Source organism: Tachyglossus aculeatus, chromosome 4 (assembly GCF_015852505.1).
Source record: "Tachyglossus aculeatus isolate mTacAcu1 chromosome 4, mTacAcu1.pri, whole genome shotgun sequence".
NCBI classification, from domain to species: Eukaryota; Metazoa; Chordata; class Mammalia; order Monotremata; family Tachyglossidae; genus Tachyglossus; species Tachyglossus aculeatus.
In genome coordinates this window covers 105,780,272-105,924,450 of record NC_052069.1, presented here as the reverse complement: position 1 = coordinate 105,924,450, position 144,179 = coordinate 105,780,272, and the positions used below count along the sequence as shown (strand labels likewise).

The following is a 144,179-nucleotide window of genomic DNA, read 5'->3' as shown; positions in this document are numbered from 1 at the left end:
TTGTGTGTTTCCAGGAAGAAAGCCATCCTGAAAACCAAATACTGCTGAAAGTCCGGCACTTAAATCCTCTTACAATGGTGGCTAGTGTTCCCCCTAAATCAGAGCAGGAGGCCCAATCTCGAAGTCTAGTTGGGTAATAAGTTAGGACCTACATGTGTCCCTGCTTAGATGCTTAGGAAGGCACATTTAGTAGCTGGCCATGGGGTAACTTGTCAGAGGTCTCAACCCAGTCACCTTCCTAATTGAGAAATGAAACTGCCTAAGTTACTTCTAAAGAGGGTCTGAAGCCTGGCTGTACCAGTGTCTCTGGAGCCCTCTTGCATCCATTCAGAGAGACTTAATTAATAGTCTTTTTTGCACTCCATTTTTCAGGCCCAACATCATTACATTAGGCCCATATTCTGAGCCTTTCCTTGTTTCCACTGACCTTGCAGATGCCCAGATCTGGACTTTCAGGGGATCAAGGGTCAGCCTCTTCTCATCCCTTAGGCACCACTCTCTCCCCCACCGACCTCCCATTGGGAAGAGATGCAAAGGAGAAACTGCAACCCAGCCTTTCTGCCCTGATTCTTTGGCTCTAAAGAGGGGAGGGACTTGCTGATTGTAGTCAGGTGGCCTACAGCAAGAGACCTGCTTGTCATCTCCTCAGCCAAGGTAACTGGAAGAGCTATTTGTGGCTGGGTGCTCTCCAGGAACACAAGTTTGGGAAAGAGAAGAAACAAAATCAGGCTTGGGAAGGGGCAGCTCTGGCAGGGTGAGATGGGGTGGGAGGAGAGGGTGTCCCCACCTGGTCTTCAGTTTAGGCTGGGAGAAAACAGCCAGCTTACTCTTAGGGGGTAAGAAGGGTGGGGGGGCTGATTTCTTCCAGCCAAACCTAATTAAACCTCTGACCACCTGCCAGGCCTAGGTGAAGGCTGGTCACCTGCTGAGGTGGAGTTTCACGTTGTCATGACTACCAAAGCCCTCCTGTGCTCTCCTGAGCCCCCAGTCCTAAAAAGGAAAGAAAGGGACTACAGGATTCTGGTTTTTAAATGCATTTCAATTCAAGGGATAGCAAACATCTTTAAAAAGGCTTCTCTGAGCACGGGTATGGGGAGGAAAGGAGAAAAAGACCCATGATTCTAGATCTTAGCTCTTAGCAAGAGAAAACCCCTCAGCTCTCCCCCACAAAAGAAATACTGCTCTCCACCCAAATACTTACTCACCCATCTCTTTGCTGTTGCCAACTTGTACTTCCCAAGCACTTAGTACAGTGCTCTGCAAACAGTAAGCGCTCAATAAATATGATTGAATGAAAGAATGAATCTCTTTGTTCCTGAATATGCCAGTCCTGCATTCCTCAGCTGCAGCCCTTACCCCTGCTACCTTCCCAAGTCTCCAGGTGCTGAAGCCTGCCCAACTCAGACAACAAAGGAGGTAACAGGATGGTAGGATTAATTTAAATGCCAAAACACATTTGGTGCTGCTGGTACACATCCTATACGACAAATAGCAATGTACCTTTTTTCTGCTTTTCTTCTTAAAAGTATCCAAAAAGCAGAAAAATACAAGAATATTTTCCTCTTTCCCCCAACAGGATCTCTTCTTCTCATTATATTCAAGGCTCCTCATGCCACCTACAAATCTGGGATCACTTTTTCATGTTTAGTTACCTGCTATTTTTGCAGAATTACAAGCCTGGTTCCATATTAACACACCATACGGGAAATTCAGACCCAGGCTATGCAATTTTCTGATCTCATGAAAAAATATGAGATCAAAGTGGACTGTGGGGACCCAGAGTTTCTAAAGATTGGGCTGAGGTAGCCCCAGTTTGGATGGGGTGATCTTTTTGTTTGTTTGTTTAAAAACCCTCTTTAGCTCCACATTAGCCAGTGACAATGATGCAAGAGACAGGCCACTTTATTTCTCCAAAAGTTTGACTAGGGCAAGGGCCAGACTTACCCAATCCTGTGATTGTCAAAAGGGGTGAAAAGATATACTATCTCAGACAGAGAGCTTTCCCCCACCTGTAGCTCCACGGTAGCAGAACTTTGACACATAGGGTGGAAAAATACAAAAAACCCCCACCAAATGCTATGTTTCTCATTTAAACCCTCTTAGAATTTGCAACTCCAGGAAAGGAGCCACTTTCCATGTTACTAGGTTGTAAGAACTAATCCCCCTTACCAGGGAGTTCTCTAAAGATGGAACTGCAATGGGGACTATCCACATCATTAAAAATGACCTTGCTCTTCTCTCCCGCTGCTTTCCCTAGATCTACGCCCTCTGCAAGGAAGTACAGCATTACCAAGAAGGGCTTTGATTAGTTTCACTAAAGTTTCTTTCCTTCCCCCCACAATGAGTATTTCGTGACAGTTGCACTTTCCCTGTCAGTATAACTGCGGCAAGGGTGGGACGGATGATGGGGAGCCTGTCAACGAGTTCTACTTCGATCCACACCACCGAGGCAGGGCTGCCCGCCTCACCGGTTCCTGCTGGTGCCGATCCAGACCACTGGCAGGCAGACAAGTACTGTATGAAAAGCAGAACTGCTAACAGCTCTCACTACCACATAATGCCTTTGAGTAGGTCAGTTAGAGAAAGGCACCTAGTTGATCCTATCTGAATATACACCAGTAAAATAGACTGGGCAGGAAGAGAGAAGGAAAGAAGAGAAGAGACAATAGAGGAGGGAAGAGTCAGTTCTAGACCTGGGCCCCCAGAATGCCTTCAGCAGCACGAGCACCATCACACAAGGGCGACGTCGTGGTTCCCAATGTTCTGCACACCCCCAGCCTGCCCATGCCCTTTCCCCTGCACCCTCCCCACCTTAACACCAAAGCTCACTGGCCATGTCTGGCATTCAGCCATCACCCCGTTTTCCTGGATTAACTGTCCCCTCCTCCCTGTTCCAGGATGCCCCCAAGCAGAGTGTCCCCTTCTCCTTTGGTTTCCGCGCTTCTGTCCGGACTCTCTCTCCCCCTCCACCTGGGCCGAGCTCAGCGTCGTTTGCTCTGTCAGTATGGGGTGGTCCCTTCCCACTCAACCAGGTACTGGACCTTCCCCTCTGGGGTCACTCTCCGGGCCAAAACCTGGTACTTCTCGCCACAGGCCAGCCGCCCAGCTGCTCCGAAATAATTGGTGATGGAGGATTTGAGGTGGGAAAGAGAGGAGTCATCCTCGCTGATGTTCTCAAATGTGTGGCTGTCAATTCCATCGTCTGGGCGCTCAGGACCGGACACCCCTCCCTCGGCGCTGCTGTCCGAGGGGCAGCCACCCCCACGCCCGCCTGACTCAGTGGCTTTCCTCTTCACCCCCAGAGAGGTGTAGACTTTGGCCGCCAGCTTCCTCTTCCGGCTGCCTACATTTCTCCTAGGAAGAGAGAGACGGAAAAAAGGAGATAAATGGTGAGTGGAGGGACAAATGTCTGTCTTTATCCTCCTCCATTCAGGAGGGGCAGAGAGAGAGCGAGAGAGTACAAGAGAGCATATGTGGGAGCACGCGAGAGAGCATGTTAGAAGAGAGCCTGCAAGACCCTGTGAGAGAGCACGTGAGAGAGTTATGGGAATGGGGAAGGAAAAAGTGACTCTAGTTTTACTCTTCTATATGCAAAATGGCCTAGTGGAAAGAGCACCAGCCTGGAAGTTGGAGGACTTGGGTTCTTGAGCCCTGCCAGCTGCCTGCTCTGTGACCTTGGGCAAGTCACTTAACTTCTCTATGCTTCAGTTTCCTCATCTGTGAAATGGGGATTCAATTTCTGTTCTCTCTCCTATTTAGACTGTGAGCCCTACATGAGACAGAGACTATAACATGATTACCTTTGTACCTATTCCAGTATTCAGTGTAGTGTTTTATACATAGTAAGTACTTAAACACTACAATTTTCATTACTAGTGGGATGCTCAACCCATTCGGTTGACAGGATGGACTCGACTATGAAATATTGAGGAATTTATCCTCAGGCATCTCCCCTGTACAAAGCTCCCAAACCTATGGGAGAGACCCTCAAGTTACAGGAAGCTCTCATCCTTCCACAGACAAGCCCCTGAGAGTCCTCGCCTTACAACCTGACCTTCTAGATTTTTAAAAAGAAGCCAGACTCTGCCATAGCCTACCTGGTGAGAAGTAGGCAACTGAGGAGCTGTATAGTCTCCCTTGTTGGAGTGCAATCAAAGCGAAGGCACTCCTTACCCCGAGTCTACAAGAATGTGCAAAGTGAGTGGAAGGAGAGTGCGGAGAAGGACCGAGAGAGAACTGGGGAGTGGAATTTAACTTGAAGTTCAAGCAAGGGGATGTGAGAGTTGACAAAGAAAGAAAGGTCAGGGTTGGGAGGCAGCAAGAAGAAGCAGGGCAAGGGAGACAATCCAGGCCCAGGTAAACTCAAGCTGAAGGACATCTTACCTGGACTCGTAGGACAGGCTGGTGGAGGCCGAACCTGAAGTGCTGGCTGCATCTGTGGAGTCCAGGTCAGAGAAGAAAGTCTGGCCTGAACTAGCACTGGGGGACAGAACAGGGGAGAGGGTAAAGTTCTGGCCCAGCCATGCTTGTCATCACCCGGAGCCCGCCTCTCTCCACTCTGCCAAGCAGCAAACAACTAATCCTCCACTTCCCCCTCCTCCTCCACAAAGGCAGGGTTTAAGGAGCAAGAGATGGGGCAATTTCTGCTAAAGTTTGGACCAAACCTCGTGGACAACAAGTCTGATCTGGAGGGAGAGAGGTAGTTGAGCTGGAGGAAAGAGGCCAGGAGGGGCAACTCAGTCCCTTGCTACCCAAGCACCAAGGCCAGCCTGACAAAAGCTGCTCTTGCAGTTGATATGATTTACCACCTGCTGAGGGGGTGGGGAAAATCACTCAGCTTCCAGTTACCCTCTTGGTGAGGTTCATTTGCTAAAATTATCCATCCCTCTTGGGGCTTATGCAAACAGCATGTCTCTCTTTTTTTTAAAACTGTTTCCCTGCTCTGCTCCTGATAGCATGGGTTTCTTGAAATGGTCAAGAAGTTGCTTCCCTGATCCCCCCCACAAAAAACATGCTCCTGTCCAGGCACCCCCCCCCCCACCCCCCACCCTTTCTTTTGGGCAGAGGGGTACATGGGTCAAACGTACCTTTTTAAACTCTGAATTTCATCCAGTGTAAAGTCAAATATGCTGGCCAGATGGTGGTTCGTGCTCCAGGCAGAGGTGAAGTCACTCTGCATCACAAAAGAAAAGAAATAGAGCAAATAAATAAAAACCCAAGGCATGTATGGGGCACTGGGGAGAGGGAGTAGAGTACAGGCATGGATTTGCCTGGGACTAGCTTGGCAGAACTGCCCTGTCCTCTTCTCTTGCTCTTTGACCTCTCAGGTGCTGGTTAGTCAACCAGAGAGGCGCCAGCAGTAGGGTCAAAAATAAGACCCCAGATGGACTTGCTCAGTTCAGTGACTTCCCTGCCTCCTCTATTTAAAGTGTCCCCTACCCCAGGGGATAGCAAAGACTCACCCACCAGATTACCACACTTAACTATGAGCATCAGGCTCTTTGTAAAAAGAGAGATATGCTCATGGTATTTGTTTGCTAAGCGCCTACTATGTGCGGGTACTGTGTTAAGCTCTTGGATAGATACAAGCTAATCAGGTTGGACATAGTCCACGTCCCACATAGGACTCAGTCTTAATTCCCATTTTACAGACGAGGTAACTGAGGCACAGAGAAGTGAAGTGACTTGCCTCAGGGTCACACAGCAGACAAGGGTGGAGCCGGGATTAGAACCCATGTCCTTTCTGACTCCCAGTCCTGGGCTCTGTCCACTAAGCAGTGAAGACCTCTGTTGCAGGCCAGGAGGATTGAGGGTGGAGCTGGACATAAAGTGTGGGACACCGAGCTTGGCACAATCAAATAATAATAATAATGATGGTATTTGTTGAGCGCTTACTATGTGCCAAGCACCGTTCTAAGCACTGGGGGAGATACAAGGTAATCGGGTTGTCCTACGTGGGGCTCACAGTCTTCATCCCATTTTACAGATGAGGGAACTGAGGCACAGAGAAGTTAAGTGACTTGCCCAAAGTCACACTACATTGGTGCTTCATAGCCCCTGTCTCTTAAAAATAATTGCTAATTTAAACCTCAGAACAGCATTTTCTTCCACATTCCTAATGTAAACCAGTAAAAAGGGAGCAGCAGCCCAAAAACTGACCCTCAAAAAGGGGCTCCCACCCCAAATGTTGACTCCAAAAAGGGAGCTCCTGCCCCAAAAGTTGACCCTGGGAGAGTCTGTGCTTGGAGTAGTGCTTTTAAATGACAGTCCCAGGAGAGGAGCTGTGACCTGCCTCTCTTAGACTGGAGCCATGATTGCCCTGGGCTCCCATCGTGCCCTACTCAGAGAGGACAACTCATTCAATCGTATTTATTGAGCGCTTACTGTGTGCAAAGCACTGTACTAAGCGCTTGTACAACTAAAGACATTACTAAGGCATGTCTCCCCTGCAAAGGAAAGTTGTGGAGAGTAAGAAAGAGTGAGAAACTAACACTGGGAATAGCATCCTCCAACAAAAATTTTGATCTTTTTCTTCTAACAACTCGCCTTTTCTGCTGTTGAAACTCATGAGGCAGCAAACTGGAAATAAAGACAGAGAAAAAAGTGGGATGAGTCAGATTTGTTAGAAGACTATCAAACACACCCTAAACATCAAGGAGAAAAGGCAAGTGTCTAATTGTGCTAGGAGTACCCAGAAGCCCAGGAATTCAGCTTCAGTGCCACTCGAGGGACTTAGAAGGAAAAACCTGGGAAACGTCATTACCCCCCTGCATTTTTTTTAATGGTATTAAGCACGTACTATGTGCCAGGCATCATACTAAGCACTGGGGTAGATATATGCTAATCAGGTTGGACACAGTCCCTGTCCCACCTGGGGCTCACATTCCTAATCTCCATATTACAGATGAGATAACTGAGGCCCAGATAAGTGAAGTGCCTTGCCCATGGTCACACAGCAGCTAAGTGATGGAGCTGGGATTAGAACCCAGCTCCCCCAACTCCAGGACCAGGGTCTTTCCACTGGACTATGCTGCTTCTATGGAGCTAAACTCCTGCCCCCTTCAAATCTGACAGACCACCATTTTCCCATTTTCAAAATTCTATCGAAAAAAAAAATCACTTTCCAGGAAGCCTTACTTGATTCACCTGTCATTTCCCCAACCAATTTTCCCTTCCTCTTGAATCATCTATGCACTTGAGTCCAGACCTACCCTTATATCCTCACCATCCCTCATCCCAATTCTTATTTTGGTTGCTTCCCCTATCTGTGATTTATTTTATGGCCGCTCTCCCCGAGTAGATTATAGACTCCTTAAGGGCAGGGATCATGTCTACTTACTCTATCACATTCTCCCAATTGCGTAGTTCAGTGCTCTCAATAAATACCACTGATAGATTGATTAAACCACATAGGAAATTTGGTCCTGTTTCACTGTTGGGACCTGCTTTGTAAATTCCACATTGACTCATTGCAGCTGATTTGCCAAGTGCCAACCTTAGACTAAAAAAAAATTAAACTTCCAAAGAGCCCAGGAGAGGAGGACATGACAATGTGACGTCAGGACACTGTAGCAGGACAGGTCCCATGTAGGTGGAGCCCAATCACTAGCTTTTAAATTCATCCAGTTGTATTTATTGAGTGCTTACTGTGTACAGTGCACTGTACTAAGTGCTTGGAAAGTACAATTCAGCAACAGAGACAATCCCTGCCCACAATGGGCTCACAGTCTAGGAGAGGGAAGACAGACATCAAAACAGGTGTTAAAGGCATGATTCTCCTCTAATATGACCCTGCTGGAGGTCAGAGAGAGAGAGCCTCAAAGGTCTGTAATCATGGAGAAAGGAAAGCTTTGAGACTACTTTTGTGCAAATTCCGGAGCAACTGCTCACATAATAATGATAATAATAATAATAATAATAATAATAATAATAATGATGGCATTTGTTAAGCGCTTACTATGTGAAAAGCACTGTTCTAAGCGCTGGGGAGGTTACAAGGTGATCAGGTTGTCCCACGTGGGGCTCACAGTCTTCATCCCCATTCTACAGATGAGGGAACTGAGGCTCAGAGAAGTCAAGTGACTTGCCCAAGGTCACACAGCAGACACGTGGCAGAGCTGGGATTCGAACCCATGACCTCTGACTCCCAAGCCCGGGCTCTTTCCACTGAGCCACGCTGCTTCACATGCTTGCCGTGTGACCTTGGGCAAGTCATCCCTTCTGTAAAATGGGAATTAAGACCTTGAGCCCCACGTGTGACAGGGACTGCATCCAACCTGAACTTGATTAGCTTATATCTATACCATGTATACCATGTACTTGTATGTATACTTTGTACAGATTTATTACTCTATTTATTTTACTTGTACATATTTACTATTCTATTTTATTTTGTTCATTTATTTTGTTTTGTTGTCTGTCTCCCCCTTCTAGACCGTGAGCCTGTTGCTGGGCAGGGACCATCTCTATATGTTGCCAACCTGTACCTCCCAAGCGCCCAGTACAGCGCTCTGCACACAGCAAGTGCTCAATAAATACAACTGAATGAATACGTTGCCAACGTGTACTCCACATGCAAACAGAAGGCGGTTGAGCCCTTCCTATTGGACCCTTGGTGAAAGGGGTGCAATGCACGATTTCCTGGGATTGATTCTGCTCTTTCTTGGGCCCATGTTCAAGTCAGCAGGCCCGGGGCCAGTAGGACTAGACTATCTGTTTGATTCTCCTTAGAAGTTCAGCCTTGGGCCGGGTGGAGCAGCTCTCTGCACTAACCAAGCCCTGCTGAACCTGACTCAATCCCCATGGCAATGACTCTTCCTTCCCAGAGGTCTGGCAGGGAGGAAGGCCATACTCTGTGTTGCTCTCCAACCCCAGCAAGCAGCAACAGCCGAATCCCGTAACGTGAAGGGCTGGGCCCTGGCCAGGATCTGGGGTTTCGCTAGGTTTAAATAAGCTGTGGAGTTCTTGCCAGAGTCTGCCCTACCATCTGTTCCATTTGGAGCAGAGAACAGAAAGCAGAGAGGTTCCGGGGCTCACCTGAACAGACAGGAACTGACCTGTGCTCAGAAGGGTGTTTGCTCTTCCCTCTTTTCCGCAGCTCCGAGGAGTTGTTCTCGCTCGGACCGGCTCCCTTGTCCGGCAGCAGCTTCCCTGGGGGGTTGGGGGGCACCCGGATCCTCAGGCGGAAGATGCACTTCTTCTTCTTGATTTCCTTGCCACAGAGAAATCTGCAAAGCAAGAGGCCAGGGGAGAGGAGGAAAGCTGCAGGGTCTAACCAAGGCCAATGGCTTTGGGGAAGAAAACCCAAGCAGAAGTCCTGCCCTTCCACCCTGGGGAACAAAGCACCAGGGCCATCCTCTGATCAAACCGTCATGGCAACTGTTCTCCTGGGCAAATGGGACAGGACTGACAGTTACACAAATCATGAAGAGGGTGGCAGTACGAACGTAAAATTAAGTTTGCTAAATCCCATACTACAGGACCAGAGGTCTGAAGGTACTAAGATTAAGACAGACATAAAGAATCACATTTTCACTTTCAAGAAGCACTGTAGCCTAGTGGAGAGAGCATGGGCCTGGGAGTAAGAAAGATATGGGTTCTAATCCTGGCTCTGCCACTTGTCTGCTGTGTGGCCTTGAGCAAGTCACTTCACTTCCCTGGGCCTCAGTGACCTCATCTGTAAAATAGGGATTAAGACTGTGAAGCCCATGTGGGACAACCCTATTTGCTTGTATCCACCCCAGCACTTTGTACAATGCCCAGCACATAGTAAGTGCTTAACAAATACCACAATTATTATCATTATTATTATTATTATTATTATTATTATGTGTGACAGGGACTGTGTCCAACCAAATTAGCTTATATCTACCCCAGTGCTTAGTACAATGCCCAGCACTTAGTACACATTTAACAAATGCCATTAAAAAAAAAAAACCAAGGTGGTGAAGCATGGAATTTAGCACCACAAGAAGAGTTGTGGCAGGCTGAGAATACCAATAGATTCAAGAGGGACAAGAAATTTGTAATGGGTAACTAGAGGGAAAGCTAGGAATAGCAATGGGAAATCAATCAATCATCTCTACCCATTTTTTCACTCATTCATTCAATCAATCATATTTATTGAGTGCTTACTGTGTACAAAGAACTGTACTAAGCACTTGGGAGAGTACAAAACAACAACAAACAAATATATTCTTTGCCCACAACAAGCTCATTTATTCAGTGCTTAATGTATGCAGAGCACTGTACAAAGCGCTTGGGAGCGTATAGCATGACAGAGTTGGTCAGACATGTTCCTTCCAACAAGAAGCTTACAGCCTAGAGGGAAAAGAAGGGAACTTTTGATGGTGCAGCCCTAACCACATTATGGATCATTTGCCTTTCCTTTAAGAGCACAGCTCATGGCCCAGTGTTCTGACGGAAAAACAGACTATAAGGAATGCTGTGAAGGGATATTAAGGAGGTCGAGGGAAGGCTATAGGCAAACAAGCAAGCAGGGACCAACAAGCTTGGAAAATCAAACTGGTTTGCTGTTGCCTTCCCTCCTCGGCCACTTCAATCCTAGCTGAAATCTCACGCGATGATTCCAACCTTACCCATCCCTCTCCACTATCCTTTCCCAACCTTCCCTGTCAGAGGTCAGGGGTTCAAATCCCGGCCCCGCCAATTGTCAGCCGGGTGACTTTGGGCAAGTCACTTAACTTCGCTGTGCCTCAGTTACCTCATCTGTAAAATGGGGATTAAGACTGTGAACCCCCCATGGGACAACCTGATCCCACTGTAACCTCCCCAGTGCTTAGAACAGTGCTATGCACGTAGTAACTGCTTAATAAATGCCATCATTATTATTCCCAGTCCCCGGCACCCTCAGTCTTACCTGCTTTTGTAGCTGTTTAGTGCATTGAGGAGGTGGGGTCCCCGTTCTGCCACTGGGGTACTGGTCAGCTTAAAAGAGGGATTTGCAGAAACATCAGTGTCCATCAGTGAGACCATGGAAGCATCAGAGTCTAGAAGGCAGGGAGTGAGTCTTCTCATCCCTCTGCCCTTTCCCCCAGCTGTGTGTGTGTACACGTGCATGCAATGCGTGTGCTATCGCCTCCAGACTATCAGCCCCCCTTGAGGGTAAGAGCTGTATCTTCTCCTGCCTCTGTCCCTCCTCCCATGTCTGACTTAGAGGCACTCCATTACTTCTGCAAACTGAAAAAACCCCTCAAACTGCCATCCGTTCATTTCTGATCCAGCCCCACCTAATGCTATTCGTCAGGAAGCCAATTGGTGGCAGCTCCGCTTCACTTTCTAACTTTCAGCAGCCTCAGGCCCTCGTGAAAATTACACTTGGAGATGACTTTGAAGCACCTCTTCTCTTCCACATAGAAAATCCAACATTTTCCAAACACTCCCTGAATGCCCCCTCCAGCAGCCCAAAGCCAAGAGGCTTGCGGTTCTAATTTAGAGCTGGACTGCTTTCACATATTCCATAAAACCCGTAAGAAATATTCCTTTTAGGAAATGGTGGGGTTCATGCCTTCATCCCCCATCTCGGGATCTATAGGCTCCTCTTAACAATTCCACTGTCAGTCCCCCTGCCACCCCGCCTCCCCACACTGGCCAGGATGTCTTCCTGTTTACCTTCCCGAGCTGAAGGGGCTCCCAGTGATGATTGACAAAGGCTAAGATTTCCTCGAAGTCAAAGTACTTCTTTTTGCTCTGCACTCCTAGGTTGTAAAGGGCCAGGTGAACCACATCCACCCTGAGAGAGAAGAAGAGAGATGAGAAAGGAATGAGCTAGCTCATTTCCCCAACCCTCTTCCCCCAACCGTGGGCAAAGCTGGGGGAGAAGTTTGAACTCCTCCGTGCTGGTATTGAAAAAAATGGGCATGGTGAGAAAACCAGGTTCTCAATGCTTGGCACATAGTAAGCGCTTAACAAATATAAATACCATCATTATTCTCAGCATTCTGTAAAGGAAATTCACTCATCAGAGCAATAGTTTGAAATGTATCAAGGTCCTTGTGAGGTTTCATGACTTCTACCTTCACAGAACTGTTCTCTCCCAAGAGCTTCATACATTTCTCTGCACACAACAGGCACTCAAATACAGTTCTCTGCACACAATAGGCCCTCAAATACTATTGCCTGATTAACTCCGAATCTTTCCCCTTTGGGGGAATTTTCTTCTTCAAAGCTTCATGTGCTGAGGCGCCATGAAGGGACAGAAGTTTTTGGACATCTTTTCCCATCTTTGCTCCAGCTCAATCCCTCATTCAGGTCTCCTTTCCTTAGTATTTAGGAAGTGTCAGCACTCAATAAATTCCATCGATTGATGGATTGACTGGCAGCCTAAAAGTCCTTCAAGTTAAGGTCCTGGTTCCTCTCCTCCTCACCCCCATAGATACACGATGCCAGGCCTTGCTCAGCCTCCTGCTGTATACAGCCATATACCAGTTGAGAAGGGTTCCCCACAAGGATGAGAAAGGAAGAGGGTTGACTCCCATGCCTCTCCTGCAATGAACACCAACACTCAGTCCTGAGAGAAATCCTTCAAAACTGCTTTAAAGGGGACAGACCAATTTACCAGGAGAGAGCTGAGCCACAAGGGAGATGGGAAGAGGGTAGGGTCCTTGCAGAACTGTGGCTGGGGGTCTTCCTCTGAAATGGTTCCCAGGCTGTAGAAGAATCTTCGAAAGAAGAAGCTTAGACAAGCCAATGCCCTTCGGCTGCGTCGCTCAGCTCACGTCTCTGCTCTCCTCAAAGCCCTCCGCTGCTACTTTCCACATCCAAACAAAAACTCCTCAGCCGGTTTCAAAGCTCTCCACCATCTGGCTCCACCTTGGCTCCCTTTGCTCTTACTAGCTGTCTTGGTTTCTCCCAAGCGAACCTTCTGGCTGTATCTTTTCTCGCCTCTTCAGCCTCCACAAATCTGATGAACCGCAGTGCTTCCCACATTTGATGCCCTACTAAAATCCCACCTTGGACAAGCCTTCTCCAGTTAGTACTTAGTGTCCCAAGTCATCCAAACCCATCAGCAGCGTGGCTCAGTGGAAAGACCATGGGCTTGGGAGTCAGAGATCATGGGTTCTAATCCCTACTCCGCCACTTGTCAGCTGTGTGACTTTGGGCAAGTCACTTAACTTCTCTGTGCCTCAGTTACCTCATCTGTAAAATGGGGATTAAAACTGTGAGCCCAATGTAGGACAACCTGATAACTTTGTATCCTCAGTGCTTCGCACACAGTAAGTGCTTATCAAAAACCGTCATTATTATTATTATCTATCATCAAAAGTCTCCCACATTTATTTATATATATATTTATTTATATATATATATAAAATGGCATTTGTTAAGTGCTTACTATGTACAAAGCACTGTTCTAAGCGCTGGGGAGGATATAAGATGATCAGGTTGTCCCAGGTGTGGCTCACAGTCTTAATCCCCATTTTACAGATGAGGTAACTGAGGCACAGAGGAGTCAAGTGACTTGCCCAAAGTCACACAGCTGACAATTAATAATTGTAATTATTAGTACAGTGCTCTGCACACAGTAAGCGCTCAATAAATACGATTGATCGAATTGGCAGAGCCGGGATCTGAACCCATGACCTCTGACTCCCAAGCCCGTGCTTGAGCCACGCTGCTATAGCGACATCCTTCTCAATTTTACATTCAATTATTTCCTTTGATTAAACTCTTCGTAAATATTTTCATATTTACAAATGCAAAAAAGGTCTGACTCTTTCATTAGCGTGTAAACTCCTTGTGGGAAGGTATGTGTCACTTGCTGGCTTTGTATTTCCCAAGCACCTAGTACACTCACTGGGCCCAGTGGACCCTCAAAAACTGCCACTACTACTACTACTACTACTACTACTACTACTACTACTACTACTACTGCTGCTACTACTGCTACTACTACTACTACGACTACTATTGCTACTACTACTGCTACTACTACTATAAATTATTAGGTTCTCCAGACTGAGGCCTGGTGAAGTGAGCCTAGGGTTCTCTCTAGCACTATCTGTTGCCTCAGGCCCACCACTTGCCCCATTCTAGCACTTACCACCTCAAGGGCAGCCTCTTGATGTATTCTGGTCCCTGGTTGCACACCGAGCAGAAAAAAATATAGAACCTAAAAAAGAAAGAGAGATGAACTGCACTGAAGCCCCCCCCCCAACATTTTCCTCTGCTCCTCCTCCCCTCCCCACCACTCCCTCCCTCTGCTCTACCCCCTTCCCCTCCCCACAGCACTTGGGTATATTTGTACATATTTATTACTCTATTTTATTAATGATGAGCATATAGCTATAATTCTATTTATTCTGATGGTACTGACACCTATCTACTTATTTTGTTTTGTTGTCTGTTTCCCCCTTCTAGACTGTGAGCACGCTGTGGGGTAGGGACCATCTCTTTAAGTTACCGACTTGTACTTCCCAAGTGCTTAGTACAGTGCTCTGCGCACAGTAAGCGCTCAATAAATACGATTGAATGAATGAATGAATGACAGTGGAAACTACCCAGCTGTCCATGGGTCCTGAGAACTGCTGAAAAAATCAAATTCCCCAGGGGATCCTTTCCATATTCCCCAACAGTGATCCCTTGAGCCCTCCCTGCTAATTTCCATCTCGCTGGGCACTTTTCCTTGGAAAAGAAAGGGAGGAGTAGAGGGTAGGATATGTCTCTCTCCACAGCCTGGGCACTGCTACACTTGGTAGGCCTCTACTAATACAGACCCCCACGCTTACAAATCTTTGCTGCTGTTGCGGTCCAGCCTCTAAGATGCTCTGCTTGGACTTTATAAGGACTGTTATAAATTAGCCCATTTGCAGTTATCAGATTACCTCCTTATCCAGGTCTAATACTTCTCTGCCCACCAAGCTTAAGCATAACATGACCTCTTTGGGAGAGCCATGTCTTTTCTGCCGACTTTACCGTGGGCCATTAAACAGAGAAACTCTACCCACCCCACTGTTTTTAGATTCTACTAACTTTCAGAAGAGGAGATGAAATTTCACTTCGGTTGTTTGGCCGGATGTGTCAGCACTGAGGAGGTAAGGTCAACCCTCTAAGTTCAGATCACTTGACACATACATACACATGCACCCACACATGCATACAGGCAAACACACACACACATACACACTCTCTCTCTCTCTCTCCCCCGCTTACACTTCCTCCCTCCCTGGGTTTGGCCCCAATTCTGACAGCAGCTAACAACACTGCTACACTAATTATGCATCATTCAATAAAAAGAAAGGTAGGGAGATGGAGGGCGAGGAAAGGTAGAGGGAGAGTGAGAGAGAGATTTAATGAAAGACCTACCGGTCTCCAAACATCATGGGTTCATTAAGGCACTGGGTGCAGGCTTCATGAAACCACTGCCTGCACCTGTAACACTGAAGCATCTTCAGGTACCACCTGGGGAGAGAAACCAATATTAAAGCACTGTATCCAATTCCCCGCTGGTGCCTTCAGATGCGTTGGAAATGAAGATTATCCCTATCTACATCAGCATCTAGAGGACTAGCAAACAGCCCCAATGACAGCCAAGCAGTACAGCCACCACCACTTAATTAAATATCCCCTTACCTAGTCAGCATATGCTGTGCTTTCAAAGATGAAAACAGAATATAAGTCATGGGTATAGGGTTCCATATGCGGAACGGTGAAGAGAAAGGATAATTTTCTTAATTGGTGATGGTCCTTTCGGCCTCCCCGTGAGGATCTGAGGAGCTGGGATTTAAGATTCTCTCAAGGGTGGGGACTTTTCAGGTTTAAAAGTGATGTGTAATTGGTGAGGGGACGTAATTATCAAATTATGAATCTTTAAATGTCAAGAAAAAATTGGGCTTCAACTACAAAAGTTGCAGCTTTGGGGGCTTCAATCTAGCTTTTATTTTTATGATTCATATATGACATCTGCTCGGCAAGTGATCCTTCAGAAACATTGCTTATTTCTGGCATTTGCACATGATTCAAATGGCTAAACATACGCTCTCCCACCCCGCCCCCATTGGCATTCATAGAAATGTTAAGGCGTAAGTGCTTTATTTAGGGGAATGGACTGCAATGTCAAAGTAAAACTGAGCAATATCCAAGTCTGGGTGAAGGCCCTACACTAAAATGATAGGTATGGTGACGTTCTCATAAGAGATAAACAAAACTTGACCATGGATACCAGGTACCAAAGGAAATTTCAGACTCTTTACAAGATAGGGAGAAAGCACATTCATCACGATCATCATCTTCAAACCGAAGGACAATATAACTAGTGGTAAAGCAGAAAAGGAGCCCTGGGTATCAACCTTTGCTACCACCCCTTTCATTATCATTTAAGAATCATGGCATGCATGTGCTTTCTCCCTACACAGACACACACACACACACACACACACACTCAAGACACGAACATCTATATTTATAATACATTTTAAAATTATCAAGCCTTCAACATAACCTGTTCTAAAATATCAATCCTATTCACGCTGCTGAAATAATGGCAAAACTTCACACAAAGGCATCAAATCAACTTAAAAGTTAACCATCTGTAAAATGGGGATTTAGAAACTGTTCTTCCTCCGATACAGATTGTGAGCCCCTCGTGGGACAGGGACTGTCATAGCTGGTTATTTCTATTGACCCTAGTGCTTAGTGCAATGTTTGGCACATAGTAAGTGCTTAAATACCATAAAAATATTTCATTATTACCACCCTTGGCTAAATCAGTGCATCGACTCATCCTTTTTAGCAAGGAAAACATTGAGAAAAAACTTTAAAAAAATCTGAATTAAATTCTGAAAATGTAACCCCAATTTTTAAAAAAGTAAGGGCCTAGAAAGTACACAGAGCTCAAAAAGTCATTGCCTAATTGCATGCCACGATTCTCAAATGATAATGAAAGGGATGGTAGCTCAGGTTCATACCCAGGGCTCCCTTTCTGCTTTACCACTAGTTATATTGTCCTTCATTTGAAGATGATGATCATGATGAATGTGCTCTCTCACTTATGCGCCAGGGCCAGAGGAAGTGGAATTTGCCTTTCCCCAAGAGTTGTGCATTTCAGTGACAGAACATCTACTTCATCTTCTATTCTACAGCATTTGTAACTGGAGTCCTGACATTCAGCCAGCACTTCAGGGGGAGGTTGAAATTAAAAAATAATTCCACTTGCTGCTTCCGATATAGGGGGCTGAAAGTGATCCTCTGGCTGGACAATTTGGAATTTCCTTGTGAATAACAAAACTAAGCTTCGCTATTGAAAAACTCACTGGCTTCCCTTGGGAAGTAACTGCTCACAGATATAGGAATGGTCAGGAGTCAAAGAAATCTGCTCGGTTCCTTTAGAATGCCCTCTGAGTCTGGGGACTTCTCACCCCATCAAAAGAAGCACTTCTTTGTTGTAACCTCCCAGCCTACGAGGGAGGAAAGTGTGCGGCATTGTTGGTCTGCTCAACTGCCAGTTCCCTTCACTGGGTTATTTTGGGAAAAGGCACTCTCACTGCCCTTTTGGGCGGGTTCCTCAGCCGGAGACAACCCGGGCCCGAGAGTGAAAGGATTCCCAGAGGCACACGCTCCTGGCCCCATCCAACTTTGGCAGTGGGAACACTGCATTTGGGCCTTCGAGAGTGGGGAAAAGAGGATGGGAGAAGGGATTCATTATAAAATCACTTCAGATTTACATGGCATGTAAAAAAAATTCCCTAAAGCACTATCCCATTAACTCTCATTTTGTCCTCACTATAGTCTTATGAGTGGAGAGATGAAGAGATTATTCTCTGCATTTTATAATAATTTGGGTATTTATTAAGCATATGCTGCATGCCTAGCACTGTGCTGAGCACTGGGCTAGATACAAGATAATCAGATCCTGTCCTTTCCCTGCCCCACACACAGACTTCACAATCTTAAAAGGTTAGGAGAGCAAGTGTCTTCTTACCTTCATTTTGCAGGTGAGAAAACTGAGGCCTAGAGTGACATGCCCAAGGTTACACAACAGGCTAGTGGTAGGGTGAGGACTAGAACCCAGGTCTCCTGACTCCCAGTCACTTGCTCATTCCATTACGCCACGATGCCTCCCAAACGAGAAAACTGAGTTTCAGAGAAATTATGTGTTTAGTTCAAGGTGACAGCTGGGCTGTAGCCTAGAACTTGTGCCCATATATCCTAACTCTTAGTAATACACCATTTATTATTATTAACAATACTGATAATAATAATAATAACGGTACTTGTTAAGCGCTTACTATGTGCCAAGCACTTTTCTAAACAGTGGGGCAGATACAAGTGAATCAGGTCGGACACAGTCCCTGTCCCACACAGGGCTCACAGTCTCAATCTCCATTTTACAGATGAGGTAACTGAGGCACAGAGCAAGCAGCAGACATGGCGGAGATGGAATTAGAACCCAGGTCCTTTTGATTCCCAGGCCTGTACTCTATTCACTAAGGCATGCTGCTTCTCATTCTTTCCCCTAGATTATCCGTCTCTTGCCTGTATCTCCCAGAAGTGCTCTCTTTTGTGGGCAGGTCAAAGTTTAAGTTACTGTTATTTTAGACCCTCCAAGGTCCCCAAGAATCACAGTATAAATACAGAAGAGGCCAAGCTGACTTTAAAGCCACGTTGAATCCCAAGGCTAGGATTTTCCCAAAATGAACTTATCCACCCTTCTGACTCCAAGCAGTCATATCTTTGTACACTGCAACAGGCCTCAGACTGCACCTGTTCTCTTGCCAAGCATCCCACAAGGCATGCTTCTGACTTCAGGGGAACGGGTGAGAAAGTGTGAATGGTTCAGTGCAAACTACCATCACTAATGACCAAAGGTAAGTCCTACTCTTTGTGGGATACCTCATAACTGCACTCCCAAAAGTCAAACGTGAGGAAATGGTACAGAATTTGCTCGCTTGGTCACTGAATAGGCAGAAGTGCCACTTGGCAACTCTGTAGATATCCAAACAGTCCTATTTAGAAGTGCGCAGCTCATTCCAAATAGATAAGGATATAAGAAAAGGCATTCCTTAAAACTGTATGCCTCCCCCAAACTCAGTTCACCAGCAGACTACAATTGGAAAGTTGTATATATACGGTGCAAAAGTAAACAAAAAACAATACTACATCCCAGCTGAAAACCAGGAGTCAGTGACCACAGAAAGACCACCACGGTGCACTGCAATTGAAAAAGGAGTAGGCATTTTTGAACAGAAACTTTGTACGGATTGAGAGACAGGGAGACAGTGCCAGATACTGAAAACACCACAAATGACAACACAACAAAAGACAAACTTTGTATGTGGCACATTAAGGCCAGGACTGTGGGTCTCACCTTGATCTTTTAGGTCGCACATTCACTCGTAGGTGAATTTCACCATCTGTGGTGGCATTTTCGAGTACAAAGACAACTGGATGTGTACCTTATTAACTCATATTTGGGTATATGTCCAGAGGCCCACATGCCATAAACCAGTGCATAGTTATATAACTCTTAAATGATTTGTGCTGCCAAAGTGGCACAATTCAAATGAGGCTGAGGGAGTCTTTAACTGCATTAAAGTCTATGTGGAGCTTTTTACAAGGACCCCCCCACCTCGACTCTCCAAATCCACAGGGAAATCAAATCACTCCATTAATGGTATTTATTGAGCGCTTACTGTATGCAAAACGTTGTTTGAAACGCTTGGAGAGTACAGTACAAAAGAGTAGGGAGACACATTCCATGCCCACAGGAGCTTACAGTATAGCGTGGGGGTGGAGGCAGACATCATATAAATAAATAAATTTTGGATAAATTACAGGGTCAGGTGAATATCAAGTGCTTAAAGGGTTCAGATGCAAGTGCATAGGTGATGCAGAAGGGCTTAACTGGGCTTAAGTGGGGAAGGCCTTTTGGAGGTGATGTGCTGTTTTAACAAGGCTTTGAAGGTGGGGAGAGCGGTGGTCTGTCATATATGAAGGGGGATGGAGATCCAGGCCAGAGGGAGGATGTGGGTAAGGGATCAGCATCGAGAAAAATGAGGATGAGATACAGTGAATAAGTTGGCATTAAAGGAGCAAAGTGTGTAGGCTAGGAAATCAGTGAGGTTGGAGAGTGAGCTGACTGAATGTTTTAAAGCCAATGGTAGGGAGATTCCGTTTCATGCAAAGATGGATGGACAATCACTGGAGGTTCTTGAGAACTGGAGAGACACAGACTAAACTTTTTTTTAGAAAAGCGATCCAGCAGAGTGAAGTATATGAACTGGAATGGGAAAAGACAGGAGATAGGTGCAGCAGTCAAGGCAGGAAATGATAAAGTGCCTGAATCAGCATAGTAGCAGTTTGGATGGAGAGGAATGAGTGGATTTTAGTAATGGTGTGAAGGTAGCACTGACAGGATTTGATGACAGACTGAATATGAGGGTTGAAAAAGCTGAGTCGAGGATAATGCCAAAGTTTTGGGCTTGTGAGATACGGAGAATACTGGTGCCGACAGCAGTGATGGGAAAGACAGGGTGAGGGTGGGGTTTGGGTGGGAAGATGAGGAATTCTGTTTCGGACATGTTTAAGTTTGAGGTATCAGTGGGACATCCAGATAGTCGTCCTGAAGGTAGGAGGAATTGCAAGGCTGCAGACAAGGGTGGAGAAGTAGATTTGGGAATAATCCAAATAGAGGTGGTAGTTGAAGCTATGGGGGCAAATGCTTTATCCAAGGGAGCAGGTGTTGATGGAGACAAGAACTCAACCTTGAAGAACTTGAGGGGGCTTGCAAAAGATACTAAGAAGGAATGGTCAGTGAGATAGAAGAAGAACCAGGAGAGGACAGTGTCACCGACACCAAGGTTGAAGCCAAGGTTTCTAGGAGGTGGTTCACAAAGAGGTTGAGGAGGATCAGGATGGAATAGAGGTGGTCAGATTTGGAAAGAAGGTCACTGGTGACCTTAAAGATGGCAGTTTCCATAGGGTAAGGGAGGTGGAAACCAGATTAGAGGGGGTCAAGGAGAGAATTGGAGGAGAGGAAGTGGGGGCAGCAGGTAGGGACAGCTTGCTCAAGGAGTTTGGAGAGGAGATGGGGCGATAACTGGAGGGGAGCCATGGCGTCAAGGGAGAGGGTTTTTTTTAGGATAAGGAATACATAAGCATCCTTGAAAGCAGTAAGGAAGAAGCAATTGGAAAGTGAATGGTTGATGATGGCAGTCAGAAAAGGAAGAAGGGAGAGGGTAAGTGTTTTGATAAATTGTGAAGAAATGGAGCTGGAGGCACAGGGGCAGGGGGTGAATTTTGAGAGGAGATGGGAGATCTCTTGAGATACTCCTGGGAAAAATGGGAGAGTTGAAGAGGGGTCAGGAGGAAGGAGGGACCGGACAGATGCATGGGAGATTTTAGGGAAATCATGCCTGATGGTTTCAATTTCAGCAATAAAGTATATGGCCAAATCATTAGGGGGAAAGAGATGGTGGGGGGCAGGGGGACAAAGAAGGGAGTTAAAAGTCTGAAACAGCTAGTGTAGGCCATGGGTATGGGAGTCAATAAGGAAACATACAAGAAGAAATGGTCTGATACTTGCCTACCATGTGATCTTGGGCAAGTCACTTTACTCTTCTGTATCTCAGTTACCTCATCTGTAGAATGGGGATAAAATACTTCTCCCTTCTTCTTAGATTGCAAGACCCACAAAGGCCAGGGATTGTGTCCCATCGGATTATATTGTATCCACCCCAGCACTAGGTACAGTGCTTGCCACTTCGTAAGTATTTCACAAACACAATTATCATTATAAATTATTATTATTGAAACTGCAGCAAGAAAAAGCTGGGTCAGGCCTCTGGAGGAATTTCTTGACTGTCAGGATGATAAAACACAGGCAACTAAGGAAAGCGATAGAGTCTCCTTAAGCAGAGAACAATCAGCCATCTGTTCTGGTTGGGTTAATCATTCCTGTTCCTGGAGGTAGGAGACTGGACTGATTGACCCCCTCCACACCTATCCAGTTCTGAGGATCCTAGAATTCTAAATCCTGTGCCCACATCCTGGGATGAAGCCAAAAGTGAGAAGCAGCATGGCCTAATGGAAAGAGCATTGAGAGCCAGATGCCCTGGGTTCTAATCCGGGCTCTGCCACTTGTCTGCTGTGTGACCTTGGGCAAATCACTTAACTTCCCTGTGCCTCAGTTCCCTCATCTGCAAAATGGAGATTCAGTACTTGTTTCCCCTCCTTCTTCAGCTGTGAGCCCCATGTGGGACCTAATGATCCTCTATCTACCCCAGCGCTTAATAAAGTGTCTGACACATAGTAGAAGCTTAACAAACATCACAATTACTAATACTGTTAGGGTCTTACTCTCCGGGGCCTCCACAGTAACAGTAGCATTGCTGCTGGTTGGTTCTGTGTGGAGAGTCCCATTCCAGGTCCTCGGGGTCGTAGGACAGCACCATCTTGACAGCCTGCAGTGTCTTGGCGATGGCTCCTTTCTTCAGCGCCCCACCTTTCTGTGAGGATCAGAACCATGACAGTCAATGGAGAAGAGATTAAGAGACCAAGGCAGGGGATCACTGGAACAGATTCAACGTGGACCATGAGTAGGCAAATGCCCAACCCCACAAAAGTCCACAGTGAATCTCCTAGAAGCCTTGGAATAAATGGAGGGGTCTTGAATGTGGTGTAGTGGGTTGGACAACTCTGCTATAGTTCCATAATATGCAATTTATCCTAGGCTTTTATTACTGACTCTGCTGAAGGCTTTGTAGTCTCTTTGGTGATTTTTTTTTTAAGAGTACTCTTCAGGTAGTGCTTGGACTCCATCCTGAAGGGACCCAAATGCTTCATTTCCTGGTCACTGCACCCCAGTTCTCCACTGAGCCAGCCTGGTGATGAATATGGGAAGGTGAGGGGGAGGAGATGGGAAATGACTTTCCACAGCTTTTTCCTATATTTGAAGTTGACTCTTAAGGATTGACTCTATGGGGACAATTAACCTTAAAATGGGAAAAAAAACTTCCAGAGAACCTCTTCATTCCACCAATTTGCCACCACTTGCAGCTTCCTGGGAACAGGCCACTGCTTCTTGTGTGATGATTTGTCCCAGACTCACCTGTACTACCAGAGGTTCTTCTGGGTGGGAGCGGGTGGGTTGGGGAAGGAGAGAAAAGTAACAGCTAATAAACCCAGAATGGAGAACTTCAACAGCACTTTCAGAAGAAGTTTGGCACACTAATTGAGCATCAGCTTGGGAGTCAGAGGATGTGGGTTCTAAACGTAGGTCTTGCTACTTGTCTGCTGTGTGGTCTTGGACAAGTCACTTAATTTCTCTGTGTCTCAGTTACTTCATCTGTAAAATGGGGATTAAGACTGTGAGTTCTATGTGGGACAGGGACTGTGTCCAACCCAATTATCTTGTATGTGTCCAGTGCTTGGTATAGTGCCTGGCACACAGTAGGCACTTAACACATAGCATAAAAAAAATTTCAGGGACCTTAACAACAAACAACCCCTTTACATCAAAGAAACTCAATAGTTAGCTAAATCAAACCGGAATTGAGATTACCTAATAAAACAGATTACCCTCTCTTTCCCTTTGTAATACAGTGCTAGAGTGCTTTTTCATGGTATTTATTTAAGCACTTACTATGTGTTAAGCACTGTTCTAAGTGCTGGTCTAGATACAAGTTAATCAGGTCAGACACAATCCCTGTCTCATATGGGGCTCACAGCCTAAGTAGGAGGTAGAACAGAATTTGAATCCCCATTTTTCAGTTGAGGAAACTGAGGCACAGAGAAGTTAAATGACTTGCCCAAGGTCACAAAGTAAACAGTTGGCAGAGCCGAGGTTAGAACCCAACTCCTCTGACTCTGAGGTCCATGTGCTCCTTCCACTAGGCCACACTGCTTCCCAAAGGGTTCCCTAAAGGGCTAGGGCCAATACCATTTGGTATTTAAATAGCACAGCATTAGGACAAGCACTGGCTAAAAAGCACTTTCTCTGCACACAAGTACACACATTTGGTTTCCTGCACCCGACTTAGGGGGCCCTAACACTCCCTAGCCACCTTTTGGGAATCCACAAAGTGGTGGACACAGGTGATGGAAGAAATCAGGGTCAGGACCCCAACTCCTTGAGGAAGCAAGGGAAAGGCCAGCACGAGAGTTGTAATGCTGGGAAAAGCTGCCACTAACCCCAACCCAAATTCTCAAGATCATCTAGGTAGTGGGCAACAATTTGTGACCAGGGAAATGAGTCCCAGTCACCCATCTGGGATTCTTTTTATTATCTTCCCCTTCCTCGTTTACTAGTCACCCTAGGCAAGTGGCTATTTTCAAGGGTATACTCTGGATCTCAGCAGCTCAAACCCCCAGGATGTGAGATTTGGTAGGAAGTTGGTTGGGAAGAAGGAATCAGGGTAAAGGGAGGTGAGGGAGGTGATAAAGGAGTCGACCTTTTTTCCCAATGGGAAAGGCCTGAAGAAATCCAAAGACGGAGAGAGGATAGATGGAACACCGAACAAGCTACATGGCCCTGCTCACCCGAACGGCCAGGGCGAAAATGCAACGTCTGCAGAACCATGGTGTGAGTGGGGAGCCGTCAGCACTGCCTGCTACAGGGATGTGGCACTGCTGGTGGTAACCTGTGGGAGGGAAAAAACAAGTGAGAAGGAAACCAGAGGCAGCTTAAAACCAGGAGTCTCTGGAGGAGTCTCCACACGAGTCTGCCTAGTTCACTGGGACCTGGGCAGAGGTCACTGATGGGTCAGTGATATCTCCATCAGACTGGGCTGGTGGGTGTATCAGTCAGCATGAGTGGGCAAAATATGTCAGATCACATGTCCAGATAAATAAATAAATACAATTTAAAAAGAAAATGTGATTGTACGATTGACTGACTGGCTGACTGAAAATGCTAATCAGAACACATCTGGGGAAACCAAAAATACAGCCCCCACCAATTCTGCAACAACAGGACAGGTAAAAATGTTGGGAAAAATGGGGGCATCACACACCCCATCTTCAAAACTTGTCCAAGAAATCTTCCTTCAGATTCTGCCACCTAACCCAACTGTTACATGTAAGATTAATTTTAATGACTCCCCCTTTAATCTCCTCTCCCAAGAATTTCAACTTCCATCCCATTCCATAGTCCCCCCTGCCTTTGGACTTGAGTTCAGAACCTAAACAAAGGGAAAAAATGGGCCAGAGACTCCTTCATGGAGAGAAGGACCAAGGGACAACATCATCTGAACCCCAGGCGGCAGACCAGAATGGGGAATGAAGAGCTGACTGGCATGGATTCCTGCTATCAATCTCACGGTCAGTGAGACGGGGGAGAAAGGAGGGGCAAGGAGAGACCACAAGGTTCCCCTAGGATTATAAACTCGTTATGGTCTGGGAACGTGTCCCCTAATTCTTTGGTATTATCCTCTCCCAGCTGCTTAGTACAGTGCACTGCACAGAGGAAGCCCTCAATAAATACCACTGAGTGAATGACTGAGGGAGCCTCAACACGCTTTGACCCTGGTTTCCAGGAGAAGCTGTTCACCTGCCCCCTACCCCACAGAGCTAGGAGAATCAGATGGCAAATCCCAGGGAAGGCCCCATAGTTGGATGAGGGGGTGGAAGAGTGCCGACTACGGCTTTGGCAGGGAGCCTGAGCCCCTGACATCTGGCTGTGATTCTGGGCCCAGAACGCCAGCCCCTGGCCTGATCTCTTTCCAAATGGCCTGCCAAGCACTTTTTCAGCTTGGTATCTCCTGGGCAAGTTCTCAGCCCAGAGCTGTAAGATCTGAAGGCTGCTACCCTACCCGGGAAAGCTTTAGAAACACAGCTAACTGCCGCTGCTTCCCCTGCAACTGACAAGGGATTCGTGAACTTTGAGAAAGCTGTTATCTCTGAGACAACAAAATATATTCCAACACCCTGATGAGGAGCCCTCAGTGGGTGGCCACTGAATGGAATGGCATAGTGGGAGGGTTTGAGGGGCGTCACGTTACTTCACCATAACTTGCATTCATGTGCACTAAGCATTGCTCTCTTACAGGGCTGGGAGAACCCCTGAAAAGAGATGCTCCCCAAGATCAAAGTGGCATTACCATTCTGCATCTGTTTGCAGGAGTTTACATCCCAAGGTTGGATTAGTGTAGGCGGATGGCAGGCAAGTGGGAGGCAGAAGGAGAAAGGGGGGCAGGGAGAGACTATGAAAAGTCCCCTTCTCACTCCTCCTTTGGGTCATCATTCCTCCTAATGACAAGTCCCTGGCTTTATGTCGCTCCTTTCCTCCGAGGACTTTGAGCCCCTCTTGGGAATCCTCTTCTCCGCCTGAGAGCATCTTTCCCACCTCTTCATGGAATCACCCTTGACAGCTATTACCCCAGAGCTCTCGCCCAGGATGGGGAGAAATGGTACCCGTGGGCCTCACGAGGAAGGGGAGATGTGTGGGGGCCGGGTAGGGAGGTGGGGAGGAGGCCCTCACAGAGTGGGGAGTCAACCACACCACTTAGAGACATCTCATCAGCATAACTGAGCTCAGCCTCCTTCTCTCCACCCCAGGCTGATGCTTGGTCAGAGTCTAGGGAAATTCCTTAAAGTGCCCCTGGCTCTTACCTAGGCCGCACTTTCCACAAATGAGGATTTCATTCAGGGGTCTGGATGTCTTCCCCAGGCAGATATTACACTTGGGCTCCTCCCCTGGGACACCAGCTGAAAGGATATAGACAGTAGCAGCAGAAGGTCAGCCGAATCATTTTGCCAAGCATTCCAAGAGGCAGAAATTTGGGGATGATGGGGCGGACTGGGCTCTGGGTGTCTGGGAGTGGGTTAGGTGAGCTTAAAGTAGCAGGTTATTTCTGTACTTGCAGTCAAGTGAATCAGGCTTACAAAACATTAAATATAAAGGCAGGGGCATCTTAGGAAAATAGCAGACCATTACTTCAAATCTTTTTTTAAAAAGGACTAATTTTTCTAGGTAAGGCAATATTTGCTTTTTGGTGCACATATAGTCCCTGTTCGCTTTAGAAATGACATCTGTTCTGAAACCCAGCCGGACAGCCAGTATCTGCAGACAATCCTGCCAAGAGCTGACCTGCTGGACTCAGCCTCTCCGGCTTTACTACAGTCCAGCTCAGAATGGGTCTCAGCCCTGTAAGCAGGCTGAGAGGAAAAAAATAATAAAGTTACCATGACACGCGTTTTTGGAGAGCATATCCAAACACCCACAGGGAGGAAAAGCCAGTCTATAAATTACCCTGTAGCCAAGCTGAGATTTTCATATACCCATGCAAAAAGATGATATTCTTGGGTATTTTCTCATCCTGCTTCTGGATAAAAATCAAGCGCGGGGGGAAGAAACAGGAAGAAACAGAAAAAAGAAAAAGACTTTTAGATAGGTTGATGCCTTGGGATAAAACGTCCACTTGACTGTATGATATATACACCTCCCTAATTCTCTCGATGGAGGCTCCCTGTCCCCAGCAACCATCCTGAGTTTGTGACTTCTGTGAGCCCGTTGTTGGGTAGGGACCGTCTCCATATATTGCCGACTTGTACTTCCCAAGTGCTTAGTACAGTGCTCTGCACACAGCAAGTGCTCAATAAATACGATTGAATGAATGAATGAAGTCAAGAAGATTATCTTAGTATCTGTCTTCTCCTCTAGAATGTTTGTTCCTTGCAGGCAGGGATCATGTCAACTAACACAACTGTACTCTACCAAGTGCTTTGTAAAGCACTCTGTACACAGTAAGCATTCAATAATTAAGTTGATTGATTGACTGACTGCTACATCTCCAGCGTCCCAGGGGCAGAGCAATGAAGCATTTGTCACTGAGCAGTAGACACAGGAGGGCAGAATTGTTTCTTCATAGAAAGCCTTTTAGCTTGAGAACACTCAGAAGCTGCATAAGTCCCCTCTTTATGGGACTAACTGTTCAGCTGTTGCCATAAGCTCTGCTCTGCACAGTCCTGGCTCCTCTCCAATATCCACTCTCTAAAAGTGAGAATTTCACACATCACAGTATGTGTCCTCAATGTATGGATATTTATTTTACTGGGAAAAGAACCCCGGAGCTCTGCTTCTAACTTCCAAGAAGTGTCTCAGGGAAAAGGAGCCAGCCCTCATCAGACCTTGCCGTCCAGAATGAGCACATTAATAAAACGCACAATGTATGCACTGAGAGCTCAAAATAACTGCTCCCTCCTCCCAGATAACATTTCTGTTCCATTCAAGACAGGAGACTATGGAGAACTCAGAGGAGAGGGGATTAAGCCCCCCACACTGAAGTTAAAGAGTAACCTGAGGGTGTTTTTCAGGTCACATGCTCCCACCTCCCCGCAACCTTCTCCACCACACAAAGCAGAATCAGTGTGGCCTAGTGGATAGAGCACAGGCCTGGAACTCAGACGACCTGGGTCCTAACTTGCCCAAGGTACCCGTTGTGTGACCTTGGGCAAGTTATTTACCTGCCCGGTGCCTCAGTTTTCTCATCTGTAAAATGGGGATTCAATAGCTGTTCTCCCTCCTACTTGGACTGTGAGCCCCGTGTGGGACAAGGACTGAGTCTGACTTGATTACACTGTTTCTCCCCCAGAGCTCAGTACAGTATTTGGCACATAAAAAGTACTTCAAAATTATTATCATTACAAAGCCTCCTGATCTTACCACTTACGTCATGGTGACCTCATTCCATTTACACCCCTACCTCTTCTAAACTCCTGATCTTCCCCTTCCTGATCTTCCCCTAATTAAATTGATTATCTGAACCCCTCAAACTCTGGGATTAATGTGGATTGGATGCCTGTGTGGTTCAACTCAGAGCTTGAACTTTTACAATGACAGACAATCCGTTTAGCCTTTGGAGATGGTTGTTTGAGAGCAGGATCAGAGGACAAAAACACAACTTTTACTTCTCCCTCTGGCACGTTTTCCAATTTTTGGCAATTGATCAGCGGCACTGACTTGAATACAGTTGGGAAGGGCTTTGGGCTCCATAAATTGCCAAATTTGTCTCAGGCAGGAAAATGGGCCTGGGAGCCCTAGTTTTGTCACGATCAGATGTGAATGACGAGTTGCCTGATGGACGAGCCAAAGAGGTGTTTCCTAGATCACCCTCACTTAGGACTCTCCTTCCATCCCTGAAGGAGAAACTGATATGGGGAACCCAGCCAGTGAATCTTCACGGGGGCCCACACATCCTTTCCTCTGACGCGTCTAATCTGGTCTTATCTGTCCTACATGGATTCTAACCTTACAAAGCAGGGCCAGGATACCCTCCTATACACAACTCCAGAGCTCAGCCAATGCTTTGTAGCATTAGGGTGGATAGAGGGGGATTTGGTCAAGGCGCTTTGTCTCAGAAACTGGACTTTTATGATTAGCAATAAAAGAAAGATCTTCCCTGAGCTCTCCCTCTGCTCCCTGTTCTGCTACTCATCTGCATTCAGGAACTAAACCATGACTACCTGGATTCCACAGGTGGGAGGCAGGTAAAGAAGAAGAGACAAAGAGAAAAGAGAACTGAAGATCCACTGGAATGGGAAGAACATTTTTTTTCCTCTATGGCTGGAAGGTGATGAGGGGAGCCTTCACTGGCCAAAAAGGGGAGCTGGAGGAAGTATTTACAAACCCAGGCTGCAGCCCGACAGCTGGACCCCACTCACCATGTTGAATGTCTTTCCACAGGACCCAGTACTTGGAATTGTCTTCAAATGTCACAAGACAGCTCTGCTTTGAACTGCTCACCTGGGATGCAAAAAGAGAGTGGAAAAACTACAAGGCTGTTTCTCTTTGTCCCTCTGACTTGGTCCCCCCCACCCAGGGCATCTATGGCAGTGGTACCAAAGGTAGACCCTGCCTTGGCAAGAAAAACGAGATCAAGGGGAAAAAAAAGAGATTATGGTGCCTCCTTCACTAACGATTAGATCCTATTGATCAGCTGTAACAATCTGGAAGCAAGAGATGGCTGAAATGACCTCTGAAGGGCCGTGCCAGGCTCGGGAATCTCTGGTTTCTTTTAAAAGTAGTATGGGTCAGAACTAGACCTTTTCTGGCATTTTGGTTTGTTTGTAGAGATTCTCCATTCAGCACAGAAATTCCCCCAGGGCTTCCATGAGGCTGTGCACACTTTGCTTTTCTATTGAGCTAAAAAGCCCATGCATGGCCTAATGGAAAGTGCACAGGCCTGAGAGCCTAAAGGCCTGGGTTTGAATCCCAGCTCTGCTATGGGCCTGCTGGGTGATTTAATCTCTGCAGACCTCAGTTTCTCTAACTGCAAAATGGGGATAAGAGAGATGTAGAGTTCCACGTGGGCCAAGGACTGTATCCAATCTGATAACCTTGTATCTACCCCAGTGCATAACACATAGTGCAGCGCATAGTATGTACTTCCTAATTATTATAAGTCAAAGTTGCAGGCTCACATGTCCAGTGGGGCTGATGGGATATTCTCTCCAGAACTCCGTCCATGTAAACATCAGGACACTGTGGGAATCTCAGGGAAACCTTCAGTTTGGCCTCTGGCAAACTATAGGGCACCTAACCTAATCCTCCACAGTCACCTTCCCCAGCAAGGAGGGAGCAGGGTCTTACAAGAGAGACTGAAGAACACGGGAGGTTTAAGAAACCACGATCCTGTCCTGGAGGTGTGGAGTGTCTCTGCCCAGGCCTCTTCTTCAGAAGATAAGGAGGTGGAATCCAGGCAGAGGGGAGAACCGATATTGACAGCAGGGGTGGTGTCAGTCCTTCCCTTCTTTCTTACTGCCTGGCCTCTCCAGACTGATCCCTCTGTCAGCCTCATCCTACCCTAGGGGCACTCCAATCTATTGGTGATAACTCAGATAAGAACTGTCCTCAGGAAACAGGTCAGGAGAGAGGGGGTAGATTTCTTAGAAGAGATCAGTTGAGATTTAAAAATACTTTACCCTCTTAATTTTTCCCAGGTAATATAGTCCATCTGTCCACCTGCATAACACATACTGTCCTTCAGTCAGCTTGACCATGAGATCTTTGAAGCCAGTCCTGTGCTTCCCCGAGGCTCCCACCGTTTTCTGCTGGAGGTGGCTGGCAGGGGTGTAGACATCCCGGATACCTGAGTCCAAGGTGCGGTTCTCCATCGGCCTCGACGGATTCTGGTTCAGGAAACAAAGTAACTCCTTATTTTCTACAAGTCCATCAGTGTGTCCAATGCTGACCCTAGTAGAAGCGAACGCTCTCCAAGGCCTCTCCCCTGGGAATGTGGTTGGTGGGTTTTACAGCCCATATGTTCTATTAATACTAAGTTAGCTGCCAAATGTTTGCTGCTTCAGCAGATGTGGCATTGAGATGTTTATAGGGAAATGTAAAAGTCATACTACACAAGTCAGGGATTTGGTGGAAAGACCAACCATCACTCCTTTAGAGGGACTCTGCTTTGTGACCATTTTAGACTTCCTTTGTTTCTATAAAAAAAAAAAGCCTGGAGGTTGGGGTGTGGGAAGTGAGGAAGACAGTAAAGATTTCAGTGGGAAATGAATGACATACTTTTCTCCCAAGTATATGTACACAACTATTTCTCCCAAGTATACATACAGTAATAAACACTATTTTGGTGAAAATAAAGTTGGACACAATTATATTTATATTTTCTATTGCTGCACTCAAACGTAAATTCCCATTGTTAGTTAAGTCATTCGAGTGCAAACAATTATAAGGAAGGAAAAGAAAATATAAATTTTTCTCGTGCGTGCTGTTTTAAACGAGATGGATGTCCCGATATGTTATTAGTCACCCAAAGAAGGATTTTTTGTTTATCTTGATTTAACCTTAAGGGCATTTTGAATGTTTAAATAAATCCAACTTTCTCACCACTGAAACAAAGGGCCTGGAATGTAGACATTTAGTTCCATTTATGGCATCCATAAAGGAACTAGAAACCCCCCGAGAGGGCCTCTCCTGACGTTCCCATTTCTCCTCTTCTGGGGTTCCAGGTGGGCTATTCTGGCTCCCAGGCCCCCCCCCGAATCCCTTTGGACTTTGATTTGAGGAAAGTGGAGGGAGGGGCAGGATTAAGCTCGCTGTGGGCAGGGAATGGGACTGTTGTATTTTCCGAAGTGCTTAGTACAGTGCTCTGCACACGGTAAGCGCTCAGTAAGTGCCACTGAATGAATGAATGGACGTGAACAAAGCTGACTGTCTCTGGTGATGCACTGGGATCCAATCCTGTAGGGAAAAGTGGTCCGCTGCTTGGGCTGTGTCTCCAAAGACAAGGTAATCGGGTCAATTAAAGCAATTACCCAGATTAATCCCTTCCCCCTCCTTCCCTAACTCTACCCCGGCTTCTGCGGAAAAACGGGCTAAGGTGATTTGAGTCTGCAGTTTGAAGGATTCAGGTTATCGCTGATCAAGTTCACGGGATAATTGCTTATCTCGCTGCTTCATTTGGCCCAGAAAAGGCCCGACTAGAGGAAGCGAGCCACCTGCCGCGGCCGGGACAGTCCTTCTGCCGGCAACCAAATCCCCTCCTGGACCACCGGGAGGCAGCGGGTCCTGGACCATTCACTCATTCATTCATTCATTCATTCACTCAATCGTATTTACTGAGCGCTTACTGCGTGCAGGGCACTGTACTAAGCGCTCGGGAGAGTACCCCACAACAACAAACCGACACGTTCCCTGCCCACCGCCCTCCCCCCGCTAATACAAGTTGCCAAACCACGGAGGTGAGTTGCATATGAGTCAATCGTATTTATTGAGCGCTTATGGTGTGCACAGCACTGTACTGAGCGCTTGGGAAGTACAAGTTGGCAACATATAGAGACGGTCCCTACCCAACAGTGGGCTCACAGTCTAGAATGGGATGGGGTGGGCCCCCTCCCCATTTTCCTTCCGACCCACAAACGGTAGTTGGCAACCTATAGAGACGGTAGAAAAGTGGGCTCACAGTCTAGAATGGGATGGGATGGGCCCCCTCCCCATTTCCCTTCCGACCCACAAACGGTAGTTGGCAACCTATAGAGACGGTCCCTGCCCAACAGTGGGCTCACAGTCTAGAAAAGTGGGCTCACAGTCTAGGATGGGATGGGATGGGCCCCCTCCCCATTTTCCTTCCGACCCACAAAGGTAGTTGGCAACAAATAGAGACGGTCCCTGCCCAACAGTGGGCTCACAGTCTAGAAAAGTGGGCTCACAGTCTAGAATGGGATGGGATGGGCCCCCTCCCCACTTTCCTTCCGACCCACAAACGGTAGTTGGCAACCTATAGAGACGGCCCCTGCCCAACAGTGGGCTCACAGTCTACAAAAGTGGGCTCACAGTCTAGAATGGGATGGGATGGGCCCCCTCCCCACTTTCCTTCCGACCCACAAACGGTAGTTGGCAACCTATAGAGAAGGCCCCTGCCCAACAGTGGGCTCACAGTCTGCAAAAGTGGGCTCACAGTCTAGAATGGGATGGGATGGGATGGGATGGGATGGGATGGGGTGGGCCCCCTCCCCATTTTCCTTCCGACCCACAAACGGTAGTTGGCAACCTATAGAGACGGTCCCTGCTCAACAGTGGGCTCACAATCTAGAATGGGGTGGGATGGGGCCCCCTCCCCATTTTCCTTCCGACCCACCAACGGTATCTGGAATACGATTTTTTTTTTTTAAATCTTTCGGCCCCCAGAGTGAGGCAGGGTGGAAAACGGTGCGGGCGGGAGGCTGGCAACAGAAAAAGTTAAAAAAAAAAAAACCACAACAAAACCCCAAACTCATCACACCGTCATTTGCCTCTTTCTCCTCTCCAAGTCCAAGTTGTCCGCCCTTGGGAGACGAAGGAGCGGCTCCCCCGTGGAGGAGGGCGGGGAAGGGGGAGGAAAGTCGGGGCCTCTTTGGAGGGAAGTTTCAAACTTCCGAGAGGAGCAACTGTAACCCCCACCCCCAGCGGGGGAGGGGTCTCGGAGGCGCCCGGCAGCTCCCGCCCGCAGCAGGTTCACCGCCTGACATTTCCTTCTCCGCCCCTGGCAGGACCCGCGCCCGGGGCCTGGGCGACGGCGAGAGGGGGGCACCCCCAAATCCAAGCCGGGACGCCCCTCCCCAATCTCCCCCAAAGCCCCTCCCCTCCCTCCCTTATTCCCCGGAGAGGAAAAAACGATGCCCATCGCCCCCCACCCACCAGCCGCCGGTGCCCCCCATCTCCCCCTCTGCCTCCGGCTACTCGCAGCCGGGACCCAAAGGACTGTGATTGGCTGATTCAAAACCATTCAAAGTAAAATGCATTTTTGTGGGTTACACTTACACACCCCACACACACACTCTGACACACACACACACACACACACTCGCTCTCTGTGTCCGGTCCCACTCCGATGCCAACCGGCGGCGGGGGCCCGTGCAGGGGGAGGTGGTGCGGGCGGGAGAAGGCCTGGCTGCGGCCCCCGAGACGGGCATCTAACCGTTGGGGCCGGGGAAAGGGAGGGAAGAATCAATCAATCAATCAATCAATCGTATTGATTGAGCGCTGGCGGTGTGCGGGGCACTGGACTAAGCGCTTGGGAAGGACAAGTTGGCAACAGAGAGGGACAGTCCCTACCCAACGGTGGGCTCACAGTCTCAAAGGGTGGGCCCGCAGTCTAAAATCAATCAATCATGTTTAGTGAGCGCTTACTATGTGCAGAGCACTGTACTAAGCACTTGGGAAGTACAAATTGGAAACATAGAGAGACAGCCCCTACCCAACATTGGGCTCACAGTCGAAAAGGGTGGGCTCACAGTCTAAAAGAGAGTGGGCCCGCAGTCTAAAATCAATCAATCAATCATGTTTATTGAGCGCTTACTATGTGCAGAGCACTGTACTAAGCGCTTGGGAAGTACAAATTGGCAACATAGAGAGACAGTCCCTACCCAACATTGGGCTCACAGTCTAAAAGGGTGGGCTCACAGTCTAAAAGAGAGTGGGCTCGCAGTCTAAAAGAGTGGGCTCACAGTCTAAAAGAGTGGGCTCGCAGTCTAAAAGAGAGTGGGCTCACAGTCTAAAAGAGTGGGCTCACAGTCTAGAAGAGAGTGGGCTCACAGTCTAAAATCAATCAATCAATCATATTTATTGAGCGCGTACTCTGTGCAGAGCACTGTACTAAGCGCTTGGGAAGTACAAATTGGCAACATATAGAGACAGTCCCTACCCAACAGTGGGCTCACAGTCTAAAAGGGTGGGCTCCCAGTCTAAAAGAGAGTGGGCTCCCAGTCTAAAAGAGAGTGGGCTCACAGTCTAAAAGAGTGGGCTCACAGTCTAAAAGGAGAGCTTATTAAATAAGAAAAAAGGAAAGGAAAAACCGGTGGGGCACCATGCCCGGGGTGCCCCCCGCGGGACCATCCCGATCCGGGGGGATGGAGGAGGGGGGGGGGTCTCCCTCTCTCTAGCCTTCCCCAAAACGTGCACGTCAGTCCGAGGGCGGGGAAGGAAAAAGTTGCGGCAGAAATCAGATTAAAAAGTAGGCTCCCCTCCTCCCCGGGGGGCTGGCATGGCCTGGGGTGGGGGGCGACCCCGGAGAGGTCCCCGTCCCCCCGGCGGGGCGCCCCTCGGTGGCCACCGATCCGGGGGGAGGAGCGGGGGCCGGGGATGGGGGGAGAAGAGGAGCCCCCCGAAAGGGACCAGAAATGGTCCTCTGCCCGCAGCCCATCCCGCGGGGCCTCCTCCTTACCCGTCCGTGGGTCCGTCTGTCCGGCCCCGTCTCTGCCCGATCTCCAGGCACATGGGGGGGGGGGGGGAGGTGCAAGAAGGGGGGAAGGGGGGGAAAAGGGGGGCGACTACGGGCTCCTCTTCTCTCCGTCCCTCCCGCTCTCAGTGCGTGGGGGTTTGGCCCATGCCCCCTCTCCTTCCCCCCAGATGTGCAGCCCGGGATGTGCGGGGCCCGGCTTAGGCAGGGGGCAGAGAGATGCGGGTCGCCATCTTTTCCTCTCTCTCCTCTCTCTCTCCTTTTTTTTTTTTCCCGCGAATTATTTACGTTTTGCTTATGCAATTAGCAGGGGCATCCTCCCTCTCCTCCTCCTCCCCATCATTGGGCAGGAAGTTAGGCAGAGTCCCCAGCCCGGGGAGGCTGCAGTTAAAGGGGCCGCGTCCCTCCCGCGCCCTCCCCCCGCCCCCCCCATCTCCCGCTCACACGTGTACGCACACTCACCCACACGTGTGCACTCACTCGCACACACGTGCGCGGCCCCGATCCCCCAATCGATCGATCCTTTTTGCGGATCGCCCCCCCCCATCCCCGGGTGCGGACCACCAAGCTGGGACAGAGTCGGTCGACTCAGTCTCCCCAAGTTGAGGTTTGGGTTTTCGGCGACTTCTCTTCCTTCCTCTCCTTCCCTCGCCCCCTGTCCCGGGGAGGATTGTCCCTGGGGAGGGGGAGCAAGTGGGGGTTAGGGGTGCAAAACCTCAAAGCCTTCCCTCTGCCCCCCTCCCCTCACGCCTTCAAAAGGGGAAAACCCCAGCGATTTGTCCCATCTAGGCGGTGGCCCCCATTTCCCACCGACAGGACTGGCTGGCTTTCCTGGGCGAAGGGGCAGCCAGCACCAAGGAACCAAAAGCCCCCCAATTCGTTCATTCGGTGTAATTTATTGAGCGCTGTCTGAGGGCCCACCTCTCACCCTCCTATCCCCACCATCTGCTCTTGTTTCTGCTCCCAGCCCCACTCCTGCCAAGAGTCAATCGCCTGATTCTTTTTCCTCTTTCCTGCATTCCACCTAGGTGTCTCAGGCAGGACCCTAACCTGTGAAAACCGTTCCTTTCCCTCCTCAAGTATCTCAGAGACTGGCACCAAGGAACCCAACGCCCCCCAATTCGTTCATTCGGTGTAATTGATTGAGCACTGTCTGAGGGCCCACCTCTCACCCTCCTATCCCCACCGTCTACCCTTGTTTCTGCTCCCAGCCCCACTCCTGCCAAGAGTCAATCGCCTGATTCTTTTTCCCCTTTCCTGCATTCCACCTAGGTGTCTCAGGCAGGACCCTAACCTGTGAAAACCGTTCCTTTCCCTCCTCAAGTATCTCAGAGACTGGCACCAAGGAACCCAACGCCCCCCGATTCGTTCGTTCAGTGGAATTTATTGAGCGCTGTCTGAGGGCCCAACTCTCATCCTCCAATGTTTCTGATCCCTGCCCCACCCTTGCCAAGACTCTTGATTCTGATACATTTTCCTCTTTCCTGCATTCCACCTAGGTGTGTCATGCAGGACCCTAACCTGTGAGGACCGTTCCTTTCCCTCCTCAAATTTCTCAGAGACCAGGAAGGAGAGGGAAGGCGGAGGGGCGGGGGTCAATGACTGCTGGATGTCAAAGCAGGTTCTCTCACAATAACTTAATTATTTCTAAAGAACATACCCCCGTTTTCATTAACATTAATTCCATCCCACTAGTATATTCACCTTGTTAATACAACTGTAATTACAATGCCTTTCAAAAATTAAAAATATCGTGGCGGAGGAATTTCCTTTGGTGTTGCCAAAACAAGGGGGGTCTGGGCACTCAACAAGCCCTATGACAAGAGAATTATCCCTTGGAAAAGTCACTTGAAAGAGCCATATCTCGAGTTAAAGTACCATCTTGTAGAAAGCCGATTGCACCTGTAATATTGTTTTTTATTTCTTTCTTGGTACTTGATGCAATATGCCTCAAAGCAATGTATAAGACACAGATCTTGTGAAATGGCAGAAGAAAAGGCTTCTGCCTTCTGGTAAATGAGTTCTAGGCTTTGGACAAAATTCCTCAGGTTTTACTCCAAGCCATTGTATTTAGGCAATATTTTTTGGTGCTCATCCTGGAAATTACTAGACAACATTTACCTTTTATAGAACAATTTGTAATAGCCATCACCCAGATGCCCATCTCTTCTAAATTTTCAATATCATCATCTGATCTTGATTTTGCTGACAAGACACTGACCTGATTCTTTTCCTACGTCTTTGACCAGTCCTTCTCTGTCTCCTTTCCTGGCTCCTCTTTTATCTCTAATCCCTAAAAGGGGGTCTACTACAAGGCTCTGGTGTGCATCCCCATCTCTTCTCACTATACCCTCACTCAGGCTCCTTGTTTGCTCAAATGGTATTAGCTTCTACTTCTAAATGGCCAATTATCTAACCAGCCCCAACCTCTCACCTGCTCTTTAGCCTCCTATTTCATTTTTTCTCTAGGGCAGCCCTGTCTAGAATTTAAATTCAACAGGGCAAAAACCAAACTTCTTACCTTTGCAACTCCTCTTAACTTCCTCGTCCCAGTTTACACCACCACCCTCTTCTGTGTCCCAGAAACGTTCAGCTTCAATCAATCAATGGTATTCAGTGAGTGCTTCGGGAGAGTGCAATACAACAGTTTTGGTAGACACATTCCCTGCCCACAAAGAGCTTTCAACTTTAATTTCACCTTCCACTCCTTCTCTGTCTTTTAACTCTCAAATTCAATCTCTTACACAATCCTTCTGGTTTTTGCTTCTGGATATTTTCTGGATTTTCCCTTTCCTCTCCAACCATACAGGCACCTCCCTTGTTCAAATTCTTGTCACATCCCAATTAGTTTATGGCAATTAACTTCTTCTCTATTCTCACTTCCAACCTCACACTTCTTCAATCTGTCCTGCACACTTCTCCCCAGGTTATCTTTCTAAAACATTGTTTAAGCACACATCACTTCACTCCTCAAATACCTCTAATGGCTACTTATTTCCCTCCACATCAAGCAGAAACTCCTGACCTTGGGTTTCAAGGCTTAGCACTTCTTCCTTCCTTCCCAGCTCACAGCTTTTCTCTCCTCCATCTCTGACCTTCTATATGTGCCTCATCCATCATTCCAGACCATAGCTCCCCATCTTCAAAGCCCTTTGAAAAATGCATTCAGTCAATCAATCAATGGTATTCATTTGTTCAATCAATGATATTCATTCGTTCAATCAATCAGTCAAACGTTATTGAGTGCTTGCTATGTGCAGAGCACTATACTAAGCGCTTGGGAAAGTGCAATATAACAGAGTTGGTAGACACTTTCCCTACTCATAATGAGCTTACAGTCTAAAAGGGGAGGCAGACATTAATATAAATACATTAAATTATGGATATGTACATAAGTGCTATGGGGCTGAGAGAGGGGTGTAATTCCTAGTGCAAGGATGACGCAGAAGGGAGTGGGAGAAAAGGAAATGAGAGCTGAGTCAGAGAAGGCCTCTTGGAGGAATGTGCTTTTAATAAGGCTTTGAAGGTGGGGAGAGTGAATGTTGGTCAGATATAAAGGGGGAGGGAGTTCCAAGCCAGAGGCAGGACATGGGGGAGGGGACGGCAGCAAGACAGATGAGATCAAGGTAGAGTGAGTTTGTTGGCATTAGAGGAGTAAAGTGTGAAGGCTGAGGTATAGAAGGAAATCAGGGAGGTAAGATAGCAGGGGTGGGGGGCAAGGTGATTGAGTTCTTTAAACCCCATGGTAAGGGGTTTCTGTTTGATGTGGAGCTGAATGGGCAACTACTGGAGGCTCTTGAGGAGTGGGGAAACATGCTGTGTGAAAAACTATCTGGGCAGTAGAACAAAGTATGGCCTGAAATGGTGTTCCTAGGTGCAGAATACCGTTCTAAGCACTTGGAAGGTCACCGTACAGCAGAGTTGGTTAGGTACTTTCCCTGCCTTTCTCACCTCCTCAGTATATCACCCCCAGCCACTCTTCACATTAATGTAGCATGCCGTGACTGGGACTGGCAGTCGTAAGGTCATGGGGTCTAATCCCTACTCTGCCACTTATCTGCTGTATGACCATGGCCAAGTCACTTTACTTCTCTGTACCTCAGTTACCTCATCTGTAAAATGGGGAGTAAGACTTTCAGCCCCACATGGGACAGAGACTGTGTCCAAGCCAATTTGCTTGTACCTACCCCAGTGCTTAGTACAGTGCCTCACACATAGTAAATGCTTTACAAATATCACAATTATTATTGTTATTCATTTATTCATTTTTCCGCACTCTTGTTATTACCAGTTGCACCTATGCTTTTCCTTCTGTCCCCACTGAACCAACCAATCAATTAATTGTATTTATTGAGTAGCTATTCTGTGCAGAGTAATTTACTAAGAGCTTGAGAGAGTTCAATACAACAGAATTGGTATTGATCTGTAAGGTCCTTGAGAGCAGGGACTTATCCTTTACTTCTAGTAGAAATAGAACCCTGGAAGCAGTGTGGCTCACTGGAAAGAGCACAGGCTTTGGAGTCAGTGTTCATGGGTTCAAATCCCTGCTCCGCCAATTGTCATCTGTGTGACTTTGGGCAAGTCACTTAACTTCTCTGTGCCTCAGTGACCTCATCTGTAAAATGGGGATGAAGACTGTGAGCCCCCCCGTGGGACAACCTGATCACCTTGTAGCCTCCCCAGCGCTTAGAACAGTGCTTTGCACATAGTAAGCACTTAACAAATGTCATTATTAATAATAATAATAAATGCCATTATTATCATTATTATTATTAATAATAACCCTGAGAAAAAATATACAGGTGGGAATTTAAACACAGTTCGTGTCCCTGGGGTGCTGTTTGTACAGTAAGTGCGTAATAAATTCTACTGATTGATTAATTAATGACATTTACTGAATACCTTCTATAGTCAAAGAACTGATAATAACAATTAATAATAATAATAATGATAATATTTGTTAAGCTCATACTATGTTCCAAGCACTGTACTAAGTGCTGGGATAGATACAGGATAATCAGGTCCCACATGGGGCTCACAGTCTAAGTAGGAAGGAAAACAGGTATAGGGATGAGAGAACTGAGGCACAGAGACGTTAAGAGACTTGCTCAAGGTCACAGAGCAGGAATATGGTAGAAACTGTATGAGAAACCAGGTCCTCTGACTCTCAGGCCTGTGCTCTTTCCACTGGGTCATGCTACTTCCCTATTATGTTAATTAAGTGGTTATTAGGTTCCAAGTGCTGGGGTAGATGGAAGATAATCAGACCAGACATGGTCTCTTTCCCACACAGGACTCCCAGGGCAAGAGGTAGGGAAACTTGGTATCTTATCCCCATTTTATGGATGTGGAAATTGAGCCACAGAGAGGCAAAGTGTCCAAGTTAACCCATCAGGCCAATCACAGAACTGAGACTTGCCAGATTTCATGTTCTTTCCACTAGTCCGTGCTGTCTCTCCTAGCACTGAAACCAAGCACTGGAGAGCAAATGCAATTTAATCCAATTTACAATTTAATCTTCCCAAATCAATATTTTCTAGGTATCATCATTTTAATGATTGTGTGGACTTCTAGTTCCCAGAAAGCAAGTCATTTTATTTATTGTTTTAACTTAGTAGTCGATATGATGGATTATTCATGAAAGTAACAGAAAAGTCATCCTTCATTTTGAATATAAACTACTCGAGGGCAGAGATCACGTCTACTAGTTCTATTGCACTTTCTCAAGCACTTAGTACAGTGCTCTGAGGAACTCAATAAATACAATTGTTTGATTATTATTATAATTGGGAGTGAGGAAATCGGGCTTTACACTTGATGAGGTTTTCAGATTGAGAGCGAATAGGTCCAATACATACACAGATAGAGTATTGCTAACGCAGTATAATACAGGATATGTTCAAGATGAATATAACAATATAGGAGTAGCCATCGTGCCACCTTCAGCTAGAAGCAGCAAGGCCTAGTGGAAAGAGCACAGGGCTGGGAGTCCAAGGATGTGGGTTCTAATCCTGATTCCACCATGTACCTACAATGTGACCTTGGGCAAGACACTTAACTTCTCCGGGCCTCAGTTCCCTCATCTGCAAAATGGGGATTCAATACCCTTGCTCCCTCCTACTTAGACTGTGAGCCCCATGTGGGACTTGAATATTTTGTATCTATGCCAGCGCTTAGTACAGGGCTTGGCATGCTTAAAAAATACCACTGTTTTTATGTGACTTCAAATTTTTCCACAGTTCAATTAATCGACCAATCAACTGTATTTATTGAACACTTACTGTGTGCAGGGCACTGCACTAAACACTTGGAAGAGTACAATGTAATGGAGTTGGTAGACACATGCCCTGAGAAGCAGTGTGGCCTAGTGGAAAGAGCCCGGGCTTGGGAGTCAGAGGCTGTGGGTTCTAATCCTGACTCTGCCACTTGTCAGCTGTGTGACTTTGGGCAAGTCTATTCACTTCTCTAGGCCTCAGTTACCTCATCTGTAAAATGGGGATTAAGACTGTGAGCCCCACGTGGGACAACCTCGTTACCTTGAATCTACCCCAGCGCTTAGAACAGTGTTTGGCACATAGTAAGCGCTTAACAAAAACCATCATTATTATTCCCTGCCCACAACAAATTTATAGTCTAGAGGGGGGAGACAGACATCAGTATTAATGAATAAATCAAGGATATGTACATAAGGTCTGTGGGGTTGAGGGAGGGGAAATAAAGAGTGCAAATCCAAGTGCAAGGGTGACTCAGAAACGAGTGGGAGAAGAGGAAATTAGGGCTTAGCCAAGGAAGGCCTCTTGGAGATGTGCCTTCAGTAAGGCTTGGAAGGTGAGGAGAGTGAACATCTTTGTATATGAAGGGGAAGGGTGTTCCAGGCCAGAGGCGGGACCTGGTTGGGAGGTTAGCAGTGAGATAGAGGAGATCAAGTAAGAGTGAGTAGGTTGTCACTAGAGGAGTGAAGTGTGAGGGCTGGGTTGTAGTGGGAGAGATGTGAGATAAGGTAGGAGGGGGCAAGGTGATTGAATGCTTTAAAGGTGAGAGTCCAAACTCTCAACACTAATTTAGTGGATAACTCTGAACAAAGACCGTAAGTGTCCCTTATTCCCTTTTTCTTTCTTTATTTTCATATCTGTCACTCACGTGCTGTAATGGGCCATGATGAGAAAAAGCCTGCAAAGGTGCTTTCAGCTCCTGAGAAAGGAGAGGACCATGGAAAGATATAGTTAGGTGCTTTCTGTGGCTATTACTGTGGTTGGTATCATCAGTGGAATCATCTGACTCATTTACGATCGCACATTTGAACAAGAAAAATATATGACCATCAAAGAAAAAAAAAGATTTGGGCTGATGGAACCACCTCCTCCCTTTTAACAGTAAGTGCTTTGTGGGTGGGAAACGGGTCTGCCAAGTCTGTTAGAGTGTACTTTCCCTAGCACTTAATACAGTGCTCTGCACACAGTAAGCGCTCATTTGTTGTTGTGTTGTACTCTCCCAAGTGCTTAATGCAGTGCTTTGTGCAAGGTAAGCGCTCAATAAATGCAATCGAATGAATGAATGAATGCATACTGTTGACTGATTCAAGCAGTAGACAGATTTGGGTGAACAGGCTTCAACTGTTTCAGCACATCCTTGACTTCTCATTACTAAGGGCTGACTTTTCTATCTCAGGTCAGTCCAACCTTGGGCATGTTCTTCATGGTTGGGCAGGACCATATGATTAGTTCTACGATTGCTCCTCTCCTTCCATCCTGTTTTCCAAGAAGTCACTTGTAGCTGAAAGGTAGCCACCTTGGGTGAAAATCAGGCAGGCTGTATCCTCACAATGTAACCATTTGGAAAAGCACATACATTCAAAGGGATCTCTTTATTTGTGGATCACACTCAGGAATCCCAAATCCTTCCATATATCTTTTGCCTTCTCTCAATGATCCACATAACATTTTTGATCCAAAGCGAGTCTTCTATTGCAACACTTCAAAACCAACCATCCACTCAAAAATCATTTAGAGAGAGACCATGGTGACACCTTCTTTGGGGTCATTGTAAGAGGGCTATTCAATATGATTACTAATTAGAAAATTCCCATAGATTTTATTCAATAGTATTTACTGAGCACGTACTATATTCAGGGCACTGTACTAATCAATGGTACTTATTCAACGCTTACATATATATCTTTAATTTTATTTATTTGTATTGATGTCTGATTCCCCTCCTGAAGACTGTGAGCTCGTTGTGGGCAGGGAATATCATTGTTTGTTGTTGTTGGATTGTACTTTCCCAAGTGCTTAGGACAGTGCTCTGCACACAGTAAGTGCTTAATAAATATGATTGAATGAATAAATGAATGTGCAGATTGCCGTACTAAGATTTTGGGAGAACACAATAAAAATATAAGATGTGGTCACTGCCCTCAAAGTATTTGCAATCTAAATTGTATATATACGGTGGGAGCAGGAGAAAAAAAAATAAACCCAACTGGTAAGAACAAGAGTATGGCAAAACAAATGGAGTAAGGCTCAGTATTCATGTAGGCAGCTAAAATAATTATCACTCTTGAAATTATTTGCTCCTAAAATGACACCCCAAAAGTTGGAATTAGGTAATTAAAATAGTCTCCTTACCTGGCAAGTATTGTTGACTCCTCTCTTGAGAATGTAGTTTTATAGTTTCAATAACTATGACTCAAAATTCAGCAATCAAAGGTAAAGTACCAGTTATGTCTAGGATACTCCTACTCCTTTGCCCTGCCCACATCCAGAAGAGAATCAAAAAGGAAACATGCATTGGTCCCCAAAAGTGAATCTCTGCTACTAGACATTATCAAGATTGATAGCAAAGTTCACTGAGAGCGCTAGTGTCCTTGAATCCAGCCGACTTCAAAGTTTCCTCTCCAGAACGGAGGACTTCTATTGTAACTTTTCCAAGGAAAAATGTGTTATGCTCTGTGACATTTCTACATTTCTCACTCTCTTGAGAACATTTAGCAGTAGCAGTAATACTAATAATAATATCAATAATAATAATAATGAGTATAATAATAACAGCATTTGTTAGGTATAGATACACCTTAATCAGGACGGACACAATCTCCTCCTCAAATGGGGCTCATAGTCTAAGAAGGAGGGATTTAATTCCCATTTTACAGAAGAAGCACAGATAAGTTAAGTGACTTGCCCAAGATCACACAGCGGGCATGTGTCAGAGCCGAAATTAGAACCCAGGTCCTCTGATTCCCAGGCCCACCCTCTTTCCTCTGGGTCACGCTGCTTCTCTAGTAGTAGTGGTGGTGGAAATAGTAGTGGTAGCTTATACTGTACTCTCCCAAGCGCTTAATACAGTGCTCTGCACATCGGAAGTGCTCAATAAATATGATTGATTACAGTGCTTGGCACATACTAAGTGCTTAACAAATACCACAAGTATTATTATTAGTGATAGTAGCAGTAATGACATTTGACTGTTACAAGCATGTGGGAGACAAAGAGAAACATACAACATGTTTCCTGCTCACAAGAAGCTTCCACTCTAACAGGATAGACAGAAAAAACGAATTTGCACATATACATACAGTAACTGTTACCTCTCTCTTCTGGTGGCTAAATAGGAGAGATCAGACTTCAGACCCTTCCCATTGCCGCTTTTCTGAACAGAGAAGGCCCATCCCAGCTGAACCACATTCCAGTCAGCATCAGTTCAGTAACTAACCACTGAACTTGGGAATGTATCTAAATGCAGCTCGAGTCAGCAATGTTACTGGCGAAAGCTCATTCAGCTACGATCCTTCTGTCACAAAACTGCCCGCAGACACAAGGCCATCCCTTTCCCACCCCTCCATAGTGTGGCTTGCTAGCAAATGCAGACCATTTGGCATTATTTTGCCATTTAAATGACCCATTATGAGAGAAAAAAGGGCAGGTACAGACTTTGAGACTATTTTGATTAAGCAGCCCTATAGTAACAACCCCCAAGAAATTACCGCTTACCAGGACCAGCAAAATATGACTCCTAAAATTTTCTTGTTCAGCCACAGGCTTCAGGCACTCTGGCAGAGGAAGGAATAATAATAATAATTATAATAATTGTGGTATTTGTTAATCACTTACTATGTGCCAAGCACTGTTCTAAACACTGGGGTACATACAAGGTAATCAGGTTGTACACAGTCTGTGTTCCACATGGGGCTCACGGTCTTAATCCCCACTTCACAGATGAGGTAACTATGGCACAGAGAAGTTAAGTGACTTGACCAGCAGAGATGTGGCAGAGCCAGGATTAGAACTCACACCCTCTGAATTCCAGGTCCATGCTCTTTCCACCAGACCATGCTGCTTCCATCATCAGATCATCACCAGAGCAAGATGACAAATCTGAAGAAATTAGCCCCAGATTGCAAGGCTCTTAGAAAACCAGCTTTCTTCAACATCAGTTTTTTCAGAGCCCCCACCAACTTGCAAGATCCATTGGTAGCCTAGACTGAAAACTCCCCTCTAGACAGTAAGCTTATTGTGGGCAGGGAAGGTGTCTATTTATTGTTATACTGTACTGTCCCAAATGCTTAGTACAGTGCTCTGCACACAGAGCAATAAATACGATTGATACTAGTTACGCGACCCCCCCGAGCAGACTGAGCCCCTTCCTTCCTCTCCCCCTCGTTCCCCTCTCCATCCCCACCATCTTACCTCCTTCCCTTCCCCACAGCACCTGTATATATGTATATATGTTTGTACATATTTATTACTCTATTTATTTATTTATTTATTTATTTATTTATTTTACTTGTACATATCTATTCTATTTATTTTATTTTGTCAGTATGTTTGGTTTTGTTCTCTGTCTCCCCCTTTTAGACTGTGAGCCCACTGTTGGGTAGGGACTGTCTCTATATGTTGCCAACTTGTACTTCCCAAGCGCTTAGTACAGTGCTCTGCACACAGTAAGCGCTCAGTAAATACGATTGATTGATTGGCTGACTGACTAGACTAGTTAGTAGAACCCTCCACTACAAGCTGTGGGGAAGTATTCCAACAGGTTGGAAACCAATGATAGCTCCCAGCCCTGGGCATATCCTCTCTTCTGCTCCCATATTCCTTACAGTACAAGACAAAAATAAACTGTGTGGCATTATACTAGTGGTTGCTGGGAAATGCTACAAAAATCAAATCAATACAGCCTTCTTACTATACTGAAATTCAAGCACCCATTTTCTTTTGTAAATAATAATCAGAGAAGCCTCATCCCTCTCTGAATCACACCTGGAGAGTTTCCCATACTCTACCAGTGTCGGCTATGGGAAGCAGATCCCATTCCTAGCTTGGGCAGTGGCTAGCGAGTGGAAGGCAACCTGCTACACGTCAAAACTCACCTGCGCTGTACAGCAGTGGCATGGGAGAGAGGCGAGGGCAGAGACTCAAGTTTACTGCATGGAAGGAGGCAATGGTAAAGCACTGCTGTATTTTTACCAAGAAAAGTCTATGGATATACTAACAACGATTGCAGATGGAGGTGAAGCGTTCTGGGAGAGATGTGTCCATGGAATTGCTATGGGTCGGAGATGACTCGACAGCATAAGGCAAGACAAGAAGCCTCATGGAGGTTTAGAGGCTTATCTCATGAAGGATGGGGGCAAAGGAGTGCATTCTTTCTTTTCTTACTTATGTGTCACATGGTACATCAAGTGGTTCATTTATGCCTATGGGTAATCAAAAAATACATCCTAGTCCAATAGTCACTCTCATTCTTAATGAATTTCCACCTGACAAAGTCCAATAAGCAAACCTGTAAACAAAAATAACTAGAAGTCATTCAAGAGACAAGACAATAACGATTTCCACCTGCATGTTCAGTGTGGCATTGATTTGCCTGGACTTGGGCTAGTTTAATTTAAAGGGGTTTCAACTGTCCCTATGAAGACTTTCCCTGGCTCTCACAGGCAGAATTCAGACAATTCCTTGCCCCTTTGGGCAGGTTTCCAACTTTTCTGCTGGTGACCCCTGAAGTCTCCGGCTGGGCGAGGTGCCCTAAGACTCTCCTTAGCTCCATATGTAAGTGTTGTGTTGTCGACTTGTACTTCCCAAGCGCTTAGTACAGTGTTCTGCACACAGTAAGTGCTCAATAAATGCGATTGAATGAATGAATGCCCTTCCAGACTGCATGTGCCCCCTTTTGGGCTCTTCTTTTTCCCATCCCCTGAAGAAGGTCCAGCAGGACTCTCTGCTCCATCTCAGCATTTTTTAATCTGGGGACCCTCTATTCTTCCTCCAGTTTCCATCTTAGAGAGACAGGAAAAGGCCACTGAAATGCCCCTGAAACACTCATTCACACTGTTATCCCAACCTTGCACTTGGGTTCATTCATTTATTCATTCAAGCGTATTTATTGAGCCCTTACTGTGTGCAGAGCACTGTACTAAGCACTTGGGAAGTACAAATTGGCAACATATAGAGACGGTCCCTACCCAACAACGGGCTCACAGTCTAGAAGGGGAGACAGACAACAAAACAAAACATGTGGACAGGTGTCAAGTCATCCGAATAAACCTTTCATCCACCTCAGCCCCAGAACACTTCCGTACATATCCATAATTCATTTATTTATAACAAGTGCCTCCCCCCAAGACCATAAGCTCGTTGAGGGCAGGTTACGTGTCTACTAACTCTGTTATATCATACTCTCCCAAGCACTCAGTACAGTGCTCAGCACACAATAAGCACTCAATAAATCTGATTGATTGATTGATTACCACCATATCTGTTCTGGTCCAGGCCTTGTAGAAGGAGCAAGAGATTTTGTGTAAGCAAGTTGTCTTCCAACTAGAGTGGCCAGTGGAAGTGCATGGAGATCCCAATCACCAGGATGCACTTGATGTTGCCAGCGTTATACCAGCCTGCAGAATGGCACCAGCCCTCAGCATAGCATTATGGCATAGTATGGAGTATTTTGCAGATGTCCCCCTGAGTCCACCTGATGCTAGGTTGCTTCTTTGAAGGGCAACGTGACCTGCTCCACTGCTCCAGAATCATTGCACTCCCTTCCAGTTCCCTGTTAACACAGGAGCTGCTTCCGAGCCATGGAATTTGGCAGCAGAAATGGAGGCAGAGGGTGGCTGGATGCTTAAAATAAAAATCCCAGAAATAAAGGTTTCTGGAGCATTGTTCTTACCGGACAGGAAACATACTAGCTGATAACTGGAAACAGTGTAGCCTAGTGGATAGAGCACAGGACTGGGAGTCAGAAGGACCTGTAGACTGTAAGCTCACCGTGGGCAGGGAATGTGTCTGCTTATTGTTGTGCTGTACTCTCCCAACCGCTTAGTGCAGTGCTCTGCACACAGTAAGTGCTCAATAAGTATGATTGAATGAATGAAAGATGAATAAATGACCTGGGTTCTAATCCTGGCTCCGCCCTTGTCTGCTGTGTGACCTTGGACAAGTCACTTAATTTCTCAGTGCCTCAGTTACCTCATCTGTAAACTGGGGGTTGAAACTGTGAGCCCTATGTGGGACAGGGATCCAATTAGCTTGTATCTATTCCAGTGCTTAGTACACTGCCTGGGACATAGTAAGTGTTTAACAAATATCATAAAAATAAATAAATAAATAAATAAATAACTGGACTGTCTGGTCCTAACACAGCCAAATGGCCACCCTACTTCCAACCTCCACTGGGTATTTTGAGTTTCAAACTATCCTACAGGCTTACCATCTTCAACAATTTTAAAACAAAAACCGCAAAGGTAAAGTTAAGGTTTTGTAAAATCCCAGTGTTTTTTTCCCGAAAGGTCTGTGAAACCATTTTTTGAGTTTCTGGACACTTGGGATGCTGTGGGAGGAATCACGACTGCTCAGACGAAAAACATTCCCTTCTACTCCCTCTATCATATTCCTAGCATTTTCAGCCTTGAACTGAGATGGAGAATGCTTTTCATCTACTGCGATGGGATTTTTCCTTGTACTCACGATCCACTTTGGGAGCTTTGAAAGCTCCGTGGAGAAGCAGTGTAGTCTACTGAAGAGAGCACAGGCCTGGGAGTTAGGGGACTTGGGTTCCAATCTCAACTCTGCCACCTGACTGCTATGTGATCTTGGCCAGTCACTGAACTTTTCTGTGCCTCAGTTTCCTCATCTGTAAAATGGGGACCTGTTCTCCCTCCCACTTAGACTGCGAGCTTCATTTGGGACAGGGACTGTGTTGATCTGGCTATCGTGCATCTACTCTAGCACTTATTATAGTGCTTGGCACATAGTAAGTGCACAACTACCACAATTATCATGATTACTCCAGTCAGAATGTAATTCTGGTATAAGGCATTCCAGTTTGTTCCTCCAGGGATTATCAGGATGGGATGAAGATAGGTGGAGGGTATTCCAAGCAAGAGAGGGTGGAGATAAACTGTATACACCCAGAGATATCTGCCTTGTCTCTGCAGAGCCTGGGAGTGAATGATCCCTCTCACTATTGCACACAGGCCTTCTAGGATCATTTTTCTACAAAACCATTCAGTCCATATTTCTCCATTCTTCAAGAGCCTCCAGTAGTTGCCCATATTAATGTCTGTATCTCCCTCTAGACCATAAGTTCTCTGTGGGCAGGGAACGTATCCACCAACTCTGTTATATCGTACTCTCCCAATCAATCAATCAATCAGTCGTATTTATTGAGTGCTTACTGTGTACAGAGCACTGTACTAAGCACTTGGAAAGTACAAGTTGGCAACATATAGAGACAGTCCCTACCCAACAGTGGGCTCACAGTCTAGTCTCCCAAGCTCTTGGTACAGTGATAAGCACATGGTAAGCACTAAATAAATATGAATGATAGATTGATTGATCTATCTCATCAAACAGAAACTCCTTGCCACCGGCTTTAAATCACTGTCACCTTGCCCTTATCTACCTTATCTCACTGATCTCCTACTACAAGCCAATCCGTACACTTTGCTCCTCCCTCTAATGCCAACCTACTCACTCTATCTCTGTCTCATCTATCTCATTGCCAACTCCTTGCCCACGTCCTACCTCTGACCTGTAACATCCTCCCTCTTCAAATCCAACAGATGATTACTCTCCTCACCTTCCAAGTTTTTTTTATTAAACTTCAAGAGGCCTTTCCCAATTAAGCCCTGGTTTCCTCTTCTCTCACCCACTTCTGGATCACCCTTGCCCTTGGATTAGCACCTTTTATTCACCCCTCCCTCAGCCCCAAAGCACTTATATCTATATCTGTAATTTATTTATTTATATTAATGTCTGTCTCCTCCTATAGACTGTAAGTTCATTTTGGGCAGGGAATGTGCCTACCAACTCTGTTATACTGTATTCTCCCAAGTGCTTAGTGCAGCGCTCTGCACACCATAAACACTCAATAAAAAACGATTGGTTGACTGATTGGGCATCTCAGCATAACTTACCACCCAGGAGTGACATGGACAATTATCCAGGTTTTCATCTATACTTAGATCAGAGGTTGGGAGGATCTCAGAAAGAGAAGCTGTAGAAGAAAGCCCAGTCTTCCTGAACTGAGGCCTCCCAAGTGAATTTGCGTCTATTTTATTATCACTTTTATGTCCCTTTTTAATATGTGAGACTTGGCTTGTTGTCTCTTTGCAACTTTATGGAAAAATAATCTCCATCTGGCTTGAGATGAAGCCCATAAAAATGTACTACGAAGTTCGACAAAATGGAAATTAGAAACTGTTGAAGAACAGAGATCAGGAACAAGGATTTCCTTCAGGGCTCGATATTTCAGCGGCTGCCCCTCTGGGTTAGGATGAGAAATGTGTGTATTCTTCCAGGGGCCTGGGGAACAGTTAAGCGCCCAATCACCTTTCAAATGAAAACTGAGTATGTCTTTAATATGAGGGCAATTCATGATTAAAATCAGGACTTTGCTTTGTGTGTGGAAGAAGCAGAATGGACTTTTATTGCTAATGGGTCCCTCTGTGAATCTGGAGGAGATAAGTGCACAGTAGGGACTGAATAAATGTTAGCAGTCCTAGCAGGAGAGCAAACCCTCAGGCTAGGGAAAGATCACAGGAGGAAGGGAGTGGTCTGGCCCCCACCATAGGGTCTTTCAGAGCCCCTGGGCTCCAACATCACTCCCTGCCTCAGACCTCATAGCTGGGCTTGTACCCAGAAGAGGACAGTTCTAGGACTTCGGGCAGAAAACATCACAGATTAAAACCATTCTTTCTGAGAATGGCAGGGCCGTACCTAGGAAGTCCTGAGTTCATGGCACCACTCTATTCTTTAGCCCACCATACCAACAACAGCCAGCACTGTCCAAAATCCCGAATGAATTACCCATCCCACTAGTTTGGAGGACTGAGGCTGGCCAGGGGGTGTTGTTTTAAAACACAGGGTTTTCAAAAGATTCTCTCCCGGATTCCTTCCCGGGGATTTTAAAGCTTCCACTCTCAGGACAGATATTTCCTGGATCTCTCCTTTAGCATCATATTTATTTAGTGCTTGGTTGTGCAGAGCAGTGTACTGAGTGCTTGGGAGAGTATCATACAATAGAGTTGTTAGAAAATATCCCTGCTCTCAAGGAGCTTGAAACCATACTCCCACACTCTCAACCTTCCTCTTCCAATCACTGTGGAAGCATTCCTCAAGATACTCAGTTAGAGCAATTGAGGAAAACGGCCCCTGCCTCATTTGTTGTGCTAATTCTGTTGTATTGTATTCTCCCAAGTGCTTAGAACAGTGCTCCGCCCATAGTAGGTGCTCAGTAACTACCACTAACTGATGTATTGATTCTTCTAAGGGGAAGCTGAGGGCTTGGAAAAGGAACATGGCCCAGTGGATAGAGCACAGGGTTGGGAATCAGAGGACGGGGTTCTAAACCTGATTTCCCTTTTTGCCTCCCGTAGGACCTTGTTCAAGTCACTTAACTTCTCTGTGTCTCAGTTTCCTCATCTGTAAAATTCAAGACCTGTTCTCCCAACTACTTAGAGCACGAGTTCCACGTGGGACAAGGATTGTGTCTGACTTGATTATCTTGAATCTACCCCAGTGTTTTGTATGTTTTGTGGCACAGAGTAAGCACTTAACCACTATGATAATAACAATGATGGCATTTATTAAGTGCTTACTACGTGCTGAGCACTGTTCTAAGCACTTGGGGGGATACAAGGTCATCAGGTTGTCCCATGTGGGGCTCACAGTCTTAATCCCCAATTTATAGATGAAGTAACTGAGGCACAGAGAAATCAAGTGACTTGCCCAAAGTCACACAGCTGACAAGTGGTGGAGCCAGGATTAGAACCCACAACCTCTGACTCCCAAATCTGTCAAGCAAAAAAAAAATCAAGTGAAAACTCCTCACTCTCAGCTTCAAGGCTCTCCATCCCCTTGCCTCCTCCTACCTCATCTCTCTTCTCTCCTTCTACAGCCCAGCCCGCACCCTCCGCTCCTCTGCTGCTAACCCCCTTCTCACCTGTCCTGCCGTCGACCCCCGGCCCTCATCCTTCCCCTGGCCTGGAATGCCCTCCCTCCACACATCTGCCAAACTAGCTCTCTTCTTCCCTTCGAAACCCTACTGAGAGCTCACCTCCTCCAGAAGGCCTTCCCAGATTGAGCCCCCTTTTTCCTCTCCTCCTCCCCATCGCCCCCCCCGCCCTACCTCCTTCCCCTCCCCACAGCACTTGTATATATTTGTACATATTTATTACTCTATTTATTTTACTTGTACATATTTACTACTCTATTTTATTAATGATGTACATATAGCTATAATTCTATTTACTCTAATGGTTTGTTTTTTTAAAATGGCATTTATTAAGCACTTACTATGTGCAAAGCACTGTTCTAAGTGCTGGGGAGGTTACAAGGTGATCAGGTTGTCCCACCGGGGGCTCACAGTTTTAATCCCCATTTTACAGATGAGGTAACTGAGGCCCAGAGAAGTTAAGTGACTTGCCCAAGGTCACGCAGCTGACAGTTGGCGGAGCCGGGATTTGAACCCATGACCTCTGACTCCAAAGCCCGTGCTCTTTCCACTGAGCCACGCTGCTTCTCTTTGACACCTGTCTAGATATTTTGTTTTGTTGTCTGTCTCCCTCTTCTAGACTGTGAGCCCGTTGTTGGGTAGGGACCGTCTCTATATGTTGCCGATTTGTACTTCCCAAGTGCTTAGTCCAGTGCTCTGCACACAGTAAGCGCTCAGTAAATATGACTGAATAAATGAATGAAGTCCATGCTCTTTCCACTAAGCCACTCTGCTTCTGATGATGATGAGTTAAATGCAGTATGTACACATTTGTGATTTATTTATTAATTTTTATTAATATCTGCCTCCCCCTCTAGACTGTAAGCTTGTTGTGGGCAGGGAATGTGTCTGTCTATTGCTATATTGTACTCTCCGAAACCACTTCATACAGTGCTTTGCACACAGTAAGCTCTCAGTAAATACGATTGAATGAATGAATGAACCAGGAGAGAAGAACTCCTGTGTCCTCAGTCTCATACTACCTGGAAAGGAAACTGGGGGTCAGCAGGGACCCCCAGGCCTGGGCCTGGCTGTCCCGGGGCCTGTGTGAGCCAGTATTTTCAGGCACTCCACGTTCCCGCTATCGGCACATGGAGGAGATGCTACATGGCACATGGAGGAGGTGCTACACCTGGACTGGGCCCTGCCATCAAGCCCCAACTTTTCCCTCCTGCTCAGCCCTTATCTGTGCTTCTGATAACACCCTCTCCTGCCCCATGGCTGAGGAAGGAACTGCCAGGCGGGCAGGCCCTCTTCCTCCCGGTTAAGCCAAAGGAGGGTGAGCTGAAACTTGTGTTAGCAAATCCACTTAAAAGGAATTGCGAAAGGCCCCAGAGCGGCAAGCCAAGGTAAACATTCCCTGTAGGTGTCTTCTCCAAAATGAAATCATCGGAAGAACCGGGAATCCGGGGAATGAGGGAGACTGTCCCTCTGCCGTCTTGGGCCCCATTTGCCATTGGTCCTGTGGACCCAATTTATCGTATTTGTCGCCGGGCCTCCTCCATCCCTCCAGGGCCCTCCATCCCCATTACTGCGCCCTCCCTGCCACCTGGCCTGGTCCCTTGTGTGATTAGCAGAGCTGGGGGCTTCACTTACCCCAGAGGGCAAGGCTCCCAGTGCCAACTGCCATCATTCCTTTCTGGAAAGGGGCTCCAAAGTCCTTGGAAAGGGGCTGTGCAATGCATCTTAGATTTTGGCAGACTTTAGCCCCCGAAAGAAAGTCGTTTTTCAAATCCATACATCCTTTAATATAACACTTTGTATTGTTTAAAGGGCTGTTTCCAAGGTAAACATCACATATTCTTTAGAAAATCTCCTCCTCCCCTTTTATGGTTAACACTTTGCATTTTCTACCAATGAAAGAAAAAGGCAGTTTCCTTTCTGCCCAGGGCTGTTCTCCCTCTCCATGTCCTGGTACACCATCACTCCACCCATCCTACTGTGGAGGTTTCCAGTCCTGGGAGGAATGTTTAAGTGATTAAGGGAGCTGATTGAGTGGAATTTGTGATACTCCAGTCACGAAAATGAACACGGATACCCAAGCCCAGTCTGCCAGCAAGAAAGACTTTTAATAAAAAACTGAAAATATGGCCCCTAGCCCCAAGTAGGAACAAGTGTGGAGCACTGTTGCCTAGTGGAGAGAGCACTGGCTTGGGAGTGAGAGGCCCTGGGTTCTAATCCCGGCTCTGCCATCTGCCTGCTGCCTGACTTCAGGCAAGTCACTTCACTTCTCTGGGCCTCAGTAACCTCATCTGTAAAATGGGGATTTAGACTGGGAGACCCACATTCCCTGCCTATAATGGGTACCTCTGGTGTCGGGATGGATGTGAGAGTGATGGAGGGGGTGAAGGTGGTTAGATACTCCTGAGACCTGCCACCGAGGGCTAGAATAAGAGCACTGAGAGCTTAGTGCCCCAACATCCATTCTCCTGGTCCCAAACCCAAAATTTGGCCATTTTCAGTACTGTTAATATTTGCAGCAACTCTCAAAACACCTTGAGTTTCATGGGCAAGGAAGGGATGGATTGAAATAAAAATGGTTTCGGTTGTGGGATCGGGACTGACCCAGCGGCACCCAAAAAGAGGTGGTGGTGGGAGGGTAGGGGGGAGCCAGGGAGATGGGAGGCAGGTTTAGGTTACAGGGAATGGGGGAGGCTATGGCACAAAGGGAAGCAGGGATGGCCACTTCAAAAAACCAGGGGCAGGATGGGGTTAATAGAAATCGACAACCAAGGAAGGAAGACGATACTGAAGTAGTGTGGTCTATTGGAGAGAGCATGGGACTCTGTCAGAGGACTTGGGTCCTAATCCCGGCTTGGCCACTTGTCTGTCTTGGGCAAATCACTTAACATCTCTGTGCCTCAGTTACCTCATCTGTAAAATGGGGATTAAGACAGTGAACCCCATGTGGGACAGGGACTGTGTCCAATGTGATTAGCTTGTATCTACCCCAGTGCCTGGCACATGGTAAATACTTCACAAATTCCATTTAAAAACTGAAACAAAACAAAACAGAGCAAAAAATTACAGGGTCAGCTGAAAAGTGGAAAAACTCCATGTTTGCATCATCATGAAGTAGAAGACTAAAGTAGACCACTTCTAGGGCCTAGATTGTCCCCTAAATTTCAGAGGTCAGGGAAATTGCCCAAACAACCCCAAAAGGAGGCCTGCCATGCTGGAACTGCATGTCTTCAGGCGACTGCTGCTCACTACCAACAGATGCAACTTGGCTCTATTGTTGGAAAAGGTTGGGGCCAATCTAGAGGGCTGGTAGATTTCTCTGCAAGGCACCCAAGTCAAAAGTAGCGTGGCCTAGTGGATAGAGCATTGGCCTGAGAGTCAGAAGGACCTGGGTTCTCATCCCAGATCTGCCACTTGTCTGCTATGTGAGTTGGGGTAAGTCACTTTTAACCTCTCTGTGCCTCAGTTACCTCATCTGTAAAATGGGGATTAAGACTGTGAGCCCCACATGGGACATGGATTGTGTACAAGCTGATTAGCTTGTAGCTACCCAGTTCTTAGTACAGTGCCTGGCACATAGTAAGAACTTAACAAATACCACAAAAGAGAAGCAATTACATTTTGTGGCTTCAAAAATACTTTTGAGGTCCTTGTACAGTATTCTGTTCCCATTGGGTGCTCAACAGATACTTTTCCTGCTAATACTAACACAAATACTTCCTCCAAGGAGTCCTATCTGTTTTAGGTCAATCAAATAAAACCAATTCCATATTCTTTTAACCTTGACAGCTCAAACTGGGGCTGAAACTTCATCTCAATCCTTTCCACCTGCCACTTCTTGGCCTGGATCTCCTCTGGATGATTCAAGCTTTTCAGTTGTTAGAGGGATTTTTCCTCTGTTTTAAAACCAGTAATGCTTTCCATTGATTCATTCAGATTTATCCAGTTTCACCTGAAGATTGAAATCCACCAAAACATCAGACATCCAGAAAAAGTTACCATGGAAGAGATCTCATCAACTCCACTTGCTTTTGGCATCTCCTGTCTTCAGGGCCCACGTAAGATAAAGCAGTTTTTTTTTTAATCTTTCCTTCCACCTCCCTCGCACCAACTTTAAAGGTTAAATGCTTTTACTTAATCATTCTCAACTTGATCCAGGTTGCAACGGCTCCCCCGTTTTTGAACACAATCCACTTTCTCATTGAAACCCCTGTGAGAGCTTCCTCCAATTGAGGACCGGTTGGTGAAAACTGCTGGTTTGTTCCAGGAAAACAAGACAGGGAAACATAACCTCATGTTTGGAATGCAACCACGGCTCAATGCATTCCAGATGGGCACAGTAATGCTACAGACAGCTCTCTAAGTGCTACAGAATCTGCCGAGTTGTTTCCAATTTGAAGCTCCTCTAAGCATGCCGAGAAAGATATTGATGGGAATATTGCAACCAAGATGTCCCAATTAGATCATTCCCCTGGTTTGGGCCCAGAGGGGCCTTTGGGAGGCAGACGTGTTGGTGGGAGGGAGGGGTATCTTTATGTACTGCTTTTATGCTGATTTAACATCAATTTAAACCCTGCTTTTATCCCTTCTTCCTTTCCCATCTTCTTTGTGGTGAGGGAGCGGGGGGGGTTGTTGAGGAGAGAGGGTTAACATTATTTCTGTAATCACGACTTTTAAGGATCCTATAGCTGTGTGAGCGGCTGGGGACACTACGTAATATTGACGTAGGTAAATTGGCAAGAACTGATGATCCCAGTGCACAGCAGGCATTTTCAGGCTTGAGAATACCAAACTGGTGGAGCAGGCCACAGGCAGAGAGTTCCTGCTGCATGAGGCCAAGAGTGGGGACTTCCTGAGCTGGCAATCACTAACCGTGGCAGGCAGCGCTTCTCCTAAAAATAACCGTCATGTCTTGCGGAGGCACAAAACAGTAGTGGGTGAGCATTATCCAAGCAGACGTGAACCACTAAAATGGGAATTAAAATACAGTCCTCATCATACAGACTTGAGAGGCTGACGTTTCACTCTGGGTGAGACCGTCCCCCATGAGAAGTGGAGAACCTTTCTAATGTATCGGGCTTCCATTAGGCCTTCATTTCTGGCAAGTTCTGGAGTCCGGTTCTTGAGTCCAACTCTCCACTGCCTGCGTGTCTGTCTCTATCGGTCCAGTCTGCATCCTCAAGGGCACAGGGAAGTAGTTCTATAGCCCCTGGATTTTGCTATTGACAAAAGATGGAGAAAGAAATAAGGAGAGTGCATGGCCTTTAGCAATGACCTAGTTTATTGTTGAATTGTACTTTCCCAAGTCCCCACTCAGGGTAACACCTAGAGAGTTCCCAGTACTCTACCAGTCTCCAGTACAGGAGGGAGAGTCAAGCAGAGGCATATCCATTCCATTCCTAGCTTGGGCAGTGGCTAGCTAGTGGAAGGCAATCTGCTTCAAGTCAAAACTCACCTATGCTGGGAAGCAGCGGCATGGGAGAGAGTCTAGAGCAGAGACTCAAATTAACTGCACGGAAGGAGTCAAAGGTAAACCACTTCCATATTTTTACCAAGAAAACTCTATGGATACGCTACCAGAATGATTGCAGATGGAGGTGAGGCGTTCTGGGACAGATGTGTCCACAGCGTCGTTATGGGTCAGAGACGACTCGGCAACATAAGACAAGACAAGACTTTCCCAAGTGCTTAGTACGGTGCTCGGCACACAGTAAGCACTCAATAAATACAATTGAATGAACGACTGAATGAATGACCAGTAGTCTACCTAAACCAGTATTTGGCCTCTGTCATCGTTAAAAAGATGGAGTTTTGTTAGGTGCTTATTATATGTCACACAAGGTTCTGAGGGCTGGAGTAGATACCAATTAATCATGTTGGACATAGTCCCTGTCCCAAAGAGGAATCACAGTCTAGATAGAAGAGAGAACAGGTATTGACTCCCCATTTTACCGATGAGGAAACTGAGGCACAGAGAAGTTAAATGACTTGCCCAAGATCACACAGCAGACTGGTGGCAGAGCTGGAATTAGAACCCGGGTCCTATGACTCCCAGGACCATGTTCTTTCCACTAGGCAATGGTGCTTCTCTTAGACATCCATCATAATAATTTGGAGTAAAAATAATAATAATAATGACGCCATTTGTTAAGCACTTACTATGTTCGAAGCACTTTTCTAAGCACCAGGGTAGATACAAGGTAATCAGGTTGTCCCATGTGGGACCCACAGTCTTCATCCCCATTTTACAGATGAGGTAAGTGAGGCACAGAGAATTTAAGTGACTTGCCCAAAGTCACACAGCTGACAAGTGGTGGAGCCAGGATTAGAACCCATGACTCTGACTCCCAAGCTTGGGCTCTTTCCACTAAGCCTGCTGCTTCTCATTTACCATTTACCATCTCCCATCTACCATTTATGATGCTACCCTCTTTATTCCAAATTTCGCTCTAGTATGTCATTATGGGCCTCTCAACCTTGAATTTATCCATACTCTATTTGAACTCATTAATACTGTCAGTCTGCCCAATTTTCTGTGGTAGCAAATTCTATATATTTCCCTCCTGCTTTATGAAGAAGTGCTTCCTCCCAACTCATTCTGCTGGTTTGAGGTTTGGTGAAAAATAGTCCCAGCCACGTTCACCCTTTCTGACCTTTTCATGGTTTTGTGATCTTCAAACTGGTCCCAGGCTTTGTTTTCCAAGCTGAAGAGCCCCAGTCTTCTCAGCCTGTGATCACGACCGACCTTCTCCATCCCCAGATCATCTTGGTGATGTTTTCTCTTCGAGGGGCCTGCAAAACCTCAAATGTTCCCCTGCCTAACTTCTCCAGATGGGGTGATCAAAATTGCACACACTGCAGTATTGAGTCTGAATTTCCAAACAAGCTGTCTTCATTCATCTGAATCTCCAGGTAATTGCTCAACTCTCTTCTTGAGAGCTGTGGAGACACAGTTCCAGAATTTTGGCTTTGTCTATCCAAAATAATAGCAGTGGAATTTATTAAGCCTTTCTATGTGTGGAAGCTGGGGTAATTGCAAGGCAAACAGATTAGGCAGGCCCCTGCCCTATATGGGGCTCACAATCTACATAGGATTGAACAGACAAATAGAATAATAACAGTGAAGTATAAATTAGCTATAAATCACATAATCAGCAGTTCAAGATAATGTTAAAAAAGTAGCTAAACACAATTCACTAGGGTAGGCTAGTGGAAAGAGCATCTAGGGGTCAGAGGACCTGACTTCTAATTCCAGCTCTGTCTTTATCTGCTGTGTGACCTTCAGCAAATCGCTTAACTTCTCTGAGCCTCAGTTTCCTTATCTGTACAATGAGTATTAAATTCTACTCTCTCCTTTTTAGACAGTGAGCCCCATGTGGGACAGGGACCATGTCATCTGCTTATCTTGTATAATAACAACTGTGGTATTTGTTATGTGCTTACTATGTGCCAAGCACTGTACTAAGAGCTGGGGTGGAGACAAGCAAATCGGGTTGGACAAAGTCCCTGTCCGAGGAGGAGCTCACCGTCTCAATCCCCATTTTACAGATGAGGAAACTGAGATGCACTGAAGTTAAGTGACTTGCCCAAGGTCACACAGGAGGCAAGTGGAGGAGGTGGGATTAGAATATGCGACTTCTGGCTCCCAGGCCTGTACTCCGTCTCCTATGTCATGCTGCTTTCCCGGTCCTTATCCCAGTTCTCGTCCCATAGTAAGAGCTTAATAAATACCACAGTTATTATCATGCCCCATGACTCCAGCCAAAGTCTTCGGTCACTGCCTCCTCTCGGCCTCAAACAGTTTAAAGATTCCTGCAGGATGCTGAGATTTGTGTCCCAGGGTGCTGTGGAGGAAGACAGTGAGGCTGGAAAACAGCTTAAAGGTTCCTGCAGGATGCTGCGATTTGTGTCCCAGGGTGCTGTGGTGGAAGACAGTGAGACTGGATCCCCATAGGGGCTCCAGAACTTTGAGTCTTATGGGGGACCAGGTCTCTGCGGGTCTTTGCCAGTGTCCACCCCAGCTCTGCATAGCTTTGGGGATTCTGTTTCACATTAGTTTGGCAGGGGGCAACCAGGCTGGATAGGTGTTGGGCAAAAGAGCATCTGGAGCCTTTCCCAGAGTAAAGTGCTGGAAACTCATCAAAAGTAGGCTTATTTTCTCCTGAATCCACCCTTTCCTCTCCATCCAAATGCCTCTCTCCCCCACCCCCCCCACCACACACATCCCCAACCCCGGTCCATGCAACTTCTCATATCCTGATTAGATTGTTATATCAACCTCCTCGCTGGTCTCCTGCCTGCGGCCTCTTCCCTCTCCAGTCCATATTTCATTCTGCGGTATTGATCTTTTTTATGGTATTTGTTAATCAGTGGTATTTATTGAGCACTTACTATGTGCACAGCACTGTTCTAAGCACTTGGGAGAGTACAACACAACAGAACTAGCAGAAATGGTCCCTGCTAATAATGAGTTTACAGTCTAGAGGGATTAATGGCATTTATTAAGCACTTTCTATGTTAAGTGCTTACTATGTGCCAGGCACTGCATTAAGCGCTGGGGTAGATACAAGCTAATCATGTTGGACACAGTCCATGTCGACGAGGGGCTCACACTCTTAGTCCCCATTTTACAGATGAGAGAACTGAGGCACAGGAAAGTTAAATGACTTAGCCTAGGGTCATACAGCAGACAAGTGGAGGAGCTGGGATTAGAACCCAGTTTCTTCTGACCCTCAGATCCTTGCACCTGTATCCCCTTTTTTCAAAAACCTCTGCTGGTTACCCATTCCTCTCAGCAATCAGGCAAAAACTCCCGACCATTCTCTACCAGCGCTGATTGATTCTTTTGTTTCCCTTCCCCATCAGGCAGTTGAGAAAATGGGACAGGCAATAAAATAAATAAACAGCCTATCTGCCCTGGGATGTGGTGGGGAGAAAGAGTAGAATTCGGGGTGCAGACTGAGAGCCTCCCCACTTAGGGCCCCATTTTACAACCCTCCTGATTGTTCTGAGATGGGTTTCCTCTATGAGGTCGAGTTAGAGAATACAGAAAATTGTCTCCACAACTTCTTCCTATTTTTTTTTCTATTTTCCTGCCTTAGTTTTTCAACTGAATTCAAGGGAACAGGAAATTGGAGAAGGGAAGGACCAGTCTGCCACTCATCCTACTGTGAACGTTTGTAGCCAGAATAGCCCTGCAATGGGATGGATTGACACTAGCTGGCACTAGAAAAGCAGAGAAGCAGTGTGGCTCAGTGGAAAGAGCACGGGCTTTGGAGTCAGTGGTCATGGGTTCAAATCCTGGCTCTGTCAGTTGTCAGCTGTGTGACTTTGGGCAAGTCACTAAACTTCTCTGCACCTCAGTAACCTCATCTGTAAAATGGGGTTTGACTGTGAGCCCCTGTGGGACAACCTGATCACCTTGTAACCTCCCCAGTGCTTAGGACAGTGCTTTGCACATAGTAAGAGCTTAATAAATGCCATTATTATTATTAGCGATGCCCTGGATTTAGTAAAGAGCCCGGCAACTGCCTTATGACTATATAGCTCTCTGACTCAAATGGCAAAACACTGTGGTGTCTTTGGTGTTTCTGTTGGCAGTGCTGAATTGTGCCCAGTCTTTGGCAAGAACTGTTCAAAACATCCCAGCGATCCTGCTGAAGGTTGGCCGAGGAATTGCAGGGAAAGAAAGGAGAGACTACATTTCCCAGGAAGCAAAGGGGCTTACTCATGAGTTATTTGCACCATTGGAGGGGATGATCCTGGTCACAGCCACACCACTGAATTCTCTTGCTAGTGGGAGAGAAAGATCTGCCTCTTGGCTCTCTGGGCACTGGTCAGCAAGCAGCCTCTTCAGAACTGGCTACCTGAGCCTCCCCCTTCTCTAGACTGTGAGCCCGCTGTTGGGTAGGGACCGTCTCTATATGTTGCCAACTTGTACTTCCCAAATGCTTAGTACAGTGCTCTGCCCACAGTGAGCGCTCAATAAATACGATTGAATGAATGAATGAATGAGCCTTGACCAAGCTCATTCATTGAATGAGCTATGACCATCGTCATAATACGATGGTATTTATTACATCCGCATGATGTGCCAAGGGCTGGGTTAGATACAAGAGAATCAGATTGGACATAGTCCCAGGCTCACACGGGACTCACAGTCTAAGAGGGGGACTTTGCATATGAGGAAACAGAGACACAGGGTGGTGAAGTAACTTCCCCAAGGTTAAATGACAGGCAAGTACCTGCATCATCTGACTCCCAGTCTGGTGCTCTTTCCTCTGTGCCATGCTGCCTCATTTCACTGCTTGGTACATCCCCACTCAATCTCGTCAGCCTGGAGTGAACAAGAGTCAGGATTCAAGGAGGCTCATTAGGGTCTCCTCATGCCCCCAAGCTCCCCTGGAGCAGATGGTGTGCATGTGCAACCTTTTTGAGTCCCCAGAAACTTGTGCTGAGTCTTCCCCTATCTCCCATCCTCCAGAGACTTCTGATCAGTCCTCATGCCTGGGTGGCCTAGTAAGTCAACCAGAACTCCACCTCCCTGATAATACCATGCCCCAAGCCATGTATTTCTGAACCACCCCCATGCTGGGGTTGGTTGGGATCAAAAACAAACCACAAGTAATTTCGCAGGGCAGAGGGAATCTGTGCAAAAGGATGGATCTCTGTTAATATTCAGTACCGAATATTAAGAGAAGCAGTGTGGCTCAGTGGACAGAGCACATGGCTTTGGAGTCCGAGGTCATGGGTTCAAATCCCGGCTCTGCCAATTGCCAGCTGTGTGATTTTGGGCAAGTCGCTTCACTTCTCTGGGCCTCAGTTCCCTCATCTGTAAAATGGGGATGAAGACTGTGAGCTCCCCATGGGACAACCTGATCACCTTGTAACCTTCCCAGCGCTTAGAACAGTGCTTTGCACACAGTAAGTGCTTAATAAATGCTATTATTATTATTATTATTACTGTGCTCCTGAAAGGGATCCAGGGATCCACCATTTTTAAGCCTGTCAGAATTCAGTAACACTTTCTAAAAGAGCTCACCCATCTCTTCCAGGATCAGCCTTCCCCTTTTCCAGCCCACTTCTCCACTCCAGGCTCCCCACGGCACATCCCTGGCCCAGTCCTGGTCTGGGTCCCTGCTTTTCAGTTACAAGTTGTGCACTTCACAATGTTGTATCACAATGCTGCACACGTGCAAAGCCAAATCCCCACTGACAGCTGAGGGGGTGTTTAATACTGTACTGCACTAGTCTTAGAGCCTCACAAGTGGATTTAATAAGCATTGTGCCACGTCTGAGAGGGTGTGGTAATATATTTCCCAAATGAGGCTGTCTTCCATGGGATGGAGGAAGGAGAGAGCCAGATGGACTTAATGGGCTAGAATTTGTGGGGCACAGGAGCCTCTACCAGGGTGCGAGGGAGGAGCATGGGTTCTTTTAGATGCTGGGTGAGTTAGGTCCCTCAAAACTGTGTCATCCCCTGGCAGGAACTGGCCACTGGTGGGATATCGGTGACAGGGGAGGTGCAGGAGGTGGTGGAGAGGGACAGACTCATGAGGCAGGGACTAGGTCTGATCTGATTGTGTGGTGTCTTCCCCAGAACATGGCTCATAGTAAGTGCTTAACAAATGCCCCACTTATGAGGAAGCTGGAAGTCAGAAGGTCTGAGCTCTAGTCCTGACTCTGCCACTTACCTCCTCTGTGACCTTGGGCAAGTCATATAACTTTTCTGAGCCTGTTTCCTCATCTGTAAAAGAGGGCTAAAAATATCTGTTCTCCCTCCTTCTAAGACTGAACCTCACGTGGGACAGGGACTGTGTCTGTTCTGGCTATCTTGCTTAAAAAATATCTTTATTTCTGAGAGAGCTTGTGGTCCAGCCCCTAGCCTCTTGGAAAGTGAACCTCTAAAATCATCTAGGACTACCACCCTCTACCAATCCTTCCCCAATAAGGCAGAAGGGATAGGGACAGTAATGGAAATAGTTTTCTGTCATGGGCCAAACTGGGTGGAACAGCTGTCCTGCTCCTCTTGTCTCCCTTGTCAGGACATCACTCAGGGCTCAGTTAATAAGGAAAAACTAGATGATCTGGAGAAAAGACACTCCAAAAACTGAGGAAAAAACACAGAACCTAACTGAGGCAGAACATTTCCCTTTAAAACATTTTAAAAAGCTGTTTCAGTGCCACACTCATTCTTCTCTTAAAAATGTTCTTTTGGCAGTCACTAATATAACTGCGTGTTTATTATTGAGCTGCAAAGGAGCAGTTCTTAAAATCAGACCGTCTTCCCAGAAGACGCCAAACTAAATTTGTTCTGTCCCTTCTCTCCTCATTTTCTTGCTTTCCTTCCCCCAATTTATTTTTCATGCCCCCTGGGAAAGGAATGGGCATTCCTCATGGATGAATGGGCCCCCCCTTGAAAGGGAGGCCCAGGTGGTGGTTGAGAAGAATGAGCCTTATTATGGAGAGGCCCATGGCTTAGAAGAGCTGCCCAGAATTTTGGATATTCATGACATGGAACTTTTCTTGCTGGAACAGAGAGTGAAATTCAGGTCACTCCCCCTCAGGAGTGATGGGAGGGTATGGCAGATGAGTGGCATTTTGAAGACTGGACAGCTCTCCATCTTCACTGTTTCGGAGATAAAGTTACAATTTTTACCACAGAGTGGGACCTGAGATGGACAGAAGCAGAGAAGCAGCATGGGCTAATGTGTAGAGCACAGGCCTTGGAGTCAGAAGCAGCTGGGTTCTAATCCCAGTTTTGCTTCTTGTCAACTGGGTGACCTTGGACAAGTCACTTAACTTCTCTATGCCTCAGTTACCTCATCTGTTAAATGGGGATTAAGACTGTGAGCTCCATGCGGGTTGGGGACTGTGTCCAACCTGATTATCTTGTTTCTACCCCAGTGCTTAGTACAGTGCCTGGCACATAGTAAGGACTTGATAAATACCATTTAAAAGAAAAAAAAATGAAAAACCTTCTGCCTAAGATAAGAAAGCATCCTTCTCCCTATCCTGGCTCTGCCACTTGTCTGCTGTGCCAGCTTGGGCAAGCCACTTAACTTCCCTGTGCCTGAGTTACCTCATCAGTATAACGGGGATTAAGACTGACTCTTATATAGGACAGGGACTGTGTACAACCTAATTATCTTGTATCTGCCCCATTGCTTAATACAGTGCCTGGCACATAGTAAGCATTTAATAAATACCACAATTATTATTATTTTGGGAAGAGGTAAGGCTTTAGTACCCCAAACAAAGAGGCAGATCCCTCCTTCTTGGACTGAGAGCCCCGTAAGGACAGGAGCTGTGCTGGACATGATTGCCTTGTATCTACCCCAGAACTTAGTACAGTGCTTGGCATATAGTAAGCATTTAACAAATACTATGATTGTTATTATTATTATCGTTATTATCTGCATCCTTTGAGGGAGATGTTTATCATTCTCCTTGTAGAAAGGAACCCTCAGCAGTGGTAGGGGCTAACTATTTGTTCTTTGACTCTTTGAACAGGGCTTCTTCTCAGTGACAACTCAGCTTCAGGTCTCCAGCCAGATCTTTCATGCTCATTAAATAGTGACCAAGTGACAGCTTACTATTATTTCGTTTGCTCAATGACTCCAGGGCCAAAAGGCAAAAAAAAAAAGGCATCATATTTCAAAGTCTGTCACTGGGCAGGAGCAGCTCCTTGGATTTTGCCCAGGCTCTCTTTCCCGAAGTCAGCTTAGCGCAACTCTGGCAATGCAGCCCTCTTGGAAAAGCATTTGCTGTTCTGCTCCTTGCTCACTGAGAACAACAGGACTGGATGGGAGTCTTTCTTTTAGTTAAAATTACTCTCTGTTGCTCTGAACTGCAATGACGACTCACCTCATGTCTGGACTGCTGATAGCTGTGAAAGTCATCCCCCACTCCCTCTGCTCAGCAGGCTTGCGTGTCCTGTTCTTGGTTACCAGTTGGCTTTTCTCCCGTGCTCCTCATGCTATTCATCCCTGTAATGGCCAGTTGAGCTCATCAGGGACCAGGTCCTTTCCCCCACACAATACCATGCACACCCTCACTAGCAGAAGTGGAGAGCAAAGATACTTTCCTCCTGTCTTTCAATTGAACTTTAAAGGCTTGAATTAAGTTCTTCCTTTCCTTCACATACCTTCCCCACCGAATTGATAGTCACTGCAACACAGCCCCCCTGGACAAGACGAGTCTTCTACTTCGTCTTCTTCTTCTTAATGGCATTTGGAAAGCAGTTACTATATGCCAGGCACTGTACTAAGCACTGGGGTAGATACAAGATAATCAAGTTGGACACAGTCCCTTTCCCACATAGGGCTCACAGTCTTAATCCCCATTTTACAGTTGAGATAACTGAGGCCCAGGGAAGTGAAGTAATTTGCCCAAAGTCACACAGCAGAAAAGTGGTGGGGCCAGGATTAGAACCCAGGTCATTCTGATTCCCAGGCCCTTGCTCTATCCATTAAGCCAAGCTGCTTCCCAACCAGGCCTGATAGTCTTTATGAGTAAGGAGCAGAATAGCAAATGCTTTCCTAAGAGGACTGTGTTGCCAGAGCTTAGCTAAACTGACTTTGGGAAAGAGATCCTGGGCAAAATCCACAGAGCCTCTCCTGCCCAGGTGATGAGAGAGGAAGCAGCATGATACCCAAACAGTTATCACATAGTGAGATAATTGGGCACTGACAGGACAAAAGATACCCTTCACAGACCCAGTGAATCCCAAGTTCAAATGATCCAGAGGCAGAAGAAATAAGCAGAGCAGAACAAAGTGGCTCTTCTGGGTCAAAAGATTAATGCAGAATCTGAGGCAGAGTTGAAAGTAGTGCTTGATGAATGGGCAGTGGAGCAGCTGCTTCCTGAGAGCCTGGAGTAGAGGGGACCATGGCCACATGTTGGTCTTTTCTTGCACGTGATTCAATATGGCATCTCCTTGTCTTGTCTTGTCTTACTGCTGTCGAGTCATCTCCGACCCATAACGATGCCATGGATACATCTCTCCCAGAACACCCCACTTCCATTTGCAATCGTTCTTGTAGCCATAGAATTTTCTAGGTAAACATACAGTTTATATAGTTTACCATTTATATATAGGTATATAGTTTACCATTGCCTCCTTCCATGCAGTAAACCTGAGTCTCCACCCTCGACTCTTTCCCATGCTGCTGCCTGGCACAGGTGAGTTTTGATTTGTAGCAGATAGCCTTCCACTCGTTAGCCACTGCCCAAGCTAGGAATGGAATGGATATGCATCTGCTTGACTCTCCGTCCTTTAGTGGAGACTAGTAGAGTACTGAAAACTCTCCAGGTGTGACCCTGAGAGGGGATGGCATCGCCAGTAGTAAGGAATTCAAAAGAGAACTACTATATAAATTTCTTTCCCAATCAAGTTGGTTTAAAAATGAAGAAATCTGCTGAAAAAACTTGCTTGTTGTGTCTCTATCACTAGAGCTGGTATTGGCAAAACCCCCTACCTTGTCTGCCAAAGGGTGGCATGACTACCCCGATTCTGCCTGGCACCCAGCATGGACATAGGGGTTGCTGCTTGTTTGGTGGCTGTGGGTTTTTATTCTACTTCAGTTTCTGCCTTCGCTGTCCCTCCCAGGTTCCTGCCACCTCTTCTCATGCTCTATTACTCTCTCCTGGATACCTGTATCTCGACTCAGAAGGAAGGGTCCAAGCTCAGGAGCCCTGGAGGCAAGAGAGCAACAAGGAGAGCAGCAGAAATGGACTTGCAGTTGCTGATTTGGAGTTGGTTTGCAGGCTGCTACTCCCTTTTCTCTCTCTTTCCCCCAGAAAGAGCAGGGCAGGGAAAATCTCCACCGACTGAATTACACTTCAATCTCTTCCTGCTCCTTCTGATCCTCAGCACCAGTGTCGCTGGCACTCTGCCATGTAGGTCGCTGGTAGTTCTGAGAGGATGGATATCTGTACGTTGTTGTCATGACAGAAGGGTCGGGGCATACAGTCAGTTTACATTATTATTGTATTTATTAAGCCTTTACTATGGTCAAGGACTGTTCCAAGTTCTGGGGTAGATGCAAATTAATCAGGCTGGACACATTCCCTGTCCCACATGGGGTTCACAGTCTAAGTAGGAGGGAGGAGGAGATAATCACCATTGTACAGTTGGGGAAACTGAGACATTGAAATTCATTCTACCATATTTACTGAGCGCTTACTGTGTGCAGAGCACTGAAATGTTAAGCGACTTGCCCAAGGTCATGCAGGAGGCTTTTGGCAGAGCCAGGATTAGAACGCAGTTCCTCTCGCCAGGACCCTGTAATGACTTGGAAGTCTAGAAGTGTCTGGACAATGACATGCTTATTTCAGGAGTTCCAGGACTGAGCCCTAACAAGTTGCAGCCCAAATTAAGCTGGTTCTTCTCTTCCCATCTGTGCCCTCCCAGCCTTCTTGGGGTGAGGTGCAGGACTGTTTTCCTTCCCTGGGAAGGACCAATGGGGAAATTTGCCAGGAGTTTGACATCCTAGGGTCAATCAATCAATCAATCATATTTATTGAGCGCTTACTGTGTGCAGAGCACTGTACTAAGCGCTTGGGAAGTACAAGTTGGCAACATATAGAGACAGTCCCTATCCAACAGTGGGCTCACAGTCTAAAAGACTATCTCTCCCCCTGGTCCCTATCTCTCCCAGTGAGTGGAGTTCCAGGGAGTTGCCGCCGAGCTGGGCAGCTGGTGAAGGGGGCACTGATGACTTTGTTCAATCGTTTCTGCTTTCCTGAAGATGCCAGTGGCATCGGCTTTCCAGATTCCCATTGTCTACAAGGAGTCAGTCTCCAGAGCTCTCTGGAACAGACCCAGTGAAACAGGAGGAAGAATAAGCTGCGTGGGGAAGCAAGTGTGGCCAAGCAAGTGTGGCCTAGTGGAAAGAGCACCTGGTTTCTAATCCTGACTCCACCACTTGTCTTCTGTGTGACCATGGGCAAGTCACCTCACTTCTGGGCTAAGCACTGGCTCAGAACTGGGCTAAGTGCTTGGGAGAGAACAGTACAACAGAATTAACAGACTTGTTCCCTGCCCCCAAAAAAGTTTGCAGTCTAGAGGGACAGACAGACATTAATTATCATCCTCATCCTCATCAGTGGAAGTTATTGAGCATATGCTATGTGCAAAGCACTGGACTAAGCATTTGGGAGAGGGCAATTCAACAGAATTAACAAACACATTTCCTGCCCGCAATCAATCAATCAATTGTATTTATTGAGTGCCGTGTGCAGAACACTGGACTAAGCGCTTGGGAGAGGACAATACAACAGAATTAGCAGAAATGTTCCCTGCCCACTACAAGCTTCCAGTCTATAGAGGGAGACAGACTTTAAATGCCATCCTCGTCCTCATCAATGGGAATTATTGAGCTCATACTATTTTCAGAGCACTGGGCTAAGCGCTTGGGAGAGGAGAATACAATGGAAATGGCATACATGTTCCCTGCCTGAAAGGTGCTTACAGTCTGTTGCCATGGGAGATGTTGTGCTTAATCCTAGGGAATAGGCATGATAATGAGATTGGATACAGTCCCTGCACCAAGTCATCCCAAAGACAAAATTCCACAACCAAGTTAGAATCCTAGTTTAGAAAGTCTGAAAGAGTCTGAGGGTCAGCTGTCAGTGATGATAGGATCCTGGGGCTATAAGGGAGCATGGCCAGTCCATACAGCCTCATCTCCTGGCTCCAGGCAGGCCTATATACAACACATCCCAGGCAGATACTTCTCTGCTTTTTCTTTAACACCACAAATTTGAAACACTCCATCTCTCTATTAACCCATTCCAGCCTTCGCCACCCTAACTATCCAGGAGGTCTTTCTTCTACCTCACTGAATCCCCTTGCAAATTACATCTTAAACTTTGCTTTGGCTTTTTTTTCTGCTCCACTTTAGGGGCTGACTTGCACTGTGCTACTTGAGGGGTTTGCAGGGCTTCAGGGCTTTCCCCACTTAGGTTTAGCTTCCTTCTTTCATCATCAACATTCTGTTCCCATGCCTTGAGACTTGTTCTTTCAAGAAACATCCAGATTTCTTGGGCTCCCTGAGGAATGCTTGATTTTTTTTTTCTATCGGGACTTGTCTATCATTACCTGAAATCCCTTGAAATCAGCTTCCCTGAAATTCTTTCTTTGACTTATTTCCCTCTTTACTGCATTTCCACAGGCTATTTCACCCACCGAGTTAGGGACACTTTCACAGCTTTCACCTCTCAATTATCACCCACTTCTTCACCTGCTCCTTGTGCCTGGAGATCCTGGGGAAGTGAAGAGGAGGAGGGATTGTCACTTACCCTGTTCCTCCTCTGGCAGAGTCCAGGATTGAGATCATTCCCAACTGGAGCCTGGTTCAAAGCTTGGCACCCAGTGAGGGACCCTGCAATACTGTAGACTGACTGATTTGATGGCATATAGAGCAGCTGCAGAGAGAAATGCAAGTATGGACAACGAGCGTGGCTCACTGGAAAGAGCTCAGGCTTTGGAGTCAGAGGTCATGGGTTCAAATCTCAACTCCACCACTTGTCAGCTGTGTGACCTTGGGCAAATCACTTAACTTCTCTATTCCTCAGTTATCTCATCTGTAAAATGGGGATTAAGACTGTGAGCCCCCCGTGGGACAACCTGATCACCTTGTAAGAAGCAGCGTGGCTCAGTGGCAAGAGCCTGGGCTTGGGAGTCGGAGGTCATGGGTTCTAATCCCAGCTCCACCACTTGTCAGCTGTGTGACTTTGGGCGTCACTTAACTTCTCTGGGCCTCAGTTCCCTCATCTGTAAAATGGGGATGAAGATTGTAAGCCCCACATGGGACAACCTTGATTACCTTGTATCCCCCCCAGCACTTAGAACAGTGCTTGGCACATAGCAAGTGCTTAAAAAAACAAGAAAGAAAGAAAGGAGGTCCCTAGCAAGACTGGGTAACCTCAAAAATATGCTCCACTTCTTGTTTGCCACCCTGAACCCCAGCCACCTTTTCCTCCAAACTCAAGCTTTGGGGGAATGGGGCTGAGGAAGCAGTTTGGACATGTGTAGGAGAGCACCAGATATGAGTCCGGAGAAGGAATAGTTCAGGAGCTAGAGTAGACATGGATTTCTCCAAAAAAAAAAATAGGAAGGGGAAAAAACACCCTTTCAAATACATTTTGGAATGCACTGTCGAAGAGAAGCAGCCTGGTCTAGTGGATAGAGCACGGGCCTGGGAGTAAGAAGGACCTGTGTTCGAATCCTAACTCTACCACTTGTATGCTGTGTGACCTTGGACAAGTCACTTCACTTCTCTGTGCTTCAGTCACCTCATCTGTAAAATGGAGATTAAGACTGTGAGCCCCATGTGGGACATGGACTGTGTCCCATCTGATTTTCATGTATCCACCCCATCACTTAGTACAGCACCTGGAACATAGTAAGCTCCTAACAAAAACCACTGGAAAAAAAAGAGACAATGTAAGCCTGTCCAGTAGGGATACAATTCTGTTTCCATTCCCAACATTTTTATTGGGTGTCTGTTGCATTCTGTGACTGAACTAGGCTCTAGTAAGGTCCTGGAGGGCCATACCATCATTCATTCATTCAATCGTATTTATTGAGCACTTACTATGTGAAGAGCACTGTACTAAGCGCTTGGGAAGTACAAGTTGGCAACATATAGAGACGGTCCCTACCCGACAACGGGCTCACGGACTAGAAGCGGGAGACAGACAACAAAACAAAACATGTGGACAAGGTGTCAAGTCATCAGAATAAATAGAAGTAAAGCTAAATGTACATCATTAACAAAATAAATAGAATAGTAAATATGTATAAATAAAATACATAGAGTAATAAATCTGTGCAAACATATATACAGGTGCTGTGGGGAGGGGAAGGAGGTAGGGTGGGGGGGATGGAGAGGAGGAGAGGAAAAAGGGGGCTCAGTCTGGGAAGGCCTCCTGGAGGAGGTGAGCTCTCAGTAGGGCTGTGCAGGGAGGAAGAGGTGCGGGTGGGTCCTGTCCGTCTCCCCGCCACCGGAGACACGTCGGCAGCCACCGAGACACGCCAACAAACGGCCTCCTCCACCTCGTCTTACCTGTCTTCCGCCAAGTCCTCTTCCTCCTACGCTCCTGTCTCCTCAGCCGCTCATCTCCTCCTCCTTCAGTTTTCCCCTTGAGGCCCAATAATTGGACATGGCTAGTGACCACAACCCCGACAAATGCCGAGATTGTGCTTCTACCCTCAGAGATTGGGTGTGGTTCCCCCTCTGCCTGACCAGAAGACTCGTCTGGGGTCTGCACAGCGGGGGAAGTGGATTATTGTGCTTTCTGTGTTTAGTCTGCTGGATCCCCAACACCGTTGGCTCTTCTTGCAATTTTGTGGTTCTGCTCCACACTGAAGTTAGCCTCATGCCTGTTCCCAGGATCTTGCCGGCTAACCTCAGCCCTCAGCTTTGAAGACAAGAAGAAGAAATGTAATTTGGGGGAAAAACAAAGTCAAGGGCCAACTGAGGTGAATTTTTGAAATTCAACTTTCCTCCTGATAACAGGTGAACGGCAGATCTTCCCTGATTCTTAAATCCTGGGCATAAATATAACCGCCAGCAAGACAAATAACACAAATGGCACATGAAAAAGCCACTATGTAAAAGCTGCTTTTTAAATAATAAATACCATGCCCTGAACCAATCTAACCCTCAGAGTCACGGAATCTACTTCCCTGCTATTATCTTAAAAGCGTTTTGTGCAGTTTGAGGCAGCAACTGTTTTCCCAGGTTGCAACTCAGAGGTTTTTCCCTCAGTAGTAATTAAAGTGTGTGTGTGTGAATGTGTGTGTATTCACAAAAATGTATCTTTTTTTTGGGCTGCTCACTGTATTTCCATAGACTCGAAAGACACAACACAAACCCACAAACCTTCCTCACAAACCCACAATGACCTTGGCCTCTCATCAGAAACCAACAAGATCCTTTTTAACTAAATCTCCACCAGCGAGCCACATCCCCTTTCTAAACAGGCCACAGATCCTCCACAGGGGAAAGAACATGGCTCTGCCTTAGGACACTTATAATAATGGTTCAGACCCGGGTCTGTCATAGACATGTCAAGAACTAGAATTAAACCCAGTTATCACCCTGAGCCTGGTCTTTACACGTGACCTCACTGTGGGCTGGGAGACTGGCGTATCCCTCAGAAAGGGAGATAATGACAATGTTTGCAGAATGTTTGTGTTGGAAAGTAGGTAATGAAAGTCAGTAATGAAAGCCATGGCTACAGAGTTGTCCCTCAGTTAGAAGATGACGCTGCTGATGGGGAGATAGTTACCATGAGTGAGAGGGTCATTGAGAAAAAGTTTCTTGCACACATGCACTTTGTCCAGGAAAATACAAGAGTTCTCCTTTTCTGGCCCCGTGCCCTTTGAGGTGAGCATTATTTTGTCACCACTGGTTACTAGAGCAGAGGCATGCCCTACCACCCGTAGGATATGCATGTGATTCTTGGTTTTTTCACCTTCCAGTAATGGTGAGAGAGGCACTGTGCCTTGTGGAAAGAGAATGGGATTGGGAGTCAGGAGAACTGGGTTCTAATCCCAGCTATTCCATTGACCTGCTGTGGGTGACTGCGGGCAAGTCATTTAGCCTCTTTATGGCTCAGTTTCCCCATCTGAAAAATGGGAAGAAGATGCTTACTGTCCCTTTTGCTTAGACTGTGAGCTCCAATGGGACAGGGACAGCGTCTGACCTGATAATCTTGTACCTATCCCCGTCTTGGCACTGTGCTTGGCATTTAGAGGTGTTTAATAAATGCCACCATTATTATGGTTGCTACTGAGTCACCTGCACTGTCTTCTCTGATTCCGCTTTATGACCAGGGGCACACATTGTGAGCAACTGGTAGGGAAAACGGCTGCAATCTGTGGTCCCAGAAAAGAATGTAGTAGTAGTAGTAGTAGTAGTAGTAGTAGTAGTAGTAGTAGTAGTAGTAGTAGTAGTAGTAGTAGTAGTAGTAGTAATAGTTTGTTAGGTGCTTACTATGCATAGCACTATATTAGTAATAATAATAATAATAATGACATTTGTTAAGTGCTTACTATGTGCAAAGTACTGTTCTAGGGAGGATACAAGGTGATCCGGTTGTCCCACAATCTTAATCCCCATTTTACAGATGAGGTAACTGAGGCCCTGAGAAGTAAAGCGACTTGCCCAAAGTCACATAGCTGACAATTGGAGGACCCAGGATTTGAACCCATGACCTCTGACTCCCAAGTCCGTGCTCTTTCCACTGAGCCACTCTGCTTCTGTATTAAATGCTGGGTAAGACTGCACAGTTGACAATTAGGCACAGTCCCTGTCCATCAGGTGCCTAAAAATCTAAAAATGTCTCTAAGACCTTATTGGTAGCAGCGGCAGCAACCATTTCATAAGCTGTTTCATAGGCCATCATGGAGAATCTATTCCACTTTCTCATTAATATCAAGGGAAACTCTAAAACAAAAAAATGAAAATACAAAGAAAAGTCCACCGCCAAAAACAGTTGTCCTGTGTACAACCAGGCAGACCAGAACCGGGAAACGGGCAGGAGCATTAGCGCAAGGCCTATGAGGTACAGGGAGTTGTTTTAGGGACAGTGCAGGCTCCCTAAACTTCTACTTTGGGGAAGGCTTGGAAGGCTGCAGCAACTGCTTGACAGCCCCCCATCTAAAAGCGATTGCTCCTATGTGGAAAGACCTCTCTAAAACAAGGAACATTCAACATCTGTTTTTTTTTTTTATGATGGCATTTATTAAGTGCTTACTATGTGCAAAGCACTGTTCTAAGAGCTGGGGAGGTTACAAGGTGATCAGGTTGTCCCACGGGGGGGCTCACAGTTTTAATCCCCATTTTACAGATGAGGTAACTGAGGCACAGAGGAGTGAAGTGACTTGCCCAAAGTCACACAGCTGACAATTGGTGGAGCCGGGGCTTGAACCTCTGACCTCCGACTCCAAAGCCCGGGTAGTTAGGCCTCACCCAGTGCTGTGATACTGACTCCACAAATGCCCACATCTTAACACACAAACTGATGACCTCAAATCGACCTTCTCCACTGAACTCAACCCCTTTTCTCTCCTGTCCCTCTGCTGTTCTTGTACCACTAAACTGCAGCCCTGGACTACCTCAACAGTAGTTTTCCTCTGTTTGAGCTACAGAGTGTTGTTGTCAGAAGTATATACATCTGGCTGACTTCGTCCATCTAAATTTCATCCTCAGCTTCTTTAATTCTTCTCTCTCCTCCATCCGACAACAATATTTCTCCATCCTTATTGACCCCCATGTCATTGCCCTGGACAGTTTTTTCTGACATTTAAGCCCTCCTTCAATCTCCTGTCCCCCCACTTTCTCCATCTCTTGCCCCTAATGAGCTGACCACAGACTTTATTGACATAATTGAAACCATCAGGCAAGATCTCCCTAAAATCTCCCCTGCTCATCCCCAGGCCCTCCCTCCTCCTGTCCCCTCTTCGATTGTCCCACCTTTGACATCAGTACCTCAAAAGATCTCCCATTTTCTCCCCAAATCCTCCTTTTCCACTTGTGCCTCTAACCCCATCTATTTGTACTTTATCAAAACATTGCCCCCTCCTTTTCTAACTCCCTGACTGTCATCTTCAACCATTCACTTTCCAATGGCTTTCCCCAATGCTTTCAAGCATGTTCAGGTAGTTCCTATCCTAAAAAAAACCCTCCCTTGACCTCCAGTTATCATCCCATCTCCTTCCTAGCATTCTTCTCCAAAGTCCTCCACCTCCTCTCTTCCAATTCGCTTGACATTCACTCCAAGGACACTTCCCTTTCCAAGGTCACCAATGACCTTCTTTCCAAATCAGACAGCCTCTACTCCATCCTAATACTCTTCAATCTGTGGGCCATCATCTTGAAACATTATCCAACCTTGGTTCTCTGACACTGCCTTCTCCTGGTTCTCCTCCTATCTCTCTGACCCCTTCTTCTCAGTCTCTTTCACAGGTTCCTCCTCTGCCTTCCACCCTTTAACTGTGGGAGTCCCTCAAGCCTCAGTCCTGGATCTCCTATTTTCCATCTACACCCACTCCCTTGGAGAACTCATTCACTTCCATGGGTTCAACTACCATCTCCACATGGATGAGTCACAAATTTAAGCCTCCGACTCTGACCTCTTTCTTTCTCTACAGTCCCCTGCCTTTCTCCTACCTTTAGAACATCTCTACCTGGATGTCCCCTTTTAGGCTGTAAGCTCCTGGTGGGCAGAGAATGTGTCTACAAACACTGTTGTATTGTACTCTCGCAACTGCTTCTTTCAGTGCTCTGCACACAGTAAGCATTCAATAAATGCCATTGTTTGACTGATCATGCAGCATCCTACTCGGAAGTGGTATGATATAGAAGTCACACTAGTAGATAATGAAGAAAGTGGGTTAGAAAAAAATCTAAAGTCACAATCCTGTCAACCAGGAAGCCAAGAGAAAGGAAACCACACTTTTCCTTAAGCCCCCTTTTCAGGTCAGACCACAGGGCACATAAAAGATAGAGAAATGCCTTGGCTTGCTTTCTGCCCTCCATTGCCTGATTCCAGTTTATAGTTTTGTTGAGTGAGATTCAATTTTTATGGTATTTATTTAATCCTTACTTTGTGCCAATTACTCTACTAAATGCTGGGGTAGTTACAAGCTAATCAGGTTGGATACAGTCAATGTCCACATGGGGCTCACAGTCTTAATCTCCACTTTACAGATGAGGTAACTGAGGCACAGAGAAGTGAGGTGACTTGACCAAGATCACACTGCAGAAATGTGGCAGAGTCAGAATTAGAACCCAGGTCCTTCTGACTCTCAGGCCCATGCTCTACCTGCTAATCCATGCTGCTTCCAAATGGAAATCTTTGTTGGTCACTGGGTATCATTTTGAGGCTGTGCTAAGCATAGCTGCAGTACAGTCAGATCAGACACAGTCCCTGTCCCCCACAGGGCTCCCAATCTAAAGGAGAGCAAGAATAGGTGTCTAATTCCCATTTTAGAGATGGGAAAACCAAGAATAATAATCAACAATAATTGTGGTATTTGTTCATTGCTTACTATATGTCAAACACTATACTAAGTACTGCGGTAGAGGCAAGATAATCAAGTTCCACATTAGGCTCACGGTCCAAGTAGAAGGGAGAGTGAATTCTAAATCCCTATTTTGCTGATGAGGGAACTGAGGCACAGAGAAGTTAAGTGACTTGCCCAAGGCCACACAGCACTAAGTGGCAGAGCCAGAATTCGAACCCAAGTCCTCTGACTCCCATGCCCATGCCCTTTCCACGAGGCCACAAGGTCACACAGTGGGCAAGTGGCAGCGGAGGGATCGGAACCCATATCTCCAGACTCCCAGTTCTGTGCTCTTTCCCCTAGGCCACATTGCTTCTCAAGGACAGAGGGCTACAGAATTTGGATTTCCAAACCTGAATATCCTGAAAGAGGAGCTGGAGATTTAAATACAGCCATTAATTCTATGCTATTTTTTTTAAAATGGGCATTTTGGTTTCTTCATCAGTTCTCCACTTCCTTCTTCCGCATGTGCAAAACCTATCACCCCATCTCCCTCCATTCTTTCCTCTCCAGATTTCTTCAGTGAGTTGTCTACACCCACTGTTTCAATCAATCAGTCGATCAATCAATCGTATTTATTGAGCGCTTACTGTGTGCAGAGCACTGTACTAAGCGCTTGGGAAGTACAAGTTGGCAACATATAGAGACAGTCCCTACCCAACCGTGGGCTCACAGTCTAAAAGAGTGGGCTCACGGTCTAAAAGTTTCAAGTTCCTCTCCTCCAGTTCTCCCCTTGACCCGCTCCAAACTGGCTTCTGTCCCCTTCACTCCACAGAAACCACCCTCTCAAAAGTCACCATGCTCTTCTTCTTGCCAAATTCAACAGCTTCTACTCCGTCCTAATCCTCTTCAACCTCTCAGCTGCCTTCGACACTGTCTACTACCTCCACCTCCTAGAAACACTATCCAACCTTGGCTTCACCGACACTGTCCTCTCCTGGTTCTCCTATCTTTCTGGATCCCTATTTTCAGTTTCTTTCATGGACTCCTCCTCTTCCTCCCACCTTCTACTGTGGGGATCCCTCAAGGTTCAGTTCTGGGTCTCCTTCTATTCTCCATCTACATCCACTCCCTTGGAGACCTCATTCATTCACAAGGCTTCAACTATCAACTCTATGTAAATGATACCCAAATCTACATCTCCAGACCTGACTTCTCTCCCTCTCTGCTGTCTCGCATTTCCTTCTGCCTTCAAGACATCTCTACTTGGATGTCCCACTGTCACCTCAAAATTAACATGTCTAAAACAGAACTTCTTATCATCCCACCTAAACCCTGTCTTCCCTCTGATATTCCCATCACTGTAGATGGTACCATCATCCTTCCTGTTTCCCTAGCCTGTAATCTTGGGGTTATCCTTGACTTCTTCTATCCTTGACTCCTCCTCTCATTCAACCCATATATTCAATCTATCACTAAATCCTGTCAATTCCACCTTCACAACATCACTAAAATATGCCCTTTCCTCTCCATCCAAACTGCTATCATGTTAATCCAATCACTTATCCTATCCTGCCCTGATTACTGTATCAGCATCCTTGCTGACCTCCTAGCCTCCTGATGTTCCTCACTCCAGTCTGTACTTAACTCTGCTACCCAGATCATTTTTCTACAAAAACGTTCAGGCCACATTCCCCCATTTCTCACGAAACTCCAGGGGTCACCCATCCACCTCAGCATCAAACAAAAACTTCTGGTCGTTGGCTTCAGAGCAGTCAATCCCTTTTCCTCCTCCTACCTCACTTTGCTACTGTCATGCTACAACCCAGCCTGCACGCTTTGCACTTCTAATGCTAACCTTCTCACCGTGCCTCGATCTCATCTGTCTTGCTTTCGACCACTGGCCCAAGTCCTGCCTCTTGCCTGGAATGCCCTTCTTTGTCATATCAGAAAGAAAATTGCTCTCCCTGCTTCCAAGTCTTATTGAAAATACAATTCTTCCAAGAGGCCTTCCCTGACTTAGCTCTCTTTTCCTCTTCTCCCACTCCCTTCTGCACACCCCGACTTGCTCCCTTTATTCATGCCCCTTCTCAGTCCCCACAGCAGTTATGTGCATGTCTGTAATTTATTTATTCAATTAATGTCTGTCTCCCCCTCTAGACTGTAAGCTCGCTATGGGCAGAGAATGTGTTGTTATAATGTACTCCTCCAAATGCTTAGTACAGTGCCCTGCACACAGTAAGCACTCAATAAATACTTTTGACTGACTGACTAAACAACATTGGTAGCTGGGTTTCTGATCTGGCACAATTCTTTCACATGCTCTTGGCACATGAATTCTGGTCAAATAATTTCCAAATGATTCTGGTGAGCGCAAGTCAAGCATACGTTTCTTCTTGGGAGAGTATCCATGCTTCTTTTCATTTTAATTGAGAGAATGTTTGAAAATGATACAGGGGTAGAGCGATGGGGGGGAAGCATGCTCACTGTCAGATCGAGCTTTAGTGCTTCTCTGTAGTGACTGGGGATGCTTTTCTCTTGGTTTGAAAGGAAAATCATGTTGGGTTCTTTTTCAGACCCTGAAATCCTCCTGAAACTGTGGCCCATGCTGAGTTGAGGGTGGATGGTATTATCTACTGTGATTCTTCCATCTCTGCCTTCTAGTGAGGAAAGCCTATAATCTATTGGCTTTAACCTTCCCTGTTACAAACATTCATTATATAGAGCGATTAACAGAAAACTCTCCTTACCCCAGTTCACGAGTATTGGCTCAGATGGTTACAATGGGAGGAATGGGGAAGGGAGGAAATGGCATAAACTGCAGAATCTTATGTGAAACTTTTTACTTAATCCAGGAGCCCAGGTAACAGCTTCTGATATTGTAACGTGAGAGGGTCACCCCTCTAGACCGTAAGCTCACTGTGGACAGGGAACATGCCTATCAACTCTGCTGTTTTGTACTCTTCCAAGTGCTTAGTACAGCGTAAGCACATTGTTGGGTAGGGATTGTCTCCGTTGCCGACTTGTACTTTCCAAACGCTTAGTACAGTGCTCTGCACACAGTAAGCGCTCAATAAATACCATTGATGATGATGATGGCGATGATCCACTCCAGGCACTGAACAACGTTGGGTAATGTCATCAAGATAATTTATGCACTTAAATACCATTAAGAAAGGTCCCTAGATTCATGGATGCCCGAACCTAGGAGGACTGTGCGTGGTCATGCTGACTTGTCTAGGAAAAGCATGCACCTAGCCTAAGCCAGACTGATGCAGAGCTATTGTCAGGGCTCCAAAAAGTTTTCCTCTGATGGTTCAGGTTCCTCTGAAAAATAATTTCCTTCCCAGAGTTGTTATTTTTCCTTCTTTTTTGGAAGTTCTTTTTCCCACATTGGTTGCAGCTTTTCCTTGGCCTTTGTTTGATCTGATTTCTTTTTCTCCACAAAAGGAGGAAAATCTTTTCTTCTGAAGCCCCACTTTTACTCCATGCTCAGTAAATTCCACTGATCGATGGACTTTTGATTTTACCTGGCCTACTCTGTAGCTATGAAAATTAAAACAGAATCCATTTCTTTGGGTCCCCTCAAATCCAACATCAAACCCAAGTAGGGGAAAACCATGTAGAGCTCACTGGGGCAGGTTGTCCCCCAACAGGAAATGGGGGACTACTGGAGTTGGCATGTCTAGGAGGGAGAATGATGGAAAATAAACAATGAGTGAGGGCATGGTGGATCTTTTCCTGGTTTGTGCTTCATTTGGGCAGCCATGCAGATTATCACCAGGCCAGGGTCTAAATAAAACCCAAGTTTGGAGCAAGTAAGAGTTTTAATGAAAATTGAAAATATGTCCTATCACCCCAGTATACAGTGGTTCTTTGGGCTTCTCATATTCACTGTATCTTTTCTGAGATCCTAAAAAGTGCAGATTTGAGGGGTAGGGGACAACACATTTTTGCCAGACTGAAGATTACTGTAAGCCCGTTGTTGGGTAAGGACAGTCTCTATATGTTGCCGATTTGTACTTCCCAAGCACTTAGTACAGTGCTCTGCAAACAGTAAGCGCTCAATAAATACAACTGAATGAACAAATGAATGAATCTTTCCAAATTCCCATACATGGAGGCTCCCTTTGTCTACAAAACCTTTCAATTCAATTTACAACCCCAAGGTCTTATGCTGTCCTCTTGTGATCTGGAAGAATAGGATGTACAAAAAAATTCCCCAATTCACCAGTTTGAGAAAATAATTCTTTACTCATATAAAAAAAAATGCTTTTTTTTTCCCAGTGACTCGGACACTGACAATGAACAAAATAGAACAGTTAAATAAATAACACAGGGTAGTCTACTGGACATGGCCCTTGGTAACTGCATAAGGACTGCATATGGCACACTCTTTTGAAGGGAATGGAAGAAACGGTGACAGGCAAATTGCATCCATTGACAATGGGCATCTCTAGATTCTCGGCGTGAGTGGAAGAAAGTTCCAGATTGCAGTACTCTAGAGCTTTTTCTTGAAAAGGAGGAAAGCCAGAAATGCAGGAGATAGTGGGATATTCTAGTACCTCTTTCCCCTTGCCTAAAATAAAGTCAAAGCTATACATGGTACAATCTGAAATATCATCAAATCAGAGGGACTGGGGATTCCTGAGAGTTCTTTGGCCCAGAGATGGGGGAAGGATAGCTGAGGAGTTAGGAAACAGGATGGTAGATTGGGAGGAGACAGGAAAGAGGTCACCAAGGGCTGGGAGTTACTGTGAAGGTAAAGAAAAGATGCCAGTGGTGAAGAGAGAGGAAGTTGGATGCCAAAGGGAACATCATGCAGGGAATTATGGCAGCTGGCTGAAACAGACAGGGTTGTCCTGCCGGCTTCTCAAAACCAATACATCACCTGGCTGGCTAGCTGGAAGAGAAGTTCAGTGCAATTTGCCGGACAACCAAATAGTAATAAAAGGTAGATTTTAAGGCCACAACTTGCAGAGCGACAGAGACATCACAAAATTCCCACCCAGACTCCGAGTTCTGAGGCAGCTGGCCAGCGTCTAAGGCATGAAACGACACCACCAAAGGTTTGAGAGGAGAATGAGACCAGGAGCACTGCTCAGCTCTGACCCGCCTTCCATGCTCCTCTGAGCCCAGGCTCTGGGGCCTATGAGTTGGTTTCAATAATGCACTTGAGGAAGAGGGTATCATCTTTCACGTAGGCATGTTTGGGCGACTGCAGCTTATTCAGCGGGAAGAACATGGGGCAACCACTGGCCACGTTCATTTCGCCCTGTGGCTTCTGAAACGAAGCCGAGTTCAGGTCCGGGCGGAACGCGTCGATCACATGCTCCCTGTTGTTTTGGTCGAGCAGCATGAATGTCACCTGGGGAGCAGGAGAGAAAACCAAATGCCCTATGAGGCTTTATGTTGGCCCCTGGAGAGAGGCGGGTAGCCACCTGCAGCCCTGAAAGATCTTCCCAAATGAGAGGCCAGGGTCCACTACAAGATGGGGAAAAGCCCCAGACGGCAGACCTTCCACTCTGCTGAGAGCGGATGAAGGGGGTAAGGTCACCTACCTTATTGCGAAAAGGCCACTGCAGCAGGGAATCGTACTCCCCTTTCATGATCACAAAGAACAGTGAGATGTGTGTCCCCTTGCCTGTGCCATCTCCATTCAGATAGACCCTCAGGCATACTTTGTAGCCATACCTGGCAGTGTAGAAGACTGAAAGACAAAAAAAAAAAAAAAGGAAGCCATGGTGAGTACTGGCCCATCTGTTGGATAACCCTCTCCTGAAATAAAACTTGGCAAAATGCTCCCCGCTTTCCTCCTCCTCTCCCCTCCTCCCAATCCTGAAAGGCTCATAATCCCAACCAGCACTATCGCCACTTCCCTCTCCACGGGAAGCCCGTTAGGTAAAAGTTCCATCAGGTAGAGGCAAAATCCCATCAGGTAAAAGTTCCCTGCAGGTGGAGGTAGGAGTGTCTCAAGGTGCCACTGGGTACGCAGGCTCATCTAACGAATCAACCGCAGAAGCGGATCTTCCTTCGCTCTCCCCAAGAATCATTGCCGAGCCACTGGCTGAACTACGGCTACAATTTCCTCAGAAGCGGATCTTCCTTCTCTCTCCCCAAGAATCATTGCCGAGCCACTGGCTGAACTATGGCTGCGATTTCCTCACTCCAGTAGATGTCACTGCAACTAGCAACTTTAGCTGGCGAACCAGACATCTCTGCACAAAGTGAGCAGAAGCCCCACGGGGTAATTGATGACCGGTTTAATACTGTCTTACTGGATTTTTGAAATGCAGAAACTGAGGGACACTGAGTGTTTCTACCTTCTGTTGTAGGACTCAACCTCCGCTTCTCCACCGCTAATCTCCTCACTGTACCTCGTTCTCGCCTGTCCCGCCGTCGACCCCCGGCCCACGTCATCCCCTGGGCCTGGAATGCCCTCCCTCTGCCCCTCCGCCAAGCTAGCTCTCTTCCTCCCTTCAAGGCCCTGCTGAGAGCTCACCTCCTCCAGGAGGCCTTCCCAGACTGAGCCCCTTTCCTCCTCTCCCCCTCGTCCCCCTCTCCATCCCCCCATCTTACCTCCTTCCCTTCCCCACAGCACCTGTATATATGTATATATGGTTGTACATATTTATTACTCTGTTTATTTATTTGTTTATTTATTTTACTTGTACATTTCTATCCTATTTATTTTATTTTGTTGGTATGTTTGGTTCTGTTCTCTGTCTCCCCCTTTTAGACTGTGAGTCCACTGTTGGATAGGGACTGTCTCTATGTGTTGCCAATTTGTACTTCCCAAGCGCTTAGTACAGTGCTCTGCACATAGTAAGCGCTCAATAAATACGATTGATTGATTGATTGATTGATTGATTGATTGACTCAAGTTAAAAAGAAAGAATGAGGTTGACAAAAGTTGTATCCTTGCTTCTAGCGCTTAGAACAGTGCTTGGCACATAGTAAGCGCTTAACAGATGCCATTATTATTATTGTTTCACTTTTATGCTTTATCAGCATAAGATTTGGAATATATGACCATCACCTGAGGTGAGGGTTGTTTTTGCGAAGAACCTCGTGTTTCAGGAATATCATGTTCTAAGAACCGTTAATTGAATAAGAATGAATGAGTTAAGGGTTAAGTGGTTTGAATATACCACAATCGGCATTTTGTAATGCAAACTCCTCTATTACTAATTAACAATTTGTGTTCACCACTAGCAGAAACAATCAATCAATCAATTATATTTATCAAGAGTACCGTAGTAAGCGCTTGGGAGAATACGATATAATAATGGTGGTGTTCATTAAGCATGTATTGCGTGCCAAGGACTCGTCTTAATGCTGGGGATACAAGATTGGACACAGTCCCTGTCCATATGGGGCTCATAGTCTAAGTAGGAGGGAGTACAGGTATTAAATCCCCATTTTACAGGTGAGAAAACTGAGGCACAGAGAAGTTCAGTGACCTGCCCAAGGTCATAAACAGTTAACTGGAGGAGCTGGGATTAGAACCCAGGTCCTTTAACTCCAAGACCCATGCCCTTTCCACTAGGCCACGCTGCTTCTCAGTACAACAGTATAACAGAGTTGGTAGACACCTTCCATGATCACAAGGAGCTTACAGTCTAGAGAGAGAGAGAATGCTATACACCCTTGCCACTCACTGCTATTTTACTGTAGTAAATTCAGTGAAGTTGCCAAAATACAGTGCTAAGCGCTTAGTACAGTGCTCCACACATAGTAAGTGCTCAATAAATATGATTGAATGAATGAATAAAGAAACTCGCTTGTATATGACAGTGTAGAAAGGATGAGGCAAGAAGCTGGGAACTGTAACATCACATCTTGACTGAATCCACAAAAATGGGCACAGTCATTTCTTGTTAGACTGACTTTACTTGCACCAATTTTCAGATTGTGTTATACCCAGAACCTACTTGGTCTGTGAAAACAACATTTCCTAGTTCTTCCATTAGGTTACAGCCAAATGTTGTAAAGTAAACATGTGTTGTGGCAGAACTGGGTTATTTGCATTTTAGATATAGATAATAATAATAATAATAGTGGAATTTGTTAAGTGTTTACTATGTTCCAGGCACCATACTAAGCACTTGGATAGATACAACAAGGTAGTCAAATTGGACACAGTTCCTATCCCACATAGGGCTCACAGTATTCATCCCCATTTTACAGATAAGGGAACAGAGGCACAGAGAAGTGAAGTACCTTCCCCAAGGTCACACAGCAGACAAGTGGCTGGGACAGGATTAGAACCCAGGTCCTTCTGATTCCCAGGTTTGTGTTCTAGCCATTAGACCGCAACTCTTAGAGGGGGTTCAAAAGTCCTGCTTCCCTTTAAACTTTAATAATTTTATATATTGTTAGGATGACCACTCTAAATTGTTCTTAAAAGTATCAATCACTAAGATCTTATGGTATTCTTGAGGTCATTTACAAGCCGTCCAATCTAAATGTCACATTTTTAATTGATTGGTGAAAATGGCAGTGGGAGAGGTGGTTAATCACATGTAATGGTTAACTGAACTGAAGTTGAGAATAAAAATGAGAAGAAATAAATCTATACTATGGTAAAATGTGATTAATTCCATTTTTAAAGGGCTTTTAAAGAACCATTTTATCAAAGGTATATCAAAAATTATTCAATTTTAAGTTGTGCAATGACTTTCTAACCACCCCATATTTAGCTTTGCTTTTAGTTTCAAAATATATCATCCCACAAATAAATTAATCAGCTACATTCTTACTATAGTTGAATTTGCACAACAGTAGTATTCTTCACCCGCTCCACCGGCATATGCCTTGATGTGTGAGAGCAATATGGTACAATTAAATAATCCTTTCTATATTTCAGTAAAGAAAAGGTCCAACTTTTCCTCTCCGTCCCTTCTGTCAAGGAGTGTGGGCTGAAGTAGGCTTGTGAAGGAAGGCTCTCTACGGGCTTCTGCTTGGGGGAGAAAAATGTTCATGCATTCATTCATTCAATTGTATTTATTGAGCACTTACTGTGTGCAGAGCACTGTACTAAGTGCTTGGGAAGTACAAGTTGGCAACATATAGAGACGGTCCCTACCCAACAATGGGCTCACAGTCTAGAAGACGGGCTCGGCACTGCACTGAGTGCTGGGGTAGATACAAGATATTTAGATTGGACAGAGTCCCTCCCCCACATTGGGCTCACAGTATAAGTGTAAGGGAAGTAATTATTGAACCCCCATTTTGCAGATGAGGAAACTGAGGCATGGAGAAGTTAAGTGATTTATCTGAGGTCACACGACAGGCATATGGCTGATCCGGGATTAGAACCCAGGTCCTTTGACTCTCAAGTTAGAGCTCTTTTCACTAGATATGTTTGCCCTCCCTGACATCGATTTGTGACATTCACAACTTTCCCTCTACTAACTCTTTGGGGACCTCTCCTATCCACAGATTTAGCCACACTCCTCTTTAAAACTACTGAGATTTTCTGACTGCATAACTTCCTGTGGTAATGAGTTTCATGTTTATCACCTGCTGTATTTTGTTGGGTAGGGGCCCTCTCTATATGTTGCCAATTTGTACTTCCCAAGCTCTTAGTACATTGCTCTGCGCACAATAAGCACTGAATAAATACGAATGAATGAATGATTTCTTTTTGTTTGTTTTGAATGAGAATAAGAAGTAAGTAGGCAGTGCTCCAGGCTTAGACACAGCGAGACTGTCTAAACAGCCCCCAGACTCACATCATCATCATCAATCGTATTTATTGAGCCAGACTCATAGTGAAAACATCCCATCAGGAAGGGATGGGTTGAATTTCCAAATAGTAGGTATCTAGGAGGAGCCATAACAGTTAGATGGCCTCTCCCTATATTATTCTAAACTCTCTCCAGCACTTAGTACAGTTCTCTGTACACAGTAAGTGCTCAATAAATATGATTGATTGATGGATTGCTGAGAATGAATGACCAGAAGAGTAACCAACACACTGTTTCTCCAAATGCTCTATCATGCCACTGTCAGAGACCAAATATTGAGCCGGATGGATTCCCTTTAAGCCCTCCTACTCCCTTCATCCCCATACTCTGGCACTGTATTGGCCACAACATGTTTCCCTTCTTCCTGGGTCTTGGCCCTTGTAAGAGCATGACCAGAGTAGAACGGATAGAGTCATGGAGCCCATTACCAGGAGAATCCTGTCACTTTGCTCCCTGGCTCTATAATGCCCCTTCACTACCATTTGCATCCAAATTTTCAGTGAAGAAAAGTCTCCCCATGGCTGTACAGTGGGCTGAGCTAAAGGTACAGCCAAGCAATTCTTCAGGGAAGGCCAGGAACCTCAAAGAATCTGGAAGAGACTCTTCCCTAGAGGCTGGAATCCTCTCTGGTCTGAAGCCAAGTTCCATGCTATGGAGACAATTCCCAGTCCCCACAGAATCTTAGGATGGGAAATCAGAGTTGTCGGAAACATTTACCATATTTCCTAGGCATCGTGGACTGAGGGTGGCAGCACTGATTATTTTTAATATTATTATTCTTATTTTATTTATGGTATTTGTTCAGCGCTTACTATGTGCCAGGTACTAAGTGCTGGGGTATATACAACCTAATCAATTTGGATGCAGTCTGTGGCCCACGTGGGGCTTATAGTCTTAATTCCCATTTTACCGATGAGGTGACAGAGGCACAGAAAAGTTAAGTGACTTGCCGAAGGTCACACAGCAGACAAGGGGTAGAGTTGGATTAGAACCCAGGTCCTTTTGACTCCCAGTCCTGTGATCTATCCACTGGGCCATGCTGCTTCCCTATGGATAGTAGCTCCTTGCACTGGTACAAAGAGTGAGAACTGGCTTAGAGTTACCTGGGGAGAACAAACTGGTCGTCCGGCCGCACAGAGATTCACGACACTTCCTGGAGAAGTCGGTGATCTTCCATAAGTAGATGCCGTCGTATGAAGCCAGCTCGGAGAACTGCAGGCTCTGCTTCAGCCTGGCCAGGGCGAGGTCTTTCTGGGCCAGCGTCTGGTGCAAGTCCAACACCTGGGAGAGATCATTGTTATTTCAGCCTTTGTCTCTCTCTCGGGGACTCGTGGGGGGAGCAGGATGGAGGACCAGCCAGACTCATGCTTTACTTAGATTGGAGGGATGTTCTCACTATGAGGCTGGCTGACGGGGCTGAGGTGGAAATGGGAAGTGTGAAGTATGGCCACTGGCTCTAATGGGGCAGTCCAAGGACAGAGTAGCCACTTGGCCACGGGTATGGAATCTTACCCTCTGCTCTAGTCTTAAGATCATGTCCCGATCGAGTTCGCTTTGGTGGACGGAGGCCGCGATGGCCATGTTAGAAGACTCCACCTCCTTGTTGAGGACGGCGACGATGTTCTCGAATACATGCAGCTTCTCCTCCAGATCGGAGATCAGCTTCTCCCGCATGAACCTCTGCAGGGCCAACTCTTCCTCGCAGTCGGACGAAATCGTGTGGAAACAGTCTACCTCCAGATCTCCGTTGACTTCCACGGCCCCCTGGATCTGTAGGTCTGACAAGCTTCTCTCCATGTGCTTCAGCTTCCGCTCAGAGGCAGGGAGATGTGGGGAGGCCTGGAACTTTCCCTCTTCATTGGCCTTTGTTTGGTTGACAGCCTGCAGCAGCAGCCCCAGATGCATGACCACGGAAGACTTCTCGTGTTCCTTCACCTTCTCCCTGCTGCCCTGCTGAGGAAGAAGAGCTGGTCAGCAGGAAGGAAGATCAATCAATCAATCAATCAATCATATTTATTGAGCACTTTATTGAGTACAGTGTGCAGATCACTGTGCTAGGTGCTTGGGAGAGTACAATGTAACAATATAACAGACATATTCCCTGCCCATAACAAGCTTACAGTCTAGAGGGGGAGACAGACATTAATATAAACAAAAAAATTACAAATAGGTACAAAAGTGCTGTGGGGCTGGCCGGGGAGATGAATAAAGACAACAAGTCAGGGTGGCACAAAAGGGAGTGGAAGAGAAGGAAAACGGAGCTTAACCAAGGAAGGCCTCTTGGAGGTGATGTGCCTTCAATATGGCTTGAAGGGGGGGAGAGCAAATGTCTGTTAGACATAAAGAGGGAGGGTGTTCCAGGCCAGTTGTGGGACATGGGCAAGAGGTTGGCGGTGAGGTAGATGAGATAGAGGTATAGTGAGAGGTTGGCATTAGACGAATGAAGGGTATGGGCTTGGTTGAAGTAGGAGAGTAATGAGGGGAGGTAGGAGGGGGCAAGGTGATTGAGTGATTGAAGAGAATAATGTTTTCCCTCTGTCCAATGCTAAGGCCTAATCTGGATCTAGGGAGGAAAGTTTTTATCTTTTTGAATACAAGAGGGATTCAGGGGTAATCAGGGTCCCCTAACATCATTTTGCTTCTCTGGCCAAATTCTCTTCCTTTATCTTCAACTTAAATACAGTATTCCTTCCCCCTCCTGCCCTTCTTTCTTCCTCTCTAACCCCACTGTTCCAAATTAACCAAATCCTAGAATTTCCAAATCTCGGCCTCTTGATTCCCCTTTCACTCCTACCACTCAATAAATAATACTATTTATTGACCTCTTACAATAGACAGAACACTGCACTGAGTACTTTGGAGAGCACAGTGGAGTTAGTAGACATAAACCCTGCCCTCAAGGAGTTTACAACCTAGTTTATAAATTATCACTCATCTGGTCCTTTCTCTGTTGAGAGCAATGTAGCTTTCCTGTTGGACAGTGGGATGGGGTGAAACTTACCCTAAAGGAGCAGCCGACCACCGAGAAGGGACACCCGTCCTGGATCCTGGATGCTGCGGAGCCAGGCTGTTCAAAACAGATCCACATCATTTGTTATCTTTCTCCGTACATACCAAGGGTCCACCTCATGGATCAAAACCGGGACTCTGCTGCTGGCATTTTAAAAATCCTACATGCTAAAGTGATCCAGGAGGGATTAGATGCTACTAGGGTTTACATTTTCCCTCTGGAAACAGGTCTGCCTGCCAGGTCAGGTTGAGAAGCTGAACATCTGACATCCCTACTGGCTCCAGGGCAATCTCGGCACTAGTGGTTCCTGGGATCAGTAGTGTTGTTTGACTGGTGGAAATGGGCAGTTCCACTTGTTTAAGGATGCAGGCACCTGAAAGGGGCACATCCTGCTTGAGCTGCTTTGGGTTGTACTTCACAAAACTCTGGGTGCCGAAAAGAGACATGTACAGGGCTGGATTAAGGATTCTGTCCACTAAGAGAGTGGTCCCCCGCTACCCTGGAGGGTCAGACCAGGAGAGTGAGGCTGGAAAAGAGGAGTGTTTGAGGAGCTGAACTTCTACTTCTGCAGCACCACTCGCTTATCTAGGTTGGATCCCTTTAGAACCTGCAGTAGAAGAAACTTCCAGGGGCTATTTGGCTAACATCGACCCATGAGATTTTCTTGACCAGGAAGTCTCTGGAGCTACAGGGTCTCCATTGTGCTGGGGTTAATGTGGTTCAGAGAAACATGGAAGGGTCTCTCCAAGAACACCCCAGGAGGTTGGGTCTCAGCCCTTCCATGGAGGGATGTAACTGAGGCTCCTCTGAAAGCTGAATTAACACTTTCAGGTCTCTAACTCTAGAGTCAGCAAACCACCTCTTCAGGATCCCAGCAGGCAGTGTACAACACCAATTCCTTGGCTCGTCCCCCTGAGTCCCCTGAGCAGATAGGTCTGGCTGCCAGGCTATTTAATGAAGGGATCCTGGTAAGGTAGACAAGTGAGACATCGACTTATAAAGGGAAGGGTGGCCATGGCAACGCTCAAATCCACGGCACCCCAGGGGCCGCGGCCCCTGAAGGTCAGCCCCTTACTCCCTGTGGCCTGTGAGGTACAGTAAGGAGTGGGAGGTGGGGGAAAAAGGTCTGAGTTTGTGGAGCACCTCTTCAGACTGGCTACTCCAAGCGGTAAGGGATGCCAAGCCCTCAGAAATGCAGTTCCCACCCCAGGGTGGGCATCAGTGCCCCATTGTGGCCAGAAGCCTGATGATTGCCCTTCCCCATGAGACCAAACAAATGCAGGATCACCAGAAGACTAGTCTCCACATGATGGTGAAGTTCCCAAGGAAAGACCCAGCCTGATAAAAAGGGGCAAGAAATGGGTGGTTCCATGCCAGCTTCACCTACCTTGTCTTCAGGGCCTGTTTCTGTACTGGTTTCTTTAGGGTCCTTACATGAGCTGCCTTGGCACACGTGTTTCTGTTGGCAAAATTAGCCTAATGAGATGGAGGGCAAATACAGGAGGGTTGGCTGGCTGGCTGCTACAAGCAAGGAAGGATTTGGGAGGTGGGTGGGGATGATAAAAATGCCGACAGACTTAGATATTTTTTTTTGAACGTCTCTCCCAGCCGAATGTTCTCTGGTGGAGCAGCCTCAAATTGGTGATGGGGGGAGGTGAGAGTCAGGGGAGAGCAGGAGAGGGTGGGGGTGCCCCGTGGTGTGCTCTCCCCCTCTCTTCCTGTGCCAGGATTCCTTTACCTCCCATCACAGCCAAAGAAGCCCAAATGATAAAAAGTTGCTGAACACAGAGGTCAAAACCCTCTCCCAACCTACCCCCCTTCCCCTCCTGCAACAGAAACCTATTGTTTTGAAGGCAAAATGTGCCCCCCCCCCACCCAGTCCCCATTTTAAAGCATAAAGAACCTCCAGGCTTTATTTATAGGGATAATTGGGGTCCTGGTAATGTGGGGGTGTGGAGGGGTGAGGCCAATGCATTAAGATTTTACATTTTAACAAATACAGACCAACACTGTCTATTACCCTTCAAAAGCAAAATAAAGACCCATTAGTTCTGGGAATAATTACCCCCAATTTGTTAAGAACATAGATTCCAGCCCCACTTAACGGTTCAGAAGACAGGCAGTTCTAAAGCCATCCTCTCCTCTTCTACTGGAGTATTCCCTAGGGGTAAGCTTTTCTTTACAGGGACATGGCGTTCTGAACTTAGAAGCAGAAAACATCTGTGAAAATCAGAGGCCGATGAATGGCAGATGGGGTGTGTGTGTGTGTGTGTGTGTGTGTGTGTGTGTGTGTGTGTGTGGTTTTTTTCCCCCTTTCAGCAAAAGCGTGAGGTCAGTCATTCCTCTGCTTAAATCAACAGGTAGTTTCTGCAGATGAGTCCCTCCACATCTGGAGAACACATCAGGGGAAGATGGCTCCAGATGTGGTACCTGTAAAATTAAGTGTCCAAGCAGGAAACTGCCTTGGCGGGCCCAGGTTCTTTCAGGAATGACTGGAAGATCTGTTTCACCCTCTCCCTGGAAAGCCTGACAGGGGAGTATAGGACAAAGTTCAGAACTGCTGCCTCACCCCCGGATATTTCTCCCCAAAGGAGTTGGTTCCGTTTGGAGCGAGGCTGGATAGGAGCCTACCCAAATTCTCCTCACCCCATGTCAGCGGGTCGGGATTCGCTGATGTTTGGAAAGCCAGAGCCTAAATTTCCTAAAGTGATGTGCTAATGCAAAATGCATTAGTGTGAACATGAGATTTCCTGACCTTCCCGGCACCCGGGAGAGAGAGAAACATCCTGTTCTAATTGGTTCATACCGTGTCTGCACATCTGGATCTGTAACGAAAAGACTATCTGGCCTTCGATTCAAACCAGTCCCAGGTTTTTGCCTCCTATTTGCAGAGCGGTGCGGTGTCTCAAGCTGTTGGCTCTAGAACTGGATGAAGTTTCTGCTATGTCCTAATCCCATCATCTCGGGAGAAGAGTCTTGCCCACTCTGAGTCCTTGGACCTCTCAGCATCCCATACTTCAGGGAAATGCTCTGGACTCCAGGAGACCCTAGAGTCCCAGGGACAGTCAAGCCGCAATACTTCTCCCAGCATATGGTCCCATCCGTGACAGCACATGAATGTCTTCACTGGTAGTGTTTGATTTCCCTGATTTCTAGAAGGAAGGTTGGGCCCTGCCTTTCACTGGTTCAAACAAGAATCTCCTATCAAAAATCCAGCAAACAGAGTAGAGATGACGCTCTCTCTGAAGGTTTGTTTTTTGTTTTTTTAAATGGTATAGTAAGTGCTTCCTATATGCCAGGCACTGTACTGAGTGCTGGGGTAGATCCAGGATAATCAGGTGGGACACAGTCCCTATTCCACCCAGGGCTCACAGTACTCATCTCCATTTTGCAGATAACTGAGGCACAGAGAAGTTAAGGGACTTGCCTAAGATCACACAGCAGACAAGGGGCAGAACCAGGAGTAGAACCCAGATCCTTCTGACTTTCAGGGCTGTATTCTATCCACTAGGCCACACTCCTTGAGAGCTCCTCTGTCCACTGACATAGACTCTCACAGGAAGGAATGAAAGGCAAATGGCCTAAAGAGATCCTCAGTTGAAGAAACAGTTTGGGATGAAGAAACTCAGGGTACCATGACTGAGCCAAGGGTCTCAACGAACTCCTTCACCTTCACCCAGAGTCTACAGCTCTTCAGTCATTTAGCCTGGCCCCACCAGGCCTGTGATCTGAGGCCAATGGGACTCACAACTGCCTGAGCCAGCACAGCCCACTCAAACTAATGGCTAACACAGAATCAATACAAAGAAACATTTCAAATGGTGGTGAAGGAGCTGAATGCAATTTATATCCACCAGAATTCTGGATCATGAAACACACTTGGGGCCTAGCAATTGCCTGAAAGTAAAGAGCCAAATTCCTAATTTCTCTGCTGACGTCTTTCCCAGAAAGCCCTACCATTCCGATGTGATAGCAAGGTTCATTCACCCCTGGGAAGGGAATGGAGAGGCTCTGGAGCCAGCTGGGAGATCGGGGGTCCCTCTGGGAGAAACATTATTGGATCAAGCAAAATTGGTGGTCTTTTGAAATAGGGTGGCTATCAGGTTATGATATTACGGTGTGGGTCTTTTGAAAGGCACGTGATGTCATGTGTCCCTCTCTGTCCAGTAAAAATTGATCAATCATATTTATTGTCACTTGGGAGGTAGATTAGGTTCTCTTGGCAAAGGCCAGTCCCTGTCATAGAAGGGAAAACAACAGATTATGCTAATTCCAAGTGAGGGTCAAGGTGGCTGATGCTTCCTCTCTCTTTTCCCCTCCCCCAAGACACACATTGTTCTTTAGGAAAAAACTTGTTTAACAAGATCATTTAGAGTATTCATCCTGCTGTTAACTACTCTTCCACCGGTACTCAGGTCAGGCTTACTGTAAAAAAACCGACAATTTCATTCTCCCAGCACTTCCTTTTCAGGCTGCTATGCATTTTGTACTTATTTGGAAGTCTAGTTTAATGCCCTAACATAGTGTATCAATCAGTAACCAGCAATGAAAATGTCCTAAACAGGGAACATGTTCGAGTTCCCACTTTACTGTTCTGCAACTGCAGGAGACACTACCCGAGGGGAAAAAACGTCAAAGTTAAGGCAGCTCTTGCCTGCAGGAACAGGATGATGGGGTTAAAAATAGGGTTGGGCCTTCTGTGGAGGAGTTTTTACTGGAGTCCAGCACCCGTAAAGAATGACTTTTCCCAATAAAAACAAGAGGTGGATGAGTGAAGCAACCTCTGGTATGATTGTGTGGATGCAAGGGAGAAGGGCAACTTCCTGACTGAGATTCCTTTGATTGATGCTGTGAGCTATTAATGAACTTGGATGGCTCAACCCATAGGGACTAGAGAAAATGAACCAGGAGCCAGGATCTAATAGTTCAAAATGTGCAGGAGGAAGCAAAAGGAGAAACACACACATACCCACTCTTCCTCCCTCCCTCCCTCCCTCTCTCTCTCTCTCTCTCTCTCTCTCTCTCTCTCTCTCTCTCTCTCTCTCTCTCTCTCTCTCTCTCTCTCTCTCTCTCTCCATAAACACTAGTAAAACAAGATCAGACTCATGGTCCAATCCAATCCAGTATTCTCTCTTTCTCAATGGCAACACGATGCTTGGAAGAACTTTTTAATTGCCTTCCTTCATGTTCATCCTAAGTAGTAAGCTCCATTTTTTAATGGTTTTTGTTAAGTGCTTACAATGTGCCAGGTGGTACATTGTGCCTTTCACTTTGACTCCCCCCAACCACACACCCTACCAGCTCTCAAGAAGCTTTCCATCTGTACACATGCAGCATGAACATATAGACACACACAGACCCACACCCATACAAACCCATACAGACACATCCTCCTGCCCATATACCCAGAGATCAGGTCTCCATGGTGCAAAATTCTTATTCCTCTCTGCCCCAAATTTCAAACCTACACGTTTCTCGATGGCTCAACCATGTTCCTACTGAGAGTTTACCTCCTCTAGGAAGCCTCCCCAGACTAAGCCCCCCTTTACCTCTGCTCCTTCCCTCACCATCGCCCCGACTCCCTCCATCTTCTCTACCCCTCTCTGCCCCACAGCACTTGTGTATATATATATATATGTACATAGTTATTATTCTTTTTAATTTATTAATGATGTGTATATATCTATAATTCCATTTATTTATATCCATGCTATTGATGCCTGTTTACTTGTTTTGATGTCTGTCTCCCCACTTCTAGACTGTGAGCCTGTTGTTGGGTAGGGATTGTCTCTATTTGTTGCTGAATTGTACTTTCCAAGTGCTTAGCACAGTGCTCTGCACACAGTGAGTGTTCAATAAATACAACTAAATTGAATTGAAAATTGAATTCATGTCCTATTTCACTCAAACCACAGGCAGGGAATGGCAAATGGTAAATTTTCTTGTAAATTTTGGAACAAACATTTTTTGGTCATGTAATGATACTCTCTTGTGGATCTCCTGATTAGTCGGGTAATTAGTTAACTGATGGCTGTGCTCAGAAAACAGAAGACTCCCTGCTGCTCTCCTCACCCCAAACCAGCTTCTGCCACCATAAAACTCTTTAAGCTAGAAGTCAGTCAGTCAGTCAATTGTATTTATTGAGCACTTATGTGTGTGCGGAGCACTGTATAAAGTGTTTGGGAGAGTGCAATGTAACAATATAACAGACACATTCTGTTATTCATTCATTCATTCAATCATATTTATTGAGCGCTTACTGTGTGCAGAGCACTGTACTAAGCGCTTGGGAAGTACAAGTTGGCAACATATAGAGATGGTCTCTACCCAACAGTGGGCTCATATTGTTATACAGTTGTTACTGTTATATTCTGAAGTAGGGTGCGTGGTTGGGGGGAGTCAAAGTGAAGGGCAAAAAAAGCCCAACTGCTACATATCAATATGGCAGCCATTCTGAGGAGGGCAGGGCTTGGGTGAAGCCTGTGGTAGGTCTCATCAGTCTGCTCAGTGCTCTCTTTGCAAATTCTGGGCTGATCCCAAGAGCTGCCCTGAGAGGATTCAGATCATGTGTTTGTATCTTACCCAAAAATTTGAGGTTCTCAGGAGAGGAGATGCTGTTCTGCCCTAGTTACCATCCTAGCAAACATGGAATAAGAGGGCACATATAATTGAGTGAGGCTACGGAAAGCAGCATGGCCTAGTAGCAAGAGTACAGGCTTGGGAGTCAGAGGACATGGGTTCTAATCCCGGCTCTGCCACTTGTCAGCTGTGTGACCTTGGGCAAGTCACTTAACTTTTCTCATCTGCAAAATGGGGATTCAGACTGTGAGCCTCATGTGGGACAGGGACTATGTCCAACCTGATCTATTTGTATCCACCCCAGCACTTAATACAGTGCCTGGCACAGAGTAAGTGCTTATCAAATACCATTATTATTACTATTATCACATGGGAGAGGTGGGGAAGAATATGAGTAGGGACTGTCGGGACCTATCATCTATGTCTCCCTGTACAGACATTTCCTTGCATTGCAGCATGATCAGGGTGGCTGCAGTCCACGTCTGTAAAGAACAGTGATTTCAATTGCTTAGTACAGTTCCCTGTACACAGTAAGTGCTCAGTAAATATGATTGATTTGATTCAAAATTCCCTCCACCAGGCAATTGCCCTGTTTTAAGGAAATTCACCTCTGGTCCAAGAGAGATGTTCCACAGGAAAATTATCTCAAAAATATGCCCTGCTGTTTGTAGACCTAGACAGAGAAATAGACAGGGGCAGATAGAAATGAATAGAAAGAAACTGAAGAAGAGAAGGATGAACTGACTACTTTTTGGTAGTGCCACAAATACTTTGGGTCCCAACTTTAAACTCCTCGCACATGGAGAAATGGTTCCAAATTTTGCCCTTGACTGAGTCAGGCCCATTTACTGAGGTAGGTCTCCCCGTCCAGAGACGATGGACAGGTTTTCTGTGTAGTCACTACCCTGGCCTCCCACGGGTTTTCTAAAGTCTTTCTTACTTGGTACTCCATGCTGCAAAATGTCTGTTTACACTTCAGACATGTGGTTGGGCTCTTGGCACATCCATTTTCCAAATGATCAGGCAGCTTTTTCCTCATGATCATGAGACCACAGCCGGCATGGCAGGGGATCAAGGCACAGTCACACACTGCCTGGTGGTCCTGGGGATGAAAACAAGTCACATTCAGTCTGTGCTTTTCTGTGGCTCCCTACACCCCAGGAGTTCAAAGTGAGGGCTTTAGGGATGCTAAAGGGGATGGAAGAGGCTATCACTTGCTAGGATCTCAGAAGGTAGAAGGGTGTGAGTTCTGACACTGGACAGACAGGAATAATTGTCAGAGATCTAGGTTGGGTCAGGTTACCCTTTGTATGAATAAGGACAATGGGCTTGACACATCTTCCCGTGCTGGTTGCCTTGGAAATGGACCTGTGGGGCTAAGATGCCGACTGAATTTTGTTTTCAGAGATCGCCTTAAATCATCTAAATGGTGTCACTTTCCTTGTTTTGAAAAGCAGCATGGTCTATCAATCAATCAATCAATCAATCGTATTTATTGAGCGCTTACTATGTGCAGAGCACTGTACTAAGCTCTTGGGAAGTACAAATTGGCAACACATAGAGACAGTCCCTACCCAACAGTGGGCTCACAGTCTAAAAGGGGGAGACAGAGAACAGAACCAAACATACCAACAAAATAAAATAAATAGGATAGAAATGTACAAGTAAGATAAATAAATAAATAAATAAATAGAGTAATAAATATGTACAACCATATATACATATATACAGGTGCTGTGGGGAAGGGAAGGAGGTAAGATGGGGGGATGGAGAGGGGGACGAGGGGGAGAGGAAGGAAGGGGCTCAGTCTGGGAAGGCCTCCTGGAGGAGGTGAGCTCTCAGCAGGGCCTTGAAGGGAGGAAGAGAGCTAGCTTGGCGGAGGGGCAGAGGGAGGGCATTCCCTCTAGTGCTTCTAGTCTAGTGCTTAGAGCGTAGGCCTGGGAGTCAAAGGAACTGATTCTAATCCTGGCTCTTCTGTTTGTCTGCTGTGTGACCTTGGGCAAGTCACTTAACTTCTGTGGGCCTCAGTTATCTCACCTGTTAAATGGGAATTAAGACTGTGAGCCCCAGAGGGGACAGAGACTTTGTCCAACCTGATTAGCTTGTATCTACCCCAGCACTTAGTACAGTGCCAGGCACCTAGTGAATGCTTAACAAATACCATAAAAAACAGGAAAAAAAAATTGATTTTGCTAGCATTTCAGACCAGGCACCTCCGATATCAGCTGGCAGCCTCTGGTAGTCTGGCAGACCTTGGTGATGACCAGGATTTTCAAGCACAACTGCCCCTGAGACCACCTCCTCCCAAGCCAGTTTAATGAGAAGCGGCACGGACTAGTGGAAACAGCATTTGCCTGGGATTTAGAAGAACATGGGTTCTAATCCCAGCTCCGCCACTTGTCTGCTGTGTGATCTTGGGCAAGTCATTTCACTTCTCTGTGCCTCAGTTACCTCACCTGCCAAATGGGGATTAAGACTGTGAGCCCCATGTGGGACAGGAACTGGGTCCAACCTGATTAGCTTGTATCTTATCCCAATGCTTAGAACAGTGCTTGACAGTTAGCACTTAACAAATACCATTATTATTATTATTATTAGTGGTAGTAATAGTAGTAGTAGTACAATAAGGAATACAAGTTCCCAGGTCTTGGGCACCAAGATAACAATGTCCAGACCTCTCCTTGGGAAAGGCAGAACCTACCCAAGTAGAGATGGAGTGCAACTGCAAGCTGTCTCCCCTCATTACCTGTAATGGCTTTGGAGAACCACAATGGCCACATCCTAACAAGTGGAAAACATCTTACACAACACTCCAGTACTGATGGACTCAGGTTAAATCTCCACACAGTCCCGAGATGAAAGGCTAGAAAAGTTAGCCATTGAGTGCTTAAAACTGATACTTGGCAAAGTGCACCACCATTTCTCTGAGAGGAGAAATGCAGAGTATTACTTTGGATTAATGGGAAACGTATGATAGTAGACTCTCATCTTTTCCTGTTTAGCAAACAGCCTATAAAAGAAATGTTTTTTTTTTTCCTACCTTCTTTGTAGGAGAGGGAGAAATTGTGTATGTGAAGGCACTTGGTCTTGGGAATGGCCAGGTGAGGGAATGGCCAGGTGAGTGATACCCTTCACTCAGCTACCCAGTTCAAAGTCCCCACCTGCCTCCTTGTTAGAATTGGCTCTGCCAGAATTAGGAGGGACAAAAATGACAGAATGCCAAGCTAACCAGCCTTGAAGAGATACTCACCTCAAAATTTTTCATGAGACCAGTCCAGCTGCATCCCAGAGTCAAACAGTGCACATTTAGTTCAGAAATCTCCTTGTTAATGGCGGCGTCACTAAAAGCCTGATCAAGTCCGGCATTAGAGGGAAAAAAACATTCAGGTCATTAGAAAACCCAACCATCTGATGTCAGGAAAGGGATTAAAATTGGGGACAGGGCAGGGGGAGAAAAGGGAATAAATTTTTGACTTCTCATAAAGGGTGGCATAACCTTAGTTAAAATTCAGCAAAAACTGTCATCTCATCCAAAACACATACCTCAGCCTTTAAATTTCCCTCCATTTGTTTTTCCCTCCCAGACAACTTCCCCCACAACAGAGGCACTGGGGATGTACCAACACACCCCAGCATAAAGCATGGATCACTCCTACGATTTTAATTTCTTTAACGTGTAGATTCACTAATTTCCATGGGATTGGTTTTGCTTTCTCTCTCCCACTGATTCTTTAAGAAGACTTGTAGGGAGGAATTGGTGAGACAGGACATGCAGAGGAGAGAGAAGGGAATGAACTTGCATGTTGCCAACTTGTACTTCCCAAGCGCTTGGTACAGTGCTCGGCACACAGTAAGCGCTCAACAAATACGACAATGAATGAATGAATGAACGAACTGGACAGACTCAGATCCCCACAGATGGCTTTTCCATATGGGATTGATGATGGTAGCATGAACCTCAGCACCTCCAGACTTCAGAGAACAAGAAAAGAGGGAGAAATCCAATTAAGTCCTGGTCAAAGGGGGGCAGGAAATGCAGATTGCAGGTCAGGGATCCTGTCTATCTATCCAGATCCAAAATTGACCCTCCCAGAAACTGCTACAGGGCCCCAGAGAGACAATCCACTCCTGAAGACCCTGGCATTGACATTTTAATTTCACATATATTGAACATTTCAGGGCTTCTAGGGGCCAGATCTCTACTACTTGTTCGGTCATCTGCTTTGCCTCAACACGTGGCCTAGTGGATAAGGCCACTATCCACTAGTCTGGGGAGACAAAGAACCTGGATTCTTATCCCAGCTCTATCACTTTACTGCTGTGTGAGCTTGGGTGAATCGTTTAACTTGCCCAACTTGCCAACTGTGTCTCAATTTCCTCAACTACAAAATGGGGATTTAAATACCTGTTCTCCCTCTTACTTGACTGTGAGCCCCACGTGGGACAGGCCTTTATCTGGCCTAATTAACTTGCGTCTACCCCAGTGTTTACAGCAGTGCTTGACATATAGTAAGTGTGCAACGAATGCCGTAAAAAATAAACCACTTTGTCCCGACTCCGCCATTTGTCTGCTGTGTGACCTGGGGCAAGTCACTTAACTTCTCTGGACCTCAGTTACCTCATCTGTAAAATGGGGATGAAGACGGTGAGCCCCATGTGGGCCATGGTCAACGTCCAACCTGATTAGCTTGTATCTACACAAGTGCCTAGTATGGTGCCTGGCACATGGTAAGTACTTAAAAATTCCACTAAATAATATATATAATATTATTATTAATATATCTATCAAGTCTACCCAGGCAAAGGGAGTGATTTGCCACAAGGGGAAGAACATCCATGTCCACCCTGCTAAAGTACAGATGGGCTCAAAAACCTTCCCCATCTACACACGCAAATATGCCCACAGGATATAGTGGGCACAGTGGAAAGACCATGAACCTGGAAGTCATAGGACCTGGGTTCTAATCCCAGGTCCTCCACTTGTCTGCTGTGTGACCTTGGGTAAGGCATTTCACTTCTCTGTGCCTCAGTTTCCTCATCTGTAAAATGGGGATTAAATACTTATCATCCCTCCTACTTAGACCGTGAGCCCCATGTGGGACCTGATTATCTTGTATCCACCCCAGCACTTAGTACAGTGCTTGGCACATAGTAAGTGCTCAACAAATAGCACAATTATTATCGTTATAGTTATTATTAGGATTTGGGGAGAGCACACTCCAGGAAGGTGGAGGAGCCGAGACCCGGCGAACAGAAATCAAGGCTCTCCCCTTCTTTGCTCACCTCCTCCAGGAGGCCTTCCCAGACTGAGCCTCTTCCTTCCTCTCCCCCTCGTCCCCCTCTCCATTCCCCCCATCTTACCTCCTTCTCTTCCCCACAGCACCTGTATATATGTATATATGTTTGTACATATTTATTACTCTATTTATTTAGTTATTTTACTTGTACATATCTATTCTATTTATTTTATTTTGTTAGTATGTTTGGTTTTGTTCTCTGTCTCCCCCTTTTAGACTGTGAGCCCACTGTTGGGTAGGGACTGTCTCTATATGTTGCCAACTTGTACTTCCCAAGCGCTTAGTACAGTGCTCTGCACACAGTAAGCGCTCAATAAATACGATTGATTGATTGATTGATGGATTTAACTTCCCCAGTTTCAGCTGCTTAATCAATGTCTTTTGTGGCCAGCTCAGGAGACGTGAAGCATTTGGGTGAAATGAGGTGCTCTGGGGCGCGCTGAGTCTTTCCCAGTCAGTCAGTGGTATTAAATGAGTGCTTACTGTGTGCAGAGCACTGTACTAAGCACTTGGGAGAGTTGGCAGGTATGATCCCGGCCCACCAGGAGCTTACAGTCTTGTGGTAGATACAAACGCTAATATAAATAAATTACTGATATGTACATAACAGCTCTGGGGCTGAGGGTGGAGTGAATATCAAGGGCTTAAGGGGTACAGCATGGCTCAATGGAAAGAGCATGGGCTTGAGAGTTAGAGGTCATGGGTTCAAATCCCGGCTCTGCCAATTGTCAGCTGTGTGACTTGGGGCAAGTCACTTAACTTCTCTGGGCCTCAGTTACCTCATCTGTAAAATGGGGGTGAAGACTGTGAGCCCCACGTGGGACAATCTGATCACCTTGTATCCTCCCCAGCACTTAGAACAGCGTTTTGCACATAGTAAGCGCTTAACAAATGCTATCATTATTATTATTAATAATAATGTCTTTTAAACTGTGAGCCCACTGTTGGGTAGGGACTGTCTCTATATGTTGCCAACTTGTACTTCCCAAGCGCTTAGTACAGTGCTCTGCACACAGTAAGCGCTCAATACGATTGATTGATTGATATTATTACAGATCCAAGTGCAAAAGTGATATGGAAGAGAGAGGGAGTAATGGAAAAAAGGGCTTAAGCAGGGAAGGTATCTTGTAGAAAAATGGTCTGGGCAGCAGAGTGAAGTGTGGACTGGAGTGGGGAGAGACAGGAGGCAGGGAGGTCGGGAAGAAGACTTGATATCCCTTTCCGATAAGCAGTTCATGGCTAAGAATGGAACCTAAGAGCTTGTTCCCTGGTCCTGCCATGAGGGTGCTAGATTGAGGATAGAGAATGAAGAGCTGAAATGAATAGATATGGCTTACTTCAAAAAGGCCTATGATTTTCAGGCCTACCTCAAACTCCTGCCCTTTGCCTCTTAGGAATACCTCACAGCCAAAGTCTGTCTACAGATAGAGCTTTCTTAACCAAGAGAGAATCAGGGTAATCTGACTTGCAGCTCTTTCATTTAAAGGGATTGTTAACTGCTGAAGTTTATGTCAACTGAAAGTCCTGTTGCATTCTCCACTCTAGTCTATCGGCCAAGTGTCTCCCTTTTTCCTCCCATCACCACTAGCAGCCCTCTCCATCTCCCCCCCGCCACCCAAACCACCACCACCACCACCAAAAGCCTCTGCGGGTCTAGGATGGTGACGCATACACTTTTAAAAAGGTGAAAAACCTCTACTTTTGGACATTTAACAGTTAATAAATACACCAGTACTGCATGGGAAAGGGACATCTCTACCTTCCAAGTAGTTCACTACATGAAAGCTAATGCTATTGTAGTCATTTTCCTCTTGAGAAAAATCCCAGTTTTCACTCATTTGCGTACAGCTTGGCTTTAAGTTCCCTTCTAAGCGTCTCTGCCCTTTCCAATCCCCCTTCCCCTAGTGCGGCCCCATCGATTCCCCTGCCAACTTCCCTTCAGGAAAGGCTGTGTTCAAGCTCCTCCCTGGGTCACAGGGAGTGTGCTGCTCCGGTCGGAATGGATGATCTGCCTGCTGGCTCTCTGCCTTGGAGTCCACCACACACTGTGTTGGAGAAGCAGAGGGAATTGGGGAGAGAGACGTCTGTGGAAGGGGGAGAGGTATCGGTGGGGTTTCCACAGTTATTATTATTCTTTTGAGCAAGTCACTTCACATCTCTGGGCCTCTGTTACCTCATCTGTAAAATGGGGATTAAGGGTGTGAGCCTCATGTGGGGCAGGGACAGTGTCCAACCTGATTAACTTGTATCTACCCCAGCACTTAGAACAGTGCTTGGCACACAGTAAGCTGTTAACAAGTACCATAATTAGTCAGGCTGACTCTCCTGGGAACACTGAAAGGGCCATGTGGGGAAATGCTCTCAGGCATCAGAGAAAACCAGGGTCCAGCTGTGTGTCCCCAGCCAGGGTCAAAGAGGAGCGAGAGACTCCTACCAGGCCCCTAAACCTAACATGGGGAGTCCATCTGTCTAAATGAATCCAATAATAGCACCACACTTGCACCGTACACTGAAGGTGGCTGTCGAGTCTCCAGATTGACCTGAAAACTGTCAGCACCCCTCCACGCTGAGGATGGAATCAAGAGCATCCGCACCTGAAGCCATTAGGAGGCACTCAATAAATACCCCTGAAAAAGGTGATTAGGGAATCCTTTTCCACCAGGTGCCATGCACTCTGGCTGGGGTTTGCAAGGCAGCATGAAAAGCTCCTTGGGATCCCTTCTGCGTCTATGGTTTGGGTACTTTGGAATTGGTACTTTGGGTTGAACTTCAGCAAGATAGGCTGAAAAGAATTAGGCTGACATCTGGGTGCTACGGCAGCCGAGATTGCACCAGTTCCCTCTGAAAACCTGGGCAATAGTTAATAGCTGCCTTATGGGCTACTGGCTCTATGCTGCTCCCCTTTTCTTTCTCTGAGGTTGGGGGTCAGAACAGAAGTGAATGACTGACACTGGGGTCACTTCCCACTATAGGAAGGGGCTGGAGAGTGGATAGGAAGGAGACTGCTAGCTGGGATAGACCAAGCTCTCATTCAGGAGATGCTACTGCGCCATTCCTATTAGTCATGGAGGGCAGCTGGGGGTAAAATGGGGGAGGAGCAAAGGAGTGATAAATTTGGCCAAAGTGGGGATTTCCCTGCCTTTACAAAACCACAACTGCTCCACACAGTCCCCCTCCCCCAAAACTGATCTTAAACATTCTCCTATGTAGGGGAGAGTCAAACTCGAGCTTGAAAAGAGAGGCTGCTTCTAGGTTCCCAGTCCATTTCTGTTCCACTGTGGCAGCAAAGTTGCTCAGGACCAAGGGAGAGACTGAGTCCCTATGGCCATTCAACTTCTTTCACCCAAGAGCATTTATAGAAGTTCCTCTCCTTCGACAACCCCCTGGAAGATTCCATGAAGGAAACAATAATAGTAATAATAATTATTATGGTATTTGTTAAGCGCTTACTATGTGCCAGGCACTGTACTGGGGTGGATACAAGCAAATCGGGTTGGACCCAGTCCCTGTCCCACATAGGGCACACAGTCTTATTCCCCATTTTACAGATGAGGTAACTGAGGCACAGATAAGTGAAATGACTTGCCCAAGGTCACCCAGCAGACAAGTGGTGGAGCCAGGATTAGAACTCATGACCTTCTGACTCTCAGGCCTGTGCTTTATCCACTTTGCCATGCTGCTTTAAGAGTTGACAGATACGCCAGTGAACTCTAAATGAGGATCTTGAGGGGTGTGGGTAAGCATATCTTTTTTAAAAACACAACGGGGCTGCCTCCTTCATTCAGTTCTGACTCCTGTCCTAGGCCCAGTTAAGATGGGGTGACTGAGGGCCAGTGTGTGTGAAGGCGCTGGGGACTGGAGGATGTGGGGTGACAATGTCAAAATTTGATGTCATGGATCATTCTGGAACAGAAAAGATGCCCGTCTTTCCCTGGTGGACAGGTAAAAATAAAAGGTCTGGAAGAATTTCTTAGAGAGTGTAAGAAAGAGAGAAAGAATGAAACAAAGATCCCAGAAAAGTTGGAACACTTGCATTTTTGTCTGTGCCTTTCTAAATAGATGCCTATGGTTGAGTTTTCCACCCACTATGTAAAACAGAAATTCCTGCCAAAGCCCCCAACATTTCAAAGCAGTTTGAAATTTAACCTGAAGGAATTGTGTGCCCAGCTGGGTTGTTCGGTTTCATGAATATGAGCACTATAAGGACTGAGAGCTTCAGTGGACCTTCTGTACACATGTAGCAATGTATTCTGCACGTGCACAGTTTGAAGTGCTTCAGGTCCCCTAGAGATGGTCTGACCCTACATAAGGCTTAAGCGCCACCCCACCTGCAGCTAAGACAATGGAACCCAGGAGAGCATGCAGTTCATTGAAAAATTGATCCAGTTACTATTTGTTTAGAATTCATGAAGGCTTTATGTTTCCACTAATCTTTTCCAGCATTTTTCTCCAGGGGCCCCTTCGCCACAGTCCCATGGACTGCTTTCTCCAGAAAAGGGAGGGGAGAGGCAGGGAGTTGCACCATATCTAACCTTCCTCTCACCCAGAATGCACCCAGTCCCTCTACTTGCACCTTATCCAGCAAAAAAAAATTGGAAATCCTGAATTTTCTTTCCAAGGCCATCTTATGGTTGGTCAAGTTTGACAAAGCTGCCACCATCATATCTACCACTGCCTCTTGGTGGGGTTCCCAAACCTCCTAAGCTCATTGACCCATGAGGTCAGCAGGGAGAAAAAAGGCAAAGGAGGTAGGAAATTGCCTCAGGGTGTCCCATCGGGGGAAGTAGAGGGGCAGAAGGGGGGTGGCTGAAGGGTGGTGGGGCAGGGCAGCGGGAGATACAAATTGAACAGAAGCCTCCCGTTCGAAACTCCGACTGTTTGAACCCGAGAGGGGAACGAAACCACTCTAGAGCAAGGGGGAAATTGGCCAGGGTCCCCCCGCTGGGAGAAATACCCTACTTCGGAGATTTGAATGGACTGCTGCATGATACAATACAGGATGCTGTGTAGGCACACAGCATAAGGTAATGACTTTCTCTGGAATAGGAGGGGTGGCTAATTTTCCCCTTCCTTGTGATGGCCGAATGTCTGAAGTTAGCCCAGGGGAGAAGACTCTCCTAATAATAATAATTGTGGTATTTGTTAAGTGCTTACTGTGTGCCAAGTACTATACTAAGTGTTGGGGTAGCTACAGGCTAATCAGATAAAGTGATTCAACTCTCTGAATGCGGGAGCCAATTGGCTGCTTAGCAACATTCTTTGGGAAATCAGTTTACCAGTCCCAGTTGCACATTCCTTTGCTCTCAATTTGCAACAAAATTAGGATTAAATATGATTACACTATTCCAAGTTTAGGAAAACCTTTTGTTTCATTCTTCACTACACACACACACACACACACGAGAGACACAGGTCCAAAATCATGTGATCACTTTCTACATTGTCCTTTCAGAAGCTCCCTATTCTACTGAGCTGCAAAGGAACTCCCAGTTCTTCCCCAGTCCCTCTGATGGTAACTCTTAAAGGCTACCGTGGGCAGCCAAGGGTAGCACAGTTCTTTTCTGAAGGGTTTGGAGGCGCTTTCAGAAAATCCCCACCACTGGCTCAAAGGCAGGAGGTGATTCATGTCTTCTCTGTGAAACAAAGATGCCCTATGATAATGTCACAATAATAATAATAATAACAGCATTTATTAAGTGCTTACTATATGCAAAGCACTATTCTAAGCGCTGGGGAGGTTACAAAGTGATCAGGTTGTCCCACAGGGGGCTAACAGTCTTAATCCCCATTTTACAGATGAGGTAACTGAGGCCCAGAGAAGTGAAGTGACTTGCCCAAATTCACACAGTAGACAATTGGCAGAGCCAGGACTTGAACCCATGACCTCTGACTCCAAAGCCCGGGCTCTTTCCACTGAGCCACGCTGCTACTCATCTTACTACCTTATTTACTTAGTAACATGTATCACTATGGACCTAGTCCAAAATGAAACCAGTGTTCCACCATGACCTTTTCTACACAATTCACCCAAGCTTCTAAGCTTCACTGGCCAAGATTCCTCTGGCAAACAACATTCAGGATAATTCAAGCAAAAAATCCCGTATGTGTCTGAATGGTCTAGGCACTCTGGGAGAAAGCAATATGGCCTAGTGGGTAGAACATGGGCCTGGAAGCTAGAGGCCTGGTGTTCTAATCCTGGCTACTACACTTGCCAGCTATGTGATCTTGGGCCACTTCACTTCTCTGTCTCAGTTTTCTCAACTGTGAAATGGGGATTCAATAACTGTTCTCTCTCCTACTTAGACGGTGAGCTCCATGTGGAGGACTGACTCTGGCCTGATTAATTTGCATCTACTCCGGTGTTTAGAACTGTGCTTAACAAATACTATTAAAAAAATTAGGTTTGGGGCCTGAAAAATCTGGATTGTTGGCTAAATTCTTCATCCTGCTCCTTGTCCTGGTGGAGACTTGGCAAAGGCTCTGGGTACAGATGTAAATATGCTCTCTAGATTCCACCCACCTAAAAGGATCTGGAGTTTGTCAGAAAGATGGGGCCCAGGAATTCTGATTGGGATTCAGGAACTCTGCCTAGAACCTCTCTGCCCTCACTCAGGATTGATGTTTCATCATGGGGGCTAAGGTGAATTGGCTTTGCAGCCTTTGGGCAGACCCTGGGGAGAAGAGAGGGCCTGTTGTGAGGGAGGAGAGAGAAGCCCTGGGTTCTAGAAAGCCACTTCCTCTTTCCCAACCTAGGAAGAGATTTCTCAGTTAGAACTTCCAGGATGTCTGAATGTCCTGACCCACTTTAAGAGCAAGGATAACCCCTTCCACAGTTCTCAGTTAACTGGAAAGGAATTCTCCACTTGTTCTGTTCCAACCCAAGGCCTTTAAGTAGTATCACTGAAACTGTGTTCCTGTGTCTGACTGGGAGAGAAACTTTATGAACTAGCCCTGTTATTAAGTTGAGTGAAACTAATACTTCTTGGTATAGCAGAACATTTTCAGTTTAAGTCACAGTGATTCCCCTTAACAATGCAGCTCAATCAGCCAAGCCAGATGAGAGACAGGGAAGGACCTAAATTCTAATGCTTTACTTTGATCTGGTTGGGAGGGCATTCACCTAAAGCCTTGATACTAGTAATTGTGGTGTTTGTTTAGCACTTACTAAGGTCTCCGGTTGATACAAGATAATCACGTCCCATACAGGGCTCACAGTCTATGTAGGAGGGTGAACAAGTATTTAATCCCCATTTTCAGATTAGGGAATTGAGGCCCAGAGAAGTGAAATGACTTGCCCAAGGTCACACGGAAGGTAAATGGTGGAGCTATGATTAAAATCCAGGTCCTCTGACTCCCAAGCCTGTGCTCTTTCCACAAGGACAGGCTGCTTCACTGCCTCATAATTAATTTTATTACCTGTAAAAGAAGGAGCCCACTCTCCTGATCAACCTTTCCCTTTCCAAGTAAATTTCCATATTTCATCTATTTCATAGTCTGTCCCTATGTTCGCACCAAGGGCTGGAGGTGCATGGGAAAGCATCATGGGTTCTAATTCTGGCTCTACCACATGTCTACTGTGTAACCTTGGGCAAGTTACTTAACTTCTCTGTGCCTCAGTTACTGTACCTGTAAAATGTGGATTAAGATTGTCAGCCCATGTGGGACAGGGACTGTGTCCTCCCCGATTAGCTTGTAACTACTCCAGTGCTTAACAAATGCCATTATTATTATTATTATTATTGGTTACAGGGAAGATTTCGCATTCATCAACACCTTCCTAAACCTTTGCAATTGGAATATGTGTCATCTGAATTGTTTTCAGCTCAAAATCTACCAGACAGGAGGAAGAGGAAAATGGGGAAGAGAACTGTTATTTCCAGAAAGAAAGCTTCCTCCTAAAGGGACCTCAAATTAAAAACATCATCAAATACATTTTTGACTGTTACTCATATGGCTCTGTGACTTCAGCAGGAAAGTTCCACCAACTCATGCATGTGTGTATAGATCAATTAATCAATTGGGAGAGTGCAACAAAACAATACATCAGAGTGCGTAGACACGTTCCTTGTCCACAGTGAGCTTAAGTCTAGAAGGGGGAGAGAGCAATAATATAAATGAATTATGAATATGTACATAAGTGCTGTGGGGCTGAGGGAGGGGTGAATAAAGGGAGCAAATCAGGACCATGCAGAAGGGAGTAGAAGAAGAAATGAGGGCTTGGTAGGGGACGCCTCTTGGAGGAGATATGCCATGAGTGAGGCTTTAAACAGGGGAGAGTAATTGTCTGTCGGATATGAAGTTCCAGATCAGAGGCAGAAAGTTAGCAAGAGGTCGGTGGGGAGATAGACGAGATCAAGGTACAGTAAGTAGGTTGGCATTAGAGGGGCAAAGTGTGTTGGCTGGACTGTAGGAGGAGAGTAGCAGGGTGTGGGGTAGGAGGGGACAAGTTGATTGAATGCTTTAAAGCTGAAGGTAAGGAGTTTTTGTTTGATCTGAAGGTGGATGGGCAACCACTAGAGGATCTTGAGAACTGGGGAAACATGGACTGAACATTTTTGTTGAAAAATGATCCAGGAAGCAGAGTAAAGTTTGGACTAGAATGAGGAGACACAGGAGGCAGGGAGGTCAGCAAGGAGATTGTTACAGTAATCAAGGTAGGATAGGATGGGTGCTTGGACTAATGCAGTAGCAGTTTGGATGGAAAAGAAAGGGAGGAGTTTAGTGATGCTGTGAAGGTTGAACTGGCAGGATTTAGTGACAGACTGATATGTGGGTTGAATGAGAAAAATGAGTCGAGGATAACGCCAAGGTTACAGGCTTGTGAGAGAGGAAGGATGGTGGCGTCGTCTGCAGTGATGGGAAAGTGAGGGAGAGGACAGGGTTTGGGTGGGGAAGATAAGGAGTTCTGTTTTGGACATGTTAAGCTTGAGGTGTTTGTGGGACATCTAAGTAGACATGTCTTGAAGGCAGGAGGAAATGTGAGACTGCAAAGAGGGAGAGAGATCAGGACAGGAGATGTAGATTTCACACAGCAGACAAGTGGTGGAGTCGGGATTGGAACCCATGACCTTCTGACTCTCAGGCCCAGGATCTCTCCACTAAGCCATGCTGCTTTGTAATTTGGTGCCGTGACTCAATGACAATGCTTGACAACAGTCCGGAGCAGTCCATCTCTCAGTGACCCTCAAGTACAACCGCAGAACCTCAGCAGGTCCCAAAATCCAGAGTCATGGAAAAGCATGGATCCTGCCCAGCCTCAAAAATTTCTCTCGATTAACCAGCGGTGGAAGCCCATAGAGGTTCTGCAGAGGTGAGGAAGCTGACCAAGTGACCGAGGTGACCGAGCCACCGGCCCTCGCGGACCCGGGAATCCAGCTGAATTGCCTCCGTACAACCTCGTCTTCCAAACCAGTGCACAGAAATGCTTCCATTGCATTCTCAGGGTCTCCCCAAATCCGGGTGTCTCCTCGGGCCAAAGTCTCCTGTCTCCACGGAGGGACCGCCTAGCAGGCCAGCTACCAGACAAGTGGCATCCGACCTAAACCCAGTGATCCCGGTTTGGCATCCCGGTCTTCTCCGGAAAGCTCAGCCTGCACATTCCACTCCTCTGCCGCTAACCTCCTCACTATGCCTCGTTCTCACCTGTCCTGCCGTCGACCCCCGAACCATGTCCTGCCCCTGGTCTGGAATGCCCTCCCTTCGCATATCCGCCAAACTAGCTCTCTTCCTCCCTTCAAAGCCCTACTGAGAGCTCACTTCCTCCCTGAGGCCTTCCCAGACTGAGCTCCCCTTTTCCTCTACTCCTCCTCCCCTCCCCATCATCCCCCCTCCCTACCTCTGCCCTACCTCCTTCCCCTTCCCACAGCACTTGTGTATATTTGTACATATTTATTACTCTATTTATTTTATTCATGACATATATATAGCTATAATTCTATTTAATCTGATGGTATTGTCACCTGCTTACTTGTTTTGTTTTGTTGTCTGTCTCCCCCGTCTAGACTGTGAGCCCGTTGTTGGGTAGGGACCATCTCTATATGTTGCCGATTTGTACTTCCCAAGCACTTAGTACAGTGCTCTGCACACAGTAAGCGCTCAATAAATACGATTGAATGAGTGAATGAATAGACAGGAAGAGAACCAGGAGAGGACAGTGTCAGTGAAGCCAGATTGGAGAGGGCCAAGGAGAAAATTGGAGGAGAAGAACTTGAGATAGCAGGTGTAGGCATCTCACTCAAGGAGTTTGGAGAGGAATAATAATTATTATAACAATAATAATAATGGTATTTGTTAAACACTTGCTAATGTGTCAAGCACTGTTCTAAGCACTAAGCACAAGCTAATCAAGTTGGACACAGTCCCTGACCCACATAGGGCTCAGGGTCTTAATGCCCATTTTACTGATGAGGTAACAGAGGCACAAAGAAGTGAAGTGACTTGCCCGAGGTCACACAGCAGGCAGAGTCAGGATTAGAACCCATGGCCTTCTGATTCCCAGGCCCATGCTCTATCCACTATGCCATTCCGCTTCATGAGAATGGTAGAGGGAAGATGGGGTGATAACTGGAGGGAGCCGTGGGTCAAGGGAAGGATATTTAGGCTTTGGGAGACATGAGCATGTTTGAAAGCAGTGGGAAAGAAATCACTGGAGAGCAAACAGTTGAAGATAGCAGTCAGGGAGGGAAGAAGGAAGGGACAAATGTTTTGATAAGGTGCTAAGGAATGGGTTCGTCTACACAGGTGGATGGGGTGGATTTTGAGAGAAGGCAGGCAATCTCCTCTTGATATACTGCTGGGAAAAATGGGAGAGTTGAAGAAGGCGTAGGAGGACGGATGTACTGGAATGGAGCAGGGGAGATTTTACGGAGACTATGCCTGAAGTTTCAATTTTCTCAATAAAGTAGGTGACCAGGTCAGTAGAGGCAAGAGATGGGGGAGATGGGGGTGCTGGGGGCTTGAGAAGGGTTTGGAACAACTGATGAGGTAGTTGAAAAAGAAACTTTTCACCTGCTCTCAGCCCCATTGACAAGGGGGCTGTATAGATCTTCCTAAGATTTCTCGCTTTTTTCTCCCTTCCTCTCCCACCCTCCCCGAGCCACTGGTACCTTGGATTTCTTATTAAGGTTGTCAGTGAGCAGCAGTTTTGGCAAGGAATTTACAGTTTACAATCTGCAATGGAGGGCCAGGTATCTAGACTGAACCCCATGTTTAAACCCCCAGTCCCCTCCGTTGACTGTCTCCGAGAGGGGAAACTGTTCTCTAAGTGCTGAATCTGAAATCTCTGTGAGGAAAAGAAATTAAGCCTGAATCTGAAATCTCTTTGAGGAAAAGAAATTAAGCCTACAAATAGGTCTCCCCATATGAAGGAATTGGGGCAAGGATCTGGGTACTTGTGGCTGGGTTGGGAAAGCCCCTAGGCTTTTGGGGTGAAAGCTAAATAAAATGTGGTCTTACAAGGGAGCAACATTGTTTAGTGGAAAGATTATGGACCTGAGAGACAGAGAACCTGGGTTCAAACTGTGGCTCTGCTACTTGCATGCCACCTGACTTTGGACAAGTCACTTAACTTCTCTGTGCCCTAGTTTCCTCAACTATAAAAAGGAGGTTCAATACCTGTTATCCCTCCTATTTAGACTGTAAGTCCCATGTAGAAAAGGGAAGGTGTACGGCAAGATTAATTGTATTTACCCCAGCATTTACAACAATGCTTGGCAGATAGTAAGTGCTTAAAAAATACCACAATAAAAATCATTATTAGTATGTTGCCTAGAAAAGCAGTGTCCTGAATGAGACAAAAAGCAAATTATAAATTCCTGCCAGCTGGAGCAGAACACTTTACCATCCACTCGGTAGGTGTTGTTTCTACACCTGTGGCTTTCTGATTACATCTCATTCCCCCAACAAAAGCAATAAAGCATATCAAGGGGATTTCTTCTGGGCATGGGAGAAATGGGGAAATGAGTTGAAATAAGAATTTAGTGTCACAATCTATTTGGGGACACTTTTTTTAGTGGCATCTGTCAAGTGATTACTGTGTGTCAAACACTGTTCTAAGTGCTGAGGTAGGTATAGGTCAATTAGGTTAGACACCATCCCTGTCCCACATAGGGCTCACAGGAGGGAGACCGGGTATTGAATCCTAATTTTATAATTAAGGAAACAGAGGCACAGAGAAGTCAAATGACTCGCCCAAGGTCATACAGAAAGCAATTGGTAGAGCCGGGATTCTAACCCAGATCCTCTGATTCCAAGGTCTATGCTCTTTCCACTTGGCCACGCCGCTTCATGCCTGGCCATTCCCCACAAATATTTTCTGGATTTTCCCAGGCCGGTAAAGTCACTTCGATCAGTCAGTCACTCCTATTTATTGAGTGCTTACTGTGTGCAGAGCACTATACTAAGCACTTAGGAGAGTACAATGGAACAAGATTTGGTAGACACGTTCCTTGCCCACAACAGGTGGGGGCAGGATGTGGTGCTCCACGTTTCTACTCTTCTATTCACCTCCAGGCCTCAATTAACACAAGTCTGGACCCCTCCCAGCCTTAGCTTCCCACCCTGTGGTGTTGTCCCAACATTGTCCCTGCCTTGAGACACACACAGTCACTTTGGTTGTGGTTTTGACTGGTGGACTCTTGAGCTGCAAGGAGCCACTAATTTTACTTCTCTAGATGCAATACCCTACCAATCTTTGCTTTCGTCCTTATGTTGTCTTGGCATTTTGTGCCATCTTTTCTTTTTTTTCCTATGGTATTTGTTAAGTGCTTACTATGTGTCAAACACTGTTCTAACTTTTGGGTTAGGTACAAGGTAATTAGGTCAGACAGAGTCCCCTGTTCTGGATCAAGGCTCAGAGTCTTAGGGGAGAGAATAAGTATCTCCATTTTATATTTGAGGAAACTGAGGCACTGAGAAGTTAAGTGACTTGTTCAAGGTCACACAACAAGCAATTAAAATGGCTAGGATTGGAACCCCAGACTGAGACCCCTTTTTCCTCTCCTCCTCCCCATCTCCCCCAGCTCTACCTCCTTCCCCTCCCCACAGCACCTGTATATATGTTTGTACAGATTTATTACTCTATTTATTTTACTTGTACATATTTACTATTCTATTTGTTTTGTTAATGATGTGCATCTAGCTTTACTTCCATTTATTCTGATGACTTGACACCTGTCCACATGTTTTGTTTTGTTGTCTGTCTCCCCCCTTCTAGACTGTGGGCCCGTTGTTGGGTAGGGACCAACTTGTACTTCCCAAGCACTTAGTACAATGCTCTGTACACATTAAGTGCTCAATAAACACGATTGAATGAATGAATGAATGAACCCAGGTCTTTCTAACTCCCAGGCCCGTGCTTTCTCCACAAGGCCACCCTGCTGCTCTTATGTGTCTATCACCAGTCCATTATCCCCCTTGTTATTAGATTGTGTGGTCTCTGAGGGCCATGGAATTTGATTAATTCTGACTTGTGAATTTGTTCCCACTGCTTAGTGCCATGCTCTGGCACAAGATAAGCACTTCCTAAATACTATTGCTCCTGTTAACATTTCACTAAGGTGACCAGAAACCTGGACATTTTGGTGGGTCAAAGCAGAAAGAAAAAATTGGAGAAAGGGAAAAGGATGAAAGGAGATGGGCAAAGGGGAGAAAAGGAAGAGGAACAGAGGAAAGGAAGAAAAGAGGGAGGGGAAAAGGAAAAGAGTGACAGGAGATGGGGGGGTGAATGATGAAAAAGGTAGAGAGACTGGAGAAGAAAAGCTGAGGGAAGAGAAGCAGACAAGGAGAGAGTGGGTGAGGGGAAGCACTCACTAGCTCCTTCTCTTGCTGCCTCTTCTGCTACTTCCCCCCAGCAGCCCCAACAGAGATATAGCCAAGGATAGGATGGTTCATCCAGGGCATTGCCACAGCTGAAAATCAGGGTCCATAGCACTAAGCCTATGTTGGTCCTGGGCAGTGTCTCCATCTGGACCACTTGTGGGAGAGGACCTGGTGGCTGTGGACACCTAGCAAGCTCTGGGACCACAGAAGCAGTGTGGCTCATGGATACGGCCGTACCTGAAAGTCAAGAGACCTGGGTTCTAATGCTGGCTCTGCCACTTGCCTGCTGTGTGACCTTGGGCAAGACACTTAACTTCCCTGTACCTCCATTTCCTCATCTGTAAAATGGGGATAAGGTGGCTGTTCTCTCTCCCTTTTAGGACTGTATCTCCTATGTGGGACAGGGACTATGTCACTGGCTTATATTGTCTCTACTACAGTGCTCGACACATAGTGAGCACTTAAATTCCGTAGTTATTATTATGTACAGGGTTGGCACAGCCTGAGACCTGTGAATCATGGCTGACAGGACAACCGTGGCCTTGGACTAGCAGGGCAGCTCATATATCTCAGCCAATCTTGATTTTCTTTAATCTTTTAGGACACGAATTTGTCACAAAGAATCTAGAATGAAAGGTGGGAACAATCCCTGAAATTGCAGGATGACTCTGTCTGAATCAGAACAACTGGTCACTTTTCATTTTACAGGTTCCAAGACTGTACTTCACTCACTTAAGCAAAGCTCCAAATCCAAGGAGAAGTCAGGGGCTAAGCACTTAAAGGAGCAAAATCCAAATCATCCCAGCCTACGAATCTATCTTCATTGAATATTTTCTCCTCTCTGGGACTGGCTAGCTGATCACCACCATCAAGTCTCAGCACAACTGGAGAGTCCAGGTGTGGAAATGGGAGGCTAACTGGTGAAGAGTCACTTAGCTATGCATGAATTTTCCAAACCGACCAGTTCCCTGAACTCAAGTGAATTTGGATGATCACCAAAGAAAATAAATAAATAAAATAATTTGGATAACAGAACCTAAATCCGAGACATCCAACTGTGTGATCAGCTGTAGTAGCTTTGGCCCTAAGTACTTTGAAAATTTGGTTTCCTTCTGTAAACAGCAACCTGAATTAACAGGGTGAGGGTGAAAGACATTCCCTTCAAGTGTATTTAGAGGTCAAACTTCATCTTCACACTGAGGGATGCAAGGGAATGTCAGAGGGGAAAATGAATATGTTTAACTACAAAATTGCTTCCAGCTTAGAAAATGGCACAGGCTGAAGAGCAGCAGTCTGGCCCACCCAGCATCCCTGGGTCATCATCATCAATCGCATTTATTGAGCGCCTACTATGTGCAAAGCACTATACTAAGCGCTTCAGGACCCTTCCTGGGCTTCCCTTCCTGGAGAATGGAAGGAGTGGAGAGGGAAAGACTGCTGGGATTGGGCAATGACTTCAGACAACTAACCCCCCTGGAACAAGCCATCATAAATGAGTGCCCCACATACGTACAGCAGGGTCTTACTCATCCTGCCCCTCTCCTCTCATGCTCTCAGAGGCCTTCAAAGGGAGGGAGTGGAAGGTAGAGTGGGAAGGCCAAAACTGGATCAAACCCAGCTGGGTTGCACCTTGGCCCAGCCTGATTCAATGTACACATCCAGGAGCCAGCCAGTCAGTTATCCAGTCAGTTGTATTTACTGAGCACCTACTGTGTGCAAAGCACCATATTAAGCACTCAGGAGAGTGCAATACAACAATATAACAGAAACATTCCCTGCCCACAACGAGCTTACAGTCTAGAGGTGTAGACAGATATTAATGTAAATATCATCCATAGGGTCACTACACACAAGCACCCACAAGACTCTAGCAGAAAACCCAGATGCAACCCCCGCCTGACATAGCAAGAACTACACAAAGATTTCTATACCTTTAAGGCCAGAACTACACAGCCATAGCAACACACAAAGGCAGCCAATCTAGATAAAGCAGGAAAAAAAGAAAAAGAAATCTCTCCGTCCTGTCGTGAGTCATCTGGCCTGTCCCCTTTGGATGGCCCCAAGTCTGCTGGCTAACCAAATACTCTGTCAAGCCAGGATGTCAGCCCCACAGCAACTCGGTCAGTGCCTCTTTACATCTGCTGCCACGTCATTCTCAAAAGATCAACCAGATAAAAGAGGGAGAAAAGATCACCGCCTAACCTTTTGGCAGGGCAGCCTCGTTGGAGGGGTTTGGTTCAAAGCCAGAGCTGTACGGGGCCCAGTTACATTGTGAGTCCCAAACCACAGAAAGGGAGAATGTTGATATTAAGTTTAAAATGCATGCTGGGGCCCAGGCCACGTCAGCTGAGCACAGTACCTTTAGCTTCTGGGTCAGTTTGGGAAAGACACAACGATGGGCCACCTTGATCTTCAATCACCCAGGGAAATAACATATCATATTCAGGGTTAAGGAGAGTAGTGGTGGAGGAGTGGAAGTGAGATTTAACATTTATGAAAAGATGTCAGTGGCTCAGATACATGGAAACTAACTGGGGGGGCTTTTTTTTTCTGGTTGCCAAGTGGAAAATGGTTAATGTGTGTAGGTCGTTCTGATGCTTGCAACAGGTTATGTGGCGATTTCTCTGCGGCTCCACAAAGGTAAACACAGTTTCTACCTTGGGCAGAGATTCAGCCATTAACATCTGCTTTTGATGTATTTTAATCAGCTCGGGGAGACAGAGTAAGATTTTAAGGCGGAAGTAACAGGAAATAAGAGGATAAGACCAACTGCTGAACAGATGCTAAAAAGAAGCTTGGTCCAGGGGAAAGAGCGCAGGCCTGGGTGTCAGAGGATCTGGGTTCTAATCCCAGTTTGGCCACTTATAAGCTGTGTGACCTTGGGAAAGTCGCTTAACTTCTCTGTGCCTCAGTTACCTCATCTGTATAATGGGGATGAAGACCGTGAGCCCTCCGTGGGACAACCTGATTACCTTGTACCTTCCCCAAACGCTTAGAACAGTGCTTGGCACATAGCAAGTGCTTAACAAATGCCATCATTATTGTTATTATTCTCTGTGCCTCAGTTATCTCATTTGTAAAATGGGGATTAAGACTGTGAGCCCCATATGGGGCAGGGACTATGTCCAACCTGATTAGCTTGTATCTACCCCAGCTCCTAGAACCAGTGCCCGGCACATAGTAAACACTTAATAAATACCATTAAAAAGAAAAAAGGAGAGCACAACTTGTTGCGGTGATGGCGCTTCCTGGGCTCTAGCCCTGCTCAGCCCCAATCACAAGACTCTGTGGAGCTGTGACGGTTGGATATCCAAGAGAGCAAGGTCACATGCAAGGTCACTGGCTACAAACCTGGGTGGCTAATGAGGGTAGAAAATAGAGTATTGGGAGGGAATCCATGGTCTAACTTGACCATGGATGAAGACTCAAATCCTTATGGTCTAGGAGGTGGGCGCAAAAGGGAAAGGGGAAGAGGAGAAGTTAAACTTGTAAAATGAGGTTTCATCTCCCTCTCTTGAGACTGTGAGTCCCCTGTGGGACAGGGACTGAATCCAACCTATCGTGCATCTACCCCAGTGCCTAGTAAAGGCATTGGCATATAGTGAGTGCTTAACAAATACCACAGTTATTATTATCACTCTTATTATTATTATTATTATTATAAAAGCAACGCAGGAAGGGGTGGTCAGACTCTAATCAGGAGACTTGAGGTGCTGGCTGTCTCGGGTGCATTAAAAGTCAGAGTGGTAGAACAAACAAGGTCTCTGCCTGAAACTGAGAAGGGAAGGGAGCATCTGACTGCCTAGAAAAGCAGCAAGGCATAGTTGATAGTGCACAGGCCTGGGGTCAGAAAGTCATGGGTTCTAATCCCGGCTCTGCCACTTGTCTGCTGTGTGATCTTGGGCAAGTCACTTCACTCTCTGTGCCTCAGTTACCTCATTTGTAAAATGGGGATTGAGACAGGGACAGCGGACAGGGACTGCATCCACCCCAATTTGCTTGTACCCACCCTAGCACTTAGTACAGTGCTCTAGACTGTAAACTCATTATGGGCAGGGAATACGTTTGCTAATTCTGTAGTGTGGTACTCTCCCAAGTGCTTAATACAGTGCTCTGCACATAGTAAACACTCAATAAATACCATTAATTGACAGACTGGGGCTAATAGTCTCAATCACCATTTTAGGATGAGGGAACTGAGGCACAGATAAATTAAGTGATTTGCCCAAGGCCACACACAGCAGGCAAGTGGCAGAGCTGGGATTAGAACCAAAGTCCTTCTGATTCCTAGATCCATGCTGTAGCCACCATAACACAGCTGCTTCTCAAGTTGGAGTTTCTGGCAGCATTTCAGATTGGGGAAGAGGGAGGAGGAGAACAGAGAGAGGCACAGTGGAGGCAAATCATCCACCTGCTAAAATGCGACATTTTAGACCCAGAACTGCACATAAATCCATCCCCTGTCTGACTCTCTGGGGATAACTGGAGGATGCTTTGAGCTGGACTTTTTTATCCTTCCTTTTTTAATGGTATTTATTAAGCCCTTACTATGCATCAGGCACTGTACTAAGCACTGGGGTAAAGTCCATCTAATCAGGCTGGACTCTGTCCCTGTTCCACATGGAGCTCACAGTCTTAATCGCCATTTTACAAATGAGGTAACAGAAGCACAGAGAAGTTAAGTGACTTGCCTGAGGGCACACAGCAGATAAGTGGTGGAGCCGGAATTAGAACCCGGGCTCTAATCTGGACTTGACCTTGTCTGATATGTCTGATATTAACTATTTTATTTGCGCTACAGCCTTCTTCACTCAGATTTCTTGGTGAGAGGAGATAGTGGAACTCATTGCTGGCTTGGGAAGAGGCAGGTCCTGAGGAAAAGTTGGAGGGGGAGTTACAGTCCTGTACAGTTACAGTACTGTTACAGGAGTTACAGTCCTCTAATTGGAGGAATGGTGAGGTGCAGTGATGGGGAAGAAGGGGCTGCAGTTAGGAGTGGGAGTGGGAGGGAGGAGGAGAGGAAAGATCAGTATGACAGGGAGGAAGAGGAGGAAGAAATGATGAAAGAGGAAGAAGAGGAAGAGAAGGAGGAAGAGGGGGGGAGGGAGAAGGAGAGGAGAAGAAGGGGGAGAAGGAGGAAGAGGAGAAAAAGAACATATTCATGCCACCTTTTCATTTTATTATAGAATCGGGGAGGAAAGGGAGCTGGAGAAACATTTCTTCCCATTTGGATGTGGAGGTGAGTGTGAGTCTCCCCTGACCACAATGTCTTGTGTCACCCCCTCGCTCCTCCTACTTTCCAGGGCTCTACATGTGCCTTTGCTCATTGTGGGCAGGGAATGTGTCTGTTAGCCAAGTGCTTAGCAGTGCTCTGCACACAGTAAGTGCTCAATAAATACAATTGACTGACTGACTGTCTTCCCTTCCCTAGGACTGGAGAGGTTGGGGGTGGGGGAGAGAGGGATGGTCCCTGTTCAAGAGTCCAGCTGCTTCAAAAGACACTGGCATTCTGCAGTAATCACTGGACAGGGGGCATATGTGGCTCCTAGGGTCATGCATATATGGGGGAGGAGACACAAGGCACTGCTAAACCCAGATATTTATGCACCTATTGGATAGCTCTAAGTCCACACCTTCCCCGCCCTGCTCTATGGAGTGTTCCACTAGTATAGTTTGACATACTTTGCTCTACTTTGCCTCATTTGTCTTGGGAGGGGCAGGCAGCACCATGTAGGAGAGTAATGCAACTCCTTTGCCTCAAGGTTAATAGAACTGATAGTATCTAGATGAGATAGGAAGCCAAAAACATGATTATTATACACTTCATACCTATGTCGCAGCACTCAAGGTTTAGTTTGGCCCTGCCCTGGTTGGTTTCTAGACTATGAGAAACAGTTCTCCCCTTCCTTGCTTTTCTGGAGCACAGCAGAGTTTGTTCTAGTCACAGATCTGGGCTTTGTAGATTGATGTCCCATGGGTTCCCTGGAGTAGACAACTGCAAACATGGTGAAAGGTGAAACAGACATACCAGAAGAATGGGAGGTTAAAGTCCAGCAGCGGAGGAGGATATGGACAGGGATATGAAAGTTCCCTGAAAGCTGGATTCCTCTTACAACTTGTTTCTAGAAGTGGGTATGGAGAGAAGAGAGGAAGAAAATGGCAAAGGAGGGGTCTAGAAGCTAGTGCTACTGAAGTGTTTGAGCAGCACTTGTTTACAGAGACATTAGTTTCTTGATTCCTGGAGAGTCATTAAAGGCATGTCATCCTGTATTTACAAAGACTGGGCCAGAATTGAAATGTGTTTTTAATTATGTCCCTGAAGAAACTTCACGTTGGCACTCCAATTCAGTGTTCCAGTTCCCTTGTGCTCACCAGCTGGTCAAGCAAGCTGGAACTGTCCATTATGTAAATCATGGTTCAAAGTCCCATGGAAATTTTGGATGAGTCCAGGGGCACATAAGTTAATGACCATCATAATAATAATAACTGTGGTATTTGTTATGTGTTTACCGTCATCATCATCATCATCATCATCAGTGATATTTCCTGAGCACTTACTATGTGCAGAACACCGTACTAAGTTCTTGGGAGAGTACAATACAACAGAGTTGGTAGGCACATTCCCTGTCCACATTGAGTTCACCATGTCCCAAGCACTGTGCTAAACCCTGTTGAGCCCGTTGTTAGGTAGGGACTGTCTTTTTAAGTTGCTGATTTGTACTTCCCAAGTGCTTAGTACAGTGCTCTGCACACAGTAAGAGCTCAATAAATACGATTGAATGAATGAATGAATGTGGAATGGGTCCACTAATAACATTCAGGTAGGTCAAGAATCTATTTCCCATCCAGCCCTAAGGGAGGGTAGACACGCATGAATACATGCAGAACTCGGGTGAATTGGTTCCACATCTTGAAGGAGGTTAGAAAAGGAACAAACACAGAAGAAATGTGCCAGGCAAGGAAGGGAGGATGTAGGGATGTGGAGAGAGACGTGCAATTTGGTTACATTCTTCCTGCGTATTAGCCCCCCGTAAGTAAGCAGCCACTCTGCCTGCTTAACGAGGCTTCCTGGTCCACAGAAATGTTCACCCCACACAGCCAAGAAGGAGATATTGGCCCCAACCTTTTAAGGAACCTTGGAACTGAATTCTGTTTAAAATCTCAGCCAGTGAACTACGTGGAATGGACCTTCTAATGAAGTAACTCTAATGTCATTCAGTTTTACAAGTTTGTTCAGAAGAGTAAATGACCAGAACTTCAAGTCTTTTCCGTAATAAGCAGACATACCTTTTCTTCCGTTAATAAGCTTTCTTCGCTCACTACCTGCGGATCCTCCTCCTTGCATTTCTGGCAAATTGGATTCTTGCTGCTTCTGGTAAAATAAAAGGACAATAGACCATAAGCAATTCCATCTTGGGGCAGACCAAAGGCCAGTAGTCTGTCTTCAAGAATAGCATCATCCCACATGTGGAGACCGATGTGATGGTCACCCAGATGAGTTAAAAAAGATTCTATCCTGACCCTCAGAAAGTACAAGATGGAATCCATTTAAATCCCCCTTGTCCTGGGTGGCTGAAGGGAAGCCCTTGGGACACTTGAATTGTGATTCAAGCTTTCTTCTCCCTATTATTGCTCAATCTAAAAATCTGAAATTGACCAACTTCAGAAATTGACCAGCTATACTCTGGAACAACAATCATTTTTGCTTAGTACAGGGCACTACTTGCTACAAGTTGGCACTCAATAAATGCTTCTATTACTACTCTTACAAACAAAAGTCTAAAATACCAGAATGATAGTCAAAATGGACATCGAAAAGAGCAGTCAGAGTTAAAGGCTGTTAAGAGCTTTCCCTGAAGTCGATGGTCAATCATTAGTGGCTGGGCCAAGATTTTTGGTGTCCACCACTAAGGCAGAAAATACTGAATTTTTCATTAGGACCTTAGATCTACTGCCCAAGGGCAGAACTAGTCTGGCAAGGCCCCATAATTCTCACAGCCACCAACATGAGCTATCCTGAGGGGAGAAAAGGGCTCAGGACCCCAAGTATCTCAGTTGGACTGTGCCCTGTCCATCATGTATAGGGTGTGGGCATCTCACATTTTAATTTTTAAGCATCAAATATCCCCTAGCCTCAGCTCATGCAGCCAAGTCCCAGAGTTCAGAGGCAGTACCTCGGTTCAGGGGGTCCTAGATGGGGGAGCACAGTGGCTCTGGTTCAAGGGTAAGCGTCCATGCGTACCCCCAGTGACACTCTCTAGTTTCAGGTGGACTTTGGTAGGAGTTCCATAGTCCATCCCTAGATTATGCTGCATGTGATGCAAAGCCTGGCATTACATGTGTTTGGATGCCTGGTAATGTCCAGAGCCATATGTGGCCACCCTACCAGAAAATTACTGAGAATGGATCCCTGCCTCCTCCCACTGAGTCTCTAGAGCGGTTGCACCCGTGGTGGTTTTACTCTTGCCTGCTGCCTGATGTTCAGTAGACCTGCCCTAATTTCTTTCAGGCAACAGCAGGAGAGTGAGGGTTTGTTTTCAGTGATCTCCAGGAACCAGAAAGGGCTCTTATGCCTCTGCATCTCTGGACCCAGGAAGAACAAGATCAGATCTCAAGGGAGCCTTCATTGGCCTTCCCTGCCAGAAACCAGAAAACATTCTGTTCCCAGTTAGGGACATTTCTTGGTTCTTTCTCACTTTCTCTGTAGGAATCCATATTTCCCAATCCCAGTTTTAGTCGTAGCCTTTGGATAATTTTTTCTTGCCTGCCCTACTCCTGACCACCCCTGTCTCCCTGAGAGAAAATGATCAGAGGCCCAAAGAGAACTCAGTAGGGGCTGGGTTGGACCTAGGGTGAGCAAAACTATGGCATACTGGCTACTAAATTACAAAGGAAATCTCTGGGCTCTTTCCTCCATTATCCCTCTACACCAGCCAATTCAGTATGACCATCTACACTTGTGAATGCCACATGTTTTTTGAAATGAGATTGCAAAACCTAAGAATTACAGCTGACCTCATCTGACCCATCTCTTGGAGAACTCCTTGGGGAGCAAGTCAGGGTGGCAGGGCCAGCAGCCAACCAAGCTTTGAAATGTTCCCGCCCTTCCTGACCAGCTGAAGAACTGACTCCAGACTTAGAAACCTGTTTTCTTAACGGAGCTCAGGGCTGAGTTCGAAGAAAGGCATCAGTCTGGGTGGCTCCTGGGAAGGCTACAAGCCACTAAACCGCTTTATCCCGAGGTAAACAAAACTGGATGGCAGGTCCAAACTGTCGGCTGACCTGCCTGAGCCTTTAGCCCTACCACCTTTGTAATAAAGCAGACCTGCCCCCACCCCACCTTCGCCCCTCCCAGACGGGCGGCTCGCCAGAGGCTAACTGGAATAGAAACCCTGGGTGGGGAGATATCATGAACCAGTCATGAAACTGGGATGAAACAGTGACATCAAACTATTAGTACCCAGCAGGGATGTGAGGTAAAATTCCAAACCCCCAAGCCCACCCAAAGAAAGTGAGGAGAGGGACTAACATTTTTGCCCACTCCAGCCCAGCACCAGCTCCTCCTGTGCCCCTGCCCAGTGATATTTTTGCTCCCACCTGAGAGTTTTTTTCCCTTAAAATGATTTATTTCCCCTTCAGACAGGCCTGCGCCAGTCCTTGCACTGGTCTGCAAGATGCCTAGGGACACGTACCAGAACCAGCTATTCCATCTGCAGGTGATGCTGTTGCCCTTCATTCTCAGATCTCCGGAAGCCTACCCGCAAACCGTGGCAGTTGACAGCCCTCCAGCCCCCACCCCCCGGGATCACCCACCTGACGATCCAGGAGAGGCAGGCGGCACAGTAGCGGTGTCCACACAGCGTCTGCTGGGCCCTTCTCAGCACGTTTTGGCAACTGCAGCACAGGTACTTGGATGGTGGAGAGTCCTGGCAGATGTGGGCTGGGTATCCAAAGGGGAACTCATTCTCATCGGGGGCTGAAAAAGCTTCACTAGGGCTCAGTCTGTCCAGGCTTGCTGCCATGTGTAGCTACCCCGAGAAAGCAGGCTCCCTGCACAACCCCACTGACACACAGGCTGGAGAAGGGAGCGGACAGCTGACGACTCTGGTGCGAAGTGAGGTCCCAGAGACTGAAGTGCACAGCCGGATTTCTTGTGAGTGTGGGGGCAAACTGGAATCTTTAAGTCACCATCTGATATGCATGATTAAATGTCATGGTGGGGTTTGAGTAGGTATGAAGTGAGAAATTATGACACAGAGTGCAAAATTCCCCTGAATGGTGAATCAATAGAGTAAAATTCCAATTGTCCTTTTAAGAAAAAATAAAAAAAACAGTTCAAGATTTCAGGAACAAAGTAGCATTACATCATTACACACTGCCCAGCCTCACACAGCAGAACTATTTCCTCTGACAAAATCGAGGTCATGTGGTTCCCCCCAGCACCACATTTGAGTTCGTGTCACCAACTCTTCACCTCCCAGCAAGACGCCCCCACCTAGCACAATGCTTATCTATTTGGGGGAGAAACTAGAAGTTATCTCTGGCTCTGGGCATTTGCCATTCAAGGAGTTAGAGGATCAGGAAGTTCTTCAGTAACTGTTTGAGGGACCAAAAGGCTCTGTCACAGAGTTAAAAGGTAACCATGGAAGGCATGTAATAATAGTAATAGTAATAATAATAATAATAGTAGGCACTTACTATGTGTCAAGAACTGTTCTATGTGCTGGGGCAGATACAGGTTTATTAGGTAGGATGCAGTATGTGGGCAAAGTAATTAAGTAATAGTAATAGTGATTATTTCACCTGATTGGAATGCACTGTACTAAGGCCCTAGGAAAGTACAACCCAACCACAAGGCATGTTTCCTGCCCACAGGGAGTTTACACTCAAACACATATTTGGCAGTTACTTTTGCTGGTTACAGTCTAAGGTACAGGTCAATGCCTTTCCCCTAGCTTCTCCCTCCTCCCAGCCAAACAACTGGCAGTTAGCTGTGAATCTTTCTCTTGGTTTTTTCCCTTATGCAGGGGTCCTTGTCTAAGAGAAGAGTTTATAAATGATGAGGGGACTGAGAAGGTGGAGAGAATCAAGGAGAAGTTCCAATACCAGGAGCAATCGGCTGACCAGGCATCTTCTCTCCTAACCAATCCCACTGTCTTGGTCCGTCTCAACCAGGCTGGACCTAACCCAAAACTCAGTCAATGGGTGATTGGATTTGTTAGATTCTAAATGACCCTAATGTGATTTAAAGCCCAGCCCACAGATTATGGAAGTTTACAGATCTGAAGTTTTAAATTAGTAATAAAAATAAATAATGGCATTTGTTGAACATTTATTATAGGCTAAGACCAGTGCTAAGCACTGGGGTGGATTAAAAACAATCAGGTTGGAAACAGTTCCTGTCTCACATTGGGCTCACGGTCTAAGTAGGAGGAAGAACAGGGAGTGAACCCCCATTTTGTAGGTGAGGAAACTGAGGCACAGAGGAGTATAGTGACTTGCTCAGGGTAACAGAGCAGACAAGTGGCAGAGCCAGCATTAGAACCCAGGCCCTCTGACACCCAGGCCCCTTCGTTTGACACTAAACTAAGCTGCTCAAAAGCAACGTTTAGTACCCTCACCCCCCAGGTGCTTCAGTACACGAAGGAGGCGTACATTTTGGTTTGGTCACTCTCAGGTGGTGGGTGGAAAGCTTTGGTAGCGAATCTACGGTTCTGGGGACCCCCATCAGTGCTGGGGCAGTGAGCTCCCCTTCTGTCTAAAAAAGTCACAACTGGGGGGCCTTTGTACCTCCCCCTCCCCACGTCGCCCCCACGTAGCAGGTGAGACTTCATCATCATCATCGTCATCAATCGTATTTATGGAGTGCTTACTATGTGCAGAGCACTGTACTAAGCGCTTGGGAAGTCCAAATTGGCAACATATCGAGACAGTCCCTACCCAACAGTGGGCTCACAGTCTAAAAGGGGGAGACAGAGAACAAAACCAAACGTACTAACAAAATAAAATAAATAGAATAGATATGTACAAATAAAATAAATAAATAAATAGAGTAATAAATATGTACAAACATATATACATATATACAGGTGCTGTGGGGAAGGGAAGGAGGTAAGATGGGGGGGATGAAGAGGGGGACGAGGGGGAGAGGAAGGAAGGGGCTCAGTCTGGGAAGGCCTCCTGGAGGAGGTGAGCTCTCCAGTCTCACTAATCGTGGCTCCGCCACTTGTCAGCTGTGTGACTTCGAGCAAGTCACTTCACTTCTCTGTGCCTCAGTTACTTCATCTGTAAAATGGGGATTAAGACTGTGAGCCCCACGGGGGACAACCTGATTACCTGTATCACCCCACCCAGTGCTTGGAACAGCGCTTGGCACATAGTAAGCGCTTAACAAATGTCATTATTATTATTATTAGTTGCTGTCCACAGTTATTCATCCCTGGAAGGGACTGGGAAAGCAGAGGATCTCAGCCAAGAGCTAGGCCTGATCCTGACTCTTGTGGGACTTCCTCTTCAGAGCTGCGCACAGAACAAACCGGCCACGTTTCATTTTAGTACGAATGGCCCAACTGCTGGTTGTTTCCAGGAGGAGGAAGAGGCAGCTGAGGTTTCTGGCAGCTGGAGGAAGGCTACTCCCGGCCCACGGCAGGAGAAAGGGGAAGCCAGGGGTGGAGGATCGGGAGGTTGGGGGAGGGAAAGGAGGTTGGGAACTGCTCAGATCCTTTCTCCCCTTCAGGCAGGGCCCGGGGAAATTACTTCAGCGCTTAGTACAGTGCTCTACTGAGCGCTACTGTGTGCGCAGCACTGTACTGAGCGCTTGGAAAGTACAATTCGGCAACATATACAGTCCCTACCCAACAGTGGGCTCCCAGCCTAAATATCCAGATGTTCGGACTGGGCGGGGATTGAGGGGAGGAGGAGAAAGAGAAGGAGAGAAGGTGGGAAGAGGTTATTCTGAATCTCTACGAGGACATTGTCGGCAGCGGGGCAGGGAGAGTCCAGATCATCATCATCATCAATCGTATTTATTGAGCGCTTACTGTGTGCAGAGCACTGTACTAAGCGCTTGGGAAGTACAAATTGGCAACATATAGAGACAGTCCCTACCCAGCAGTGGGCTCACAGTCTAAAAGGGGGAGACAACAACAACAACAACAATCGTATTTATTGAGCACTTACTATGTGCAGAGCACTGTACTAAGCGCTTGGGAAGTACAAAACCAAGCATACTAACAAAATAAAATGAATAGAATAGATATGTACAAGTAAAATAAATAAATAAATAGGGTAATAAATATGTACAAACATATGTCGAGGAAGCAGCGTGGCTCAGTGGAAAGAGCCTGGGCTTTGGAGTCAGAGGGAATGGGTTCGAATCCCGGCTCCGCCAACTGTCAGCTGTGTGACTTTGGGCCAGTCAGTTCACTTCTCTGGGATTCCTCATCTGTAAAATGGGGATGGAGGCTGGGAGCCCCTCATGGGACAACCTGATTGCCTTGTATCTACGCCAGCGCTTAGAACAGTGCTTTGCACTTAGTAAGCGCTGAACAAATCCCAACATTATTATTATTAGAGGGAGATGTGTATGGGGGGGGAAAGGGAGGGTAGAGGAAGGGACAGGGAAGGAGAGAGAGGGGAGTCCAGCTGTGAGGGGCGGGGAGGATGCAGGCCTCCGGGAAAGGCCGGGAGAGGAGGGAGGGCTCTCCAGATGTAAGGATGAAGATGCAGCTGGCCGGGCCAATACCTTCCCCCTCGGATCAAGCTCTCTGGCCGGAGGGGACCCCCCTTACCTTGGCAACACCGGGCTGGACTGGAGGGAAGCCCCCAGAGCTGGCTCGGCCCGAGAACCGGCTGCCGGCTGGGGGGGAAACGGGGAGGAGCCGGCTACTTCCACAAACATACACTGACTTGCGAAGTCGCAGACGCACATTCACACTCGGTCGTATTTGTTGAGCACCTCCTGTGTGCAGAGCACCTTACTAAGCGCTTGGGAGAGTGTAAGGTTTTAGACTGTGAGCCCATTGTTGGGTAGGGACTGTCTCTATATGTTGCCAGTTTGTACTTCCCAAGCGCTTAGTACAGTGCTCTGCACATGGTAAGCGCTCAATAAATACGATTGATGATGATGATGTAAGGTGACAATCGACAATAATAGTGGTATTGGGTAAGCGCTCACTACGGACCAAGCACTGTTCTAAGCGCTAGAGTAGGTACAAGGGAATCAGGTTGCCCCCACGTGGGGCTCGCAGTCTTAATCCCCATTTTACAGATGAGGTAACAATCAACAATGATAGTGGTATTGGGTAAGCGCTTACTAAGGACCAAGCACTGTTCTAAGCGCTAGAGTAGGTACAAGGGAATCAGGTTGTCCCCACGTGGGGCTCGTAGTCTTAATCCCCATTTTACAGATGAGGTAACAATCATCATCATCATCATCATCAACAATCGTATTTATTGAGCGCTTACTATGTGCAGAGCACTGTACTAAGCGCTTGGGAAGTACAAATTGGCAACATCTAGAGACAGTCCCTACCCAACAGTGGGCTCACAGTCTGAAAGGGGGAGACAGAGAACAAAACCAAACATACTAACAAAATAAAATAAATAGAATAGATATGTACAAATAAAATAAATAAATAGAGTAAAAAATATGTACAAACATATATACAGGTGCTGTGGGGAAGGGAAGGAGGTAAGATGGGGGGGATGGAGAGGGGTACGAGGGGGAGATGAAGGAAGGGGCTCAGTCTGGGAAGGCCTCCTGGAGGAGATGAGCTCTTAGCAGGGCCTTAACAATCAACAATGATAATGGTATTGGGTAAGCGCTTACTACATACCAAGCACTGTTCTAAGCGCTGGAGTAGGTACAAGGGAATCAGGTTGTCCCCACGTGGGGCTCACAGTCTTAATCCCCATTTTACAGATGAGGTAACAATCAACAATGATAGTGGTATTGGGTAAGCGCTTACTACGGACCAAGCACTGTTCTAAGCGCTAGAGTAGGTACAAGGGAATCAGGTTGTCCCCACGTGGGGCTCGCAGTCTTAATCCCCATTTTACAGATGAGGTAACTGAGGCATGGAAAAGTTAAGTGACTTGCCCTAAGTCACACAGCTGACAAGTGGAGGAGTCAGGATTAGAACCCACGGCCTCTGACTCCCAAGCCAGGGCTCTTTCTCCTCCCTCTTCACCCCTCCTCCCCTCCTCCCCCCCAAAGACTGTGAGCTTGTTGTGGCAGGGATTGTGACTCTTTATTTCTGTACTGTACTTCCCCAAGTGCTTAGAACAGTGCTCTGCACACATTAAGCCAGTAAGCGCTTAATAAGTACGATCAAATGAATGAATAAAGGAGCTTTGGGGGCTGGACTGAGGATGGGGGGAAATTAACATTTTCCGGGGGCACCACGCGTGACTGTGGCGTGTGTAGGAGTGAAGCACGAGGAAGGCACCCCTGGCCTGAAGCGGCCCTGGTACCTTCCTGTCCCACCTCCCGGTTTCAAGTTCAACAAGGTTGGGGCTGGGGGGGTGGTTCTTGCCAAATCTCCCATGTGGGATGGAGACAATCAGAGCCCTCAGGATGCTGGATCCAGCCCATGTCCAACGTTTTTCAAACCTATTCATTCTCTGGGTGTCCGAGGGACAGGAATAATTCTCCCCGCATTTTACAGGGAAATTCATTCATTCACATTTATTGAGTGCTTAACTGTGTGCAGACCACTAGACTAAGCGCTGGGGAAGTACAAATCGGCAACATATAGAGACGGTCCCTACCCAACAACGGGCTCACAGTCTAGAAGGGGGAGACAGACAACACCACAAAACAAGTAGAGAGGTGGTTGGGCCCCGAGAGGCAAATGGACTCCCTAGAAAGTCAGAAGATGAGCTTAGAAGGACGGTTCCTTTTCCACCCAGATCCCTCTGCTGAAGCAGTTGGATCTCTAGATCCTCCACCAAGATTGAACCAGCAATCTCCCAATCCACTCCAGAGCTTTGTTTTCTTTCCCTGCTTTTTCCTGGGATGGAAGCTGCTTGGGCACTTTCTCTAATTCACCCCCCAAACCTGCGGTCATCTCCTTCCTGAGTCAGGTCCTGTTGCAAACCCCGATGAGGGCTAATCCGTGGGAGATGCAGACCAACTCTTCAGAGCGGGACCACCCCATTCATCCCCCTCAGCGGGGGTCTGTGCAGGACCGTGGAAAAGGAAGGAGGTGGACTGAGAGGGAAGCAGTTTCCAAAGGGCAGGACCCTGGCAGGGCGTGGGCAAAGGAGGAGAAAGGAGGAGGGAGATAAAGAGTAGATTCTGAATGGACAACAGAATGTTAGAAGATGAACACACCACTATTACTTGGAGAGGCACTTTGAATATTTCAAAGAAGACGTTGGAGGAGAGGAAAATCAACTGACCAGGGATCCTGCCTTCTTGATGGAATTCAGGAAAGATTTGGTTTTGGATAAATCAGAATGAGGAAAATTGCTTCAGAGACTTTGTCATCAGGTTTCTGGTTCAAGGGGACTCTCTGGGGATGGGCACAAGAGTGAGGAAAGCAGTAAGACAGCTTGTCCCCTGCTTTCCAATGAAACTAGATAGTTTCTTCCCCAGCTGCCCCGTTAGCAAGTCCAGTCTGCTCCAAACCATGTGGTTCCGGTAAACCCATCAGCTTGAGTCAAACACTTTTAGAATTTTTTGTGTGCACATTACAATAAAAATAGGGTGGATGCTGCTAATTCACCATTGCCCCTTCCTTCCTCTCCCCCTCATCCCCCTCTCCATCCCCCCCATCTTACCTCCTTCCCTTCCCCACAGCACTTGTATATAAGCATATATGTTTGTACATATTTATTACTCTATTTATTTATTTTACTTGTACATATCTATTCTATTTATTTTATTTTGTTAGTATGTTTGGTTTTGTTCTCTGTCTCCCCCTTTTAGACTGTAAGCCCACTGTTGGGTAGGGACTGTCTCTATATGTTGCCAATTTGTACTTCCCAAGTGCTTAGTACAGTGCTCTGCACATAGCGCTCAATAAATACGATTGATGATGATGATGATGACCATGAGCGGGTGAAGAGACGAGAGGCATTTGGATAAAAATATATTGGTTCCAATAACTATGCCAAAGTGTTAGTTTCTGTTTGATTAGAGCAGCAGATAGCAAATACATATTGGTTCAAACTTTCCTAACCTTTGCCATAGAGAGACCCAGCCTCCTTTATGTAGTTAAATAGAAAAAGGATGAAAAACAATTTTGATTACAGTACAAGAGGAGGCTTGAGTAAACACACAGAGAAATTCAAACACAGATGATTGAGCTCTGAATGGAACCATTTATCGCTGTAAGTTCTTGTCTGACTACTCTGTTGTATTGTACCTTCCCAAGAGCTTAGTACAGTGCTCTGTCATGGGTTCTAATCCTGGCTCCACCACTTGTCTGCTGTGTGGCCTTGGGGAAGTCACTTCACTTCTTTGTGTCTCAGTTACCTCACCTCTAAAATGGGGAATAAGACTGTGAGCCCTATGTGGGACAGGGACTGTGTCCAACCTGATTTGCTTGTAACCACTCCAGCGCTTAGTACGGTGTCTGGCACATAGTAAGTGCTTAACAAATACTATAATTATAATAATTGTTGTTATTATTCAGTACATACTGGGTGTCTACTGTGTGTAGAGCACTGAACTAAGCTCTCAGGAGCATACGATACAAGTAGAAGACTTGGTCCCTAGAAGCCTTAATCCCTCACCCCAAGGAGATTCCCTCCTAATTGGTTTCCCGATTAGAACAGGCCTTTTATAATAATAATGACATTTATTAAGTGCTTACTATGTGCAAAGCACTCTTCTAAGCACCTTTTCCTCAGTCCACCAGGCATAGCATAGACCTGGGGCTGCACGACACAGGTGTGCCAAACTGAAGTTGACTTCAGTGAGTCTGAGTAATAGTAATGATAATAATAATCATAATAGTTTACTATGTGCCAAACACTATCCTAAGTGCCGGAGTACCTATAAGAAAATCAGGTCCCACAGAACAGGTGTCGAATCCCCATTTTGCAGATGAGGGAACTGAGGCATAGAGAAGTTAAGTGAGTTGCCCAAGGGCACAAAGCAGTTAAGTGGTGGAGCCTGATAAGAACCTAGGCCTTTTGTCTCCCAGGATGTTGCTTCTAAGGGATTCCAAGGGTGTTTCAGTATTTTCCTGCATGGGAGCCTGTTCTAGAAGCTCTCTGGGGCAATCACCCATGGGGAGAAAGTGAGAGTTATATCCCTACCAACCCAGCCTTAGCACCACAGCCCCTTCCTTATCCTTAGCCTGAGATGCTGCACAAGTCAGGAATGGTGCAGGGGAAAAGGGGGATCTCAATTCTCCACCCTGGGTTGTTTAAAGAGGACTGGACTGAAAACACACATAATAACATACCCTCAGTTCTCCTATAATGCAGTGGTTGCTTTCTGTAAGAACCCCACATTAAGGAAAACTTCCATTTTAGCATTCATTGTGTCCAACTTCATTCACTTGTACAGTGGATGTCCTGCCATCCTTCAAATTTTACCCAGCCAAAACAGAACTCCTCATCTTCCCACCCAAACCCAAACCCATTCAGTATGTCACAAAATCCTGTCAGTTCTATGTTCACAATACTGCTAAAATCCTCCCTTTCCTCTCAAACTATCAATCAATCCTATTTATTGAGCACTTACTATTACATGGTAATAAGCCCTTGGGAGAGTACAATGCAACAGAATTAGCAGACATGTATCCTGCCCATAACAAGCTTACAATCTAGAGGGGGATGCAGACATTAACACAAGTAATTTATAATATATAATTCAAAGATATGTACATAAGTGCTGTGAGTTTGGGGGTGGGGAGAATATCAAGTGTCCTGTGGTCACAAGTCCAAGTGCATAGATGAGGCAGAAGGGAGAGTGAGTTGAGGAAAAGAGGGTTTAATTGGGGAAGGCCTCTTAAGAGGAGATGGGACCTTAGTAATGCTTTGAAGATGCAGAGAGAGGTGGTCCGGCATATATGGAGGGGAAGGGAGTCCCAGGTTAGGTGGCTGATATGGGAAAGGGGTTGGTGGTGAGATAGACAAGATCCGGGCACAGTGAGAAAGCAGGCACTATAGGAGCTGTAGTAGGAAATTAGATGAGGTAGGGTGGGGCAAGCTGACTGAGTGCTTTAAAGCCAGTGATAAAGACTTTCTGTTTGATGTGGAGGTGGATGGACAGCCATTGTAGGTTCTTAAGGAGTGGGGAGACTTGAGCTGAACGTTTTTGTTAACAAATGATTCATGCAGCAGAGTGAAGTTTGGATTGGAGAGGGGAGAGACAGGAGGCTGGGAGGTCAGGAGGAGGCTAAATGCTTGGCTCAGCAAGGTAGCAGTTTGGATGAAGAGGAAAGGGTGGGTTTTAGCCAGGTTGTGAAGGTAGGACTGGCAGAATTTAGTGACCGATTGAATATGTGGGTGGACAGAGAGAGATGAATTGAGGACAACTCCAAGGTTAAGGGCTTTTGAGGGAGGGAGGATAGTGGTCTTGTCTACAGTGATGGGAAAGACATGGGGAGAACAGGGTTTGGGTGGGAAGATAAAAAGTTCAGTTTTGGGCATGTTTAATTTGAGGTGCTGGGGGGGAACATCCATGTAGATATGTCTTGAAGGCAGGAGGAAATGTGAGATTGCAGGGAAGGAGAAAGGTCAGAGTTGGAGATGTAGATTTGGGAATCATCTGCATAGAGATGGTAATTGAATCCATGGGAGTGAATGAGTTCTTCAAGGGAGGGAGTATAGATGGAGAACCTAGAACTGAGCCTTGAGGGACTCCTACTGACAGAGGATGGAAGGCAGAGGAGGATCCAGTAAAAGAGAATGAGAAGAAGTGGTTAGAAAGATAGGAGGAGAATCGAGAGAGGACAGTGTCAGTGAATCCAAGCTTGGACAAAGTTTCAAGGAGAAGGGGGTAGTCTACAATGTTAAAGGAGGCTAAGAGTTTTAGGAGGATTAGGATGGAGTAGAGGCCTTTAGATTTGGAAAGAAAAAGGTCATCGATTACCTTAGAGAGGTCTGTTTCTGTGGAGTGAAGGAGGCCAAAGTCAGATTGAAGGAGATCTAGGAGAGAATTGAAGGATAGGAAGTGGAGACAGCAGTTGTAAACAACTCTCTCAAGAAGTTTGGAGGTAAATAGCAGCGTGGCTCAGTGGAAAGAGCATGGGCTTTGGAGTCAGAGGTAATGGGTTCAAATTCTGGCTCCACCAATTGTCAGCTGTGTGACTTTGGGCAAGTCACTTAACTTCTCTATGCCTCAATTACCTCATCTGTAAAATGGGGATTAAGACTGTGAGCCCCCCGTGGGACACCCTGATCACCTTGTAACCTCCCCACGCTTAGAACAGTGCTTTGCACATAGTAAGTGCTTAATAAATGCCTTTAAAAAATGGTAAGAGGGAAATGGAGTGAAAGCTCGAGGGAGCTATGGGGTCAAGGGAGGGTTTTTTTTAGATAGGGGACACATAAACATGTTGAAGACAGTGAGGATGAAGCCACTAGAAAGTGAGCAATTGAAGATGGCAGTCTAGGAGGGAAGAAGGGAGGAGGCAAGTGTTTTAAAAAGGTATGAAGGGATGGAGTCAGAAGCACAGGTGGAAGGGTAGATTTAGAAAGGAGGCAAGAGATTTCATCTTGAGTTAGTGTAAGGAACATGGGGAGAGTCGAAGAGGGTGGAGGACGAAGGGGGATTGGAGAGGAGCAGGGAAAATTCTAGGGAGATCACGCTTGATGGTTTCAATTTTGTTGATGAAGTAAGTAGCCAAGTCATTAGGGAAAAGAGGTGGTTGGGCGGGGACAAGAGATTTCAGAAGGGAATTAAATGTCTTATCCAAATGTTAAGTGTCTCCAACTAAACTGCTATCATGTTAATCCAAGCACTTATCCTAACCCTCCTGAATTTCTGCATCAGCTTCCTCACTCACCTCCCTGCCTCCTGTCTCTCCCCTCTCCAGTCCATACTTCATCCTGCTGGCTGGATCATTTTTCTGAAAAACTGTTTATTCCACATCTTCCCATCTCTCAGAAAACCTCCAGTGGGGGACTGTTCACCCCTACATCATGCAGAAAGTCTTTTCCATCAGCTTTAAGGTACTTAATCAGTTCTCTCCCTCCTACCTTACCTCACTGATTTCCTACTACAAGCCAACCAACACACACAACTCCTTTAACACCAACCTCCTCTTCGTACCTATTAACCTACTGGAAAGTGAGCCCATTGTTGCATAGGGACCATCTCTAAATGCTGCCAACTTGTACTTCCCAAGCGCTTAGTACAGTACTCTGCACATAGTAAGCGCTCAATAAATACGACTGAATGAATGAATGAAAGAGACAGGCCTGGGAGTCAGAAAGACCTTGGTTTTATTCCTAGCTCTGCCACTTGCTTGCTGTGTGACTTTGGGCAAGTCACTTCACTTCTGTGAGCCTCAGTTTCCTCAACTGTAAAATACCTATTCAATACCTACTCTCCCTCCTACTTAGACTCTGAATCCCATATGGGACGGGGACTTTATCCAACCTGGTTATCATCCCCCGGCACTTAGAACAGTGCTTGACCCATGGAAAGTGCTTAATAAATAGTATAATTATTAATTGTTATTGTCTATCCACTGACCGCTTGCCCATGTTTTCTTTCCAGCCTGAAACTCTCTCCCCCTTCATATCCAACAATCCACCTCAAAACTCTCCTAAAATCACATTTCCTCCAAGAAGCTTTCCCAGACTATGCCCTTTATTTCTCCTGTCTACCCTACTCTTTGCATCAACTGTGCACTTGGCTGTGTTTCCCAAAAGCCCCTTGATACTCACTGCCCCACAATACTTACATAAATATTCTTATGCCCTACTATTTCTCCTACCCCATAATCTATTTTCATGTTTGTCTCCTCCTCTGCAAACTCTTATATTGTACTTTTTTGAGTGCTTAATACATTGCTCTGCACACAGAAAGAGATCAATAAATACCACTGATTGATTAATTCCAACACAAACACACTCTGTCCAGAGGTATCATTAGAAGAATGTTCTCTATTCCTGCCTTTGTGCACTACCTAAAATGCCTAGTTTATAAGTCGAGGTATCCCACATTTGCCATCAGCTCCCTAAGGGATTTCCCTAAAGCACTACAGTGAGCCAGAAGAGAATCCAGTTGTCCTTGTTCCCACTAGTCTTCCCCCTTCCCCTTGCTTCTATAAGTAATATATCATAAATGGCTTGGTTTATTCAAGTTCTTTCCCCATCCTTTCTCTGTGTCTATTTCCATTCTAATGACCATATGCCAAAGATCTCTTTATTGACTGGGGGAAATAGGCACAGACTTGGGCTCAGCAGAGTCCATGGACTGTGGAGGGCAGGGGATGAGGGGGTATGCAGGGGAGGAGGTAAGGAAGAGGGGAGTGATGAGTATGGGGAAAGGTGAAAGGAAAGAGGGGCAGTTTCTCTTCTGACAGAAAATCACTCTCCCCTCCATCCCCTACTTTTACCTCCACCACAGCTCTGGGCTAAAAACAGCTCAGCAGTGTAAGATGGTGAAACTAGTTTCACAGTGTAATGGTTAGAGCTAGGCCCTGGAAGTCAGAAGTTAAGGATTCTAATCCCAGCTTCACCTCCTGTCTACAGTGTGACCTTGGGCAAGTCATTTCGCTTCTTTGGGCCTCAGTTACTTCATCTGTAACACGGAGACTGAAACTGTGCACCCTATGTGGGACAGGGACTGTGTCCAACCTAATTTGCCTGTATCCACCCCAGAGCTAAATACAGTGTCTGGCACATAGCTAGTGCTTAACAAATACCACAGTTGTTATTATTATTTCCTTTATCCAAAATGGAGATAAAAAACCTGATCTCCTTCTCATCCACCGTAGAATGTGAGCTCTGTATGGGACAGGATCTGTGTCCAATCTGATTATCTTCTACTTACACCAGTGTTTAACCCAGGACTTGGCACATAAGTAGCGCTCAAATACCAACATGATTTTCTCATTACAGTAGAGGGACCCATTCCTGAAGATGGAAGAGAGAAAACTGGATTCTTAGGGGCTTTGCTGCCAAGGTTCCAATTGCCCAAGGCTCATAAAGCCTTAATCTGGCCAGCTCCCAACAGACAGTGTGAAAAGCTAAGCAGAGTTGAAGTTCAAGGGGGAAGTTCAAGGCTACTTCAATGGTGTGAGAAGGGGCAGCACGCTCACTTTCCAAATGACTCTCTGCCAGATGGATGGTCCTTAGAAGAGTGATGCTCAGTTTTCTTTGGCTATCATTTTCTCAGTGCTCACCATCAGGTTCTAGGAATATTATGGTCCCTGGCTCCCCTCTGCTCCACTGTGAAACAGAAGGATTAGGAAAAGTTTGCGAATCTCAGAAGGAATTTGGGCAGCAGAAATTTTTCCTAGAAATCCAGTATGAATTGTGATGGATCTCCAATGGTTCCTTATAAAAAAATCCAGATTATCTCTGTATTGAATTCCATAAAATTCTGGAAAATCGCTAATTTTTCATTGGCTGTCTTTATTGAGATGATTTTTGGGGGATCATTCCGCTATTACTTTGGTGTTTCTGGCAGCATCAACTATTCCTAAATGGCTGGATCATAGAAATATTTCCATTACATTCTCCTCTCTGCTCTTCTGTCTCCCTTCACAAGCACACATTCTGCATTAAAGGAACATTGCAAGTTAAGGAATCAATTTGAACCTGGCTCCATGGTTTATCATTTAACTGAGAATGTTCTGAGTTCAGGAGACCACTTTTGCCAGCACAAATGCTCCTGGTTTAATATTTCTCTTGGATACTAGGAATAAGCAAACACATCTTATCTCCAAAGCTTTTATAACATCAACAGCAAGGCAGAGAAGTCAATTTTGGAAGACCACCAAGATACCTTAATCATTTCCAATTCACACAGGGAAAAAGAAAATGTTTGGAGAAAACTGGGAAGGGAAAAGCATTGGCTTGAAGTTCCTGTGTTGCTTCAATAGGCTCAAAGTAAAAAACAACCCCAAACCAAACAAATAAAAATTGTTTAAAGTGGTTTAGATGGTGTCTCTTGTGCGTAAGCTATACAGATTGCCAGCTGCTGTCTTTTCTTTACCATGTCAAGCTTGTTATCCGTAACTGAAAACATTTCTTGTAGTTTTGTTTCCTGGAGGATGACTGTTTTCAAAGCCCAGCTGTAAAGTAACCCAGTCGTATAATTTAGTGAAGAATGCTTGAGTTTGGGGTGACTGGTGTTCTCCAAAAAAAGGGTCAAATGCTTCAAGACGTTCACTCAGTTCCTCTTAGCTCTTCAAATTCAAATTTTGAGCCAAACTTGGGGGTTTTCCCAGAAAGGTCTTAAGTGGGACACTCCATCTCCCCTTTTGGTTGAGGAATTCCACAGTCACTTTAAGAAGTATGAAGACAAGCACCAGCAGGAAGGAGGTGCTGGCAAAGACTTCAGAAGGAACTTACCCCAGGGCTTTCCAGGCTCAGGATAGTTAAATCAGGACCTGAGGGTGGCAAGGTAGTTTTCGTCCAAGAGGGAAACTTTCAGAGAAAACTGAAATCCTGTGGGGCCCGCATAAGCAGCAGAAATGAGTATGAAGCTCACTAATTTTAAATGATTAAGTTATTTTAAATAAAATATGTAGGGACTGGATTGATTATAAGTGAAGAAACAAAGCATTCCTCTTTAGCAACCCCAGGATTATAAATGGGAGGAAGTTTATAGAACCTTGGGGTCTTTTTTTCTTTCTTTCTTTCTTTTTTTTTTTTTTGAAATGAGAGGTCCAAAGCTAGGAGGTTGGGACTTGCCCAGCACCTGGTCTGAAAGGAGGGGAAACCAGGAATATTTTTAACCATGAAAACATAAATCAAAAATGATACCATTACTGTCTCCTCCATTAGACTGTTAGCTTCTTGAGGTAGGGATAATTAATCTTGCATCTACCTATTGTTGTACTCTCCCAAGTGCTCAGTACAGTGTCTAGCACCTAGTAGAAATGCAATAAATGACACCAATGACTGACTGAAAACTGGGTTAGACCAATGGCCCACTCTCCTCATATTTGTCAGGACTTGGAGAGAAAACGTAATGGATGGGCTACATCCCTTCCAACTCTGTGGCTTTGGAGGAACACCCCAATAGCCTTAACTTTCCCCTAGTATTCTAGTGTGGCTCTCTCACTTAAGAATTTATTCAAGCTCCTTGGAGATCAAGAAAGCCACAATTATTATAATATAGTATCTTGTATAAAGTATTATACAGGAACTCCAACACCATCCTCCAACACTAATCCTTCGCACCTTATTCAAACTCTTGATCCTCTCTTCTTCCCTCTCTGACTGCCATCTTCAACTGCTCACCCTCCAATGACTCCTTCGACACTGCTATAAAGTATGCCCATGTATACCCTTACTTTTAAAAAAAACCCTTCCCTTGACCCCACAGCATTCTCCAGTTACTGCCCCATCTCCCTCCTGCCATTCTTTTTCAAACTCCTTTGACAAGTTGTAAACTCCTACCTCCCTGAGTGGGTTGTTTATACCTACTGATGTCACTTTTTTGTTTTTATGGTATTTGTTAAGTGCTTACTTGTGCAAGGCACTCTACTAAGTTCTGGTGTAGATACAGGCTAATCAAGTTAGATGCAGTCCGTGTCCCACGTGGGAATCTCAATATTAATCCTCATTTTCCAGATGAGATAACTGAGGCACAGAGAAGTTAAAGGACTTAACCAAGTCACACTGCAGAAAAGTGGCAGAGCAGGAATTAGACCCTGGGTCCTTCTGACTCCGAGGCCTGTGCCCTATCCCCTAGACCATACTGCGTCTCCATTTCTTTTCCTCTAATTCTCTCTTTGATCCCCTGTAATCTGGCTTCCTTCCCCTCCCCTTCACAGTCAACAATGACTTCCTTCTAGTCAAATCCAACTGCCTCTACTCCATCCTAATCTTCCTTGACCTCTCGGCTACCTCTGACACTGTGAATCACCCCCTTCTCCTGGGAAACACTATCTAACCTTGGCTTCACTGATACAAGCCTGGTTCTCCTTCTACCTCTCAGTCCGTTTCTTGTAAATGTCTTTTGATGGCTCCTCCTCTGCATCCCACCCTCCATCTGTAGGGATCTCTCAAGGCTCAGTTCTAGGTCTATTCTATTCTCCATCTATACCTGCTCCTTCGGAGAACTCATTCACTCCTACAGTTTCAATTATCATCTCTACATGAATGATTGCAAAAGTCACCTCTCCAGCCCTGACTTCTCTTCTCTACTGTCTTGCATTTCCTCCTACCTGCAGGACATAGCTATTTAGCTGTCCTGCCCATGCCTCAAACTAAACGAATCCAAAACAGAACTCCTCATCTTCTCACTAAAACCCCATCCTCCCCCCAATTTTCTTATTACTGTAGACAGCACCTGATCTCTCTCCCTCTCTCCAGTCTCACATTGCCTCCTGCCTTCAAGACATCTCTACTTGGATGTCCTCTGGTAAGCTCAAGCTTAACATGTCCAAAACAGAGCTCCTTATCTTCCCACCCAAACCTTCTCCTCCCCCTGACTTTCCAATCACTGTAGGTGGCACCACCATCCTTCCTGTTTCACAAGCCCAAACCTTGGCATTATCCTTGACTCTTCTCTCTCATTCAACCCAGAGATTCAATCCATCATTAAATCCTGTTGGTCTCACCTTCACAACATAGTTAAAATCTGCCCATTCCTCTCCATCTATGCTGCTATCACATTAATATAGTCCTTCATCCTATCCTTCCTGGGTTACTGGATCAGGCTCCTTGCTGACCTCCCAGCCTCTTGTCTCTCCCAACTCCAGTCCATACTTTACTCTGCTGCCTGCACCATTTTTCTAAGAATACTTTCAGGACAAGTCACCTCACTCCTCAGAAAACTCCGGTTGTTGCCCATCCACCTCTGCATCAAACAAAAAACTCCTCACCACTGACTTTAAAGCACTCCATCACCTTGCCCTCTGTTACCTCACCTCGTTTCTCTCCTAAAGCCCAGCCTGCACACTTCACTCTCCTGGTGCTAACCTTCTCACTGTGCCTCAGCCTTGCCTATCTCGCTATCGACCCCAGCCCATGTCCTGCCTCTGGCCTGGAACAACTTCCCTCCTCAAATCTGGCAGACAGTTATTCTCCCCCCCTTCAAAGCCTTATTGAAGACACATCTCCTCCAAGAGACCTACCCAAACTAAGTCCCACCTTTCCTCACTCCCTTCTGTGTCACCCTGACTTGTTCCTTTTGTTATTCCTCCCTCCCAGCCCCACAGCACTTGTGTACATATCTGTAATTTTATTTATTTGTATTCTTGTTTGTCTTTCCTCATCTAGACTGTAAACTCATTGTGGGCTGGGAATGTGCCTGTTTATTGTTGTATTGTACTCTCCCAAGCTCTTAGTACAGTGCTCTGTACATGGTATGCTCTCAGTAAATGAATGATTGAATGAATGAACACCACCATTCTGTTTTATAAGCTGTAACCTTAGTATTATTCCTCAAAAACCTCCTCCAATGTTTGCCCAACCGCCTCCACACCAAGCAGAAACTCCTTACAATTAGCTTTCAGGCAATTAGCTCTTCCCCCT

At 46.2% G+C, this 144,179-nt stretch overlaps 2 protein-coding genes across 2 annotated transcripts; both read right to left on the bottom strand.

Moving 5' to 3' along the window:
* Positions 1 to 2,046: 2,046 nt before the first annotated feature.
* On the bottom strand, positions 2,047 to 35,671 carry PHF19 (PHD finger protein 19). Its single transcript, XM_038745474.1, has 15 exons — positions 35,613 to 35,671; positions 30,877 to 31,083; positions 29,617 to 29,698; positions 26,566 to 26,661; positions 24,496 to 24,596; positions 22,315 to 22,463; positions 15,325 to 15,420; positions 14,063 to 14,131; positions 11,632 to 11,752; positions 10,880 to 10,947; positions 9,057 to 9,227; positions 6,492 to 6,579; positions 5,088 to 5,173; positions 4,384 to 4,479; positions 2,047 to 3,354 (listed from the first exon to the last, which is right to left on the bottom strand). Exons 2-15 carry the CDS (start codon positions 31,066 to 31,068, stop codon positions 3,000 to 3,002), a joined length of 1,770 nt encoding a protein of 589 aa, XP_038601402.1. The 5' UTR covers positions 31,069 to 31,083; positions 35,613 to 35,671; the 3' UTR covers positions 2,047 to 2,999.
* A 46,688-nt stretch (positions 35,672 to 82,359) lies between these two features.
* LOC119926939 (TNF receptor-associated factor 1-like) lies at positions 82,360 to 126,637 on the bottom strand. The gene is made up of 10 exons (XM_038745413.1): positions 126,366 to 126,637; positions 123,840 to 123,924; positions 100,688 to 100,786; positions 98,378 to 98,539; positions 92,246 to 92,317; positions 90,850 to 90,915; positions 89,361 to 89,801; positions 88,952 to 89,129; positions 83,658 to 83,806; positions 82,360 to 83,464 (listed from the first exon to the last, which is right to left on the bottom strand). Exons 1-10 carry the CDS (start codon positions 126,572 to 126,574, stop codon positions 83,246 to 83,248), a joined length of 1,680 nt encoding a protein of 559 aa, XP_038601341.1. The 5' UTR covers positions 126,575 to 126,637; the 3' UTR covers positions 82,360 to 83,245.
* Positions 126,638 to 144,179: the final 17,542 nt, after the last annotated feature.

What these genes read in the sequence shown, in the direction of transcription:
- PHF19 (XM_038745474.1), bottom strand. Translation starts at nt 31,068, where the DNA reads ATGGAGAACCGCACCTTGGACTCAGGTATCCGGGATGTCTACACCCCT. An exon ending in ACCTGGGAAAAATTAAGAGG is followed by an intron (nt 29,699 to 30,876) that starts GTAAAGTATTTT and finishes TTTGCATCCCAG; the next exon opens with GTGAGCAGTTCAAAGCAGAG. An exon ending in TACTGTGGAGGCCCCGGAGA is followed by an intron (nt 15,421 to 22,314) that starts GTAAGACCCTAA and finishes TTCTCTCCCCAG; the next exon opens with GTGGTACCTGAAGATGCTTC.
- LOC119926939 (XM_038745413.1), bottom strand. Translation starts at nt 126,574, where the DNA reads ATGGCAGCAAGCCTGGACAGACTGAGCCCTAGTGAAGCTTTTTCAGCC. An exon ending in TGCCTCTCCTGGATCGTCAG is followed by an intron (nt 123,925 to 126,365) that starts GTGGGTGATCCC and finishes TTATTTTACCAG; the next exon opens with AAGCAGCAAGAATCCAATTT. An exon ending in GACCAGTTTGTTCTCCCCAG is followed by an intron (nt 83,807 to 88,951) that starts GTAACTCTAAGC and finishes TTTGTCTTTCAG; the next exon opens with TCTTCTACACTGCCAGGTAT.